The sequence below is a fragment of the Mesoplodon bidens genome (assembly GCF_964165515.1).
Source record: "Mesoplodon bidens genome assembly, chromosome: 4".
NCBI classification, from domain to species: Eukaryota; Metazoa; Chordata; class Mammalia; order Artiodactyla; family Ziphiidae; genus Mesoplodon; species Mesoplodon bidens.
The window spans coordinates 55,826,755-55,970,933 of record NC_138160.1 but is presented as its reverse complement, the minus strand read 5'-3'; the positions used below and the strand labels follow the sequence as shown (position 1 = coordinate 55,970,933).

General features: G+C 41.9%; 1 protein-coding gene across 4 annotated transcripts; it reads right to left on the bottom strand.

Moving 5' to 3' along the window:
• Positions 1–31,560: 31,560 nt before the first annotated feature.
• PIK3R1 (phosphoinositide-3-kinase regulatory subunit 1) lies at positions 31,561–121,317 on the bottom strand. 4 transcript variants are annotated; one of them, XM_081230404.1, is made up of 16 exons: positions 121,123–121,317; positions 109,209–109,928; positions 59,636–59,728; positions 59,118–59,192; positions 53,233–53,364; positions 52,260–52,461; positions 51,969–52,048; positions 40,292–40,394; positions 39,645–39,743; positions 39,356–39,536; positions 38,982–39,107; positions 38,122–38,264; positions 37,736–37,912; positions 37,569–37,637; positions 36,699–36,869; positions 31,561–35,604 (listed from the first exon to the last, which is right to left on the bottom strand). In XM_081230404.1, exons 2-16 carry the CDS (start codon positions 109,540–109,542, stop codon positions 35,415–35,417), a joined length of 2,175 nt encoding a protein of 724 aa, XP_081086530.1. In that variant the 5' UTR covers positions 109,543–109,928; positions 121,123–121,317; the 3' UTR covers positions 31,561–35,414. The 4 variants fall into 4 exon arrangements, with proteins under 4 accessions (XP_081086530.1, XP_081086531.1, XP_081086533.1 ...); XM_081230405.1 differs by lacking the exon at positions 121,123–121,317 and adding an exon at positions 120,177–120,300; XM_081230407.1 differs by lacking the exons at positions 51,969–52,048; positions 52,260–52,461; positions 53,233–53,364; ... (2 more) ...; positions 109,209–109,928; positions 121,123–121,317 and adding an exon at positions 43,847–44,382.
• Positions 121,318–144,179: the final 22,862 nt, after the last annotated feature.

Below are 144,179 nucleotides of genomic sequence, written 5' to 3'. Positions count from 1 at the left end.
TCCTTACTAACTTTATTAAATATAATACTGTTATTATCATGACTTTATAAATGGGGAAAGGGAGGCTTGGAAAGCCTCTTTCTTTCTCTAGTGATTGTTAGGCACTTAGTTTACCACCCATCCAAGGACTGAAAAATAGCATCCCCTCAAGAGGGAGGAGATATATGTATACATATAGCTGATTCACTTTGTTCTACAGCAAAAACTAACACAATATTGTAAAGCAATTATACTCCAATAAGAAAGAAAGAAAAACAGCATCCCACCAGGATCAAAGTGGACTTGCACGTGGACAAAAGCTAGCCTGAGCCTTTAGGGTTGACAAAATTATCCCAATTCCTAGGCCTTCAAGACATCAATTGACCACAGAGGTAATAACGAACTGGCTTTGTGGGACATTTATTGAGTAAAGAGCATTGATCATCTTATGATCCAACCTTGCCTGATACCAACTCTGTAAGACAGCCAGTGATGAAGAGATATGGGGCTTAACAAGAGCAGGATAACAATAGCCCATTCTCTTCTTAAAACCCATCCCCTAATAACAAGAATCACAGGAAACAGCAACACTGCCTTCCATGATACTAGAAGCCAAATGAAACCCTGAAACGTGAGATATGGAGATAAAATCAGATGGAAGTTTGGTAAATGACTTAGCAAAACAGTTCAAGGTCAAAACTCAGGGTCTATAAAGGAAGAACTAAATTTAGCTAATTTACCTGCAGGACTCTGGAAAGGCATCAAAATTGGAGACACCAAATATTGCAAAATATGGGAAGAGATTGGGTGGGGGAGACTGAAAAAGATGAAGGGGGTGATTAAAAGCTACATAAAAGTTATTTGGACTATGCTGCCACTTTCTCAGGAAACTATAGAAGGATATACTGACCAAAACAGGGTATAAACTAATAAAGAGGAAGACGGGAGTTTTAGGAAACAGGAGATCCATGCAGGAAAGAGGTAAAGGGAATTCCCTGGATGATGGTAAAGGGAAGTTCCTGAACCACAGCTGTGTGGCAAGAATACAGAACACCAGCCCAAAGGGGAACAGGAGAAAAGAGAATGCTGGGAAAAATGCCTCCAGAGAGATGTCGAAACTTAGTCATCTGATGGGCTTGAAGATGAGAAAAATTGTATTAAAAGCCATGGTACAGAGGCTTCCCTGGTGGCGCAGTGGTTGAGCGTCCGCCTGCCGATGCAGGGGACACGGGTTCGTGCCCTGGTCTGGGAAGATCCCACATGCTGTGGAGCGGCTGGGCCCGTGGGCCATGGCCACTGAGCCTGCGCGTCCGGAGCTTATGCTCTGCAACAGAAGAGGCCACAACAGTGAGAGGCCTGTGAACAGCAAAAAAAAAAAAAAAAAAAAAAAAAAAAAATCCATGGTACATAGCTATAGGAAGATATGGAAAGATTTTCGCCATTGATTAAAAAAAAAAACCCTAAGCAAATAAAAAATTAGGTAATAAGTAACTACAGGAAAAACAAAAAGTTATACAACATAAGGAATGTAAATTGTGTACATTAATGAACAGTAGTCAAAAATAAAACACTGAATATGGATTTAACCAAAAACTATAATTATAATTATATTGAAAAAATAAAAGAGCTAAAATGCTCATCTGCCATAATAAGAATTAAATAGATTATAGCAAAATTATAAACCAAGAGATGTAAGTATATGAATATTATTTGGAACTAGAGTGGTAGACACCCAAAGATACACAGCAAAGAATTAAAAGTAGATGCCTCTCAGGAGTGGGACAGTGAGAGTTGCACATGTGTGTGTGTGTGTTTTAGGAATCTGGTGCTTTTAGTTTTGAAGACTCTAAACTTTTATTATAAACTTTCTTGAAGCAGAATACTATAATGTTAAATGTGTTGGTTCTAGAGAAAAACTGTCAGAGTTCAAATTTTAATGCCACTATTTAGTAGCATCACGACCTTGGGAAAGTTACTGATGATACACCAACCTCAGTTTTAACATCCGTACAATGGGAATGACATAGTCATGGGGTGTGTTGAGAATTAAATGAGATAATCCTTGTAAAAGACCTAATATGGTGTCTGGCCTATCGGAAGTCTTCAATAAATCTCATCTATTATCATTTCATTTTAAAACTTATATTCATATATTATTTTGATAAGAAAATAATAATACTTTTTTAAAAAGCAGGTAGGACAAACAAATCCCTATCAAGGGAGATTTTGAGAGGCTTTCTAACCACACCAACCAGGAACCACATCCTAGTTCCTCATTCCCCTAAAAGAAGAAAGAGGGAGAGAGAGAGAGAGAGAAAGAGAATATGATGCTTCCTGGTTAATGTATCTATTAAAAATAGGGGCTTTCTACAAATATTTTCTCATTAGCCTTCCTCTCTAAGTCATCAAGGTGTAGAAATAGCCCCCCTCCTTGGTCTGTTTCTTAGAACGAGGAAAGAGAATCGTCTGGAGATTTCTCCTGATGAAATAGCTCAGGCTCTGGCACAGCCCTGCTATTTCCTTGTGATGGGGGTGCCTAATTCACAGGCTTGGGACGGTGGGGATTCATGCAGCCCTGCCTCTCCACTTGCCTGGCAGGGGAAAATGACAAGTTAAGATGGGAGCTCCGGGCTGTTTTCCTGAGTGCTGCTACATCACAACAGTTAACTGGTACCTTTCCCAGCTCACTCTAGGTGCAATTGGCTGAAAATCAATCGCAATAGCTGATGGGGCTGGAACTTGATTTTGTTTCTCCTGGAGAGGTCTGTCTGCAGGGCTCTTATGAGGAGTAAATAGTGTCTGCTGACTCACTCTACTCTGAAGCTTTTCAGGCCAGTGCCCCCCTAAAGGCTGTTCTCCCTGAGGACCTATTGAACTGCAGGTGTCTGGAGAACAGCTTCTCTTACTCATTACCCCCTGCAAAGAGGTTCATTGACGTCCATGAAAGCTCTTCCCAGCACTGACCGCTGGAATGTAGTGGCTTCTCACTCCTTCCTGCCTGGGCTTGGACCTCATGGGCCCTCCCCACCTCCCTCCCCACCCCAGTCACTCCTCCCCCTTTGTGCACTTACCCTTTACCTAAATGGGTAAATTCTTCCTTGTCTATTCACCATCTCATGTTTAGGTTAAGTGGCTATCTTGTCCATGTCTTAACTCGTGAACACCCAAGGGTCAAGGACTGTATCTCTTTGCTGTTCTCTTGGTTCAGCACTTGATACAGCAGGTAGGGGCTTCCATAGCTGCTTTTGTAAATGAGGAAGAATTCTAAAGTTCAAAGCATGTTTAGAAGAGTAAGAGAAAGATCAGGATTTGGGATAAGAGAACAAGAAGACCAAGTTCAGGGATCAGGAGGCATTTTTGCAGCTCATCCCTTTGCAGTCTGAAGGGCATGTTGAGAGTACCTCATTAGAGAAGGAGTCAGGCCAGAGCTGCTGAACCCCTTGGGCGGATGAGGGAGGCCCAGCCACTTACTTGCTGGCCCTCAGTGAGTCACCCATGCCATGGTCCTCGGTATTCTCAGTGCAGATTGACAAGAATAAGAGTAAGTTACAGAGGGGTGAGATGAGGCTGAGGAATGCTTCTGAGAGCCCCCAAGAACTGAGGATTTAAACTTCAGTAGTATCATTTTTGGTAAGTCTGAGTGAGAGGGGAAAGAAGAGGTAATTGACTCAAAGTTCATTAGAAGTGGGGTGGCATTTACTGGTTCAGCCAGGGAAGCCGGAACACCAAATTGGAGGGAAAGTCAGAGGGAGTGTAAGTCAAACCTTCTCCTTTCAGCCATGGAGAGCCAGAGGCAGGAGCACAGCATGAGGCATCATTGCTTGTCAAAACAAACAGCAAACACTCCCATGTGACTCATGACCTTTAAAGGGAACTGGAAGCAGCCTTCTGATCACTACTGTATTAGTTTCCCATTGCTGCTATAACAAATTATAACAGTACAAATGTATTATCTTAAAGATCTAGAGGTCAAAAGTCCAAAACATGTTGTAAGGGCTGCAATCAAGGTGGAGCTGCATTCCTTCAAGAAGCTCTGGGGAAGAATCAATTTCCTTGCCTTTTCCAGTCTCTAGAGACACCCTGCATCTTTGGCTTGTGGTCCCTGTCACTCATCACTTGAAACTCTGTTTTTGTCATCATATCTCCTCTCTGACATGATCCTTCTGTCTGTCTCTTATAAGGACTATTGTGACTACATTGCCCTCCCCACCAAATAATCCAGGATAATCTTTCCATCTCAAGATTCTTAATTTAATCACATCTGTAAAATCCCTTTTACCAGGGATTCAGAGGTCTTCAGGATTAGGGAGTGGACATCTCTGGGAGCCGTTATTCAGCCTATCACAGCTATGCAGTGAAGTTCATTCCCTTTGCTAAAGGCTATTTTTTTCCCAGTGGTAAAGCCATAACCCTCTACAGATACAAAATAATATCAACACATCAAAGATTTTATTTACCACACCAATTAATTAAGGAACTGGTAAAATGGCACAACTGTTTCAAAGGTTAATTAAAACCCCACATACATACATAGGCCATCGGGAATGCTGAAGTGAATTTATAGATGGATATAAAATTGGTCCATATCTATAGGACAAAACTTGAGTACATCTCCACATAATTTGCATTGCTATGAAAAAATGGTTTCTATTACATTCTGTCAATATTCTACAACTTATGGAGTTGTGGTTTCATTTGAAAGACAAAGATAACCCAAGGGGCTATCCTAGGAACCCAATAACCTTTGTTGCCCATTTCAGCCTTTCACAATGTTTCCTGACACCTCTTACAATTGAAAAATTCCCTTTGATCATCAAAGAAACACTAGGCAACTCCAAAGTCTTGTAACAAACACAGTCAAGCATCAGCACTTCCAGCTTCCTGACTCTAGTTCTTCTAAAGTCTTTCCTCCCTTCTTAATGCCTCAAGTTCTCTCTGCCCTTATATCACTAGACCAACGACCTCATTGATATGCATTTACAATGATCGGGTGCTTAAGATGCATATACACGTATACCCTGTTTTATTGCATTTAAGTATTATTGCACTTTGCAAATATTGTATTTTTTACAAATTGAGGGTTTGTGGCAACCTTGCGTTGAGCAAGTCTATCAGCACCATTTTTCCAACAGCATTTGCTCACTTCATGTGTCTGTGTAACATTTTGGTAATTCTCACAATAGTTCATACTTTTTCATTATTATTATATTTGTGATCCTTGATATTACTGCAAAAATATTACAACTTGCTGAAGGCCCAGGTGATGGTTAGCATTTTTTAGCAATAAAGTTTTTTTGTTGTTGAGGTATAGTTGATTTGCAATGTTATATAAGTTTTAGGTATACAGTATAGTGATTTACAATTTTTAAAGGTTATATTCCATTTATAGTTATTATAAAATATTGGCTGTATTCCCTGTGTTGTCCTTGTAGCTTATTTATTTAATACATAGTAGATTGTACCTCTTGATTCCCTACACCTATCTTGCTCCCCCCACCCACCCTTTCCCCACTGAGCCACCAGTTTGTCCTCTATATCTGTGAGCCTGTTTCTCTGTTGTTATATTCACTAGTTTGTTTTATTTTTTTAGATTCCACATATACATGATATCATACAGTATTTGTTTTTCTCTGACTTACTTTACTTAGCATAATACCCTCCAAGTGTTGTTGCAAGTGGCAAATTTTCATTCTTTTTTATGACTGAGTAGTATTCCATTGTGTGTGAGTGTGTGTGTGTACGTACGTGTATACACACACACACCACATCTTCTTTATCCATTCATCTGGTGATGGACGCTTAGGTTGTTTCCAAATCTTGGCAATTGTAAATAATGCTGCTATGAACATTGGGGTTCAGGTACCTTTTCAAATTAGTGTTTGTTGGGTAAATACCCAGCAGTGAAATTGCTGGATAATACATAAGTCCTATTTTTAGCTTTTTGAGAAAACTCCATATTGTTTTCCACAGTGGCTGCACCAATTTACATTCCCATCAATGGTGTATGAGGGTTCCCTTTTCTCTACATCCTCACCAACATTTGTTATTTCTGGTCTTTTTGACAATAGCCATTCTGACAGGTGTGAGGTGGTATCTCATTGTAGTTTAATTTGCATTTCTCTGATGATTAATGATGTTGGGCATCTTTTCATGTACTTGGCCATCTGTATGTCTTCTTTAGAAAAATGTCTGTGTAGTTCTTCTGCCCATTTTTTAATTGGGTTGTTTGTTTTTTTGATGTTGACAGGTATGAGCTGTTTATATATTTTGGATCTTAACCCCTTATCAGTCATATCATTTATTTCCTCCCATTCTGTAGGTTGTCTTTTTGTTTTGTTGATGGTTTCCTTTGAGCAATAAAGTGTTTTTAAATTAATGATTGTAATTTTTTTTCTTAGACATGATGCTATTTTACACTTAATAGACTACAGTATCATATAAACATAACACTTACATGCAATGGAAAACCAAAAAATTCATGTGACTCACTTTATTTCATTATTTGCTTTATTGTAGTGGTCTGGACCTGAACCCACAATATCTCGGAGGTCTGCCTGTGCTCCTCAGTGAGTATTACACAAACAGGAATCAAAGTATTGTTAACTGAATGCAATAAAGGTGAAAGTGTAGGCAGCAGTTTTCACCCTGGTGAGAGGAAACTGGGGAGGTTTATAAAAAATGCCGGGGCTGGGCTACAACCTTAAACCACTTGCATTAGCATTTCTGGGGATGGGGCTCAAGCATTGATAGTCTAAAAAATCCCCTCAGTTGATTCTCATGTGAATTCTTATGTGAATCACTAATGTGGAGCTTGAATGGTCTGGAGACCAGAGCATAACCAAAGTGTGGTCTGGAGACCAGAGCATAAGCAACACCTGGCGCTCAGTAGATGTGTGGAGTACCAAGACCTACTAAATCAAATCCTGAAGATTAAAACAATCTTAAGTGCTTTGTGTGTACATTAACATTTAAGGAGCACTGGTGTGGAGCAGTGATTCTCAAATTTTGCCAAGCATCAGGATCACGCAGGTGGCTTGTTATAAATTGCTGAATTCCTGATTTGGTAGGCCTCAGTAAGGTCCAAGAATTTTACTTCTTACAAGTTCCCAGGGAATCACACTTTGAGAACCACTTATATAGAACATTGGAGAGCATAAGGAAATTCTAAGGAAGCATCATTTCTTTCAGGCAAACCACACCATCCTACAGACTTACCTATTCCACTGAGCTAATTGGTCCTCCAAGCAAATAAATAGACTCACATACCCTAAACTCTTCAGGGCAACCCTAAAAATAGTTACAAAGCCAGACAGGGGAATTATCTTGAGAGCAAGAATGTGCAGAATTCACCTTGGGCAGAATCAAATCACCTTTCCCTCTAAAGTCCCTCAGGAGCCCCTCACTTTTAGGAAAGCTTTCTTGGGAAGAGAAAGCCAATGTCTTCTTTCTCCTGAGGCTGGAGAGTGGGAATGAAGCCTGCTTATATGTGGAATTACCTTAGCCTTTAAACAATTTCCCTCTGTCTATCTCTCTCTCCCTCTTTCTCTCTCCCCTTTCTCCTCCCATCCACCTCTTTGTCTCTTTCTCCTCGCTTTTTCTTTTTTTGTCCATCAGAGAGATTCATCAGATGAATCAGGATGGCTTGCAATTAGCTGACACCTGTCATCCCCAGGCAATTTCTTTTAACAGTTCACTGATCCATACCCCCTCCCTGGGATAACAGCAGGGAGATTCCAATTGACTTCATCTTATGGATGTGGCATCTGAGGCTAAGTTGCCTACCCAAACTTTCTTAGCAAGTTGGTACTAAGACCTGGTCACTACCCACAGATACCCCTAGGGCTTTCCAACAAATAAGCCGGTCATTCAGGCTTGCTTGTTCCTCTTTCCTCCTGGAAGAAGATGCTACTGGAGTGAGTGGAAGTGGGCAGTCAGGAGTGTGACTCACAGGAGGGGTGAGGAAGAATGGGTCTCTGCGTCCTCCCAGGCTGAGCCACAGCTGCACCTGGGGGTCAGCCAGCAGCCTTGTGGAAGGGGGTGTGGTGAATGCTAAGGCCCAGGGAGAAGTGAGTGGGGAATCCCAGGGCCTGAACACCTGAGGGTGTACTCAGCCCTAGGCCTGCTTTACTGAGAGCCTGGTAAGGGGCAGGAAGCCCAGATTTCACCGCTGTCACTCTTGTGTGTTTCCTTCGTCCCTTCCTGGTTTCTCGGAGAGCTGAGCTAGCGCCACCTTCTCAGAATGGTTAGGAGGATAAAGCCTTTTCTCAGCTGCACAGGAGAGATAACTGGACCTGGCTCTCCTTTTCTCCCCCACCGCCCCCCGCCCTTTCATTGTGTCTACATCCATTCTCCCATATGCTGGCTGCTTCCCCAGATCCTCCCCTTACGGTGACCTCTATTCCCCTCTTGGCCTGATCTGGCCTTTTCGTAAGTGTGACCAGAACAACTTTTGATAAGTGCTCCACTTCTGACTGAAGGAACCCGCTTCCTCCATGGTGAGTCTTTACTACTCTGTAGAGATGTCTTGTTTCTGTGACTGTTTCTTTCTGATGGCTAACATTTATTGGGAGTTTTCTGCATGCCAGGCACTGGGTGAAGTTCTTTATGTAGTTTTTTCCCCTCATTTAATTCTCCCAACATCCTACGAAACAAATATTATTCTTGTACCCATTTTGTAGATGAAGAAACTGAATCACAGAGAGGTTAAGTGAAAGTTTGTAGTATATGTGTTACGTGAAGGCCATAGCTGATTCCCATGGAGGAGGTCCCAAGGGTAGGTTACTCCCAAACCTGTGATATAGTCAGTTCCTAAACTGTGAGCTTCAGGTACAGGGATGGCAAAAGAAGAACTATTCTGAATTATCTCTTAGCAAGGTGAGTAGGTTATGGGTGAGGCTGAGCAATGTGTGAAGAAGGAGTGCAAGACATAGAGCTACAGTCCTCACCATGGTTAACCCCAGGTGCCTCTCATTATCCTTTCACCCTTCATCTCTTAGCCTATAAAATGCAATGGTTGAGCTATATTATTTCCAACCATGAGAGCCTATAATTATACAAAAGCAACGTGTTTTAGAAAACAGAAGTCCCATGTGACCATAGACATCTGCTCCCTGTCTGTGTTTGTAAACCCGGAGCCAAGCCTTCCCGTTGGACAAGTGCACCCATGGGGGATGTGATCTGGGGTAGCCTAGAGGCTTTGGCTGGACCTTCCCAGTCATGATGGGAGAACTCAACTGCAGGAAGGAAAATTTTAGCTGAAATGGTTTGCTCACACACATACGCCCAAATAAATTTCTGTTTTATTGTCCTGCAGACAGGGATTGCTTAAAGCTCATATTTCCATGCTCCTTCTCTCTTTGTTGTGGTCTGTGTTGGGATAACATGTTCTACCTCTGAAGCCTTGAGAGCTGCCCTCTAACCAGGGATTTCTAAATTGTGGGCCTGACTCAGTGGCCAAGTGCTATTTCCTGAATCCTCTGGAAATGGAGGTGGTATTGGAAAGAAGCTATGATGGGGAGAATATGGAAGGAGAAGTCATGGAAGGCATGGGGGTTACTTCTTTACCCAAAACTTTACTCCAAATAGTTGGGAAGCTCTTGACTCTTGTGAGAATGACATGCCACTAATGTAACTGTGAGCTGAGACCAAGCATCTAGAGTCAAGATCTTCCCATCATAACTTCAAAACCCTCTTTGGAGAGAAACAAAGATGGCCAGAGGAAGATTGAGGCTAAAAAAGGGAGGAGGAAAAGAAATTAAGTTTGGAGAGACCATGTGCATTTCCTCGTGTACCTCACCCAGCACAGGTAGCAAGGCTGCTGAGCTTGGGAAGCCCATGGCAGGAAGGTGACTATCTTTGATCCCAGTGAGAGGTTGGAGATCTAAGCGGGTGTCAACTTGATTACAACTCAGAATAGTAGTTCTGCTACGATCCATTACTCTGGGACAGGGAATGAAATGAGGACTCTGTTGTCACTTTCCTGAAACCCCACTGGTATAGCAGAGGGCTGAGGTAGAAAATATCCCACACTAGAAATTGGACGATCAGGGTCCTTGGCCAGGCCCCAACGTGTATTAGCAATGTGAGACTGGCCACACTGCTCCATCTTGCTGAGCCTGTGCCCTCTCATCTGTGAAATGGAGATTGTTATACCTGTTCTTCCTTCTCTTATATAGGGTGGTTACATGAATCAAATGAGAGTTAAATACTGAGAGAACGAATATATTAGTCTTAAAATTAGTGGCTTCCCCAAACAATAAACATGTATTATGTCACACAGTTGCAGTAGGTCAGAAATTTGGGGGCAGTTCAGCAGAGTGGCTCAGGTTTGAGGATGCCCATGAAGTTGCAGTCAAAGTAGCTGCCAGGACTGTGTCATCTGAAGGTGTGACTGGGGCTTGAGGCTCTGTTTCTCAGATGATACGTTCACATGGCTGGCAAGTTGATGTGGACTTTTGGCAGGAGGCCTTTAGTTCTTTACCACGTGGACCTCTTGGTAGGACTGCTTGAGTGTTCTCATGACATCCAGCAGGCTTCCCTCAGCACAGGCTTTCTCTTGTTTATATAGGTCAGCTCTATTCAATGTGGAAGGGACTACATAGAAACACGAATACCAGGGGTCAAGACTCACTGGAGCCATCCTAGAAGCCATTTGATAAGCTGGATACTGCAGATGTCATCAGATGTATTGTTCTATCTGAGAATATTGCTGTAAGTTGGAACTACTTCTAGCTTAAGTGATGACCTTGGCTAAAATGCAGGCTTCCTCTCAGCCCAGCACCTCCTTCTGTTCTCTGGACTTTAGACTCCAAAATGCACTTTTTCTTCCCAAAGACCATTTGGGAGAGCAGGCTGGGTAGGGAGGTAGTGCAGATGATGGGAAAGAGAAGGCAAGGAAGTGTCATGGATACATAAAGAGAGCAGTGAATGAGGGTGGGTTGAGAGGCTCAGAAAAGCTTCAGGAACACTGAGCCTTGTCTTGCTCGGCTCCCGTTGTGCCTGTTGCAGGACAGAAGAGTAACAGAGTCAACTTTAACCAATAGTTTCAAATTTCCACCCCAGCAGAACTTTCATCCATCCTGCCAACAGAAAGCAAATATAAGCTTGACTTCCTGTGCTGTTTCCTGCTCAGCCTCTGTAAGGGGGTTGGCCTGCACAGAAATGGTCAGAAAAGGGGCCAAAACAGAAAGCATTAGGTTCAGCTACCTCCCTTCGGCTCTGAGCATTGCATTTTCTTTTCACAACGATGAAATACAATCAAATCTTCACAGAATTGCTCAAAGGTCTTCTTTCTCTTTTTTGCGTCTTGATCTAGATTCTATGAAATTTAAAAAAGAGTACTCCTTGTATTTCTAGGTATGCCTTTTATACTTAATAAATTCAATTTTACAGGTATTTATATAATACCAGCAGTGTGCCCCAGAACTTTGTAAGATAATGGTGAGAGTGGAGGGGACACAGTGAAAAAATAACTAATTTTAAAAACTCTGCTCTCAAGAATCTTATGGTCCTTTTGGGGTGACAAAGCATTAAAGAAAAAGAGCTGAAAGAAACTACAAAGCCACAGTGGCAGACACCATTGACTGGCTCACCCAGCAGCCATTTCAGTACCTTCTCCTTGCCCCCCTTGCACAGTAGATGGAGAAGTGAGGTACTTGCTTTCCTGGACTTGCTTTCCTGGAAGCTAGGAGTGGCCACATAGCCCAGTCCTGGCCAAAGAGGCATAAGGTCTGCTGGAGGCATTTGGGGAAATTTTCTTTCCTTATAAAGGAGACAGGTGTGAGGAGAGGTCTCATTAGCACTGCCCCTTCATCTCCTTCTTGCCTTGAATGTGAATGTGATGGCTAGAGTAGGGCAGTTATCTTGTGACCATGAAGCAACAAACATGAGGCCAGAAAACCCATATGCAGAGCAAAGCATGAAGGGAAACTTGGTCATGGATGGCACTGTTGTCTTTCCAAACTTCCACCAACTCCCTACCTCCAGACTTCTAGTAATATTCATTAAAGCCACTTGTGGGTGGCTTTTCTCTTGTTTTCAGATTCTTTTTAAGTGATGTGGAAGAGAGAAGTCCAAATGAGAGTGTTAGAAAGTAAATGCACTGAAAGATCAGTGAGAGGTGAATTCAGTGAGAGCTGGGAGGTAAGAGAGGGCTGGTTGGAGGAATCAGGGTCACGGGCGTGCTTGGATAGATGGAATGTAGCAGATGAAAGGAAGAATGGCATTCTACAGGGGATGCACCAAAAATCTCCATTTGTGGTTGTCACTGAATCTGTATCTCTAAAGCCAAGATTGTGTTGGTCCCTGTTCCCTAAGATGTGACAAGGCTAGGGACATCTTGTGTCATTGGAGGCAGTACAGTGTATGTGTCTAAGCAAGGGTTCCGGCATTAGGCAGACCTGGGTTTGATCCCCAGCTCCACCTCAAATTAGCAGCATGACTCAGCACTTTTTTTGGTGTGTGTGTGTGTGGGGGGGTACGCGGGCCTCTCACTGTTGTGGCCTCTCCCGTTGCGGAGCACAGGCTCCGGATGCACAGGCTCAGCGGCCATGGCTCACGGGCCCAGCCGCTCCGCGGCATGTGGGATCTTCCCGGACCGGGGCACGAACCCGTGTCCCCTGCATCGGCAGGTGGACTCTCAACCAGTGCACCACCAGGGAAGCCCAGATTATATAACTTTTTAATTGCTGATGGTTTCCTTCTGATTTATACTATACTTTTATTCAACAAATTAATGTTCATTCCGATGAATTACAATATTTACCATTAAAAGGAATACATCAATAAGCATCCTTACTCATATATAAATACACACTTGTTCAGTTATCCATTCCCTCCCCCAACTCTCAGGATTATTGGAACAATTTCAGCTTTTACATCCATATTGTTCTTTTTCATCTTAATTTACCTTTACATTACATACGTTCCTTATTCACTAATTATTTTGTCATTTTCATTATTTTTCATAGATGCGTTAACAATTTGAATAATAGTGTTTTTATTGCTGTCACTGTTGTCTACCATTTTTTAAAGGCAATTTTCCATGTAGTGTTCTTTTTCTTGATTTTCTTTTCATTTGGCTAGAGGGTTTTTTGAGTAACTTTTTTTCAGAAAAGGTAAACAGTGGTCACTCTTGGGCATTATTTGTCTTGAATTTCTCTTGCCTTCAAGCATGAACAATCATTTGGTGGTCATATGGCTATTATGTCACAATCCTCTTTCCTCAAACACTGTAGATATTCTTCCACTGTTTTCTGTCATTAAGTGGTAGAAGGAAAGTCATTATTAACCTTATTTTTAAAAATATTTTATTAGCATAGTCTGTCATTTTTGTTTGGCTACTTGTAAAATGTTATTACCAGCAGTTTGAGGCTCTTAATTATTTTATGCTACTCAATGGGTCCTTTATATGTATAGGCTCAATCCTTATTCAACTCAAGGAAATTTCCTTCTAGCAATTCTTTCATTAGTACTTCTCTGCCTGCCCTGCTCTCCTGAAATTCCTAGTACAGTTGACCCTTGAACAAGGTGTTAGGAGTGCCAACCCCCCATGCAGTGGAAAATCCTCACATAACCTATAGTCAGCCCTCTATATAGGTGATTCTTCCAGTATGCATGATTCCACATCCTCGAATTAACCAACCATGGTCTGTGTAGTACTGTAGTATTTACTACTGAAAAAAAAAATCCACTTATAAGTGAACCCACACAGTTCAAACCCATGCTGTTCAAGGGTCAACTGTATAAATGTATTACATCTCCTCAGTCTGTTCACTAGGTCTTCTGTCTTTTCACTTACCTTGGTCATCTCTTTTCTCTCTTTCTCTGTATTCTGAGAGGATACCTTGAATTATTCCTCTAATTCACTAGTATAAGTTTCTGTTGCATCCAATGTGTTTTCTACTGACAGCCCTCCATTTTATACTTTGCTAATAGTGTTTTTCATCTGATAGCAGTTAGACCTGATCTCAAATTATTTCCTTTTCACATAATGCAATGTTTTATCAAATTTCACTGAGAAAATAATTTGATTTTTTTGTTTTGTTTCCTACATCAATTTGTTTTACATGGAAGATGTTTGCTCTAACCCTCCGGAAATATCCCCTTTGTTTTAATTACTAAAACTTGTCATGGGCCCAGAGATTGGCTGTGAAATTTCTGCAGCAGGAAGACTGGGTGGCGTATCACTGAGAACACATATGGATTCTGCCTGAAATTGTGGGGGATAGAGGGAGTTACCTACATGTTTTTGAACATTTTAAAGCTTTTAATTTTTAAAAAATAATTATAAAATTTTTAATAATCTAAAAATTTCTATTTTTCTAGACTAGGGAATCAATGTTTTATGATGAAATAAGGCAGAACTCCTGAATGAAAATAGTCATTGCTCCAGTTTGTTTTCCATGTTATTGTAAACGTAATGTATTGTAGCCCTAAATTAGCCAGGAAACAGTTCAGTCTACCTAATTGATATTGTTAGGGACCTGCTATGGGGATCCTTCTGCTTTTCTTAGCAACCATCCTTCCAAGCAGAAGCTGAACCTGAGGTCCACAGCCAGTTGGTATATGTAGGCACCTGATGCATTGCCCAAAGTGCCCTTCAATTTAAGATCAGTCCCTTCCTACTGCTAGGGGTGTGCTGGAGATGACACAAAAATCCACTGGCTATATTTTCTGGTATTTTACAACTTGGTTGTTATATACAGCTATTATTAAAAAGTAAATGATACTAACTGAAAAATCATACAGATTATAATTACAGGTATCATTAAAAGTTAAATCATATAAACTTACAATCAAATATACATTTAAAACTCATCCCTTCCTAATCGTTTTACAACATTTTATTATCTGTGCTCTTGAGGGTATTTTTCATCTATTGTATTTTTCATCCATATGGTGGCAATGCTATGTATCAGTGTGCTCCTCTGTATCATGTCCCAACTCCACATTCAGTGACATGAGGGAGAGCTGACGGTTGACCATTTTCTACCACATGCCTGCTGGTCCACCCTTACCTCTAGCATCAATTTCTCTGAACTAAGGGGAAAGGGAGGTGTGCTGTGGAGTTCTGCTGAAGATTTACAGGTCCTTACTTCCCAGAGATGCTTATCCTTCTAATGCCTTTAATCATAGGCCGATCAGAACTTCCTTCCATCTTGTCCTGTGCTCACAAATGTTTGCAGAAATTTTTCAAAAGTTCTATGTGTTGATGAAAACTCCTTCCCTCAGGAAAAGTCTAGAAAACTTGGACTCGCAAAGATTCGTGGGTGTTATTTTAGCTGAAATGTATCATTGAAATTGATCGTTGAGAGATGAAGTTAGAAAGAAAATGAACAGTAAAAATGAACTGAATTAGTATATCCTGTGAGAGAATGATGAACAGGTTGTAGTGCCACATGAAGTTGGGCTCCAGACCAGATCAAGCTGGTGTGCAGATAAGAGATGGTAGCATCTGGTTCCCCACACCACTGCCAGAGATGTCATAAGGACTTCTTGAAAAGTTGCATTAGCTTTCATCTTGCATTAACTTTTATTATCCATGTGCCAAAATGAACATTAAGTGTCAAGAGAGATCTACTACTGAGCTTCTGGCCTGCAACAGTCTAGCATATAAGTTGTGTCTGCAATTTCGTTGGCCTTTCCTCTGAAGAACTTGCAGATCAGCTTCCTCAGGTATGCTGAAGCGAGTGCAGCCCATGGAAGGCTAGGAAATGAACACGTTGCACCATGGCTTTAGAGCTAAGCCACAGAACCCCCTTTCGAGAACAATATTTAGCTTCTGCCACAGGGTGAATAAGAAAGTACTATACAGGGAATATCTATGAAACAGTTTTTGAACATCAAGAACATTGTGTAAGAGGCACTATCACTTACAAAGTCCACTCTGACAGGTTCCTCTCAAGTATCAGGGCAAGGGAAATGTTTCTCTCACAGTGAACTAACAAGTTCCTCCTATTGGAGAATTAGGTGTATGAAACCATTGTGTGGTCCTTTTTTTGCCTGACTAATAGGAAGCTCCATTTTCCTTCAATTATTGGAAATTTCCTTAGACTTAATTTTATTTTCAATAACTTCTCCCTTCCCCTTGCCCTTCAGTACTTGTTTTGTATCTATTTTATGCTGGTCCTTTTTTATTTTCCTCTTGTCATACTCGTAATTAATAAAATGTTATACAATATTTTTATCAGAATAAATACCTAAATAGAACAGCCAACCATATGTGGATCAGTGACTTTAGTGTGTTAGGTTATGAGCAATCCAATGTTGTGTACCGATGATCCAGTATAATGATGAAATATTTTCTGAAGTTGGTAAAGGTATAAATATTTTAGAAGTTAAGTAAATACATTTCAAGTGGTCTACCAAATGTTCAGTCCTATGCTAAAAACTACAGAAAATCAAAAGTTATAAATATAGTTTCTTGAGAACCTAATCTTATTGGATAGGGAAATCTTTCCAACAACCATAATTACTGCTTCCATTTATTAGATGCAGCCATGTTACAGGTGCATCCTGTATATTATCTTATTTAATCCTCACCCCCTCAACACCAATTCAGTGGGTCAGGTTTCCTATTAAATTGCTACCCAGCTGATTCTAACATGCAGCCTGGGCTGAGAATTCCTAATTCAGAATAAAAGGAATAGGTGCAACTGCTGGTAGTTCATATCCAATGCCAAGGCAGAGCCAAATGACACCCTGGCTTCTGGTCATGCATGGGGAGGACAGCAGCCTGCCTGGAGCAGAGGGTGTGATGTCAGCTGTTGAAACCACCTGCAGCACAGGAACCACAGATGCAGACGTTCAATTCTGGAGAACTTGCAATGGAGGTAATGCCTATGACAGTACTTAAAAAAAAAGAAAAAAAAGTGAAAACAAACTACGTCTGAAAGGTGATTGTATTCAAGAGGTGCAGTGGCCTAGCCTTGACAGTAGTAGCTCTCACGAAGGCTGCGGAGGAGAGTTATCAGAGTAATGTTTCTTTTCCTCCAAATTCATATGCTGAAGGCCTATCCCCCAGTGTGATGGTATTTGGAGGTGAGGCCTTTGGGAGGTAATTAAGGTTAGATGATGTAACGAGTGTGGGACCCTCATGATGGGATTAATGCCCTTCTAAGAAGACACACCTGAGTGCCTGCCCCGCCCCCATGCACGCATGCGCTGCACGCACGCAAGAGGGCACGTAAGCAGACAGCTGCAGCCTATATGCCAAAAGAAGAAGCCTTAGAGTGAAGCCTGCCTTACCAGCACCTCGCTCCTTGACTTCCCAGCCTCTAGAATGGTAAGAAATACGTTTCTGTTTTCTCTTGTCTATAAGCTATGGTATTTTTGTGATGGTAGTCCAAGCTAAGACAGGGAGCGGCCAGGAGGAGGGTTGGTTTTTCTAAACTAGGTAACATTTTAAGATATCTCCTCTCTGAAGCTTTACCTAACTCGTTCTCCCTCTGGCCTCCGGAGGCTTACTGTTCATTCCTCTCTGCTATATCTCTTATCACGATACATGGCGGTTGTTTAAGTTTGCCTTACCCAGCAGACCGAGGTCTTTGAAGGCAGCCACCTGTCTTCTTTATCACTGGACTGCCTGAGGGACACGTAATATTGCGCACCTAATAGATGCTTAATAAGACTTCGTCGAATGAATCAATAAACCATTATAGAGAGCTCATCCTCACTGGTCTGGGGGAAACAGAGCATCACCTCTGTCAAGGAAACTATTTAAAGTCCCAGGTCATGTGGCACAGGGCCTCTCTTAAGATGACAGTAAACTATGAATTAAAGTGACCAGCACGTTTTCTCCATTGTGGTGAAGTTATCCATATTTTTTTGGTTTGTGAAGGCTTGGACTATAAATCATTGAGCTCTGAAATGAGAGCTCCATAAATAAATTGATTCCAGTAGGTTAGTCGTAGAACGTATGGTGTATTTCCCAGTCAAAACCATAATTCTAATACGCAGTCTTGGTGATGAATGGACCTATCCTGTAACTTTGCTCTTAATGTGATAAATGGTGGTGGTTGGAGGTTGACTGTCCTAGTCTTGTCTGACAGACCAAACCTTTACACATGTCAAGCCAGGTACAGCTTTAGAAATTTTTATTTAAGAGAAAGTTAAACCTGAGGCCATGCTTCAGACAGCTGTGATTGAGTGCTACACAGAGCAGGGAATTTCTGAATTTCCTTCTGGAAAGTAAATGCAGATAAGCATGTTGGTGGTTACTGGTTTATCCCCTGCCCCTCCCTTTTACTTTCTCCCAAAAGCGTCTCAGCAGTTTTCTGTTGAGCTGATTTATGACATCAGTACCAAGCTGGAGGTAGAAAAACTGCTATCTTTTGAGAAGATTATCTGAAGCTTGGGTGGTTAACAATCAATTATGTATCTATTTAAAATAGCACAACAGGATTCTTGCTATTTTTTCTAATTTTATTGAGATATAATTGACATACAGCAGTGTATAAGTTTACAGTATACAGCATAATAATTTGACATATATATTGTGAAATAATTACCACAGTAAGTTAACATCCATCATCTCATATAGATACAAAAAGAAAAAGAAAAATATGGTTTTTGTGATGACAGTGCTTAGGGTTTACTCTGTTAACAGCATTCAGATATACCACACAGTGTTAGCTATAGCCCTCATGTTGTACATTACATCCCTCATCCTTACTCACCTTATAACTGGAAGCTTGTACCTTTGACTGCCTTTAATCCCCACCACCCCCTTTCTTGTAACCACAAATATGATCTCTTGTTCTATGAGTTTTGCTTTTACTTTTGTTTTTTGTTTATTGTTTGTTTAGATTCCATATATACATGGGCTCATACAGGGTTTATCTCTCTCTGACTTATTTCACTTAGCATCATGCCCTCAAAGTCCATCAATGTTATGACAGATGGCAGGATTTCCTTCTTTTTTTATGGCTGAATAATATTCCAGTGTGTGTGTGTATGTGTGTACTGTGACAGTGGGGTTGCAGATATCTCTTTGACACAGTGTTTTTGTTTCCTCTGGATGTATTCCCAGAAGTACGACTGCTAGACCATATGGTAGTTCTATTTTGAATTTTTTGAGGAACTTCCATACTGCTCTCTGTAGTGGCTGCACCAGTTTTCGTTCCCACCAACAATGCACCAGGCTTCCCTTTTCTCCTTATCCTCCCCAGCTTTTGTTATTTCTTACCTTTTTGATAATGGCCATTTTTTTTCCCTATAAATTTATTTATTTATTTCATTTTTGGCTGTGTTGGGTCTTTGTTGCTGCATGCAGGCTTTCTCTAGTTGCAGTGAGCAGGGGCTACTCCTCATTGTGGTGTGTGGGCTTCTCATTCCGGTTGCTTCTCTTGTTGTGGAGCATGGACTGTAGGCGCAGGGCTTCAGTAGTTGTGGCACGTGGGCTCAGTAGTTGTGGCTCGCAGGCTCTAGAGTGCAGGCTCAGTAGTTGTGGCGCACCGCGGCATATGGGACCTTCCGAGACCAGGGCTCGAACCCATGTCCCCTGAATTGGCAGGTGGATTCTTAACCACTGTACCACCAGGGAAGCTCAGTAATGGCCATTCTTTTTTCCCCCAGTTTTATCAAGATGTAACAGACATACCTCACTGTATAAGTTTAAAGTGTACAAGCATAATGGCCTGACTTACATATAATGTGAAATGATTACTGCAATAAGTTTAGTTAGTATCCATCATCATATAGATAAAATAAAAAGGAAATGAAAAAAAATTTTTTCCCAGGTGATGAGAACTCTTGGGATTTATGCTCTTAACTTTCATACATATCTTACAGCAGTGTTAACTATAGTCATCATGTTGTACATTAATCATTTTATTCATCTATTACTGGAAGTTTGTACATTTTGACCACCTTCCTCCAATTCTGCCTCCTCCTACCCTTCACCTCTGGTAACCACAAATCTGATAATTTTTCTGTGAGTTTGTTTTTTTCTTTTTTTACTATTAGATTCCACATATAAGTGAGATCATACAGGATTTGTCTCTCTCTGTCTGACTTTCTTCACTTAGTATAATGTCCTCCAGGTCCATCCCTGTTGTCACAAATGCCAGGATTTCCTTTTTTTTTTTTTTTTTAGTGGATGAAAATATTCCTCTGTGTGTGTGTGTGTGTGTGTGTATGTGTGTGTGTGTATACACGCAACTTTATCCATTCATCCATCAATGCCATCAATGGACACAGGTGGTTTCTCTGTCTTGGCTATGGTGAATAATGCTGCTATGACGTGTGGGTGCAGATATCTTTTTGAGTTCGTGTTTTCATTTAGTTTGGATATATTCCCAGAACTGGAATTGCTGGATCATATGGTAGATCTAGTTTTAATTTTTTGAGGATCCTACATCCTGTTTTCCATAGTGGCTGCACCAGTTTATAATCCCACCAACAGTGCATGTTCTTGACAGCATTTGTTCTCACTTTTCTTTCTGAGGATGGCTGTTATAATAGGTACGAAGTGATATCTCATTTGTGTTTTTTAAATTTCCTATGGAACTATAGTTGATTTACAATGCTGAGTTAGTTTCAGGTATACAGCAAAGTGATTCAATTATACATACATATATATCCATTTTTTTCAGATTCCTTTCCCTTAAGTTATTAAAAAATATTGAGTAGAGTTCCTTGTGCTATATAGTAGGTCCTTGTTGGTTATCTATTTTATATATAGTAGTGTGTATGTGTTAATCCCAAACTCCTAATTTAGCCCCCGCACTCCTTTCCTCTTTGGTAGCAATAAGTTTTTTTCTATGTCTGTGGGTGTATTTCTGTTTTGTAGATAAGTTCATTTGTATAATTTTTTTAGATTCCACATATAAGCAATATCAGGATATTTGTCTTTTCCTGTCTGGCTTACTTCACTTAGTATGGTAATCAGTAGGTCCATCCATGTTGCTACAAATGGCATTATTTCATTCTTTTTAATGGCTGAAAATATTTCATAGTATATATATACCAAATCTTCTTTATCCATTCCTCTGTTGATGGACATCTAGGTTGCTTCCATGTTTTGGCTATTGTAAATAGTGCTGCAATGAACATTGGGGTGTGTGTATCCTTTCGAACCCTGGTTTTCTCCAGATATATGCTCAGGAGTGGGATTGTTGGATCATATGTTAGCTCTATTTTTACTTTTTAAGGAAGCTCCATACTGTTCTTCACAATGGTTGTACCAATTTACATTCCCACCAACATTGTAGGAGGGTACTCTTTTCTCCACAGCCTCTGCAGCGTTTATTGTTTGTAGACTTTTTGATGATGGCCGTCCTGACTGGTGTGAGGTGATACCTCATTGTAGATTTGATTTGCATTTCTCTAATAATTAGTGATGTTGAACATATTTTCATATGCTTTTTGGCCATATGTATGTCTTCCTTGCAGAAATGTCTATATAGATCTTTTGCCCATATTTTGTTTGGGTTGTTTGTCTCTGACATTGAGCTGCACGAACTGTTTGTATATTTTGGAGATTAATCCCTTGTTGGTCACTTCAAAACTATGGACTTTCAAAACTATGTTGAAGGGCTTCCCTGGTGGTGCAGTGGTTGAGAGTCCGCCTGCTGATGCAGGGGACACGGGTTCGTGCCCCAGTCTGGGAGGATCCCACATGCCACAGAGTGGCTGGGCCTGTGAGCCATGGCCGCTGAGCCTGCACGTCCCGAGCCTGTGCTCCACGACGGGAGAGGCCACAACAGTGAGAGGCCCGCGTACCACAAAAAAAAAACAACAAACTATGTTGAATAAAAGTGGCGAGAGTGGGGCTTCCCTGGTTGCACAGTGGTTGAGAGTCCGCCTGCCGATGCAGGGGACACAGGTTTGTGCCCTGGTCTGGGAAGGTCCCACATGCCATGGAGCGGCTAGGCCCGTGAGCCATGGCCGCTGAGCCTGTGCGTCCGGAGCCTGTGGTCCACAACGGGAGAGGCCACAACAGTGAGAGGCCCACGTACCGCAAAAAAAAAAAAAAAAAAAAAAAAAAAAGTGGCGAGAGTGGACATCCTTGTCTTGTTCCTGAAGTTAGAGGAAATGCTTTCAGCTTTTCACCATTGCTGTAGGTTTGTCATATATGGTGTTTATTATGTTGAGTTATGTTCCCTCTATGCCCACTTTCTGGAGAGTTCTTATCATAAATGGGTGTTGAATTTTGTCAAAGATTTTTCTGCATCTATTGAGGTGATCATATGGCTTTTATTCTTCAGTTTGTTAATGTGGTGTATCACATTGATAGATTTGCAGATATTGAAAAATCTTTGCATCCCTTCCTAATATTTTGTTGAGGATTTTTGCATCTATGTTCATCAGTGATATTGGCCTGTAATTTTCTTTTTTTTTGTTGTATCTTTGTCTGGTTTTGGTACCAGGGTGATAGTGGCCTCATAGAATGAGTGGGAGTGTTCCTTTCTCTGCAATGTTTTGGAATAGTTTCAGAAGGATAGGCGTTAACTCTTCCCTAAATGTTTGATAGAATTTACTTAGGAAGCCATCTGGTCCTGGATTTTGTTTGTTGGGAGTTTTCAAATCACAGTTTCAATTTCAGTACTTGTGATTGGTCTGTTCACATTTTCTATTTCTTCCTGGTTCAGTCTTGGGAGATTGTACCTATCTAAGAATTTGTCCATTTCTTCTAGGTTGTCCATTTTATTGGCATAGAGTTGCTTGTAGTAGTCTCTTATGATCCTTTGTATTTCTACAGTGTCAGTTGTACCTTCTTTTTCATTTCTAATTTTATTGATTTGAGTCCTCTCCCTTTTTTTCTTGATGTGTCTGAGCAAAGGTTTATCAATTTTGCTTATCTTTTCAAAGAAACAGCTTTTAGTTTTATTGATCATTTTTATTGTTTTCACATCTATTTCATTTATTTCTGCTCTGACCTTTATGCTTTCTTTCCTTCTGCTCACTTTGGGTTTTGTTTGTTCTTCTTTCTCTGATTGCTTTAGGTGTAAAGTTAAGTTGTTTATTTGAGATTTTTCTTGTTTCCTGAGGTAAGATTGTATTGCTATATACTTCCCTCTTAGAACTGCTTGTATTAATTTGCTGTCTGCATGGTCTGTTTATTGATGAAAGTGCGGTGTTAAAGTCCCCCACTATTATTGTGTTACTGTCGATTTCTCCTTTTATGGCTGTTAGTTAGTATTTGCCTTATGTATTGAGGTGCTCCTAGGTTGGGTGCATAGATATTTACAATTGTTATATCTTCTTCTTGGATCGATCCCTTGATCATTAGGTAGTGTCCTTCTTTGTCGCTTCTAACAGTCTCTATTTTAAAGTCTATTATGTCTGATATAAGTATTGCTACTCCAGCTTTCTTTTGATTTCCATTTGCATGGAATGCCTTTTTCCATCCCCTCACTTTCAGTCTGTATGTGTTTCTAGTTCTGAAGTGGGTCTCTTGTAGACAGCATATATATGGGTCTTTTTTTGGTATCCATTCAGCCCGTCTATGTCTTTTGGTTGGAGCATTTAGTCTAGTTATATTTAATGTAATTATCGATATGTATGTTCTGATTGCCATTTTGTTAATTGTTTTGGGTTTGTTTTTGTACATCTTTTTTCTCCCCTTCCTCTTTTGTTCTCTTGTGACTTGACGACTGAATTTAATGTCGGTGTTTTAATTCCTTTTTCTTTTTTGTGTGTGTATCTACTGTGGATTTTCTGTTTGCAGTTACCATGAGGTTTTGATATAACAGTCTGTATATATACAAGATTGTTTTAAGTTGCTGGTTTTTTTTTTTTTTTTTTTTTTTTTTTTTTTTTTTTTTTTTGCGGTACGCCGGCCTCTCACCGTTGTGGCCTCTCCCGTTGTGGAGCACAGGCTCCGGACGCGCAGGCTCAGCGGCCATGGCTCACGGGCCCAGCCGCTCCGTGGCATGTGGGATCTTCCCGGACTGGGGCACGAACCTGTGTCCCCTGCATCGGCAGGCAGACACTTAACCACTGTGCCACCAGGGAAGCCCTAAGTTGCTGGTTTTTTAATTTCAAATGCATTTCCAATATCCTGAATTTGTACAGTCTTCTCATAATTTCTCATTTTCATATCATATTTGTGTGTGGATGATTTCCTGTGTTTATTGTATGTTTGCCTTTACTGGTGAGCTTTTCCATTTGTAATTTTCTTGTTTCTAGTTGTGGCCTTTTCTTTTCCTAGAGAAGTTCCTTTAGCATTTGTTGCAAAGCTGGTCTGGTGGTGCTGAATTCTCTTAGCTTTTGCTTGTCTGTGAAGCTTTTGATTTCCCTGTCAAATCTGAATGAGAGACTTGCTGGGTAGAGTATTGTTGGTTGTAGCTTCTTCCCTTTCATCACTTTAAATATATTGTGCCACTGCCTTCTGGCTTGCAGAGTTTCTGCTAAGAAGTCAGGTGATAACCTTATGGGAGTTCCCTTGTATGTTTTTGTTGCTTTTTCCTTGTTGCTTTTTAAAAAATAATTAATTAATTTTTATGGCTGCATTGGGTCTTCATTGCTGCATGCAGGCTTTCTCTAGTTGTGGTGAGTGGGGGCTAGCTGCTCTTCATCGCGGTGCATGGACTTCTCATTGCAGTGGCTTCTCTTGTGGAGCATGGGCTCTAGGCGTGAGGGCTTCAGTAGTTGTGGCACATGGGCTCTAGAGTGCAGGCTCAGTAGTTGTGGTGTACAGGCTTAGTTGCTCCGTGGCATGTGGGATCTTCCCAGACCAGGGTTCAAATCTGTGTCCCCTGCCTTGACAGGTGGATTCTTAACCACTGCACCACCAGGGAGGTCCCTTCCTTGTTGCTTTTAATATCTTCTCTTTGTCTTTAATTTTTGTCAGTTTAACTACTGGGTCTCTAGGTGTGTTCCTCCTTGGGTTTGTCCTTCCTGGGACTCTTTGTGCTTCCTGGAATTGGGTGACTTTTTTCTTTCCCATGTTAGGGAATTTTTCAGTTATTGTCTCTTCAAATATTTTCTCAGGTCCTTTCTCTTTCTCTTCTCCTTCTGGGACCCCTATAATGCGAATGTTGGTGTATTTAATGTTGTCCCAGAGGTCTCTTAGACTGTCCTCATTTCTTTTTCATTCTTTTTTCTTTATTCTGTTCCTCAGCAGTGATTTCTAACATTCTGTCTTCCAACTCACTTATCTATTCTTCTGCCTCTGTTAGTCTGCTATTGATTCCTTCTAGTTTGTTTTTATTTCAGTTATTTATTGTTCATCTCTGTTTGTTTGTTCTTTAGATCTTCTAGCTCTTTGTTAAATATTTCTTGTTTCTTCTTGGTCTGTGCCTCCATTCTTTTTCTTAGCTCTTGGATCATCTTTATTCTCATTACTCTGAAGTCTTTTTTGGGCAGATTGCCTATCTCCACTCCATTTAGTTGTTCTTCTGCAGTTTTATCTTGTTCCTTCATCCGAGGCATGTTCCTCTGCCATCTCATTTTGTCTAACTTTCTGTGATTGTGGTTTTCATTCTGCAAGTAGCTGGGTTGTAGTTCTTGCTTCTGCTGTCTACCCCCTGATGGATGAGGCTGGTCTAAGGACTTGTGCAGGCTTCCTGGTGGGAGGGACTGGTTTCTGCCCACTGGTGGGTGGAGCTGGGTCTTGTCCCTCTGGTGGGCAGAGCCATGCTCTGGGGTCTCCTTATCCTGCCAGACCCCTATGCTGGGGAGCCTGATGTGGGGCTCAGAACTTTCACTCCTGTGGGAGAACCTCTGTGATATAATTATTTTCCAGTTTGTGGGTTGCCTACCTGGCGGGTATGGGATTTGATTTTCTTGCAATTGCGTCCCTCCTACCATGTCATTGTGGCTTCCTCTCTGGATGTAGGATATCTTTTTTAGTAGGTTCCAGTGTTTTTTGGTCAATGTTTGTTCAGCAGTTAGTTGTGATTTTGGTGTTTTCATGCAAGGAAGTGAGCTCACATCTTTGTACTCTGCCATGTTGTCTCCCAATCCTGTTTTTATGATATTAATTAGCATTCTTCTATCCACTCAAAGAACTCCCCTTATCACATCTTGGAAGTCAGGTCTGGTGGTAATGAACTTCCTTAACTTTTGTCTGTTTGGGAAAGTCTTTATTCCTCCTTTGTTTCTGAAGGATGGCTTCACCAGGTGTAGAATTCTTGGTTGACAGTTATTTTCTTTCAGTGTTTTGGATATGTTATCCCATTTTCTCCTGGCCTGAAAAGTTTCTGTTGATAACACTGTTGATAGTCTTATGGGGATTCCCTTTTATGTAATTTCTCTTTTTTCTCTTGCTGCTCATAAAATTCTTTGTCTTTTCATAATTTAATTATAATGTGTCTCTGTGCAGGTTCAATGTATTTGGGGTCCTTTGGGCCTTTTGGATCTGGATATATATTTCTGTTTTGGGAACTTTCCGTCATTATTGCTTTAGTTTTACTTTGTCCCTTTCTCTTTCTCTTCTCCTTCTGGAATTCCCACAGTATGAATATTGTTTCTTTTTATTGTGTCCCATAAGTCCTGTAGGCTTTCTTCTCTGTCATTTTTTTTTTTTTTGTCTTTTTGCTCCTCTGACTGATTAATTTCAAACATCTTATCTTCTAGGTCACTGATTTTTTCTTCTGTGGGGTTGAGTTTATTTTTGGAGCTCTCTGTTGAATTCTCAGTTCAGTTATTTTATTTTTCAGCTCTAGGATGTCTGTTTTTTTGTTTGTTTTTTTTAATGGTTTCTGTTTCTTTATTGAACTTCATGTTTTAGTCATGCAGATGTCCTAATTTCATTTAGTTGTTTGGCTTTGTGTTCCTGTAGTTCACTAAACTTCTTTAAGAGGATTATTCTGAAATTTTTGACAGTTCACATAGATTTCCATTTCTTTAGGGTTAGCTATTAGCCCTTTATTAGTTTCCTTTGGTGGTATGATATTTACCTGACATTTTTGTGATCCTTGATTCCTTAAATTGGTATCTGTGCATTTGAGTATGTGGTCTCCTCTTCCAGACTTTGCATGTTTACTTTGGCAGAGACAGTTCTTCACTAGTTAGTTCAGTTTGGGTTTCTGGACATGTCTCCTAGTAGTGTCCTTGGGCAGGTTGAGCCTGCTATTAGGGTTTATTTTGGGGTGAGGCAGCTGTTCAAGCTGAGGTCAGGGGTGGGGGTGTATGCCACTAGCTGAGAACAGCTGGAAAGGACTGCTGGCTTGGTTCCTTGCCCATGTGAGGCTATAGGATGGGCTACACAGTTGCCTTGATTCTCTGGTCAGGCTTACTAGATGGCAGGGACTGAGTAATATACTCAAGAGTAGGTGGGGCTATGAATTAGCTTCCCTGCCCTGTTAGAATGGCAGGATGGGACCCAGAGCCTGCACAACTCATCGTTTGGGGACCTGAATCAGGCAACAGTGTGCACTGAATATTCTGGTCAGGTGAGGCCACCAGTTTTGCTCTGCAGACAGGGAAAGCATGGGCTATGCTCTGTTGAAGTTCCAATGTAAGCAGGACTGTTGGATGGGCTGTGCAGCTTCCTGTGTGCTCTGGTTAGGTTCCCTGGTCAGGCAGGCTGAAGGCTGTATTCAGCAATGCGCGGGGCTATGAATTCATTTCCCTGCCTGGGCACAGTGAGAAAAGCAGCTCCAAAACCACTAAGACTCTTTGTTTGTGGTCTTGACTCAAGTAGACCCATGCCCCAAGTTCCCTGGCTGAACAGGGCCACTCGCTTTACTCTGGGGGCGATCAGCTCTGTCCACCTGCCTCTCAGCTCAAGTGTTGCTGGGTTACATAGCTTCCAGATGTTCTCACCAGACCTTCCTGTCAGATGGGGATGGGAGCCATGTCCTACTGCTAGTAGGGCTGTGACTCAGGTTTTCTGCCTGGGAGTGGTCAGACCAGGTTCCAGGGCCAGCAAAACTCCTCCACTGGGGACTTGAATCAAATAGACGTGTACCCTGCCAAGTACCCTAGTCAGATTGGGCCATCGACTTGGTTCTACAGATGAGCAAAGCTGCTGGTTGGGACTACTACTGAAACACAGGGGGGTGCTTTAGCCTCACTCCCTTGTTCTAGGATTCTCTTAGTTGTGTCCTGTCCATGAATTGTTGTTAACTGTTCCTCTTGTGAGGGGGAGTGAAGTCAGGAATGACCTATGTCACCATTTGGGTCATGTCACTTATCAATAATAGCCATTCTGTGGTGTTAGCTCATTTTGCATTTCCCTGATTAGTGATATTGAGCATCTTTTTCATGTACCTGTTGGCCTTTTCAGTATCTTTAAAAAGAAAGCCCATTCAGGTCCTTTGCTCATTTTGGATTATTTGTGTGTTTTTTGCTATTGAGTTTCATTAGTGTCTTTTATTTTGGATATTAACCCCTTATCAAACATGTGGTTTGCAAATATTTTTTTCCCATTCTGTTCATTATATTTTCATTTTGTAGATTGTTTCTTTTGCTGTGCAGAAGCTGTTTAGTTTGATTCAGTCCCTCCTGTTTATTTATTTATTTATTTATTTTTGCGATACGTGGGCCTCTCACTGTTGTGGCCTCTCCCATTGCAGAGCACAGGCTCCAGACGCGCAGGCTCAGCAGCCATGGCTCACGGGCCTAGACGCTCTGCGGCATGTGGGATCTTCCCGGACCAGGGCACGAACCTGTGTCCCCCGCATTGGCAGGCAGACTCTCAACCACTGTGCCACCAGGGAAGCCAAAGAGCTTTTTCCCTATGTTTTCTTCTAGGAGTTTTATGGTTTTAGCTCTTACATTTAAGTCTTTACAGGATTCTTATTTTTAGATATATTTTTTTAAGGGACAAGTTCAGAAAAAAATTTTTGACTTGACACACTATCAAGCAGTATCACGTCTTTTTTTAATTAATTAATTTATTTTTGACTGCATTGGGTCTTTGTTCCTGCACGCAGGCTTTCTCTAGTTGCAGTGAGCGGGGGCTACTCTTTGTTGTGGTGTGCGGACTTCTCGTTGTGGTGGTTTCTCTTGTTGCGGAGCACGGGCTCTAGGCATGCAGGCTTCAGTAGTTGTGGCATGCAGGCTCAGTAGCTGTGGCTCGTAGGCTCTAGAACGCAGGCTCAGTAGTTGTGGTGCACAGGCTTAGTTGCTCTGTGGCATGTGGGGTCTTCCTGGACCAGGGCTCAAACCCGTGTCCCCTGCATTGGCAGGAGGGTTCTTAACCACTGCACCACCAGGGAAGTACCCAAAATCTTAATGTACTATACTTACCTCACTCCCACCATGTCCCAGAGGATTTGGTAGGCCTAGTTCTCTGACTCCGCGCCTCGTGCTTTAGATAGGTGGACAAAGTGTCATTTCCAACCTACTCCTCATCACATTATCGAGAACTTGGCTTACCATTTTGATTCACCTGAAGTGTACCTTTAAGACATCAGCAAGATAAGGGGACTCTAATTTGGCTAATGCTTCTTGACCATTGTCACTGATAAAGGGCCGGTACTACAAGTTCAGTGGTCTGTAGTCACAAGTCACGTTGTGGGTTATCATTTTGGCCAAATTAGAAGTGGAGGACTGGGGGATTGAGTTGTTTCATTCAGTATACCAGACCACAGTATATGCTCTAGGAGTCCTGAAGACTTTCTGGACTCATCACCTTACTTCACAGGTATGGAGTTGGAGGTCTAGATAGGTAAACGGAGTTGCTCAAATTCCCATCGCTGGTTAAAGAAAGAGCTAAGACCCAGCTAGGCCTTCCTAAGCTGTAAATGGGTCCATTATCTTTCCTGTATAGAATCTATACGGTGAGCACAAATTATGTCATAAAGTAAAATATATATCACTCATTAATAGTAGTGGCTTTTAATTAAAATACTAGAAGTACTATTTCAACAATCTGGTGCTACTAGTGATTCTCAAATTTTAGCATACATTTAAAATCGCCCAGAGAACTTGCTGCAACAGATGGTCTCACTCTGAGTTAGTAGATGGGGCCCTCGAGTAGGCCTTTATAACAGGTTTCCAAGTGGTCCTGATGGTAATGCTGTTAGCCTGGAGACCACACTTTGAGAACCTAGGTGGTCTAAAGCAAACCCATGCCATTTCCTGCTATTTGTTATGTGCCACTTGTATACTGTCCACCAATTGAGAGCCACATGGTTAGATCCCCCAGCAGGAAGAGCAACTAGTGAACTTTTCTCTGACCTTCCTAGTGCCTTTTCCAGCACTTGCTTAGGGGTGGAGAGCTCTGGCTTGAGTCAGACGGCCTAGGTGCTCTATTCTGTGTTCTAATGGCTGCATGATCTTGGATAAGTCGCTTAGCCTCAGTGCTTCAGTTTCCCCATTTGTAGAACGGAGATATTGTCTTCTAACTCACAATTGTGGAAGGATTAAATCAGATAACACATAAAAAGAGTTTAAATGAACAATAATCACTTGGTTTATTAATCAGAGACCAGTCAGGAAAAAAGAAATGACTCTAGCTCTTAAAGAACTGAATAAAGAGGATTGGTTACTCAGGTGATGGAAGGACCAGAGGTTTAGCAACAACAGAACCAGAGGTTTAGCAACAACAGAAAGCTGCAACTACCCCTTGGCTTAGAATAAAAATGGGAGGAGGTACTGTTGCCAGAGGAACAGAGAGGGAGAGAGGAGCATAGTAGGGCTGCTCAGATTCCAAAGAGTCTTTCTGGCAGGAACTGGAGCCACAGGGGAGATTCACTACCTAGAAGCCAGAGGGCAAGAGACCCTGAGTATATAATTCTCTGTGATACAGAACAGAGCAGGGGAAAAGCAGGACATGAATCTCAAGAGTTACTCCTCTACACGGTATATTAGTCATTGTTGCCATGACTGTAATTACTTATGTGCCCCTCTCATCGCCATCACTAGACCATGCCTTCGTGTCTAGGACCCTCACTGTGCTTAGGTGTTGAGTGCCATGTATATGTGAAGTGGCCTCATTATAAATTTATTCAGCAATCAAAACAGGTGGGAAAGTTATTTTAGATTAAGAATGGTTTGCATATATTGACTAGAGTGTGAAACCAGAATCTGTTGTGAATCTTTGTTCCCTGTCTAGAACCCCATGTCACACCTCTGCCTGCTGCACAGTGCCTCACAGTGTCCCTGCACTGTGCCTGTTTCAAACACGCAGCCTGTAGAACAGAGAGACAAAGCCAGATACCTTCACTAACCATAGTTTGTAGAGAACAGTTCTGAAGGTTTGGGGATGGATGGTGAAGGGGAGGGATTGAGGGACAGTGGATATCACATTTTTTTGGAGCAAGAACATGCCTTGCAATGACATCACCTAGAGCTACTTCTTTTCATCATTAAGGATATAGTGAAATGATGTAAATGACACTGAGCCATGATTCATGTGTTCTTCTCACTTGACAAAAATGAGATAATGTAATGACAGTGAAAGGGGGTGGGTGGGAGACTACAGAAGGAGAAGCAACATTATTAACCGAAAGAGCAAGACAACATATGTCTTCGGTGATCACTGAAATTTCAAACCATAACCTAAGTTTCAAAACAAACTTTATTCTGTTTGAAGACCTAATACAATGCATTAAAGCAACTTAAAACAAGACATAGCTCCATTGAATCTATAGCTTGAACAAATGTCAAGGAGGCACAGTCCCCCCGCCCCCCACCCCAGGTGCCTTGTAAAGGCAAAATTACAACTGACCATGACATCCTCCCTCTCGTCAAAAGACCAACTTTATTTTAACAATGTCATAGAAACAGATTTGTAAAAACATCGAAGAGATCGTAGCTTTAAAAAATACACACATATAAATGAGTTTTGTTTGTTTGTTTTGCCTTTTTTTTTTCTTTTTTTTTAAATAGCAGCATCCTGGGCAGCTAATGCTATCTCATGGTGACAAGTTCAAAGTTAAGTTGGTTAGTGTTTCCAATGAACCCAAATTTGTTCATAATACTAGTAATTTATACTAGTAATTTATATAACTAGATTTCTAAAAAATAAGAATTTGGCATTTCAGAACTTTGTCCCATGTGAGGCATTGTGCTATAAACTGCCCCTTTCTTAAATGACCCTGAACTCAAATTTCAGGGTCTGCTCTCCAACTGACTTGGATACCATGCATAGCAAAAGCACAGTTGTTAGAACCAGCAGAATTTTTCTCCCAAAAAGGAACATCAGTAGGACTTCCCAAACACGTTACTAGTTCATAACCAGCTATATGACAAAGCAAATGTTCCCCCACAGTGACAGCTCACATAAACACATTTTGACTTGACACACTGAAAACGAGGATTTCCAAGTTCAGCGAGTCACATAGACCAGCTACCCAAAAGGAGTAACTTTTAAACAACAGAAACAAGCCAAAGAATTATGAACTTCTTCTCACTTCACTTGCAAACACTTTTCACCTTTGTAAGACAAAACAAAGCAACTTCAAAGGGAAAAAAAACCCATACACACATACAAGAATTGTACTAGACATTGGCTTGTTATGTACTTGAACTCAATGACTGTGGATCTGTTTTGGCTGAAAGGTGTACTGGAAACACAGTCCATGCACATATACATATATACATATATCGAGGGCCGTGAAGTCGTCAGATGTTGCAGACACAGGCCTTTTGCCTTTTCAACATGGTTATGATTTTTCCCTCATGTATTATATCAGATCCCAATGCTCCCAATTCTAGAGCCCCATCACAGCCTCTCTTCAGCTTAGCTTCTGGCTTTTATCTTCAGGATGCTGCGTTGGGTGGGGAAAATCAATGCATGGATGTAAGCATGTATCAGGAGGGCCTCTGCTGTATCCATCCCTAATCGTAAGCCGCTCAGTGTGGTTAGGAGATGAATGATTGGACTCGGAGCCCTGCTGGTCAAACGTCTACAAGGACAGATGTGATGGCATGCCATACGCTGTCAGAAGGGTACTGGGTAAGTTGTGACTCACGGTGACAGGAAACAATGAATCCTGCCTTTGCTGGTCAAAGAAAAACCTATTGCATTTCTGCTCATGAGATGCAGAAATAAGGCAAGTGCCTAAATACCATGCCATCCTGTGAAGTGGTGAAGCAAAAACATAGACAGAATGGTAGCTTTTTCATGCAATATTCCATCTCAGATCTTATATTTTAGAAATTCAAGTTCCTTAATAGCATACATGGATGTGTTACTAAAAAAACCACCAAACCTAGTTGATAAACTACTAGTAACTAATGGTTGGGCTTCGGTATGACATGGAAGGATAGGTGTAAAGGAGACACTCAGAGAGTAAAACCAGGGGGAATCATCAATTGTCTGGCGATGCGAGGGAGATGGTCAGGTCAGTACAGTCAAGTTTGAGGGCTGACAGTCCGGCTGTAAGACTGACTATTGCTATTGATATGAGTAGCTTCATGTAAAAAGGAAAAAAAAAAACCAAAACATTCTACAGTTGATTGAGTCAGCCACTAGACTGATTCTTTCAAAAGAATTTTAAAAGGAACAACATTAAAGAACAAAACGAAACCCCCTTACCCCCAGTAGTTGAAGGAAAGAGAAATAAAGCTGTGGTGAATCTAATATTGAGCAAGGAAAACTGAAGTTGTTAAGACTCCATTTTAATCTCCCCATTATTCCTCCCAACACAGGTACAGTTCCCACTGAACCCAAAGGCTTTTGCATATGTAAATAGGGGAGAGAGCTCTCTTGCTGTTGCCTTCAGTTGGAAAGAATACTCTAACAAGTCCTTCCTCTTCCCCACGGTGAAGTGTAACACATACAATTGTTTGGGTGAATGAGGACTGTTACTATGATTCCTACAATGGCCATGACTTGAACAAGCTCCCTACAATCGGGGCAGGAGCGATTATGACCATGTCTATTTGCTTTCTGATCTAAGTTGAATGGAAAGCTAGGAAAATAGCAGATAACCAGATAAAAATATCTTTTCAGATCATGCTTTTTCTACAGTGGATGTTGGTTGTTTGTTAACGGATAGTCTAATGTTAAAGAGAGACAGGTTTTCTAAATGCAGCAATGATACTTTGAAATCAGTGTTTCCAACAAGGGTGAACACTGCTGCAGGACCCTGCCTGCCTGCCTTCCTTCCTAAGAAAGACCTAGCATTCCCATAGGTTTGTAATTGTCATGAGGGTATACTAAGTAGCAGATCAAAGTGGGAAAAGACTTCACTGTGCAGTGATCCACTTCTCTGTAATCACAAGAAAGAGAAAGTGCATGCCATCCTGCCACCCCTCCCCCCCACCTGTACATCCCTTTGCTACATTCCCCTCCCTAGATTCAAGAAGTTCACAATTCTTTATGAAACAAACATTGCCAGGTACCGTATCTTAAGTCTTGAAACAACATTGTTGAACTCAGCCATACTTTGTCATATTCATATATCTTTCTCTTTTTTTATTGAATAAAGCAGCTTTGAAGCTTATCAGGCACTGCCCAACAAAACATTTAGTCCAAAAAAATCTGTTATGAACTTTTTAACCTTGGGCTAACAGCCAAGTACTCTGTACAAGAAAAACTGTAAAATATTTCATAGTTTTAAATCTGAAGCCATTTTTTTTTTTAAACTGGCATCCTGTACATTTCTTCTTTTTAAAAAAAAGGTAACGAGTAACAAAATGAATATTAACAAAAAAAAATCAGGGACAGTGTTTTCAAGCAACAAAAATTGGGGCAGGGGAAGCTTATTCTGAAGGTACGTTTAAAACAGGTAACAACGATGAAAATTAAGAATTGCATAGCACTGTGAATTTAGCCTTCAGCACAACAAAACAGAAGCTATTTGGTATTGATACAAATCCATCTATTTGATAGTTAGTCATTCAATATTATGTACATATTTTATATACTAAATGTCACTTTGAAGTCCTAGTTTCCAAGCTCCATTTTTCTGTTGGTGGGTTTTCTTGGTTTGTAGAGTTTTAACGAAAACACTTTCTGGCACTTTGCTACAACAGAATTTCCTCTGAACGTACATGAGCGGACGTTCCCCAAACTGTCCCCTGTGAGCGGAAGTGCCTTTCTGCTACATATCGGTTCATTTCGTTAGAAAATGAAATAATCCACAGTGCGATGTGTCTGGGGCCACCGTGCACGGCAACACCCAGGCTGGACCGAGCGACCCCCCAGGCCAGGGCTCGTCAGCCCCTCCCCGCTCCGGTCTCCAAGGTCCCAACTCTTGAGCTGGTAAAGCTTCTGAAAGCACGAACAAGCACCATGGTTAAAGGCCTCTTTGTCCCTGCACGCAGAGATTTTTGCATTTCTTTTTCTCTTGGTGTCGTGTGTGGTTGTGACTTTAAATTAATCCAAAAAACAAAACCAAAAAGAAAGGAAGAGGAAAGAAAGGAAGGCTAATTAAGCACTCCAGACGAGGAATGGTGGTCGTCGCCCAGTGCGAGCCCGCCGCGTATGTGTCTTCCCCTACTGCCTTGTGGTCGAAAGCTCGAGTCACATCTGAAGATGGGCGGCTGGGTGTCCGCAGCTCAGTTCCCAGGTCGGGCTGCAGGGGAGCCCTGTGCTTGCTGGAGGCCTCGGGGAGCTGAAGGTGAGAAGCAGGCGGGAGGGCGGCCCTTCATCGCCGCTGCTGCGCGTACACCGGGTAGGCTAGCGTGACGTTGAGGGAGTCGTTGTGCTGCACGAGGGACGTGTGTTGGTAGTGGAGCACCAGTTCCTTCAGGGAGCTGTACAGGTTGTAGGGCTCGGCGAAGCCGTAGCCCGTGGCCGTCTTGTTGATGACGCAGTGCTTGACCTCACCGTCCACCCTGCACACGGAGAGAGAGCACAAGGGCCTGGGTGAGCTGGGCCAGGATGAGGCGTTTTTGGTAAAAGCATCGTGAAAATGCCCGAGGCAGGCCAGCCTCCACATGGGGACCAGTCCTGGGGGAGCCCTAGACTCATGGAGTTGTCCCTTACTGGCTGAGTAACTTCAGGAGGTAACCCAGCTTCACTGAGCCACTGGATTGTCATCTTTAGCATGGATTCAAAGGGAGATAGTAGTAATCTATCTGTAAGAGGGGAGCTTTGAGAAACGAGGCGATGTACGGGAGGGGCTTGCTGGATGCCTAGAACGCGGTGAGCAGGCAACGGGTGGTGACTTCAGCCATTACTATGAGCGCTGCCGCCCAACCAGCGTGGCACCATTACAATTATTAACAGGATTCTTCCTTTCAGGCAGGCCTGGAATCGTCCACATACCTCTCCATCTATTCTCCTGTTCCCTTGTCCTCACTCTAAGTTCTCACTTCTTTCCTGTAGCAATATTTCTCTGCTTACGTGGAGGGAGGTGATGGGCTATAAAATACTTGGAGACCCTGTCTCTCCTAGAGGACATTCACATCTCTGAAATAATGTCAGTGATCCAATCTCACTCTTCAAAGTACCCCCAAACTATTACATAAACAAAGGAAAATAGGCCCTAGGATGGAAATGTCTTCTCTTGGGTGTACTTTATCTCAGGGACAGTGACCAGGGTCCTTTCTCTTACTGTTTTAACCTGTCCCTGATGGGGACTTTACCTGTGGGTGGTGCTTCCATGTGGATCACCTCAGATTCTAACTATACGGAGGCCCCCCAGAAAGCAGCAAGTGTGGCTATTTCCATTTGAAAGATGAAAAACAGGACTTCTCCCAAGCCCTAGTCTCCCACCTAAACAGCAGGTTTCTTTCTACTCGACAGCTATTCCTGCCTAGACTTGAAAATATTAGGTCTTATTTCCTCTCCTCCACCGTTGTACTACTGTAACACTCTTAAAGATTAGAACTTTTCCAAATCCTTGCCCGCACGGTTGGCTGGGTGAATGAATGAAACACCTCCCTGAGATGTCTGACGAGACAAATAATTGGCTGGAGGTACATACACTACGGAGCACGCGTAGCAGCCCTGTTTACTGCTTTCCCGGACAAGAAAAGTGCCATCTCGTTTCCCTCGCAACAGGTTTTCGGCTTTGTTTCGGTTGCTGCTTCCAACATTCCATGTCTTCTCGTCGTGGTGGGGCAAATCCTCATCATCTTCCACCAGCGAATATTGGCTAAAAAGGCAGAAGAGAAGGTTTCTGAATGCAGTACGTGGCAGCCAGCAGCCTGCCCCTCTGAGAAAGGGCCCTCTCCTCACTTCGATCTAGTTCCTGCCCCTCCTTCAAGCAAGTCAGGCCAGCGATTGCGGGTCTGACTCAACCAGCTTCTCTGGCCTGAGTTTCCTCATTGAGTTTAGCCTTCAAACCCCCACCCCGAACAAAGAGTTTTAGTAGCACTAAGTGATACTCTTCCTGTTTTCAAGTCAGTCAGTAGCTATGCTCAGCTACCTGTGGCAGAGAACAAGGTATTAAACAATCCCGTTTGTCCAGTTTAGATCAGGAAATTGATTGACTAGGAGGAACACCAGTTTTCAAATAATTGAATCGAAACATATACTTAAGCTTTAAAAATATGCTAAACAGGGTTGTCTCCCCCACTCCGCCCACATTGGTCCCAAAATATGTTGGGATTTTCTAGACGGTTCCAGGACATCATCACGGACACAATGTCACTTCAAAGCCCTACGGGGGAAAAGGAAATCTGCATTCTCCTTTGCTAAACTTTCCTTTTTTAAAATTCTGGGTAATGAGACTGATGATATTTTCTCCTACGAGACGTTCCAGTCCTCACTTGCTCTGCAAACGAAGCAAGTTGTGCATTTTCCTTAAATGAGAAAACACCCTTGCTACCTCCCATCTGTGCTAACTACTTACTCTTCAGTGTTTTCATTGCCCAGCCACTCGTTCAGCTTCTTCTGCCGAACACCTTTCTGAGTCAACCACCTGGAAAAGAGGTTTAAAAGGAAAATGCGTTAAGAGCCTAGCCTTGATTTCTGCAATTACCAATCATGCACGTGCAGGGTTCCACTTGCAGTACATACATCAAGTATTGGTCTCTTGTCTTTCTCAGTTGAATGAGGTCTGGTTTAATGCTGTTCATCCGTTTGTCAATCTCACGATACTCGGCAGCCTGCTTCTTCAAGTCCTCCTCCAATCTCCTTCTGCTGTCGACAATTTCACTGATTCGAGACTTTAACTTTTCATAATTATGCATAATCCTGCAGGCAAGAGAAATGCATCCATAATTACCTGGAGCATCCTGAAAGTTCCCCCAAGGTTGCAGTACTGATTCCCAGCAGTTTTCCTCAGGTAAAGAATGCTTTCTCTCCCTGTCGTTTCACAGAAAGCGAGGTCACCTTTAAACAGTTTAAGAGAATTGTGGTGATCTCTAGCACATGCGCAGTGGAAACCCTCCTGGGTCACCAACCTTTGGATTTCTTTCTCATTGCCTTCACGTTTAAACTTTTCTATGTATTCTTTGCTGTACCGCTCCTGGGTTTGGCACTGTTCTTCAAATATTTTTATGGTTTCATTAAATGCCTCAATAGCTGTTCTTTTCATTTGGATTTCCTGCAACACAATTTTAATAAGACAAGGTCATTCCTTTCACAGAAAAGGCAGTTTCTTACGGCAAGACACTACCAGGACATTTGATCGGTGCTGCTATCTGGCAGGCGAGTATTTTGTTAGCAAGGTGGGACTCAAATTCATAAAGCCCCTTAAAATAGTATCACAGAAGCACACATTTCCTTTGGAGAATTTTCCCAGTCTATGGAAGATGACTGCTTGACAGTTTTCTACAGTTTTCATCTCTTTAAAAAAACCATTCCACTTTATCAGCAGTTTATGCCATCCTGCTCCCTCTGGCGGTCCCAGATACGTGATGGCCTAGAGGAGATTAAAGCCTCTAGGAAAACAAGGCAGTAAATGTAGCCTCAACCCTTTCATAGTAAAGGCATATCAGGGTTAAATCCCCATTTCAGAGATTAGACAAGTCTGTGGAACTTCCAGTATTATTAGCTTTCACTCTACAAAGAATTCTTCAATCTGCAGTTATGCCAATCCAACTTAATTTATTATTCTGATACTTACACAGGCTTCATTTAAAAGGTTTATAGTAAGTAATTATTAGAATAATCAACGATTCACAAATCAATGATCTCCCCACTTTATTACTGGCAAAAACTCAACCTTTTAAATTGTTTTTCTGAAGCTGAATATGACATGCATTAGCTTCTAGTAACTAAGAGCTCTACAATTTGAATGTGATTTTCACAGAAAACGCACCTGGGAAGTACGGGTATAATCTTCATATAATCTGTCATATTCCCGACTTTTTTCTTGAAATTGAGTGTTATATTCATGTAATTTTTTCCCTACAGCTTCAATATTATCTTCTTTGACAACTTGATCCTGGAAGGATTAGAAGAAAATGGAAAAAATATAAATTCAGTTGATAAGGTACTTATCTGACATGGGAAAAATCCTCAAACAATGGTCATTTATTTTGTGAAAGTATTTTATTGAGCCACTATACACTTGTGATCACAAAGTTACAGTTTGAACGTTTTTCAAGCGTGATTACATGCAATTCATCTGCTTCAAAATATTTTCTAAACATTAAGTATCTTTTTAAAATATTAACATGAGTATGTGATTACCTGTTGGTATTTGGATACTGGATAAAGTAATTTCACATCCAGTTTGGGATTATACTGAGCTAGAGATTCATTCCGGTAGTGGTTTATTAGTTCAACCACAGAGTTGAAGGTTAATGGGTCAGAGAAGCCATATTTCCCATCTCGGTGAAATATTTTGATTAATTTGTTATTTCCTCCTTTCCTGCAAATGCAATATAAAAATAATGGCATTAAAATTCTCTTTAAAAAAAAAAAGCATGTTCTCCCATCACCTTTAACACGCCAATTTTAGCCACACGCCCTAACTTACCTTAGTGTAAGAGTATAATCACCATGCATTTTAGTAGATGCGTCTCGTACCAAAAAGGTCCCATCAGCTGTATCTCGAAGTTTTTCATTCACTTCTTCCCTGAAGTGAAAAGAACATGAGACAATGCTCACCTAGTGGATTTGGTGATTCTCGTGTTACATTGTCTTAACTGTATTTTCAGAGCTTAAGAATTAACACACAAGTCACTCTGACAAATCAGCACAGAAAGTCGTGACCCCCAAAAGGTTTCCTCCCAACTCTTCATCCCCCTCAAAAAAAAAAAAAGAAAAAAAGCTTAGACTAGAAATGCCACTTTAAGCTGATAACGTTAATTCTTAGAGTTTTTGTCTAATAAAGAGAGTGACTTTACACTCTGCCTTGAGGCAGTGCCACTTCACCCTGCTGCCCCCCCGACAGCTCTGTCAGTAATGAAACTTCTCGGGTATTTAATTTCCTGTGGCATCCAGCACCCACAATTCCCCAGAGCTCGGTGACTTCTGTGGTCGTCTTTGGAAGGGAACCAACTGTGCTTCGTGCTTATGTTGGATGATAGCCTAAAAATGGAACTTAGCAAGCTGGTGCGTTTTGCTTTTCTTTCTCTTCAGCTAAAACTCCCTAGCTCTGGTGAAAAACTCATGTAGCCTTACCTCGAAATATCTCCCCAGTACCATTCAGCATCTTGTAAGGACATATTGTTATTCATACCGTTGTTCGCTACAGTAGTGGGTTTTGGTGGTTTAGGAGGCAGTGCTGCAGATGAAGGAGAAAGAAAAAGTTTTTGCAGTCCCAACTACAAATAAACCTTTAGAAGTCGACCCAAGTTCCTTTAAGTAACATTTTCAACTGTGAAACACAGCAATAATGCAGGAGTCCATGAACCTTTTCTTAAAAAAAAAAAAAAAAAATCAGAAATCTTTTTGACTGTAGACCATAATTGAAAAAAAGAGAAGAGCTTAGAGACCAACAAATAAAAAAATGGGCTGGCCATGTGAATGAATTTCAAAGTAAATCCAGAGTCAGTCACAACATTTTCTACTTTCAGGTTTGAGTTGAATTAAAGTTTCATATCTGGTCAAATCTATCTAAAGTAAGAGACCACAAAGAGAATAGCAGGAGGAATCACATGGCTTGGTTTTAATTTCCTCTTATTTAATTATAAAAGACAAATTTGGTTTCTGTCCTCCACAAATGCTGCTGTGGTAATAAAAAAGCTCATCTACAGGAATATGTTTTAAGAGGCGGAATTGGGTTTCTCTAATCTTAGTATTTCAGGCACTGTTCTGCCAAAAGCCACTTTAAGAAACTCCTCTGTGACCTCAATCTCTTTAGTATTCATGATAATATTCTATTGGATAACTGTGCTCTATATTATGCCAAGAGTGATTAAAAACCATATCCCTCTTCCTCAATGTCAAATCAGTATTCATGTACCAACTGGTGACAAATAAAGAAAGACTGCAGTGTTTCTGAATTTCTTAATTGGGAGGAAGGCGAAAATAATTGAAAAAGCAAAATAAGTCTAGGATGTCTAGCTAAATTCTAAGTCATAAGTTTTCAAGCACTGTTATTATTTTAAGCAAAAATTATTTCAGGAGTCTAGCAGGTATATTTTATAAAGACCGAGACTCAGTAATGGGAAGCCAACTTCTCTCATTGCAGTATCTTAATAGAAGAGAGAGCAGACAAAGTCTCAACATTTGATTCAGAATAGTTTCAGGGCACCTAGAACTGAGTTGCAATCACTGCTACATTTGATAGCAGCACTGGTACATGCTTTCTAAAGTACCGAGTGTTATCACTGCAAAGTGCCACACTGTCCTCATCCACTGTCAACAGAGAAAGCAGCACCAAGGTTGCATCCTTTTAATTAAAGGAACGACATACAACAATATAACCCAAACAGCAAATGAGCTCGAGTAACAAAAGACACCAGTGAAAAACTGGAATCCAATTTATATCCATTCAACTAGGAATAAGCATTTACCCCACACAGCCTGACTTGCTTCCACAGGCAGTCAAACCATTTGTTTCATTTTCACGCTATGAGCAAACTCATTAAATTAGAACAAATGAATAAAAACAGACATCCAAAGAGGAGCTGTTAACCGTAGTTGTCAAAAAAATTAAATGCTACAACATTAACCAGCTTTCTACAAGAATACTGCAGTATTACCTGGTGGATCCATTTCTATATAAAACATCAAGTCTGTGCCACAATTTATATCTGGCTTAGCATATTCTAAATCCAGGTCTTCCATATTCCAAACAGTGTTGTACATTTGTGCGAGAGTTTCCTTGGCTGAGCTCAGTTATAAGAAAAGAGTCCGGCTTTCTTTGTAATGGTGTCTTGGAATTCATTTCAAAACCTATAAGGGGCTGCACTGTAACCTATGACATCACACACCCCAGCCAATCAAGTCAGAAAAATGTCACCAGACCACTCCTGCTTCATCATTTCTCTTCTCTACCAGCCTTAACACAGCCCCAATCTCACGAAGATCCTACATTTAACAGAACTGCAATGTATACACGCTCTTCGTTTCAAAAAGGTGTTTAATCTGACTGTTCTTCTCTAGCAGTGAGTTTTCTAATTCCTTTTTTATTGCTCCGTGCAGCATGGTACGCTCCGCTCTTGGCAGGTTGACAAAAGCTGATACGCTGCGGCACGTAGCTTTTTTTTTTTTTTTCCCCCTAGTGCATCTGGGTTTATAGATAGCCCGGTCATTTCTTGGTTTAAAAATCTTACAAAGGCATCCAAATAGTATACTCAAGATATATTTTACAGTCCTAAAATGCCTCCGATATATATTAAAAGCAGGAAGGATCAAGAACTCTGGATATTTAATTTCAGTCCTCCATAATTCACTGCAAACTCAGAACTTATACACTGTCACAAACGTGCTACATTATAGAAAGCAAAATGAAAAAAATGTAGGGGCAAAAATCTCAAACACTGCAGTTAAAACTATAGAATATGGAATGAAAAATCCAAAAAAAAGAGAGGCCATATACCAGAATGCACAGTACAGGCAGAGCTATCTTTGCTAAGTATTTCTCACTGATGATCCCATCTTCAGATTTACTGGGCTAAATACTGCTTGGGGGGGGTGATGTAATCACTTGTGTGTGTGTGCGGAGGGGGTGCTTTTGTCCCCTCCATCTCAAATGCCTCCCTTTGGGAAGAAATGTTATTATTCCTTCTTAGTAGTATTTATTTAATGTGAAGAAACCAATTCCCCTATAAATCTAAATTAATGTTAGTTCTCCTACAGTGAGAGGGGAGGAAGGGAGAAAAGGTTCCCCCCACCCATGTAAATGTAGTTAATTTAAAAAACTAGAGTGGGCTGTGTGATCTACGTACATGTGCATGTCACATATTTCTGTGACAATTTAAAGAACACAGAAGCCCTGGAAATTTATTCTTAGATGTTCTGTCAAATTTGGAATCATAAAATATATAGAAATAGAGCAAAGGCAAGACAGCCTCTGAGCACTGTTCACGTGTCTCTCTTCCAGTTTAATTCAGTTTCCCACTAAGGAGAAGGCAGATTCAACCTATACCCTCCCACCCTCTCCCACTCCCAGGCTCTCTTTGCCTAAAGGTTGAAGTAACCCTAAATGCAAAGAAAAATGGTGGTGGTGGGGATATGTCCTCAGAAAAGATTCAGAAAAAAAAAATCTTAATTTAATAAAAATGTTGACCCAAGTCCTCCCAGCAGCTGTGGACAGCGCGACAGCCCGGAGGGGACCTGTCCCCCATGCCTTTGGGAGCACTTGGTGCAAACCGGTCCTGCTGCTGGAACCCATGTGGTAGACCCCGGGAGGAGGGCAGGGAGACAGGTGACTTTCCACGTCTCTCCCAGGCCTGGCCAGGCCCCAACTTCCAGACCAGCACTTGGTAATTTCCTCCTTCCCCGTTTCCAGCCGAAGCCCCATCTCTCCCTCACATTGTGCCCCTCGAGGAAATGGGGGAGTGTCTCCCCTAATCTCTCATCTGCCCTCCCCAGGCAGCGCTTACTATCTCTCCCTCTCTCCCTGACACACACACACACACACACACACACACACACGAAGACACACACACACACGAAGACACACACACACACACGAAGACAAACTGCAGAAATGAACCTTTCAGAGAAGTCCCCCAAACAGTGAAACAGCCAAGGGGCAGAGCAGTGCCCAAACGAAAGGCAACTTACTTTGCAGGTTATGCATTTCAACGGTTTCCCTTAGAAATGCCTGTATCCGACAATGGAAAAAAAAAAAATCCAAAAAGCGATTCCTCCAGCCTGTGCGGCGCAGGACCCCGAGGCTCGCACGCGCCGCCGGCAGCAGCGCAGCTCAGCGCCCGCCGCCCGTGCAGAAGCCGAAGCCGGCTGCGCGCCGGGGCCGAGGCTGCGCCGGGGAGGGAAGGAGCCCGGGCGCTCGCACGTCCCTCTCAGATAACGATCGCGGCTTCATGATTAACTTGGGCAGGTTCAAATATTTGCTGAGCTAGGGATTTCGGGTGGGGGAGGGGAGCCCAAGTCCAAGTCGAAGTTGTCATCATCGTTAACAAGTGGCCAGTGCCAGCCCGGGTCCTCCTCCTCCTCCTCGCCGAGGAAGTGAGAAGGCCATTGTCAGGGGACCTAAAATAGGCTCTCGAACCGGCTGCGGCGGCGCGCGGCTCGCAGGCTCGCGGGGCTCAAGTGGCCACAGTGCAGCGAGGCACTAGGCGCTGCCAAACACAGGAAGTGGCTGAGCTAGTTCAGCAAAAAATAGAATCAAAGCCTTGCTTGTAAAGGCCTGAACCTCTCAGAGCTGCCCAGAACACCGTGCCTTGCTCGCGTCCACCTCCTCCCACATACCAGCACAGACAGCCCCGCAGGTGTCACAGGAGAGCCCGGCGGAGCCACCCTGCAGGGAACAGGTTTACAAACGTTTCCCAGGAGGAGGCTCCTAGGGAAGAGTATTGCGCCTCGGCATGGGTACACTAAGCTCTATTGTATTAAAAATACACTCCAAGATAAAAACTCTACTCTGCAGCTGTTTGTATGAAGTCAATTTCAACTCCTGTTAAAATGGCCATAAAAGGTCTGTCTGCATGAGGTTGGTGCAGATGCTACATGGAGCAAAGGACAGGAGGGCAAGGAGAATGGCACACCTTTCTAGAGGATTTTTTTCCCCCTTTATTCGAAAAAGTTGCAAGGAACCAAACTTAGGACTGTTGGCTACTATTTAAAGAACTAAAATTTGGCCAAAGAAAATTTTCATTCACATCAGCATAGACGGCTTTACTGTTATCCCAAGAACCTTAACTCAATGTAAAATCACAAAATCACTAGCTTTAAAACCAGAGAAAAAATTTAGAGATCACTTCAATTCCCTCATGCTACACACACACACACACACACACACACACACACACACACACACACACACACACACACACACACACACACACACACACACACACACACACACACACACACACACACACACACACACGTATGCTTCTCACCCAGAATGAAGTGGTTTGCATAATACTATAGCACTAGGACCAGAACCCAGACTTCTGATGTTTGGTCCTAAACTCCTTTTTCTCCACTCACTTGCCCTGTTCTTTACTTCCCTCTGCCAGAGAAAGTAAAAATTAACAAGTGAAACTGAAGTTAGTTTCTTTTAAGCCCCATGCAAAAAATTTCACACCTACAACAAAATTTTTTCTGTTTTCTATTTTTAGTTTAATTTTTTTTAAAAAAAGCTGCTTTCTAATGATCTTTGAAGAAACACAGGTTCTGTCTATAATACCCTCAGACTCTGTATGACTAGGTGACCCAAAGGTCACATGCAGTGACAAAGGAAGATCTAGGTGCTGACACAAGAGTCCACACAGGCAGGAACCAGCTTCAGAATTACTTGCAATATCTGGGAAGTGCTGCTACACTCACAATGAAAGCGATTTTACAAGCTCTCCTTTGGTGCAATTGAGGTAATACGGAACACCTACTTTTCCAATTGGGAAAAAATGAGTCTATAAGTGAATAGACTCAGCTCCTGCCAGCTGATCACAGACACAGGGTTAGTTCACAGAATACCCTTGCCTCCTGAGCTGCATAATCTTGCCCTACTTTAAAAAATAGTTTTTCTAAAGCTGGGAACCTTGGAAACATCAGTCACTTAAGCATACCTGTCTGGATTCACAGGATATGTCATGTCAAAACCTTCTAAGATTAAAGTGTTCTCTAGTCTGACACTCTATTTCCCGTTTCAGAAGAAAATTATCTACTGGGAAGTGGCACACTCTCTACTTAGAGAAAGTCTTAAAATAGATTTGAAAACTTTGCTTCAAATTTCTCACAATATGTACAATCATTTACCCTAGAAGTTCTATTATATTACTCAAAGTGTGAGCCGAGTCTTTTCCCAATTTTAGTCAATTTAGTGATCTGCAAAACACATGCTCTTCATTAGCTTAAAAAGGGAGCCCTCTGCTGGTAGAACAGAATCAGTAACTTCTGCTCCACAGAAAACAATCAACTTTCTGTGGATTTCATACATCTCCCCCTATGTCCAGAAGTTCACACAAAATACATATAATTGCCCAACTGTCACTTAATCTATATGATTCACTAAGAAATCACTAATAAATTAAATGCACAGATGTCATAACAACCTTGGGAATATTTTTCACATGCCTGCTAATAAGCTCTTGTAAGAAAACTTGTATTTTAATTTCTGAAACCCAAAGCCTAGTCTACCATACTGGAAAACTTACATAATTGAAAACTATCTTTACCTTCTAGATTCTTCAAAACACTAAGTCTTACTACTTTCCTCTCTCTCAAAGTTTTGCAACACTCATTTCAGAAGCAAAATGAGGCCACGTGTCACTTCTCAGCAGGTGTGATCTAGTCAGGAAAATGTCCCTTAATCATTAAAAATAGTGCAAAAGTTACAGACGGAACACTGTATCTCATACGTGCCCATCACCAGCAAGTAGCAAATGCTCCACGAGCAGCTTTCATCCTGCACAGCTTCTTAAATGGTTTTTTGTCAAGGGCCACGATTTAAGAACAAAAGCCCATTTGAAAAAAAGCCCATTTGAGAAAAAAATAAATGAGCCAAAATCTTCTTTTAGGGGTTAAATTAATGCCTCCTTTCATAATTTTAACTTAAGACAACTTAGGCCAGAAGGGCCCTTCAGGATGATGCCAATTCTTTAGTCCACATCCAGGGCTCTTAATGACCCTGCACGAAGAAAAATGTCCATTTTAATTTATAAATAAACTCAGGTTTACAGATGCATAAAAGTGATACATTCTACAAAGTATCTGAAAAGGTGCACCCATTGCTTAGCAGAAAAAAGGATCCCTTCTCCACAATTTCCCTCTCAGATGTCCCTTGAGGGAAAGAGAAGGCTGCACTGTGAAAACAAAAGTAAAATTGAACTATACCCTCCAATACGTGCTCCTGTTCAGAGCACAAATAAAACTGGGCTATACCCTCCAATACGTGCTCCTGTTCAGAGCACAAATAAAACTTCCTATTTTTTGGCAAAACCTGGTACACGCCTTGCCTGCTTACTCCTGCCCCTCTAAACACGTGCAGATTTTTCAAACTTTCACTTCTCACCTTTGAAACAACCTTCTGATGTCAGACCACATTTTAAACCCAATAAAAAATAAATCAGAGAAAAGTAAAACTCTTTGAAAGTCATTTCCTTCTACCTTAGTGCTTGCTTTAGTCTTGGTTGCAAACCAAGCCCAGAGCATTTAAAACAAGATTCATGAATCGGGCTCTTCAGGATGAATGTTTTGCAAATGCACCAGCGGTTAAAAATTAACTCTGACAGGTGTAGACGGGCAGGGGGGAGAAAGAGTCATTTATTTTCCCTCTGGGCTTGAGGGTGCAATATTAGACTTCAATTATGCTACATTAATATTTCTGAATATATCCATGAAATCTGAAATATGTAAAAACACTTATAATGGGTTTCATTCAAAGGCACTCAGTGTTAAATGGTCCGTTTTTACCTTAGTTGCCCTATAGAAATCTACTTTAGCGACCTAAGGATCAGTAGGGTAAACGTAACACGAAGTGATTCAAGAAAACCTGCTGTTCAGCTTTAACCCGTTTTAAGACTTTTAGTAACAAAGAGAACAGCAAACTGTCAACCAAGTTCGGAGTGCTTACTCTGTGCTTAGCCTTTCAAACCTTAGTTTCCCTCCCTACAGGGGGAGAAGCCTTCCTTCACAGGTGTGCTGGATGCATTAAATGAGCTGGTGTGTTAGAGAGTTCTTTGAGATTTCATTTGGATGATTATTATGCTGTGCCCAGTTCTACGCTAAGAAGAGCTGAAAAGGAGAAGCCTTTGTCCTTGAGAAATGTAGCTAAGCTGATGAAACTACCAGAACTACAGAACAGTTACATATAAGAGGACGGGGCGCTTAAGGACATAAATGTAGTGAATGGGTCAAAACCCTGCACATCAAGCAGGGGAGGAGCTCCCTGGGTGCAGATGAAGAGGATGGCACTGTTCGGGGCCACTGGGGACGGCTGTGCACTGTGTGCACTGCGTCAAGGCACCTGGGCAAGGTGCGGGGTCGGGGGGCGGCGGCGCTGGGGCTGGGATCCAGGCGCCTCCACTCCCTGAGTCGCACAGGGAGCAAAGGGCGTCAGACAAAGGCATCCTCCTCCCTCCAAGCAATGCGCCCACGGGGCAGCAACTGCCCACTGAGTGTCCTTTTCAGCTCTGCGTTAAGTCCCCTCCAGGCATCCTGAGGCCAGGCTCCGCCGGTCGGGAACATGGGAACGTGGGACCAGTGGGGAGAACGGCCTGGTAGGATTCAGACGGCACTAACCAGGAAGGCGGCTTGAGGACATGGAGCCCTGAACGAGGCCAGCTCCGGCAGGGCCTTAAACACCAGAGCTGACACGATGACACCAAGGACATACTACAGGGTCGTGAGCTTCAGTACCCCTCAACTCATTTGATGCTCATAACCATCCCAGGAGAGAGGCGTTATTCCCATTTCACAGACTGGAACACTGGAAAGGCTGAATGACCTGGTGATGAATTCGGTAAGTAAGCAGCGAGAGTTGGGATTCAAACCCAGACATGACTTGCACTGTTCTTTCTACCGCATGACACACGACAGAGCGACTTGGAGCCTGACCCCCAAAGCTACAACAGTTGCACTGGGGCCCTTTACTATATGTGACCCATAGGTGCAAATATCACCTATTCTTGGGCTATTGCTGGCTGGAAACTTCGGAGGACTTTTTGACTGGACCCTACAGGCAGTCCCGTTGCCCACGAAGGTTCCAAAAGCCCAGGTAGCAGACAGAGCAGCAGCCTGGTGTCTGGGCCGGGTGCCCCCAACCCCGGCGGACCCATTCCGGCTCACACTGGTTGGGGTGGCACCAGGTGAAACCGTCAAGCTCTGTGGTCTTCAGTTTCTTCACGTGCAAACGGAGAGCTGGACAATGCATTCAGCTCTCAAGTGATGCTTTTTATGACGCTGTCCCCTAAAATATTTACTGCTTTTTCAAATCCGGTAAAAATATCAAGCTGTTATTTTTGTCCTTGCCAATTTATTTTGAAGAAATCTTTGAAACTCCTTGAACTGAGATGCTATTTCTCCTTCCGCTTTTCAAATTGTACCTATTCTTCGAAGCCCACTTCAAGTCCTTTTTTTTTCTTATGAGCTTTTCCTGTCTACTAAAAAGTCACCAACCACATCTCTCAAATTCTTTTTACACTTACAGTACACACCCTCCCGCCCAGAATTTAATGAGACGCTGTGTGCTAACGGGTCTTATTGCAACTGACACGCTGCCTCACACATCATTAGTCCTGCCTATCATCTCAAGTTCCAACTGATAACAACTAGAAAAGGTATCTATTGGCCCCATAATAGTCTTGCTTGTCCTCCACCCCCCAAATATCATTCAAGCACTCATTTCTATTCATGACAAAGTTACTGCAAATGGATGATGTACGAGTGTTCCTCGGAGATGCGCCGGTCCTTCCCAGCCCGCTGGGATGAGCACGTGCAGGGGTAATGATTAAAGACTCCATGAAAACATCCCATTCCTACCAGGCCAAAGAAGTCATTTCTCTAACCCAGGGTGCCCTGCCAATCATCTGCACTGGAGCCATTCCTGAATACAAAGGTGTTAATGAGGACACTGTCCTGGGGTGGGTAGTCTGTTTTCACCAGTGAGAGACGCTGAAGCAACCTTTTAATTCCAAAAGTCCCATACGATTTCCAGAATAGTTGACAGAGATCACACAAAGGCGGAAATGCCTCCAACTAGGATTTAAAAATTACTTGGATGCAATTTTTTGGAAGAGGCTACATGTGTTCTGGGATAGTCTAGCAACGTTCAAGGCTTTATGGATCGCTCTTCAACAGAGCTGATGGAACTAATCCATCTGCCTTTGAAACTGATACACCAATTTCTTAGTAGAAGGATGTAGGTAGGGTCTATGACATAGCAAGCAGTCTTAAGTGTGCATTATCAAAACAGATGCAGATGAAGTTTTTCTTAGGTGGAATTAGGCTGAAACTGAGAAAGACGTTTAACCAGTTTACACCAGAGGCAGAAGCATTAAACTCCACCACTGATTCTACTACACCCCGTGTAGCAGACATTCTCGAAAACTCCATGAGATAACTTCGCGTGTGGGTATGTATCAAGCCCTGTCTGGCTTTTAGCTTCCATGTCTCCCCTCTCCAGAGAGCTGGCCACTGAGAAGACTGGGCACCTCCCCCGCCTTCCCTGCACGCAGGGCCCAGCTCCCCCCCTCTCTGAGATGGACCTCCACACGGGTCAGGAGGAAGTGAAAGATCGTAACTTGATCCTTTGGCCGGGGGTCCTGTTCTGTTCTTGCTGGTCCTCTTCCTTCCCACCCAAGTGATCAGTCTAGGAGTGGGCAGTCAATAAACAGCTCCAGTGCCACGTTCACACCTGCCCCTCTCCCCTCCCCACAGGGTTCTTCTAATCTATCACTGCATCGTTTCCTACTGAGCCCAAAGGCAGCCTTTGAACACCAACACAGAGCTCCCAAATCCATTATCGAGTGACCCAAGCAGTCACACGATACAACACCTTTTGGTCACCCTCTGGGACTCCAGTCCTGGGCCATACCTGTTGACAGATTTCTCTGATGCGGTTTACAATCCAGGGTATCCCTGTTACATATCCTGCTTTCTGGGATTTGGAACACTTGGAATGAACCAGGCTTGCCTTACGTAGTATTTATGCTGCCACTCTTACCTGTGGATCCCGTATTTTGGATCTGTCGACAGAAGCCCTTCCCAATACCTGTATCTTGAGTGGTTACCCATCCCATCCTTTATCCCATCCCTACAGGTGGGTTTTAAGTCTAGGCCCTCACCTCTCTGTCTGCCCCTTCCAGATGCAAACAACTAAGCCTAGCTACGGAACACCTTAATAAAAAGCACAACACAGTCCGCCATTGCATGACTGATATCTGGGTCCCCACGTTTGCTCATACAGAGATAAGTTTGGTAATTTGCATGAGTTACTCATAATAAATAATAAATTCATGATGTTTTAATTAAATTCAAGACATAAATTCAGACTACAAGCAACACCTTCTACTGGTCCTGAAACTCCACTTCACTTCTAGGGCCCTCATCACTTTCTAAACGACCAGCTCACTTTTAACCAGTATACAGCAAAGTAGGGTTGATTAGACTTTCCACAGTAGAGGAAAAACACATCAGTTTAAATGAAATCCACTGCTAACTCGGTCGACATTTCCCGCTTTTTTAAACGGCTAATTGAATGCCAGCCTGCTTTCACAGAAGTGTCTGGCTTGCTCGAACTTGTTGCAGTAGACCCCTAGTTTCATACTACTTGCATTATTAAAAATGTTTATTTTGACAAGACATTTCTCAGCCTACCTGCTTCCAAAAAACACATTCCAAAATACTTTAAATTATATAGTAATTATAAATCCCCTGCTTTGTAAGTACGAGAAAGAAAAACAAAAATGTCAGCAACGAAAATCAACGCCATAATTTATGCAACATCCAGAAGCATCAAGTTAAGGGGGTCGGGGAGCTCTCCCAGCAACCCTCACCTGAAGCCAAGACCATGTAAAATCCACAAATATCAAAAGCTAGATAACACTGACCATATGCGCTGCTGCCCAGCTATTTTTCCCTTAAGTCATAAGGTAACATGTTATTATGGATCTCAATTCCACGAGAAACTTATGGCACTTCCGAGGAGACTAAAAACCACCATTTTTCAGGCTCTAAAAAACAAACAGTGAGGGAATTTTAAATGTTCCGAAGGCATTACCTGGTGCAGGCTGGCGTTCATTCCATTCGGTGGAGATTAAAATTTCTGTAACTTTTACGAGGTGTTCAGTATTCTCAGAACTACAAAAAAAAAAAAAAAAAAAGAGATCGATTAGACACCTTTTTCCCTAAACAACAAACTTATTTTCATTTCTGCATATTCAAGTGAATGTATCTGATGGAACTATGTACAAGCATTTGTGAACTGGTATCTTCAGAAGCAGCTTAATGACCCATAAACTTAGGACTACCCTCATCACCCCAAAATCCAGGTTGCTCTTCTAACACTTACCTGGCTGCTGGGAATCTGAAAAGCAGGGGGCTGAAGAGTTCAGAGAGTACTCTTGCATTCAAAAGATTTTTGCTGGATGTTTGAGAGAGCTTGAAGAAATGTTTTAGCAAATACTGCAGCGTGAGCCAATACTGATGAGGTATGCTGGGCGACCTAATGAGCTTCTTCAACAGCTGGATGTATTCTTCAGAGCTCTGCACTTCTACAGGTTAAAGAAAGAAAGAAAGCAAAAGGAATAAGAGACTGTTTCTAGCTATTAGTGAATAAACACCTAGACAATTTCTGTTCTAGCTACCGAGGGATCATTTAAAAGGAAGGCATCAGAAACAGCAGACGATACATTTGCTCTTCTCATTAGAAAAGGCATTATGAGAAAGTCAAAATCTCAAGTCAAGTGGAAATGCAAGAAACTCTTGGTGTACAAAACCACAAGAAGTTCTCGGTGTGCTGCCGTCCACGGAGCGGCTTCAAGTGTGATTGGCTAATTTGGAGGAGCAGCAGATAAGTATCACAGGTTTTAACTTTGAAGATTTTGAACCACAATTTCCTGTCCCCAAAGCACTTTAACTGAGCATTAGCTCCTAAAACGGAGAGTCCTCTTCCCTCAACTCATTTTCTAATGGCCACTGGAGGAAGGTGATGGGAACATCCCCAGTCACTGCGTCCTAGTCCGGTTCCCTGAATCCAGTGCTGGCACTTGGCTGAGGCATTCGCTGACATAGTGAACCTTAAAATACTGATAAAAGGTTAACAATTAGCCATTTCAACATGTGGACAGCCTTCCTAAGCAAACTAGAATCTGGCTCTTCTATCAGATGCCCTGGTTAAGGGAGGGCATTTGTGCTGATGGGGTTGGGGGCAGACCCCTCCTAACATTTTCTAAGAAATCTCTCTTTATCTGCAGCCCTTGAGTTGACAAGTACATCCACATCTCAATACACGTTCAGGGAGGTTCTCAGAAGACACAACACACCTGGGGCTAAAGAAACCATTTCATTGTAAATGGCTACTGGAATGACAGGATTTGGTAAGTCCAGGAGATAGCGTTTGAAAGCGTCTGCTAAAACGTGCACATCGATCATTTCCAAGTCCACGGAGGCAGCATCTATGGTAGAAATATGCAAAAAAAACTTTTTCAGACATCGGTTGGACCGATTTTCTTTTTTTCTTTTTTTTTATTTTTTGCGGTACGCGGGCCTCTCACTGTTGTGGCCTCTCCCGCTGCGGAGCACAGGCTCCAGACGCGCAGGCTCAGCGGCCATGGCTCACGGGCCCAGCGGCTCCGCGGCATGTGGGATCTTCCCAGACCGGGGCACGAACCCATGTCCCCTGCATCAGCAGGTGGACTCTCAACCACTGCGCCACCAGGGAAGCCCGTGGGCCGATTTTCTGAATGTGCGACTTCAGTGTGACACATGAAAGGAAGCAGTATGAGGGCAAATGTAAGATGCCTGCGTATTTATGAGCAGTGTTTCTTGCAGGGGTTGCTCCTGGCATTTCGAATAGAACATTTTTCCCTTGTGTAGGTCTGTCCCCCACCCTGTAAGCATTTAGCGTGAAGGCCCCTGCCCACGATGATGCCAGGAACACATTCCCAGACTTCGGGGGCAACAAAAAACTGTGCTCCTGTTGTGGGCTGAACTGTTTCCCCTACAATTCATATGTTGAAGCCCCAACTCCCAGCACCTCGGAATATGAATATATTTGGAGATAGGGCCTTTAAAGCGGTGTTTAAATTAAAATGGGGCCATTAGAGTGGGCCCTAATCAATTTGACTGGTATTATAAGAGGAGGAAATTTGGACAAAGAGACACCGAGGGTGCACGTACACAGGACACAGCAAGGAAGCGGCCATCTGTAAGCCAAGGAGAGAGGCCTCAGAAGAAACCCAACCTGCCTTGATCTGGGACTTCTAGCCTCCAGAACTGTGAGAAAATAGGTTTCTGTTTTTTAAGCCACCCAGTCTGTGGAATGTTGTTATGGCAGCCACGGCAAACAAATGCAGCCCCCCACAATGTTTGCAAGTACGTTCTGGACGGTGGCTCTGCCCTGATTGAGAAGGGTTCTGTTCTAGGGATGGTGAATCACACAGTAAATACTTCCTAAAATTGCAACAAGAAAACATGACGTGCAAATCCATAGATTTCCTAAAATTTGAATTGCTCAATACTGCGTATCAGAACTAATATAAATTTAACCCAATAAAGTACAGACTGATTGATTAAACAGTAAGCTATGACAGAATTTTAGCAGTCAATCTCAAGAACGGCCAAAAAAGTGACGTGAACATCTTTAGCATGTTTCTCTCTAGTTCTGACAGGGTATTCTGATTAAGATATTACTAATGTAACTGGGGGGCACTGAACTATCTCAGAAGAAAGATAAGACAGGCAGGCTGTCCAGTAAGTCCTTCATCTGGAAAACAGGTCAGGCAATTCAACACTGGGGTGGTATGAAGCACAGCCACTCTCTGAGTACTTGGGGTATAGAATGAGGCACACTGCCCGGTGGAAAGAGGGGTGCTGCAGGCAGGACGGACCCCGGTCACTGCTGAAGGAGGAACACTACTGACAGGAAAGAGGACTTGAGGGAAATTATCTGGGGACTCGTGCATGTACTCAGCGGAGAACAGGGGCCCTGACGAGCAAAATGCTGCATTTCTAAACAGCTGTATTAATCGTGGCGTTCAAAATGAGTCGGAAAGGAGTGCTGCTGGAAGTGCTGATACCGCTCGTGGTAATCTGGATTTCAGGACCGTTAGAAACGTGTGAGACATTATCAAGAAGTCACCTAACTAGGAGACTGACAGGACTGGGTTGTGGCCTAGGAGAGGATGAGAGAGAATCAAAGTTTACTCGCAGGTATTCAGCATGAGAAGGAGAAGGGGCATCCTGGATGCCCATGAACCAGGTGTGACATTATAAAGCACTTAGGCTGGGTTAACAAAGCTCCTTGGATGCATCATCATCAGCCAGACCTGTCCCACTAACTAGGCAGAACTTATGAAAGATAATCGCACAATACCATAAAGCTCAGGAAAGTCCTGAGCTGGTAGCAAATGTGGATAGGTTAGTTTGAGGAAAAGAATGAAAAGGTGGAGAAGCAAGGGCTTAAATCACTTAAATGTCCCACAAAGAACCAACCAGAGGCATATGACATCTCTAATAAGTGTGGGGAAGGGCAAGACTGGGTCTCTGCATAAAGGGTCCATGTGGCAAGTAATGCAACTACTAGCGTGACTGTCACACAAAACTGTGCGTGCATCTCTGTTGGAGCATTCCATAGCCACCCACTCTACAGCAAGCTGCTGCCCCCTCCCCCCAAATTTGCCCCCTGTATACTTCATTTAATATCACTTTGCTCAGCCAATTCTTATTACTTAATCTGCTCATCCTAAAACACCATTTGGTGATGAGGTATAAACATTAAGATGCGAAAGGTTCCACATGTCCCCCCTGCAGGAGTCATCTCTCTATGACACCTGACACTTCCCACTATGGTAATTGCGAGTGTCTCTCCTAGACTGACAGTCCCTCCAGGGCACGGACTGTGGCTGTCACCTGCTCTTCTCACATCCCTCAGTGCTCAGCAGAGAATGTGCTTGTTGAATGTTTGTGAGCTGAGCTACACAAAGCCCTGAGAGTGACGTTCATTCACTGAAGCCCTTCTCCAACACATGAGGTGTATTCCAAAGAGCCTTTATAACCTTTGAATGAAATAACCTTATTTCAAGTCTTTGGATCAGCTCACCTTATGTCAAATTCCACTAGAGCCGACGTAGTATGTTCTATTTATTTATAGACAACTTCTAAAGCTCCTTGGGGTTTCTGACTTCTATTCTAGCAGTCTCCTTTTCTGCATTAAAGCTATGCTAATGTGCTCTTCCAAGAGCTAGACACATCTGTCATGTGATGACAGTGGAAGTTAGTTCAGAGAGAGCCACCCAATCTTTAGGTCTGGGTTGGGGTGTTTCCACCCTCTTCTACCCTGCTTTTCTGAGTCTACTCCTGACGGGCAACCAGTAGACTCTCCAACACTTCACCCCTTCTCCCACTGGAATGGAGTCCCCTCCCCGACTGATCTCTATCTAAGTAAAGGGTTCTCAACTGGGGTCCTCAATTTTGCTGCTCCACCTCCACCCTTAGGAGACATCTCTCAACACCTGGAGACATTTCCGACTGTCACAACCGGGGGAAAATCCCACTGGCATCTAGTGGGTGGAGGCCAGGAGTGCTGCTGAAACCCTACAACGCACAGAACAGCCCCCTGACAACAAAGAATTATCCACCCTAAAATGTCCACAGTGCTGAGGCTGCAGAAGGCTGATTTTTAAAATTGAGGTATCTTGGGACTTCCCTGGAGGTCCAGTGGTTAAGACTCTGTGCTTCCGGTGCAGAGGGGTGTGGGATCGATCCCTGGTCGGGAAACTAAGATCCCACATGCCGTGTGGCACAGCCAAAAAAAAAAATCTCTACCGTTTCTTTAAAAAAAATAAAAATAAATTAAAATTGAGGTATCTTGACATACAGCATTATATCAGTTTCAGGTGTACCACATAATGATTTGATATTTGTATATACCATTGTTAAACCATCTCCACAGTAAGTCTAGTTAATATCCATCACCACGCAGAGTCACACACATAGGTTTTTCTTGTAATGAGAACTTTTAAAGGAAAAGCCTAATTCAGGTTAAGAGAAACCAAAAGAGAGAGAGAAAGAGAGAAAGAAAATAATTCACACCATTAAAATTTAAAAAAAAACAAGAAAGAAATACTTTATTTTAGGGGAATGTAGTGGGGGAAAAACAAGAATAAGGGCTTTTAGAGTCAGAACAATTTGGATGCAAGTCACGGCTTTACCATCAGCAGTTACTAATATTTATATCACAAGACTGATGTGTGGATGAAATAAAATAACTTAGTAGGTGCTAATAAATGTAGGCTGTTGTCCTCCACCCACGCCTGTCCTTTTCAGACATTGGTAATTCATGGGGTTGGTTCACAGCCATACTTTTTGTTTTTAGTGTAAGTGACTTATCTTTGAGCTTCCTCCAGGATATTACGATTTTTTATAGACTGAAAAATCCTCAGGCTGGAAACAGTCCTGGAGGATCCTCACTCCTAAATTGAGATAATGTTTACTCTTTTTGTTTTGCCACAAAATTCACTTTTATAGCACAAAATTCAAGGGAAACCAGTTTTCTATGTGTGTTTTGATCTCAAATGCGGAAAGAAAGCTGTCTGTCAAAATATCTTGTTGAAGTGAATTTGGGTTATTTATTCCATCTTACAGGTGGTGTGAAGCTTTTTTTAAAGCCCAACTGCATCATTTTGTTTTGGGTCACATTTAAAAACGTAACCGCTCTTTCGCAAATAACTCCCATTTCATCAGTCTCTGAAGTCAAAACACTTCCTGTGGCTTTTAACAAGTTCGATTTGACCAATTTTCTGACCAAAACATGTATCTCTATTTCAGTTGGCTAGGACAAAATTTGGTGTTTCCTTAACACCCTGGTAAAGCTGTTAAGAGATAAAGAAAAACAAGTCTTTCCACCTTGACTTTTCTGCCAGTCAACCTCTAATGACCTACTCTGGGTGTGTGTAGGAGGATGTGCCCTGTGTGTGTGTAAGACTGATTTCCATGTACAAAGGAAAAATGAAAGTTAAAAAAAAATTTTTTTTTAAGCTTCAAACATTTGGGCGGTGCATTTCAAGTAAAACTATCGACTGATAAAGATCTAATCTCCTTCTTTTTTCCCAGAAACATCTTTTCTAGAAATTTTCATAAGCTGCCTCGTTTTGAAGCTGCCTCACACTTCAAATTTTTTGGTTTATTAAATGTCATGTGGGCATTCTTTGCATAACTGCACGTCTGAAAGTGCTTCTTCCAAAACTGGGTTTCACTCCTTTTGGTTCAAACACCCAAATTCAGTTAAAATAGTGTGAGACAAAAAATTAGTAATAAAAAGAAAAGTACTGGGAGGGAATGAAGGATCTGAGAGATTCTAGAAGTTGATGTAGAAGATGACTTGCTAGAATGATGGCCAGTAAATTTACATTTGTACAGTTTTATTCTGTATGGCAAAGGAGGGAAGGGACAAATAATAAAGCCACCACTTGGTTAAATTAATTGATGTCATTTAACCAATGGTGTGCTTGAGCCGACTTGTACTGGCTCACAATTCTTCCCAAGAGTTCAGTGATAACACATTGGTAGCTTGAAATTAACCACGGTGAGAAGACTTACACCACAGAAGTGGGTAAGTGCTACAAACCAGGGCTTTTTCCCCCCGACCCAGAGAGTTGGTTTACCAGCACATTACAAAAGATAACAATATCATGATGTTACTTGATGTAAATATGGCATGAAAAGGCAAGCAAGCAAGCAAGGAAGACAGAAAGAAAGGGAAAAGAAAAGGAAAAAGAGAGAGAAAGGGAAAAAGGGAAAGGTCAGAAGAGACCTTTGTTAAATGGCATAGACTTATAACTAATTTTTTAACTGGTCCAGATGAATTAGATGTAGCCAATGGCAGGGTCAGAGAAAGATGGTAGATAAGCAGAGGCAGAGAAATCCCAAGATGCTTCTCTCCTCTGCAGTTTCTACAGCACCCAGAGGCTCATGGCTGTGACGACAGCCAAGTACCTGCAGGCAGGCAGGCACACACACCCCAACTCAGGAGACAAACATCAGAGGTCTGCCCTCTTACCGTAACAGGGCAGAGGGAAGTGTGCATATTTCTGAGCTCCCTTCAAACTGAGAATGTTGCACACTTAGGCTCACATGTTTTGTGCTTTACCTGAAACAGAAAGGTAAGAATCGTCTTTCCCATGTGTATTTCTAGCTCTGTGACACTCACCACAATCAAGAAGCTGTCGTAATTCTGCTGGGTTGCTGGAGCTCTGTGTTCTGTATAGAGTTGAACATTCCAGACCTAGGACACAAAACATACTGAGTATGCAAAACACAGCTCTCTGGAGAATGTGTGAGCCTGCGGCCAGAGAGACATTCCAGTTTCCATCCAGTGTCTATTCTAGATGTGTACCAAATATTCCTGGAAGTCAACTCCTACTATTCATCTTATCTGGCATGTCAATAATTTTGGCCACATCACCTGGCTACTGAGGAGCAAGCAAGTTAATTCTCTTTATTAAAATAGGGAGAAGTTAACAGTTTCCATACAATAACTACATTTTAGTGTAGAGTCAGAAGTCAGACCAAGATTACCTCCCCAGGTCACTGCAACAAACAGCTTGTGGGTTCAGCACAGGTAGCAAGGAGTGTATTTAATGAATGTCCACGAGACAAATATAAATGATAACACCCACGAAATCAGGCCATAACCCGTTAACCGATTCCCTCTACCAGTTGGATTACCTTTCTTTTCAATGGCTTCCACTAGCTTGATAAGAAGCGGTGGAGCAACGTCAGGAGGGGCGAACTGCTCTGCAAGGTCTGGAAGAGTCGAAGCTGCAAATAAACACAATTGTGCGGTTATGTTTAATTGGGGGTAATCCCATGCAGTGAACATCAGTGAAGATGACTAGAGCACAGAGTCATGTAGTTCTACTGGGATGGCAGCAACCTCAGGCCGGAACGAGAGAGAGCCCGTACTGGGCCCTGTGTTTAGAAGGCTCCTTGCGGGCCACCCCCCAGCTGTGCCTCTTCCCACAGTGTGATAAGGTTGGGGGGCCAAGGGGACACTCCCACTGCTTCTCTCCTAGGACACACTCAGAACACTTCCCAGAAGCTTGGAATCCCTTGCCCCAGTGGCCTCTCGGGCCTCTTCCCCAGGTCCATCCTCCCCAGGGCAGACCTCCCCGCAGGGGTGCCCCTTTGGACCTGAGGAGTGGGCGAGGGCTGTGGGGAGTGGGGATCAGGATGGAACGGAGTCTGGATGCGCAAAGGTCCTGGCAGCGCAGGGCCAAGCCAGGCGTGGGCTGGGAACCAGCTCTCCCCATATCACCACACTCTCAGGCAGAACTGAGAACCCAAGAACTCTAAATTCAAATCTGGCTTCCTGGTCATTGTGAAGAAGTAACTTCCCAGGTAGGAGAATGGAACATATCTTACTGAACAGTCTGTTAACAATCAATATATGATTTATAACTTTAAAATATTTAGATACAGGCTGCTTGGCCTTCCTTTTGTATTTTTGCCCCAAGCTCCACAAATGGTGGGGTGGGCTTAATATCAGATCCGAAGCCAGTACAAATGATCCCTGGCCACTTGAGACTCAAATTAAATCCCCATGGACCTGCTCTTGAAAAGCCTTTATTTGCTTACATATGTTTTGGTCAGTTAATATCTTAAGAAATGTGGTGCTTTCATGAACTTGTTTCCACACTTTTATTTACATGTTTTACCAAATGATACAAAGGAAAAAAAAGTCTAATTGGATGACACAAATAATGCCCTTCAACATAACACTGATAACTGTATTTTCACTCCAAAAATATACGAAAGTAAAGTACAAATATTTTTCTCATAATATACCAGAAGAGGGAGCTAAATATACTCATCTCAAATTTCTCAAAGTGCAAAATATAGGTAAAATGACAGTCTTCATGAAAATACCTACATGTGCAGTCTGTTTATCAGCCATCAATAAATAATTTGTAGACACTTAAGGTTCAATGCTGTGTATATACTCTCACCTAGGAATAGTTAATATAATCTAATAAGAAAGACTAAATACTGGCAATTTTGTTTCAATGAGATTTTAGTGGTGTGATTTTTATTATAAGCCATATATCATGTTAAATAAGCACATTTCTAATGAAGCCCATCTTTCTAACAGTGAGTCAGCATAGAAAAACAACAGATTCACAAGACAATAGTCAAGTAAGATTATGCTAAATTTTGACCTTAGAGAATTAAGTATGATTTACGTCATTTTGGAAACCCAGGCCCTGTAGTAGAAGACCCTTTTAGGTGGCACTGTTTCCTGAGATAGACAGTAATGTGACCTTGCCACCTAACGCTATTAGCTATTCCAAGTACCCAGGATAAAAGGAGAGGAGCTAAGTTATGGAAGAAAATCCTATAGCAGCACTCTCCAGAAGGACTTTCTGTGATGACGGAAATGTTCTATTAGCTGTGCTACCCAACAAGTGCTCCTGAGCACTTGAAATGTAGCTATTGCAATAGAGGAAGTGAATTTTTAATGTTCGTGATTTAAAATGAGATAGCTGTATGTAGCTAGTGACCACACTGTTGAAGAGTGCAGTCCTATAGCCTGAGCAAGGGCAAGTTTTGTCAACAACAGATGAAAGATTCCTGAGTTGACTTCATGCTACAAAGACCCCACTAAAAGCTGTCTCAGAGGACATGGCATCTGGACACGGGGCTTATCAACATCTGAACGCAGGGCACACAAAATTTATCACTCAGTTTCCTGGGCCACTTTGTCCTACTGCAACAGCACTTGAACACATTTCGCACTTCATGAAAGCAGGACAGATATGCCACTGACTTGCCAGACAGTCACGATGCAGAGAGCTGAATGGACACTTCATCTCACGGGTGCTTCCCCCGCTGGCCTGTGCCTATGGATCATCTGGAGAACTTGCCAGGCAGACAGAATGCTGGGTATGACTACAAACCCCCAGAATCAGAATATCCAGAAATGGAGCTAGTCATCTGTTTTGGGTTAGTAGTAAGTTTTAGGACATGCTATATATGATAAGCAAATCCATGCGGGTGACCCCCACCCCCTGCCTGAAAAAATCCGTCACCCAAATCTGTTAAAATATGAGTATACCTGAAAAGCACTTAAAAATACAAATATCTTGGGGTGGGGGGAGGGATAAATTAGGAGGTTGGGATTAACACATACATACTACTATATATAAAATAGATAACCAACAAGGACCTACTGTAGAGCACAGGGAACTAGACTCAATATTTTGCAATAACCTATAAGGGAAGAGAATCTGAAGAATATATATATGAAACTGAATCGCTGTGCTGTATACCTGAAACTAACACAATATTGTAAATCAACTATACTTTAATAAAAAATACAAATATCTTGAAAGTTTCATAGTTTTTTTTTTGGTTAAAAGCACTGTAAAATAAAAAAAGGAATACTATAAAATGAAAGAGCATAGCATCTCACTCCTCTGATAAAGTAGAGACTACTTCCCTTTGCCTTAGATTATCAGCTCACAAAAATAGCCTCCCTCATAGATGCCTTCTACACTGAACAAAATGATATATCATCCTATCGGCACATGTAACAGAAGGAAAACATAAAGGTAGAGACATGTTGTAGAGAAATATTAATTAGGACTCACTGTAGCTTCTCTTCTTAGCTCTCTCAAACTTAGAGATCTCAGCACAGCCAAATGCAAAAAGCTAAAGATTAAACAGTAAATGCATGAAGCCACATATCCACACGACACTCATCCAACTAACATGCACTGTTCTTCTTTTCCTTCCCTCATAAATTACACAGGCATTTTTTTAAATTAAAAGAAGAAAAAAAAACCCTTAAAGTTGGCAACTAAAAATGGAATTACTTAATAAAGGTTTATCTCCTTTCAGAATCTTATCAACACAATTATTTCTGCAGGCAAATATGAAAGTTAAATTAAGTGATAATTAAAGATTTCACCTAATTGTGATTGAAATATGCACCCAAGAGCTGTTATATTACTGGGTTGGCAAATACTACATATAAAATTGTTTCTGCCACTCTTATTTCTTCACTTCAGCTTGCAGAAGGAGGAAAAAAAAAAGCCTTTCCTTAGTCCTTTCAATGTTTCTTTGGCAAAACATGGTAGTTTACTTTCCATGCAGCATATCCTGAGCTGCAAAATATCATTTGTTTCACTCATACAAGTACTACATGAAGTTTTTAAAAAGCATTGTGATGGCTATCAGGTATCTATAACAACATTTTTCTCAAAGTACACCCCAGAATACTTTAAAAAGAAAAAAACTAGACATATATATTAGGAAGTACAGGTACTCCTTTGTAACACATCGAATGAATTTACCACTGAATTTTGTTAATATTGAAAAAAGCTTATTACCCAAATGTATAAAGCATCATAACTGATCAAAGTTTTTCAATGGGAGTTTTGAAAGGTAAATTTTACAAAGAGACAAGGTTTTTTAAAATAACAATTCAAGGATTTCCTATTCTCTAGTACAATATCTATGATTCAATCCATTTCCCCTTTAAAATATTTAAACATATGGGATGTGGAAGCTTCACCCAGTAAGCTTTTAAAGTTCACATTTTCTTTTTCGGGCAATAGGATCAATTAACAGTGAAAGTCTAAAAAGCATTCTAAAGCAAAATATTATTTCAACAATCCTAAAATCAACTATTCCTTTAATTTTATTAAATACACAAGGTCAATATTTACGCTTCTGTTAGATCCCATTAAAAAAAATTCCAACAGGAAATGACAATTGCTAGGAAGTACCAAATTTGGCAAGTTGTTCTTTGAAAAGTCCATGATAAAGTACCACATCATACAGTTCAATAAACTAAAACATAATGGAACTAAACACACACACACACACACACACACACACACACAATGTAGAGATCGTACATGGTGGCTATTAAACAAAACACAAATTAGCAGAGCATGATCCTCATCAAGTTTACATGTAAGTTCTCATTTGATTTCACCTTTCAGACAGATTTTTATATCTGAATGAGGAATGTTTTTTGGGTTTTGAATCCTGCTGTAGCCAGTGTACACGTCTGGAGAGCCAAGTCCACTCTTAAAACTGGGTGAATTTTAGATTCCTCTATGACAAGCCAACACCAGTTTTTCACTTAGCTGAATCACTTTTCATCAAAAGAAATCAGTATTACTTAAGGAGAAAGAAGATAAGAAAGAACAGCAAAAGGGTCTAAAAGCAGTGGTGAAGCCAAGACGTGTATTGTTTCAAAAAAAGAGAGGATATCAGTCTTTAACAGGGACACCAATGAAGTCGGTGTCCCAGGTTGTAGAAAGAATTTTTTTTTTTTTTTTTTTTTTGGTACACGGGCCTCTCACTGCCTTGGCCTCTCCCGCTGCGGAGCACAGGCTCCGGACGAGCAGGCTCAGTGGTCATGGCTCACGGGCTCAGCCACTCCGCGGCATGCGGGATCCTCCCGGACCAGGGCACAAACCCACGTCCCCAGCACCGGCAGGCGGACTCCCAACCACTGCGCCACCACGGAAGCCCTGTAGAAAGAATTTTTGATGACACATCATAGGTGCTGCATTTTCCACTAGTTCTATTTTCCCCCTTTGCCCTGGTGACAACGAGTCACACAGAAGAGAGCCTTCTCTCCCGACTTAGGCCCTTCCCAAATCACTAACATGGACGGGCCTGAACAGTCCCTGGGCACCAGTGGTGTGTGGGAGATAGTGGCATGCCTCACGTTAAATGGTGCCAATACCGCTACAAAGTGCAAGATGAAACCAGCACACAGCTACACCTTTTGGAGGCCTTCTCCATAAAAAAGGATATTTTAGAGTTAGTGCCTGGAAGGGACGAATGGAAAGTTTAAGCTGAAATTCTGGGACTCCAGAGACTGCCCAAGCCAAGTATTCCATTACTGATGGAAGCAACTTGGACGTACATAAAAAGCTGCCACTTACCTTTTAAAATGTAATACAAATACACAGAAAAGAAAGTATATGCAAAGTGTGGATCTATATTAAATCAAGATGCTTGTCTGTTAAATTGCAGCTGAATCAAAACTTTAGTCCCGCCTAAAACAGTCTCTCTTATTCTTTCAAATGAAAAATGTACATTCTGACAGAATCCAACAGCACCTTAAAAGGCTCATACACCATGATCAAGTGGGGTTTATTCCAGGAATGCAAGGATTCTTTAATATACGCAAATCAATCAACATGATACACCATATTAACAAATTGAAGGAGAAAAACCATATGATCATCTCAATAGATGCAGAGAAAGCTTTCGACAAAATTCAACACCCATTTATGATAAAAACCCTGCAGAAAGTAGGCATAGAGGAAACCTTCCTCAACATAATAAAGGCCATATATGACAAACCCACAGCCAACATCATCCTCAATGGTGAAAAACTGAAACCATTTCCACTAAGGTCAGGAACAAGACAAGGTTGCCCACTCTCACCACTCTTATTCAACATAGTTTTGGAAGTTTTAGCCACAGCAATCAGAGAAGAAAAGGAAATAAAAGGAATCCAAATCGGAAAAGAAGAAGTAAAGTTGTCACTGTTTGCAGATGACATGATACTATACATAGAGAATCCTAAAGATGCTACCAGAAAACTACTAGAGCTAATCAATGAATTTGGTAAAGTAGCAGGATACAAAATTAATGCACAGAAATCTCTTGCATTCCTATACACTAATGATGAAAAATCTGAAAGTGAAATCAAGAAAACACTCCCATTTACCCTTGCAACAAAAAGAATAAAATATCTAGGAATAAACCTACCTAAGGAGACAAAAGACCTGTATGCAGAAAATTATAAGATACTGATGAAAGAAATTAAAGATGATACAAATAGATGGAGAGATATACCATGTTCTTGGATTGGAAGAATCAACATTGTGAAAATGACTCTACTAACCGAAACAATCTACAGATTCAATCCAATCCCTATCAAACTACCAGTGGCATTTTTCACAGAACTAAACAAAAAATTTCACAATTTGTATGGAAACACAAAAGACCCCGAATAGCCAAAGCAATCTTGAGAACGAAAAACAGAGCTGGAGGAATCAGGCTCCCTGACTTCAGACTATACTACAAATCTACAGTAATCAAGACAGTATGGTACTGGCACAAAAACAGAAAGATAGATCAATGGAACAGGATAGAAAGCCCAGAGATAAACCCATGCACATATAGTCACCTTATCTTTGATAAAGGAGGCAGGAATGTACAGTGGAGAAAAGACAGCCTCTTCAATAAGTGGTGCTGGGAAAACTGGACAGGTGCATGTAAAAGTAGGAGATTAGATCACTCCCTAACACCATACACAAAAATAAGCTCAAAATGGATTAAAGACCTAAATGTAAGGCCAGAAACTATCAAACTCTTAGAGGAAAACATAGGCAGAACACTCTATGACATAAATCACAGCAAGATCCTTTTTGATCCACCTCCTAGAGAAATGGAAATAAAAACAAAAATAAACACACGGGACCTAATGAAACTTCAAAGCTTTTGCACAGCAAAGGAAACCATAAACAAGACCAAAAGACAACCCTCAGAATGGGAGGAAATATTTGCAAATGAAGCAACTGACAAAGGATTAATCTACAAAATTTATAAGCAGGTCATGCAGCTCAATAACAAAAAAACAAACAACCCAATCCAAAAATGGGCAGAAGACCTAAATAGACCTTTCTCCAAAGAAGATATACAGACTGCCAACAAACACATGAAAGAATGCTCAACATCATTAATCATTAGAGAAATGCAAATCAAAACTACAATGCGGTATCATCTCACACCTGTCAGAATGGTCATCATCAAAAAATCTAGAAACAATAAATGCTGGAGAGGGTGTGGAGAAAAGGGAACACTTTTGCACTGCTGGTGGGAATGTGAATTGGTACAGCCACTACGGAGAACAGTATGGAGGTTCCTTAAAAAACTACAAATAGAACTACCATATGACCCAGCAATCCCACTACTGGCATATACCCTGAGAAAACCATAATTCAAAAAGAGTCATGTACAAAATGTTCATTGCAGCTCTATTTACAATAGCCCGGAGATGGAAACAACCTAAGTGTCCAGCATTGGATGAATGGGTAAAGAAGATGTGGCATATATATACAATGGAATATTACTCAGCCATAAAAAGAAACGAAATTGAGCTCTTTGTAATGAGGTGGATGGACCTAGAGTCTGTCATACAGAGTGAAGTAAGTCAGAAAGAGAAAGACAAATACCGTATGCTAACACATATATATGGAATTTAAGGAAAAAAAAGAAAAAAATGTCACGAAGAACTTGGGGGTAGGACAGGAATGGAGACGCGGACCTACTGGGGAATGGACTTGGGGATATGGGGAGGGGGAGGGGTAAGCTGTGACAGGGCGGGAGGGTGGCATGGACATATATACACTACCAAGCGTGCAATGGATAGCTAGTGGGAAGCAGCTGCATAGCACAGGGAGATCAGCTTGGTGCTTTGTGACCACCTAAAGGGGTGGGATGGGGGGGATGGGAGATGCAAGAGGGAAGAGATATGGGAACATATGTATATGTATAACTGATTCGCTTTGTTGTGAAGCAGAAACTGGCACACCATTGTAAAGCAATTATACTCCAATAAAGATGTAAAAAAAAATGTACATTCTGGTGGGCAAAAATCTAACAAATCCCTATACTTTTCTTAAATTAACCTTATAAGCATGTTCATATTTTATGCTTATAATGGTTAATACTCTGAAGGTTTAAACTTCTTAAGTTCTATGGGCAAAGCCATAACAAATGCTGGCTAAGATAATGCAGTTAAAAACTGAAACAAAGCAAAAAAAAGAAAAGAAAAAAACCCCACCACCACCAATTATGAGTTCCTTAATTCTGGAACACACCTGTTTAATCAGCAGTAGAGAAATTATTAAAAACACAGGTTTAAAGCCAAAGAGACCTGGGTTTTAATCTTGGTTTTGCCACTTACTGAGTGTAATCGTGGGCATGCTAATTAACTTGAATCCCAGTTTCTTCATCTGTAAAATGGGAATAATTTTAAGTGTAACAAGGATTAAATGAATACTGTATAAACAAACATGGTTAAGCACAGTGCCTAGAATGTAGCAAGCACAAACTAATGGGTAGCTATTATTAATTGAGACTTATTCGTGTAATATTTTTCATTATTATTTACAGATTTTTAAAATACCCAATTGCAATGGCAAATTTTAACACCAGAAATTATTATAAGACAGAAAGAATTCTCAATACTTTTTTAAGGTGGAAAACAGGAAACATTTAATTAGGGTAGAAATCTGCATTTTGCCTTTCTACATACAAAAACACTCAATATCTTTTCAGAAGTCGTATCTAAATTATCACATGATTTTCAATACACTGCACTTTCTCCTATAAGGACTGAGTTATTATACTCCAGTTTTCTGAATGTAAGGGAAAGATGAAGTTGGAAGGATATTGAACTTGGTGGAAACAAGGATTTTTCTTTTGCAGGAGAAGGAAGGAAAAAAAAATAGGGGCAACTGAAAATGGGAGTAGAAAGAGTAGATGTGAAAGTAAATCTTCAGCCATAACTACACTATTTTCAGGGATAACTAGTCAGAGGCAATTAATAAGAGTTGTCAACAGATTTAAACAAGAAGTTTGCAAATCTTTTCAGACACCCTAAACTAATTAGTCTTTAATATCTTTAAGTTTATCTTCTCCCGTTTATCTCTTCTGCTTCACAGCTTAAAAACAAATGAAAGGGATCTGAGATCCTCTGCCCATTTAATTCATTTCTAGACAAGAGACTATACAGGAAACAAACAGCAGGCAAAGACTTTATTAAACATAAGCAGACATTACAGCTTCGCTTCTGATGGCCTCGGCTAAAGCCTCTGCTTGGAGATTGAAATGCAAGATTACACTTAATCTTTGACAGGCTAGCCTAATTGTGATTCTTATCACCTAAATTGGAGTCTGATTTAAAGATTACAATTTACAGCGTACAGCAAATTAAGATTCTGGGCAGGAGATAAATGGGGAAGAGAAGGGAACACCCCCCTCTCCCCACCAGGAAAATAATTTATAGTTGAGTCCCCGGGATTTCGGAGGCTAATGGTTTATAAGGGAAGTTGATCCTTTGGTCTGTTGGCTTAGAAAGATTTTGTATGCCGTGTGACTGAGAGGCCCCAAAAAGGAAGGAAAGAAGGGAAAATCATGTGACACATACCCAATGGGCCCTTGAGTTTCTTGGGTGAATGACTATTACTGAACATCAATTAGGACTCACACCTCCACACTCAGTATTTTACAGACACGCTTTCACTTATTTTTCATAGCAGTTCCTTATCACCCTCAATTTAAAGCTGGGGAGACTGAGAGAAATTAAGTCATTTGGTCACAAAGCTCATGAATAGTGTCCCTGAGTTCAGCTTGGACCTGTTTCTCTCCACCAGAGTCTACAAGTCCCAGTCAAGGAGAGAAACCTGTGACAAGTTTCCCCGAATTTCACACCAAGGCTAATTTAAGGGTAACTGTGGCAAGGGTGTCACATGACACACAGATACTGGATGCTCCATCCTACAAGTGGGCAGCCACAGTACTTTCTGGTGTGTTCAAGTAAAATGACCCTCATAATACGAGCTTTTGAGCTTCCCCCCAAATAAACAAGTCAGTACATTGCCCGACACTAGAAAACATCTTGAACTGCAGATAATTAAGGTCATAAAGAGAAAACAATGGGAGCCCCGTGGGCAACAAGAGGGAGGTTGGGGCCCCAGGTGAGCCATGCTCTCTCCCTAGGGGCAGAACATGGCACTCACTTCTTTCCAACTTTTATCTGACAAGAGATTTCACGGTCAAAGGCAGAAAATGGTAGAAATGCTTAAAAACAATATAGCAGGCTCTTCCAATGTAACTTGAGAAACCCCAATCTCACAAGAATTGAAGGATCCTCTGATCAGGAGAGGGAGGAGGTAAGAGAGAAACTGGACAGAAGGACACTACTGGGGAAACCAGAGACCAGAAAGAAGCATTTTGGTGGAGGCTGGAACCTCACTAACTAAGAGTGAAGAAGCAGGACACTGGCTGACCAAGGAGAGAGGGCAGAGGCGGGCACTGCCGAAGAGGCAAAGCTGTCCAGTGAGCCAGTTTCAAGAAGGCCCCGATGGAAATCAGAGAAAAGAACCACCAGATTCTGTTCCAGTAACTAAAGAAAGAGCAGGGCTTTTTCTCTGACAACTGTAAACACACCAGAAAGAACTGTATAGTGAATGTCCATATATCCTCATCCTAGATTCTATAATTAACATTTACTATATTTAAATATTTACTATATTTATTACATATCTTTCCATCAGCCCATCTTACTTTTTTGGATGCATCTCAAAGTAAGGTGTAGAAATCAGGTGCCGTGGACTGAACTGCATCCCTCCAAATTCACATGTTGAAGCCTTAACTCCCAATGTGAGGGTATTTGGAGATGCGACCTTTGGGAGGTAATTAAGTAGACATCATGAGGGTGGGGGCCATCACGATGGGATTAGTGCCCTTATAAGAAGAGACACCAGAGAGCTTCCTCTTTCTCTCTCTGCCACATGAGAACACAAAATGAGGCACTGTCTGCAAGCCAGGTAAGGGCCCCCACCAGAACTCAACCATGCTGGCACCTGGACCTCAGACCTTCAGCCACATGAACAGAACTGAGAAACCAATTTTTGTTGTTTAAGCCACCCAGGATATGGTATTTTGTCATGGTAATCCGAGCTACCTAACACATCAACATGTTATACCCAAAGAGAGGAAAGACGCTGTAAATCTAGAAAAAAATTAATGCCAAATACAAATTCTACCAGCATTTAGTAAACATCCTCTGTGTCAGACAGAATACTCCCAAGAGCAGATGTTTAGGGCAGTGCTTCCTAAACTTTAATGTGGATTAATAACCTGATTCAGTAGATCAGGGTGAGGTTCAGGATTTTGCATTTGCAGCAAGCTCCCAGGTGATGCCCAGGCTGCTGGTCCTCAGACCACACTTTGAGTAGCAAGGATTAAGAGTGAACCCACCAATCAGAGAGAGGAAATCCAGATCTCTGTGGGAGACAGACTCCCAACGATTAACCTCCACACTGATAACTTGTTGCCTAAATGTCCTGGCTTCATGGGCTGATCTTATACCAGATCCCGTGGCCCAACATCTAAACATGTGTCAGGCAAGTGAGGCTGCCTAACTCAGAGGGTCTGGCTATCAAATCTAATTAGATCTGCTATTATACCCAATTAGATACCAAAAGAGAGAGATTAGCAATTTTCTTCTCTTCCAAGGTTCTGGCTGATGGAAGCCTTCATTTAAAGATCCCCAGCAAAACGCAGACCAAGTAGTGTGACCTTATTACTACTGCTCTGTGCATCTGTGTACCATTGTGTGGGGTGAGATCGCGTGGGTCACAGCTTGCCCAAGGTCCCACAGAAGTTCAGGCCAAGGGCTAGAACTCAGTTCTGATGTCCACATCAGAGCTTTTCCTACCTTGCCACATTCAAGAAAACTCAGCTCTTTAAATTTAGGGGGTAGGGGGATGGTGGTGGGAAGGCAAGGATATATTAGAAAGGCTGACCTAACACATTACTACTACTACTACTACTACTACTACTACTGATAGTTCCCATCTACTAGTAGTATTAGTTCCCAATACTACTGATAGTATTGAATAATAAGTTCAATTGGAAACTGCTCAATGCTTTATGTGCTTTATCTCATTTCGTGTGCAGAACCTTGTGTGGTATTATACTTGTCCCCATTTTACAGAGGAGGAAACTGAGGCTAAGTTCAGCAAGTTGGTCAAAGACATGCCAGCAGTCAGTGGTAAAGCTAGGATTTTAAAGAACAGATCAACTTCCAAGCTGGCCATAAAACCACTCCATGAACCTCATTTCCTCCTTAGGCAGACCTGCTGCATGACATCATGCTGGAGCCATGAGAAGGGGGTGGAAAATCTTTGCAGGATACTGATGGTGAAGCACTTGGCAACAGGAGACACCCACAGCTACAACCCTTAATGACAAGAGGTGCGTTTGTTCAACCTGAGCTTGGACTGGAGGGCCAGCTTCTCGCCATCACCTCGGCTTTATCAGGATTAAACTCTTGCCAGTCCACTCAGCCAGGCTAAATATTTTCAGGACAGCATTTATTAAATATTTTCTCATAAGGCTAAACTAAGCACATTCTTCCCCAAGGATGTAATGGGTTTTGTTTAGCTAAATATAGCTGGCTAACGTCACTTTCAGCAAGGTACAAATGGACTTATTTTCGTTAATCATCAGATGCAGAAAGGGCCCAGCAAAAAATTTACCAAAATTATATATATACATATAGTAACTTATATTTCAAAGATTCCAAAATGAAATATTAATACGATATGCTTAATAAGTATATGAAGGGAGTTAAAATGCTCATGATCAAAGAGGCAGAGAAAAGGAAAAAGATGACGTGTCTATAGGATTGGAAAGAAAAAGAAAATAAAGGCGAGAAAGACAACGGGCCTGAAAATAACTGAATAGAAAATTCCCTATCAGCAAGCACAGAAAACTAAGAAGGGAAGATAGTATTTAATCATACTTTTTGATTAAATGTTTTTTAAAAAATCACTGATAGAAAACTAACCTAGCCACATATACAATAAAGGGTAGCAATTGTGAGACAAAGTAAACACAACCATTAACAATTGTGTGAGGAATCAGAGTTTTTAAAAAACAGAGCAATACTTTCACTACCTCAGACAAATGTGAGTAATTCTTGTGGGCTAATAAATTCTCTCACCTCACAATGTACAAAAATCAATGGTGAAATGAACAAGAGGCTATTCACCTCTCAGCTAAAGAAATCCATGGACTTGTTCTGGATATGATTTTCTTTTTAAACATAACAATTTTAGATGGGTCAATTTGGGCAGCAGTTGGATCATATCATTACATTCTCAAAAAAAAGCACAGGGTAATAAATAGTACTATGCTATAAGACTTATTTGTACCAGACTAATCTACCCTTTAAAAAAAAAAAAAAAAACTGTGATAGACAGGAGGTTCTACAGATAGACCAGAAGCAAAATATAAAACATATTGATTTTAGAAAGATATCTGACTATGTTCCCAAAAAGATGATCACAAGTGAGCTAAAAAATATAGATAGGTGACATCTGAGGAGTGGGTGTATTTTTATAATGGCTTAAAATTCAGCAGGGCTGACTATATCATAGCAGCTATGTCAAATATAACAAGTGGTCAAAGAAAAGGAATGAAGAAAAAAGTTAAGCTTGCCCCAGATACATAAGTATTCAATCAGTCATTTTCATCAACCCTTTAGATTCTTGATAGAAAATACGTTGGTAACAATCTGTAGGTCGCACCCTGTTCAAACTTCCAGTGAAAAGTGGGAATGGTCAGAAAAACGCTGGTTTCCTACAATGGAGATATTGCAATACCTGTGATGTTGTTAATGAAAAAAGGACCCAGTCACCTCTTTCTTAACCACCAGAGCAACCTATGCTTCATTTTGTTGCACCACTTCTGTCTTCAGTTAAAAGGGAAGTGATAGGGCCTGAACCACGGGAGCGAGTTTTGTACATTTTGTTCTGTTAGATTAGGCCTCAGTAACTTTATGAATTATGAGCTGTCAACTACTTTTTCATCTGCTATAGAATATGCTTCTTAGAAATTGTGGCTATAAATAAGTCAACAGATGTTTTTTGCTGGCTTCAACAGGAGCTTGGGTAATTTTTAAAAAGGGGCTAGGTGAAGTTAAGCAAATTAATCCAAAAGGCTGTATTAGCTTTCCCCCCATTGGTCACTTTTTGCATTAGCCTTTTAAAGACTAAAGACTTTCATTTTAGTCTGTAAAATACTTTTTGGCTATTACTTGAACGTAATCTATTGGAGAAACTAAAAATGAGGGTCTTTTAACACACTGCATCCTTTCTGTGACTTCTGTTTAAAAAAAAAAAAAAAGCGCTGGGCTTCCCTGGTGGCGCAGTGCTTGAGAGTCCGCCTGCCGATGCAGGGGACGCGGGTTCGTGCCCCGGTCCGGGAAGATCCCAAATGCCGCGGAGAGGCTGGGCCTGTGAGCCATGGCCGCTGAGCCTGCGCGTCCGGAGCCTGTGCTCCGCAACGGGAGAGGCCACAACAGTGAGAGGTCCGCGTACCGCAAAAAAAAAAAAAAAAAAAAAAAAAAAGTGCTATTAAATGCCATACCTATGCAGGAGTATTTTTGTATCATATGAAAAACAATTGAAAAGCCACTGTGTCATAGTAGAAAAAGAAATAGACGATAGGTAAGGACATGAGTTCTAGATCTGGCAATAACAGATTGGGGAACTTTGGGGAAAACATTTAATATCTCTGGGTCTTGAAGTGGTCAAGTTTAGATAAGAAGTTCTAAAATAATTTCTAGTTCTTAAAATTTCATGATTTGAAGATTAACGTCAAGGAGATCACATGGCCAATATAAAATACTAAATTGCATTTAATCATGAATTACTCTAAAAATAACTCTATATTCCCTTTAGCCACCATATTGTTGCAAAGCTGGCAAAAATCACAGGCACCTGGGGATGGCTGGTGTTGGCATCAAGCAACAACTTACTTCAAATATGGGGGGGGGGCGGATAAATTAAATAAATTAAGTAAGTGGGAAAATGGCAAAATCTAGTTATATTTCATTAGGATAGTTTATAATTTCTAACAGGGAAGGGGAAACTTTTTTTTAAGTGTTTTAAAGTGAGATATAAACTTTCACTTTGCCAGAATGAACAGTAAATTCAAAAGAACTAAAACCTTTCTCACATTTCTGTACATGGATCTAACGGAAGACAAGTAACCACATGTTCTTCAATGTACTCCAAAGCCATGGCTGCTACAAGTCAGGGAATGTAACACTAATTGGCTTCTATATACCATGGTTTAGGGGGGCGGGGGGAGGGCAGATCAGGAAATAAGAGAGTGAGGGTCAGGCCAAGTGAGGAAGGCGGGAGGGCTGAGCAGTCACTGGCCTAGATACTGCTCTAGTGCCTTAGGTCATTTCCTTGAGTCATGGTAACAGCCTTGCAAAGTCCACGGGTCTCATCGTGTACGTGGGAAAGACTCGGGACAGGTTGGATGGCTATGACAAGATCGCTTGACTAGTGTTTGCCAGGGCAGATACCATGACCCACATCTGTCTGAATCCAAGGGCCCTGCTCTTTCTACTTCACCTGTGATTTCTCCTACAGGGAGTTTTCTCCTGTTCACCGTCTTCTGAGTTTCTGAATCAAGTTGCTTGTAAATGCAGTTCCTTTCAACATCTTGAGATTTCCACCCAATGCCCGGCTGGGTTCTAAGAGATGGGCGGGCCCATGCAAAATGAGCCGGTGATCTACGCTATGCAGTCAGTGAGTACAAATATCAGTGATAAAAGAGGTAAAGGGGTGAATTAGATACTCAGAGGAAACTGCTCTGTTCCCCAAACCCTAGATCTTTGGGTTTGGGGAAGAGAGCAGTCCCAAGTCCAGTACAACCTCTGGACTTGGGACTGGGACTGGCCATTCAGTCATCTGAAAAACAATTCATTCCCAAAAATGTGGCAGTGGGAATAATCCCAAATCACACAAGACCAGGAATAAAACATTCAAGACTGCCCTTAGTAGCTGAGGCTCTCATTACCACCATAGTAATAATAATAACGGGTAACACTTGTGATGTGTCAGGTACTGTGCTAAATTGCTTTACTGAAATTATTAGATTATGAGGAAGGTTCTATCAGCATCCCCATTTTACACAGGAGAAAACTGAGGCTCAGAGAGTTTAAATGCTTTGTCCAGGCTCACACAGCTGCTCCAGTCAGAGCCAGGACTTAACTGAGAGGGGTTTAGAGAACAAAACGGCACCTTCCTTGCAAGGGATCCTTCTGTACTAATTGTGTGTCATTCCCTCTGAGTGCCACAGGGCACGTGTTTTCTTTAAAGACTGCACCTTTCCTTGGTGCAGCCCAGTGCACTACTCTGGAAACTGGGATGGCCAAGAGCCAGACCACAGAGTTAGGGAAAAACAAAGCTGACTAGAGTTCTCCAGTCAAAGGAGAGACCTGAAAAGCAGAGAGCTCAAGAACAGCCCTCCCTAAGGACTTTCCTGGTGGTCCAGTGGTTAAGACTCTGCACTCCCAATGCAGGGGACCCAGGTTCAATCCCTAGTGAGAGAATCAGATCCCGCATGCCACAACTAAGACCCAGCGTAGCCAAATAAATAAATATTAAAAAGAGAGAGAGAGAGAGAACAGCACTCCCTGACTGGCCCATGTCCCTACTAACCACATGTTTTGAATTCTATGATATGCTACAGGATGTTGAGCATATGTGCGCTGTCCCACAAAGGAGAGAACTCCCCAGGCATGGTGAACACTAACCCTCTCCATCGCTGAAAATCACAGTATGAGATGGACCATTTCCAAGGTCCTGTCTTTGACCAGGTAACAGTTCATTTTGGAAGAAAAGACACAGATACACATGAAAAGAAATCTAACAGAATATGCAAAATAGTTGAGTTTATACCAGAAATTCAGAGAAAGAGGGCTTTCAGTACCTTTGATGGTGGGGTCCAAATGTAAGCCATATACATTAAAATTTTCTAATAGCCACGTTACCAGCAAAAAGAAACAGAGGAGAGTTTAATCTTTTATTTAATAATATATATCCAAAGCACTATCGCTTCAAAATATGATCAGTATAAAAGTTATTAATGAGCTATTTGACATTTTTCATTTCTTTTTTTTTACACTCACAGCACATCTCAATTTAGACCAGCCACATTTCTCAAATGTGACTGTGACATGTGGCTGGTGGACACTGTACTGGGCAGCACAGCCCTAGAAGGACAGCCTTCAGTTTGTCTCAGTGTGAATTTGGTTATCTGCAGAAGATGTTAGCTTTGGGATCAACACTAAAAAGATATACAAAAAAAGAACCATATTTCTTAAATCCCAAGAGATCAAATAAGAGTTCTGAGTTCTTTACTTCTTTTAGTGTGTAATGAATACAACCAGCTTTAACCATACTGTGAAGGCACTGAGTCCAGGCTGACTGGGAGCTGGGGCACCTGCAGGGTTCATTATACACTAAGAACCTTCTGGAAGACTAGGCAGCAGAGGCCTGGTGTCCATCACAGTGCCTGGCCTGGGGTCAGGACATTAGGCAGACCTATAAGTCGGTGCTTCAGAACTGCCATGATTAGTAAAACTGCTTCATCTGGTGGCTCTCCATCTGTTACTGGTTACTCTTAAAATTTGCACTCAGGGCTTCCCTGGTGGCGCAGTGGTTGAGAGTTCGCCTTCCGATGCAGGGGACACGGGTTCGTGCCCCGGTCCGGGAGGATCCCACATGCCACGGAGCGGCTGGGCCCGTGAGCCATGGCCTCTGAGCCTGCGCATCCGGAGCCTGTGCTCCACAATGGGAGAGGCCACAACAGTGAGAGGCCCGCATACCGCAAAAAAAAAAAAAAAAAATTTGCATTCAATGTTTCTGGGTACCTCCTGTTAGAGACAGGCTGCTGACTGCAGCTGACAGAAGCTTCCATTATCAAGGAAAGGCTGCTACAGTCCGGCTATTAACTCAGAAAATATGAGGTCTGCTTAGGTTCACGTCCTGACAGCGTGAGCTGCAATAATTTCATTTCTAAAATTTGGGATCGTTAACATGCCTGATATTTGCTACAGGATAAATGAACAGAAGTCAGAATAAAAGGGCGGAGGTCAAAATGTCTACCTACTCTCACAGGCACAGGCAGGCACCTTAGGGAGTGCTCTTTCTGATAAGATGGTCCAATGTGGGTATTTTTTACAGCCCAGCATCTTTATGTTCAAAGTTCCTAATACAACCACTCTTTCCAGAACATATAATTTAATGTATCCATTCTGATAAAACCTTGGAGACTATTTGTCAACTGTGTGGGTTTTAACAGTAAGTGTGTTCTAGACTTCAAACTTGTGCTAAAACACAGGGCTGTGGACAAGGGTGGAAAAACTTAAGAGGAAGCCTGTGCTGTCAAAGGCTGTCTCTCCTGAAGCAGGTGCCCATGCTGCTTGCTTCTAGTACTAAATCTAGTCCTAAAACTTGACTTTGTCCAAGTACATGGAACATAACGCTTCAATCCAGCTCCAGATACTTCTTTAAAAAAAAAAAAAAAAAAAGTTTCACAGCTCAGATATCTGCTTTCAGTTTGATCCCAGAAGAGAAGCTGTTTCCTTTAAAAAGTCAAGCTGCTATTGTTTTCTCCAAATGTGAAATGTTTTATGGGTGGCAGAGGCTGGACGTGGCAAGAAGCTCCTAACTCAGATGATGTGATAACATTAGAAAGAGCTAAAAGGCACTGAATCAAAACTTCTTATTCAGGAAAGGGGACGAGAACAGAACAGAAATTTGCAGTGACCGTCCCGCTGAGACCTCTGGGCTCCTTCTGGGATAAGGCCTCCAGGCCTGAAGGCAGCGAGGGGCACGATGCCTGAACTTCTAAGGAGAGGTTTGCAAGAGTCTGCCCTTTGTAAGGCAGTTGACACAGAGAGTTTGTCAAGGTAGCATGGCTTTTGAGGTGTCAACGTGAATGGTTTTAGGGTTTGACTCTGCAGGTGAAACTCTGGTAGAATGTGCTACTTTATGGTGATACCCAGGAAACTGGCTCTCAGGAGGAAGTGTGTGGTTTGTAAAACTGGGTCCATACAGCCAGAGGAGCTTCACTTCAGATGTAAACCCATATTTCAAGCAAGTGGCTAAAGATCACCAAGAGAATATAGGCTTTGGGAGGTCACTCCTGGAATGTGCTCCAAACTCATTGTACCAGGACACAGAGGATGTGATCAACTGACTGAATGCATTTATAAAGAGGTCCGTTTCATCCCAAATGTTCAAGAATTTTTGTTCTAAGAGGACAACTGGAAGATGAAACTTAGGACAGATTACGATCCATTTGAGGTGCTTAATTAAGAGACCTTAGGCAGTTTACTTAATGTCAATGAAAGAGCAATCACTTTAGGATTAGCTTGACTCGGGTTCAAATGACACCTCTGCCTCTTTTCCACTGGGTGGTGTCTCTAGGCAGGGATCTAGAGCAAGGATGTCAATCACTGGACCCTGTGATTTGTCAAGTGCCTGACACAAAAAACCTTTTAATGAATGAATGCTGGACTCCTCTAAGTTGACTCTTTCTGGACCTCAGTTTTCTTAGACATAAACTATACAGAGTGGCTTAAGATCTTTTCTAAGATCGTTTCTAAGATCTTTTCAAGTGCTCTCTGAACAATGTTATGAACTGAACTTGCTGTTTGAAAATAATTGAGCAGCTGTGTTATCTATTTCTGTTAACAATACTGAATATAGACCCTAAAGTAACGTATCACCACGATTTTAGCAACCATAAGTAATAGATCTTTCCTTACCCAGCACCTGAAGATGGTGTATAAATAACTCAGAGATTACTGATGAACAATAAAAAGATGTTATGGTGTTAGAAAAAATAAAAAACCAACCAAACAAGCAAAACCCTAAGTAACACCACATACAGTGAATGTTTGAAAATGTCAATTAACCTGTTCTGCAAAAATAGTCTAACAAAGGAAGGAGCTGTTTTGCAGGATGCAAGTAAAAGCATCATAACTTCACAGAGCAGTGAAAGCCCCCTTCCCCATCCTACCCTTTTAGGGTCTTTCACAGACAGTAAGCCAAAGGCATAAAAGGACCAACATTAAATTACTAAAGGTCAGGCCTGTATTATTGGGTTACTCCGTCATGGTAATGTCTGCATGGTAGATGAGAGGGGGTGAAATGTGCAAGTAGACGGAACTTTGGGGACAGCTTCTACTGTCATCTATCACATTTCCTTGAGTTATGAACCCCTTTACTTGCTCTTATAATTCAAAATACTGAAGAGGAGAAAGATGAGACAGGATGTGGAGGTGAGCCGGGCTTGGCTGGGCCCTGCAGCCCTCATCTCTTTCTGGGGCTCCCAGCTCAGACTGTGAACTATGCAGTGGCCTACGACGTACCACATCTGCTTCTCCCTGGTGTAGACACGCCCTGAGGAGGCCGCTCTCTACCACAGGACAAGTGCAACCCCAACCTGGTCGGGCATCAAGCTACAAGTGGCCTGGTGGATGCACTGACCTTCTTCAACAGGGCAAGGCCTCAACACAGTTGAAAACCAGGAGGCTTGTCCTGAATGTCTCCATCTTCCCTTCCTAAACCTTCTTCCCAACTTGGCAATATTTTCCTTCCTCCATTATCCCACTCTCTTGTTAAGCCTCCTCCCCAAGCCATGAGACCACTCAGTGCCCCGTGGTCTCTCTTGTCATCCACCCCCTTCACTCCCCCACTCCCCCCCACCCCCCACCCCCGCTCAAAAACCAGTCTCTTATAAGGGAAGGGTCTGATAAACAATCACACTGAAATGGAAATGACAGACAAAGCTTCGTGTGTCACATCAGAGGGACACGGCTGATTTTAATAGGGTCTGCTTGCAGAATTCTTCTATAGAATTCCAGGCATAGTCTTCTCTGAAAACATACACCCACATATATGGTCCTTTAGTACTTTGCTATGAATGGACCATGAGAATGGGTCTAATTAAGATCATTAAAATGCTCCAGTTCATGGTGGATTTTGCAAAGCTGAGACCAGATGATCATTTAAGACACCCAACCATGCTCGCTGTTAGTGCTTCAACAACAATCCACTTCACACCACAACAGTAAAAGAAGTGTGACAATAATGCCTTTCATCTCTAGACCCCTTAAAAGATTACAAAATGATTTTATATGTTTTTTCTTTTTTTCTTTTTTGTTTTTTTGATCCTCGAGAGAGAAACCAGATAAAGAGAAAAGCAGAGGGGAGTGGTCAAGAAAGGCAGAGAAAGGCCGGGTTAATAAATAAGTTCAGAGTGTTATCATTTAAGACCAGAAAAACATCCAGTTGGGGTCATCAAAGTTGTTTTGAACGATGTGCTATATGGAATAAACAGCTACTTGGTTTTAAAGATTTCAGTGAATACGTCCCTATGAGTTCAGTGTCCCACTACTTGCAACCAGGTACTTCAGAAAAAAGAATAAAATCACAGCACAAAGGCACTCAGTTACCAAGCCGGCAAAGCCCGCATCTTTGTGGTTTTTGAAGACGTTATCTGCATTTTAATGCGAAATGTCTTGTAGACCAAAGTCCCAAGCACCACTCTTGGGAATTGTGCAAAGCATAAATAACGTTCCAGTCGACATAAGAACTCTGATGAACATGTGTATTATAATCTCTCCATTATAAGAGTGATTAAAGACCACAGACACCAACGCTAGAAGGGGAGTAGCTGTTTCACACTGACAGCCAGCATGTTTCTCTCTCGCCCTCAGTTTCCAAGTTATAAGAAGCAGCGCAGTGTGGACAAGTCAGGCTGGGATCCTAAAAGAATACTATGAAAGTAGTGAGGCTGAGAATCAAAATGAAGATACATACAATCATTATAAGCAAGCTTAGGTGTTTTTCCCCAAACCCTAATATCATTATAAAATCACTAACCCATTTCCCCCAAGGACTATTTCACGGAGAATGGCTTCAAATTAATGCTTGATCTGTTAGGGTCAGGAAGAAGTAGCTAACAAGTGACATTTGTTTACTCCATTGCTTAAGTAGATGATGAGGCTGAATCAGAGGCTGACCCGGATAAAGATGCTATTCGCACATAGCTGGGTCAAGAATGAATACCTCCAAAGACTCTGGAAAAGCCCTGAATTCACTGTTTGTTCCCGTTCAACACTAGCTTCCCTTTATCAGCAAGAGTGGGCTATTCCTTCCACATCTGTGGCACGGAAAAAGCTTTTATCCGACAAAAATGTTGAGAGTACTATAAGGTGAGTACTTTGCAAATCAGAGGCCGATACCATTCTCCTTTGGTAATTTTAGAAAATTAGATGCTGTTAAATTTCACCCCCCTTTAGAAGCTCAGAAGTTAAGCTCTAAGATGCTTCTGGAGCCACCCAGCGACTAACATTCCATTCTAGGTTTATTTCCCTTGAAGGATTTCTCTCCCCAGCAAGTACAGCCTCAGAGCAGCATCATATCCATTCGTGGTACAAATCCTGGCCTGACTCGTGTCAACTAGGGACAGAGGCAAGAGAAGGATTTGGAGGTTACCCAGTGGAAAATTTAGGAGTAAGATTCCGGAACCTCAGGAAACCCTGATTTAATTTAAGATACTGCTTCATTTGCCTTGTTGAAAAACAAAGACTGTACTTATGCAATGTACTTTTCTGTATTATATGAAGTTTTAAGACCAAAAAGAAACATGATTGATTATAGGTATGAACCATATAGCTAAGTACTTCCAAGGGTGTCTTCCCTTAAATCACATTAAAATTGTACAAAGTAAGTTACAGATGGTGACTAACTCAAACAATTATCAGTCTATTCAGACCAGCACCAAGGTAAGAATGACTTAAATATTAAACTCATGTTCAGGAAACATACCCATAACCCTGTCCTTAGAATTCCTGACCCAGGGCCATTTTTTTAATTGAAGACTTCACTAAAGCAAAGTCTTTGTAAAGATACCCTTTTGGATACAGGTCTAAGCTGAAAACACCTTATGAAGATTCCTGCTTTATGAAGAGATTCCAGTATCCCAACACAACATCTTTCATCCTCTTTGGATTTTCTTTTTTTTTTTTTTTTCCAATTTGGACTAGATGATCCCTATAGTCCTTTTCAAATCTAAAATTCCACTCAAAACTCTGTTGAGTAAACTTTCCAGTTTCCACCCTAATTAAAAAGGCGAGAGGACAAGAGAAGGGAACCGACCATACCAAACACCACAACATCTAAACAGTGTACGTTTAGAGTTAGGACGCAGATCATTCTTCTGTCAAGAGCAAATCTCTCCTGGTCCACTTCCTACTTGCTGACGGTGCCAGAAGAAAGGGCATTCACAGAACCATCCTCAGAATCCCGCCCCAACGCTGGTGGGTCAACTGCTTTATATCACATCCAAGTGTGCAGGCTCCCATTCACTCGCCACATTTATGACCAAATGGCAAACGTTTCAAAATCACTCAAGATTCTAGAAGGGTCACGAAAACAAACCAAAAAAGGGATTCGTGGGAAAATAAAAAGAAGACATTAATAGTTCTTTCTTGGAATGGCTATCAATGGGTTTATACTTCATTGTTTTCAGTCATTCCTCTGACTAAATAAACCTTCCACCTGCTTAGTCAATTGCTGACAGAATCTGACTACACTACAAGTAAGTATGAAGCACGCGCTTCATTTACCATAAAGAGCTCGGACAAGGCAAATGCGTGCAGTTGGAACTAACTTCTGCCACATTTCGTCCATCCCCCAACTCCTGAAGAACTCTGAAAACACCTCCGTAAGTCCCAGCTGTTTTCAGTGAAGAGCTGATGTTGAGAGCATCTCACCTAATTTACTGAACTATCATTTTATTTAAGACAGGATTCTGAATCTTTTTTTTTTTTTAGTAAGGACAAGATCCATTTATTTTCAAGTCAGATAAATGACCCAAAGATAAATTTAACTCTTTTAAAAACAGTAATATTTCACATTGAATGTGCTCCTGAGGCCAGGGGAAATGTTCTTTCCTTTCCGAAAATTTCTCTCCAAGTACTAACAAACCCAGTTTCTTCCCAAGAATATTTGTTTTCTATCTCTCTGAGTCGAGTTTTAAAAGGGCTGGAACCTTTCACAAGACAGAATAATTCCATTTGCTAGCTGGCTCTTTCTCCGGGTCCAGCTCGAATCCTATGGGACACATAAAACTTTGTCTGAAATGTAGGATAAGTGTCATGAAACATACTTGGGAACTGGGAAACCACAGCTCAAAGCATAAACACAAAGATATAAGTGAAGACCCACTTTGAATTAAAACTATAACAAGCGGAAATACCACCAGCCATGATTCTTTAGCCAAGGAAGCAAAAACATTCAAGGAAAAAGTATGCACATTATCAGTAATTTGGGGAGGAAAAACAGCAAGGCAGATAAATAATTAGTATTGCTAGGAAGAAGGGACAAGGTAAGTAAATGCACATTCACCCTGAATTACTGAAGCGAGACATATAGTCCAGTGTTCCCATCAAATACTGTGTCGGGTATTATCTGGGGGAAAGACCCCAAACCAGAAGCAGCAGAAAGATGGACGCTCAGGAAGGGAGAGCAAAACGAGGTCGCTTTTACAGCTACCGTGCTGTCTGGCAGGTGCCACTGGATGGCGGCGGGATGTCACATAGGTAAGAACTGCTAAGAGTTAGGATGGGTCATTCAACACTCCTAGCACGCTCTGTCCCGTAACCCAAGGCTTCAGGAAATAAAAAGTAGCTCCTCTCCACAAAAAGGCTGGGGACCTCCGTCCTAGGAATTGCTAACCTTTGTTCTCATCATCAGCAAGTCCTGCAAAAAATACTGATTTACTTCAGTATAGAACTGGGGACTGAAACAAATTAGACCTTCTAAATAACTTCTAGGATTCTGAAATTCAGAAAACACTCTCTGTCTCTCTCTCTCTCTCCCCCTACAGTTTACTATTGAAACATTATCATCCCAAGCCCAGTACAACAAATTGAAACCACATTTTATTCTACTTTTTCTTGTTAACTTGATGGCTTCACCACACTTTTAAATGCTACACACTCCCCTCCCTCTCCCTTGGCATTTGATCCCTCTTTTTTTTTTGGTGAAGTCAGTAATCTCACCAGCGACAAGCTTTGCTTTCAATAAGTCTATCTGCCAACTTAAACAGCATCTCCTAAGGCAACGGAATAATGAAAGACACATGTAGGTACTTGCCTGTCATCAGACACCAACTCCTCAAGTCGGCCTGAAATTGGGCCTGTAATTCTGAGGATCCTCAGGTTCAGGACAGGGTGCCAAGAGTGGTCTAACAAGGTCTAGGTCTTAGTCTAAACAACAAATGAGAGATGCAAGGGGCCGACCTTTTTCATCTCTGCTGGACTTACTGTGGGACAAGGCACAGCTCTTCCCATCCACGGGAGACGGGAGGCATTGCTCAAACACTTGGCAAACTTTAAGGTCTTATGACACCACATCGTGAATTCTGCCTCATTCCTGCCGGTGAACTTGAGGCAGGGCTTTCCAAGCCCAAACGCATGATCCAACCGGAACATCTCCATGGTCAGCCATTCCTTCTGCACACAGCCAAAGCTCCACCAACCCCCCAGCAGGGTGGGTCCCTGCAGACCAATGGATCTCAGGCCCTCCTTGGAGGACACTGAGTTTCCTCCTCTCTCTCTCTCTCTCTCTCTCTATCAATGCTGTCAACTTCGTGCCCTTCTCTGGATAGAAAAGACTCGATTTTCAAACTTGGAAAGTCTGAAAAACGGACCAATGAAAAGGCTGGAAGATTTGAAAGAAAGCTTGTTCTAGCCCATAAGAAAGGCCTCCTACTTTTGGCAGCTGGTTCTCCCATCCAAAATCGGCGAATGGATGAATCCAGGGCTCCCGGAACTCGCCTTTCCACACACCCCAACCTCAACCTACAGACTGACTCTGATGCACTTCCTGTGAGCGTCAGTCAACGGCTCACAAATATCCAGCCCGCTAAGTTCAGCCAAATAAGTAAAAACCTCGAGGACCAGTAGGGCTCAGAAAGACATATTTATTATAAAAAATTTTTTTTTAAACATAGCAGGGTACATTGAAAAATCAACTCAGAAACACTGTTTATGCCTTTCATCTGCTGAACCAAGAACCTCTGGGTCATCTCATGCACAGCAGGGTTACCAAAAAGGTTTTATCAAGAATACTTTTCCACCATACTTTATTAAATAGCTATTTTAAAATCAAATCTAGAATCCAGGAATTTTAACCTACCTTAAAGAATCACCTACCTTAAAGAACCTCCCTGGCAAAAAACCTAACCAAACAAACAATACAAACCCTAGGATAGTTTAAGTGGGATCCTTATCTGAAAGCAATAGCAGTAGCCCATTGTATGCCGAGAGGTTCTGAAGATAAATCTTTAATACCCAAGAGGTGATTATTGTGTCAGGAAATTAATCATTCCCCTTGCTTCCCTAGTCCCTTGGAGAGTCACAGGGCAACAAGCTGATGGAGCAGCAGGTATATACATAAAAGGTAAACACACACACTTCTGATTTAAAGGACCTTTTCGGATATGAATCAGGTTTCCTTTAGCTCGGTGGCACTGGTAAGCAGGTTTTGAATTGTGTAACCTCAAGAATCCCAGAGAGTCAATTCAAAATCCCCAGCAGCATTGCTTTTAGCAACAGAAGGCTGGGGACACACAAGCACTAGCAAAACCAAACTCTCCCAGCGCGGCTGAATGTCAATACAGGAAGTCTCCGACTTACATATGGATTGTGTTTCCCAAGCTCATTTGTAAGTTGGTTGTGCAAAACTTGGAACACATTTTCCCCCAGAAATGTTATAAAAGGTGGTTAGGTCCCCAGATTAGACCACCAAAGTCTATTTCACAAGTTATTCTCAATAGCTACATTGGTGATAACTACAAATGAGCGTATTTCAGTGGCATCATAGGTAATTGAAATTTTAGTAAATAAACATGGAAACCTAACCCACTTATAATAATTTCTGTATCTAAGTATTTCAAGAGCAATAGGAATAATCCAGTCCTCCCCTCTTTGTCAATGTTGTTAGGGGCGCAGGTGGAGACGGAGCAGGGGGAATTACAACGGGTGGGAAGCAAGGGTCAGAGGAGACCTGGCAATGCCAGGAAGCAACACGTGGGTTCTTCCCATGCTGGGGACTGTCACTGAGACCCCAGACTCTGTGAGAGGCTACCCACTCCCTTCTCTTGCTTGTACAATCTGAGGAGGGGGCACTGCAGCCGAAGCAACCTATATCCCAGAGAGAAGGGCAGTGATGCAGGAGAGGAGCTTGTGGCAGAGGTGAAGGAAGGCACCTCCTTCCATTTCCGAGGTTCACTGTTCACACAGCAGGGGTGGCACTAAGCTCATGCCTTTTGCTTCCCTCTACTAGGTTTTGGAGCTTCACTGCAGGCGGTGAGGTTGCTTTATTCATTATGGTGACCGCAGCATTCAGCCCAGTCCTCGGCATAAAATAAGCGCATAATAAATGACTGTGAACAGAGGCACCCAGGGAATCCCCTCCAGTTCTCTGGGGGAACAACTGAAAGTGACTGGCCTGAGCTGGGTATTCATTTACCCATCTGAATAATAAATATTATTAATTGGTAAACAAATACCATCTGAATATAAATGACTATATTCATTTACTCACCAAATCGTCTACCAACTGCCTTCTATGTAGAATGTTCAAATGGTGGCCTGATTGAGAAAGTATCTGTGTTAACTTTTTTCCCCAGCAGTTTCCATTCAAAGAATACTTGAAACGCTTGGTAAGTGATGCCTATAAACACCTATTAAAATGCAGCTTTATGGGAGGTTAAATCAGTATCGTAGTAGTGCAGTAACAGGAGCTACAGCGGAAACAGAATTCCTAAGAATGGCCTGTTGGACTAACACGTCCTTTGGAGAAAGAAACTTTAGTCAATGAAGTCCAACTGCCTAATACAATATTCTTTGTAAATGAATTTGAATTTAATTAGTTTGATTGTGTGTGTTTAAGTACTGGATTCTGTGACAGGACCTCTTGGTGCCAAGGCAGATCATTTGGGCAGCATTGAAAGAGCCCAGTACATCTGCTTTCATGGGAATAAACTACAAAAAAGACCAAGGAGAGGTAACCACTATACAGAATTGATGGTTGAAAGAGTAGAGTTTTAAAAGGGATAAAAGTTGGATAGCTGGAAACAGCACAAGTTAAGGAGGGAAGAGTTTCACGTGTGCCTAATTCCACTCTACTTTAATGGTAGGAACCCCACCAACTGGAACAGGAAAATGACTCTGAATTTTAAATAATGAGTAAGCATATATTCCTTTTCCTAAAGGAAGGGACAAAAATAGAAGAGAAAGAAGGTATCATTACTGGTAAATGGGCAGGTCTTTACAGAAGGAAATTACACAAACTGACTGTAACAATGTATTTCAACTTTCCTACATAAAAACACTCAGGTCTTAAATTCTTTGACAATGTTCACAAAGCTACCTTTTTCTCCTCTATCTCAGCTCTTCAAATTATACAGCAACACCGGGTATAAGCCTACTATTGATGTCCACAGGAATCAGCTGGAAAATATAAATATGTTTTACCTCCTTCAAAAGACATTCCTTGATTTATTATGGCCTCACTCCAACCTCTCTTCTGTTTGGTTTCTGTTTTTATTGTGCCTACTCATTTAAATTCATCAATATGTTGCTTTGTAACAGTTTATATATTTCACACATATATAGGTGTATTATGTACAAATTAAAGCAAATAACATATGGTTCTTCCAATTTTCCTTGTACCACCTCTTCTTTAGCTGTTAGAGTACTTAGTTCCCAGGCGTGTTGGGGGGAGGCGGGAGGGCGGTGTTGGTGGTAAACAGGCTTTGTCAGATTAATTAACCAAATATATAATGCCAACAAAGGGCATCAAATGATTATTTGGGAAGTACCTAAGATAAAACCACTTAAAATTTCAAATACAGACAGACACAAGAGCAAAAAATAAAGAGAGAATACAGGAGCAGTGATGGCCTTAATCCTGAATTTGTTAGGATATATACCTACATATACATATGTACACACACAATCACTGATAAAACACTTACCTATGTAAATTTTAATAGTCTCAAGATGTGAAGGATGTGTAGATATTGAGGACACACAGAGGGAAGGTGGATTTAAGATGGTATACTATTAACAATAAAAAATTGCTGCACTGCTGTTTTATAATTAAATACAAGTATTCCTAAAAAATTGAATTTATATACACATAATATTGGGGAAAAATTATTAAAACGAACATTTTCCCAGTGTGTAACCACTTGAGACTCTTCAACAACAAAATGTGAACTTTTTTTTTTATTATTATCAAATGTACCTTAAAAGGGTGTTTGATGACACTGGAGAGAGCATCGTCTATACAGCGCTCGTCATCTGGGAAAAACAGATCCTGCCACCAAGAGGCACGAAAGGCCCATGTCACCAAGCCCATCCCATTTCGGTTGGACAGGAAATGCTGGATTTCAAAGCCTGGACTGAAGGGAAGTCCAAACTAACAATAGAGTTAGAAAAATGTTTTCAAAATCAAGCTTCCAACATTTGTCCAATTAAAAATGCACTTATCCACTTAATATTCTATTACAATGGAATTCTGACAGTCTCAAAAAATATGCTTTCAAAAGGGATCCTGAGAGCAGCATACCTCCTCTCCTGAAATATCTGCTATAATTTGATGCTATTGGTTGATGCGAAGTTCAAAGCACAGAATAAAGATTCTCATCAAATCACACATTTTCAAATACCTCAGCCCAGAGCACCATCGAAATAATTGTTTTGATCACACTCACTACCTGTAAGAGTGGCAAACCTTTTTTTAGTTTTAGTTCTTTTCTTTAACCAATAGGTGGCAATCTTTATTGCTAAGACTATTTAGGCAAGATTCAGTTGAGAAAGATAGTTTTCCCTTCCTCCTGTCAAGGCTCAGAATTTTTTTTGTTTTGTTTTTTTTAACTAATGAGCTATTTGTTAAATGATCAGCAATTATAAAAGTGAAAGAGTTGTAATTTACTAAGGTACTGTAATTTTGGCTTCATAAGCGAAAAAGACGACCTGAAAACCTCCTCACAAAGAAACACACCAAAAACATGACTTTTTCTTTTCTTTTTTTTCTGACCCAGTATGGTTTTGGCAGTATTATTACCTCCAAGTACAGCAAAGAGAAAGTACACAGTATACCCAGATGGCATATTAAAGACTGTATCAGCTCTCAACCAAACAGTACAGGTAATGAAGACATACAAATGTAGAAAGAATGCAGGAGTTAACTAGAAAACATCTTCAAAGCACTATTCCAGTGTTTTTGTGGGTTTTTTTTTTTTTTTTTTTTGCTTTTTGAGGCAACGCGTACACAGCTCTTTGGCAAATTCACTGCTCTTTTCATTGAAACTGAAGTGAGTTCAAGTTCATGTCTTACAAAGAATTGGTAGCGCTACTGTTGCTATCTAACTTATGTAACTCTGCTGTGATTGAACCTCATTTCTTCTTTGGAGAACCTCAGAGAAGCTAAAAAAGAGTTCATTACTATGGAGACAAAACACTTCTTCAAATAATTTTGAACTGTTTAAATCGGCCCCAGGTCTTTATTTCCTGCAGCTAAACAATCTCGATTCCTTTCATTTCCTTCAGGTCTAAACATATCACTTAAGTCTAAGAAACAATTTTGTATGTGTGTGTGGCAAATGTGTTTTTTATGTTTTTGACTGGCATCCATGAGTATTTGGTTTTCACCGAGAATATTTCCTTTTTAATACTCTAATTAGTATTTTAGGGGCTTGCTTGTGATGATGATGCCTCACTGAAATCCTTGGCTTGGTAGAGTGTCATTAATTCTGTTTTACAGATGATAAAACCAAAGTTAAGTATGTTACTGTCTTTAGGTCACACAGCAAATTAGTCACAGCAATTAGGACTAACGGTTGGCCAAGGGCATTGTTCAAAGCCCCGAGATGCCCAGCCTGTGCACAAGGGCTCCACGTAAGCAAGAACAATGAAAAAGGACACTGAACAAAAGTGTGATGGTGGCTTTGGTGCTCCTGTAACATCACTAACTCACTCATTCTCCTGTGCATCTTACACACACACACAAAGGCCAAAACTTAGCATATGCAAAATTCAACCATCTTAAAATTAAAAAAAAAAAAGAAAAACGACTAGAATTCCTAAACTTACCAAGAATTCCTAAACTAGCACTGTTAAATACATTCATTTACAATGCAATAAATAATGATGAAATATAACAAGGATTTGCACTACAGTAGTTCAAAATTTTCCTCCAACCCAGAGGCTACTTTGATCAGAAAACAAGAGATAGTTAACAAGACCCGTCACATATTGCACGCTATGTTCTTTTCGGATGCTGCAATGTATTTCTTCCTTTTGAAGACAGCAGCTGAGTCTCTGAGAATCTACCCGCAGCAGAGTGACTTGGATGCCTGATTTAATCCGGCAATTAACTGTGAGTCACTTCACCCCTGTTTTGTCCGCTCAATAACAAAAATAATTCCTTGTGCTACAGGGATGCAGGGTGGTTAATAAAACGGCGCACTACTTTGAATTCTTAGAAATAAGACACATGGGATGTGTCATGCAATGGAATATTACAGAATTTTAGATGATGTTCAGTTAAAGCTATTATTTCTTACCTCTAGTCCCACTGATTGCCCGGTTAGATCTGAGAAGTTCTGAAGAAGCGCATCTTTCTAAAACATACAGTCTTAAGACTATTCTTAGAAAACAAGAAAACTTAAAATTAACAATGGATCCGACTAGTCAACTACTCAGTGAAAAGTAGCATTGATATATTCAGCATGAGCTACAATACGGTTACAGCAAAAAACTCTTCTTTGTACCACAGAAATTTAACTTATGATTTGACATAAAATATGCAGTTAGAGGGGAAGTTTTCATAAGGACTGCTGAGTGAGCTTCATGTTCTAATTCAAAAAAATAAATCCTAAAGTCTGTAATTATGACCCGTTTAGGTGAGAAACTTTCAACACATGCTTCCTGCTAAGTCCCATTGACTGAAAAACAGAATTTTCCATCCCTCAGTCCTGCACCCATGCAAACACTCCTCACAACTGTGCTCCGTGCCGATTCTTTTGTTTTTCTACCTAACTAGAAGGAAAAAAATCTAGGCGAATTATTCCAGTGTTACAGGTTTTTATGTAGAAATAATAAAAGACCATCAAGGCTCAGTGGTTAACAGGACCTGGGTTTGCCCTGGATAAGCCACACTGCTGCTTATACGCTTCTGCCAAATCCACAGGAATGCAATCTTAGTGAAGATATAATTAATGCAGCCACAGAACACTCCAAATTAATGCTTGAAGTTAAGCTACAGCTGTTTAATCTTCTCATTGTAAGAGACCAGAATACCTTCTAGAAGAGCAGGAAGTAAACAAGAGTAAAGAGAGGAAACTGAAGTTACTCAATTGTCCATTAAGTTTAAGGAACCATTTTATGAAGTTTCAATTAAATAGTCTCTTGTCACCGGTCTATGAGGTTGTTCAATGGCAGACTCTTTAGAATCTGGATCCCCAAACTAACTGGCTTCTCTCCCTGGGCCACCGAAATTAATTGAGCACTTGCTAAAGCCCTGGGCTGGGAGCTAGTCTTAATGTAGCTTCTTTTTGGTCAGCAGATCAAACTGCCCCTAAAGCAAAAGAAAGGCTGCACAATGGGATACATGTGTTTACCAAAGTTGGTTGTAGAGTCCCACTGAATGAAAGAACAGAACTTTCCATCCCTCAGTCCTGCACCCAAGCCAATACACACTTTTTAATTGTGCTTTGGGCTGATTCATTTATCTTCTACCTAACTAAAAAGAAAAAAGAAAAAAATCAAGTCGACTTATTTCCATGTTAAAGGTTTTTATGTAGAAATAAAAGATCACTGAGGATCCGTGGTTAACAGAATGTTCTCCAGTGAACATTCTGGGGAAGAAAGAAAGGTACAACTATTAATATGAATTCCTAGTGGGGACCCAGACCACCTCTCTCCTCCATGATGAACTGTAATCAGTGACCTCTGTTGACAATTGGCTATAAATTACAGAACTGCCCAGGCTCCAGAGTGAAATGATTTATTTAGCTACAGCTATGGTAGAACAGAACTTTCTGCTTCCTAACCCCGCCCTCTTTTAATTCACTGAAACTTCCCTTCAAAAATGTTCTAGGTTACGACCTTCGTGGATGGTGTTCCCAGAGCTGAATTTTCTCTGAGGAAAGTCCTCTCATCTAGTTGGAGTTCATAAGAGAGGATACACTTTTTTAAAAAAAACAGGAAACAGAACATCAAAACCTTTCAAAGTTTTATGTGTCTAGTTAGAGCAGAGGGACAAATCTTTTCTTAATCAAAATTATACTTCACGAGTTAAGAGGACCTAGTAGGTTTACAAGCCTATCAGAGAAGTTCAAAAATAACAATTCTTCTGATACCAAGAACAGAAATAAAAGTTACGTTTCACATAACACAGAGGCAAAGGGCTCAAATGGGCCTTCCTCTTTCATCGTGGCCTTTTGTAAATATTACAACAGTGGACCAGTGGGAATTCTGGCAGGAAAAAAAGTCCCATCAGAGACTGGCTTTTTGTTTAAAAAAAAAAAAAAAGCCTTGCTCATGCAGAAAATTCTTGCTTTTTCCATTATGTGGTGTCTGGAGGAGGGTGGGAAGAGGAAGGCTTCTTTCTATATCTGTAGAGCACTGTAATTTAAAATGAGTCATGTAAGACATAAATGAAAATGTTAACCTCTGAGAACGGGGGTCAGTAAATTTTATTCCCGCTTAAAGATCCCAGTTTTCTCTGGCAAGCTTGACTAAACCCAAACCAGGGGCTTTCCCTACAGATGTATTGCAACTTACCCAGAAACTGAGGGTTAAGTTTGAAAGAAGACAAACTCAAGAAAGAGGCCTTGTGAATTTGAGAAATCCTTGGCTATGGCTCAGCTTTGGGCTATCTGGTCAACCCAGCATACCTCCCATTTCATGGGAGTGAATTTTCCCCAATCACAGCTACAGAGGATACCCTCACTTCTAAGAGGGGAGGATTTTTCTGCCTTAGGGCTAAGCCATATTGCAGTAGTGGACATTGGGAAAGCATTTGAGGGCCTGTCTACCATTGGAAGACCTCTCTTTCTGAGTCCCCAGCTGTGGTTCACTGGAAGTAATTCTTCAAATAAAACCATTAAATCCATCTCGATGACTTAACAAAACCACCTAGCACCAAGGACTTTTCCTTTGGCTTCCTACACCATGAGTGACATGAACTGAAGTTTGACTGCTGTGTTCCCTGAGCAAGACTCAACCAGAGGCCAAATGGAAAGGTTCAGCCCCCTGATCCATGTTCTAGCTTCAAATGCTCTCAGTCAGAGCTGCTCTCTTCTCTGAGGAAAGATTAAACTTTCATTTAAATGATCCATTAAAACACAAACATTCTTCTGGACTGGCACTGCTATCGAGGAGTCCAGCTCTAGGTTCAAACACTGATACTGCTCTTCCAGCACACTACTTTTGCATGAATGGTATGAGGTCACTGTTTTAACTCATACATTGCATATTCTTCCCTCTTTATTGCAAGAAAACTGTTAGAGAGGTTGATGATTTCATACAAATTGTCTAATATAAGTCTCTGGTTTGACATATGATTCAAGCACATGATCTTAACAGAAACAAAACATTGGTCAATCAAGCATTTTTAATACCTCTAAGATTTTTCAATTAGTTTGAGGGTAACTGAATTATGGGGCAAAAATTACAAAGATGTGAGACTGTACTTAAAAAGCCTACAATTTATAGGCCACTATTTCCTAATACTTATTTAATTGCTTTCAGAACCTGTGGTGGCTTTAACATGACACGACCTCTGGAGAAGTTAATCCTAACTAGAGGTTCCGTCCTCCCCCATTTCACTCTGAGGGTGGTACAGTGTGGTGTTGGCAAACACACGTCCTCAAGTCAGAGAGTCTGCATGCAAGTCTCAGCTGTCCACCATCTACTAGTATTTGTCCCTGGGCAGGTTGCTTTTTCTAAGCCTCAACCTATAAATAGCACTAAATAAGATAATGGAGGTAAAGCACAGAGCAAATGCTCATGCGTGCCAGCAAACATCTCAATAAAGAATAAACTTCAAAATTTTCATCTCAGAGGTAAAACATTTCATCTGACATGTATTTAAGAAAAGAAAAAGGCAGCGTTCAGATGCAATGAACTAAAAACAGTAATATTTTAAAAATTGCAAATACAACTTTAGCAATCAAAAATTCATGTAATCATTCAGCTACAGGCCCATAAATAAAAGGTCCAGAATAAGGTAACAAAGTTCATCAGAGCCTACCCCACCTTTGCCTAAAACACTCAATATCAACTCTGTGAGATGGATTTCTGGGAAAAGGCTAACATCAATCAGTAATGGTCTCTTCACCTCCTATAAACAAAAGATTTTTTTCCCCTTCATTTTAAAAAGGTTTAATTACTCTAACTATTAACCCCCACCCTCTCCATTTCCTTTTCTTAGGAAATTATACATGTGAGACAGCATAATCTGAAGACTACTATATTTGCTAAGATATAAAATTTAGAACATTTCAAAATGTGAAATAAACACAGCATCTGACACTGGCAAAAGATGGTCCCTTAGGGATCCAGTGAATCAAGAGACGCTGAAGCAAAAGCGTTGGCTATATTTTAAATTGTTCTAGAAAACAGATTGAGCAGGGGTTGCCTGAGAGGTGGGAGTGACAGTGGTCTTGTATTTTGGAAAAAGATCATTGTGAAACTGACCTCATCCTTCTCTTCTAGAGTATATGAAAGGCAACTAGCCTCACAGCTAGACTATAACTAATCACCCCCCACCCCCTGCAAAATAAACTCAGAAATATTTTCACTCTTATAGTTAAAGAATATAAATTACTGAAAATATTAAAGGGATGTAATAACTAGGTTGGAATTCACCAAAAGCAGTTCAGGGGATGAAAATAGTTAACTGGTGACAATTGGCTATGTGACCACACTGCCTTCAGATAAGAAGAGGTCTCAGTTCGCTGCACAGGCTCAGGAAGCTGGTAAAGAAAACAAGAGTAAATATTTTGTGCATCTTGTGAAACTCTTCCTTAATTCAGGCCAAAGTTAGATGATTCTAATCACAGAAGAGCTGGATAGATGTGGTCTGACAAGAAATGGAGTTTTAACCTAAGCAACTGTAAATTTTATGCTCCAATATGTTTAAACTTCCTCTAAATGTTAAAGCCAACCAGGTTTCTCAAGTTTCCCTTCAGGGGAAGATTAGACCACAAATGACAGTTACCATGTAACTACAAACAATGATGGCTAGTAAAGGAGCAAGTTAGAGCTAGCTTTCAATCCTTTCAAGCCTCCTTTAGTGAAGTAGCAAATCAATTCTATTTCCACAGTTAACTCAATGATGACTTTTCTATATTGCCTTATATACTGTACTAGCAGATAGATGTTTACATAAACATTATCTATATAAATGTTATTATATATAAACATTTTTATATAAATTATATAACTTTATATAATAATGTATTTAATATATAATCATTTATATAACTTATATAAATGATTTTATATTAATGTCATACCATGTTATAAATTTGTTTTCATATATATATATATGTATATATATATATATATATAGGCATTTTGAAAAGCACTAGCCAAGTGAGGGCTAACTCGAAGGTTAATATTTTAACCACTTAATAAACCCCATATCTTCCAACCTGCCGAGGGAAGGAACTGTCCCTTAAAACTAATCACCTCTTCCCAGCCTGTTCTGATGAGGTTCTTTTGCTGGAAGCAAGAATAACTCACGCATCTGTTTTGTTCTCTTTAGATTTTTTTGGGTCTATTGCCTGAGAGTGGGAAAATCTGGTTGTTTAACTCATTTTTTTGCATATCAGTCCCCTTCATAGGTCACTGGCAAGCCAGGGGATGATTTGCCCTCCTGGCTAACAGACTGTGACCAGAAATATAGTAGTGTCGCATAGCACGAACATGACCACCCAAGGGCCCTTCCACTGTATCACACTGTTGCTTAAGAATTCTGGGTCAAAAGTCACATGGTTGGGGTCAAACCCCCAGCTCCTGCCTGAGCTGTGTGACCATGGGCCATCATCTAATTAAGCTTTAATCTCTTTATCTTTACAACAGGTATAATAACAGTAAGGCCAATGTCATACAGTTCTAATGAAAAGTAACAAGTTAATGTAGCAAAATGTTAGCATAGCATCTGACACAAAACTAGTATTTGCTGAACGCACAAATATAGGTAGGTATAAATTCAGTTTTATATTTATGTATGTATATACATGTTAATATATGTATTTCTGTAAATTTTCATACATAGCAATAGTATTGACATTCCCCACGTCAATAATAAGTTTATGCTCTGCTGTCTGTTTTTTGGAATATGCCTTGTATTTCTAGGTATTTGGAAAATATATAACTTGCAGTTTTATTCTTCTGGCAATTATTCTTTAAGTTAATCAAAATGAATTCATTTTTAACCTATGCCTTTCTAATTATAAAGCTTAACAATGAAATGGCAATTTTGAAGTTCGCCCATGTGACATGAGAAGTTGAATATATCTCACTGAGCGCTTGCTTGTCAGAGAACGCCTCTCAATTCCTTCCACATGATATATAAGGAAGCAACACATTAAGGTCTTGAGTCACCTTCTTTCTTCCTCAAAACTCTGCATCCACCATCTCTTGGCATTTACTGCTACAAAAGAGAAGGAAGCCTGAATTTTGCTCCTTGATAGTTAACCAGATATTTTGGAAAGACGTTTAACAGCATTCTTATAATTTAAAAAAAAATTGCCAAAACATATCTAGAGGTGGCCTTTCATTGATTTCATCTAAACAATGTGGACCACGCTTTCAAATCTGCACAAAATGCATGCATGCTTATTTTTATGTTTGTTCTTTTTCATTTGATATGACTTATTACTCATTTATCAACACTGAAAATCCCCATGTTATACCTTCTTACTATGTATCTACAATCTTCTCCTTCATTTTTATCTCTTTTCTCTTTCGATTCTGGAAGAGCTCTGAGTTTCTCCTCCACAACATTAATTTTATTTTCAGCTGTGTTAATTCTACTCTTTATTGCCTCTCCTATGGACTTTAATGTGCTATACTGCATTCTTAATTTCTTTACAATCTTTTTTTTTTTAATGGTTTCACTCCCATTTCACCCCATCCAGTTCTTTTCAGCTCATAATCATCTACTTTCTGCCCCTCTTTCATTTGGGCCATTGCTGGAGGTCTATTCTTCCTTCAAATCTTTGATACAATCTCTCCTTTCCTTTACAGAGCAATGTTTTTCAGTAGGCTCAGCTATTTTTTTTTTTCCCCTGTTTATTGATCACTATACAGGGAGATACCTGCCCGGACCTGGTGTTTGCTCTGAGCTACTCTTGATCCATGTGGGTGCTGGCTTCAGACCAAGAGTTGGTAGGCCGGGCTTCCCTGGTGGCGCAGTGGTTGGGAATCCGCCTGCCGTTGCAGGGGATGCAGGGGACATGGGTTCGTGCCCCGGTTCGGGAGGATCCCACATGCCGCGGAGCGGCTGGGCCCATGGGCCATGGCCGCTGGGCCTGCGCATCCGGAGCCTGTGCTCCGCAGTGGGAAAGGCCACAGCAGTGAGAGGCCCGTGTACCGCAAAAAAAAAAAAAAAAAAAGAGTTGGTAGGCAGGTTGAGATGAACAGTTCCCAGGCCAATTTCCAATGTGATTTTCATTTCAATACAGTTTTGCTGAAAGCAAACCTTCTCCTACCTTTACTGCCAGGCTTTCTGAGGCTCTGAATGGTGGAGGACTCAAACAATATTGAAACCCTCAGGAAATACAGGTCTAACTCGACCCCACCTCCAACACTTTACTTTTGTGGAGTAAGATTCTCAAGGGGTAACAGTATTAATAAAGCCCCTACCCCACCCTCCCAGCTCTGCCTGGTTATTTTCTGAGTTATGACCTTCCACTGAATAAAAAGGCACTGTTGGGGAGATTAGAAAGAGGAAGGGAAGAGCATTCAGGGAGAGCTGCTAGGCTCTTTCTGAATTACAGGCAGAGTTGGGGAGGACATGTCTCTGCCTACCTATTCTTAGGTGGTCAAAACTTATTCTGCCTGTGTTTTTTTTTTTGAGTATATCTTTCTTTTTTTTAATGTTACCTTTTTCTGCCTGTGTTTTTAAACCCAGTTCCATTTGGTTTACAGTAGACATTTCTCCTGCTAGTTCTAGTTTTTATAACTGTTTAGAATGTAAGGACTTTTCTCTACCTTCTTAGAGACTCTAGTGAGAAGTGTGTCAGGGCTACCAGGCAAAGACCTTTTTAAATCAGGAAACTTTTAAATAAGTTTCTTTTCTAACTGGGGGGAAAAAAATAAGAAATAAAAGCATCCAAGGGCTTCCCTGGTGGCGCAGTGGTTGAGAGTCCGCCTGCCGATGCAGGGGACACGGGTTCGTGCCCCGGTCCGGGAAGATCCCACATGCCGCGGAGCGGCTGGGCCCGTGAGCCATGGCCGTTGGGCCTGCGCGTCCGGAGCCTGTGCTCCGCAACGGGAGAGGCCACAGCAGTGAGAGGCCCGCATACAGCAAAAAAAATAAAAAATAAAAAAAAAAAATAAAAGCATCCAAGAATTTTTACTGGCACTCGTGTCCTTGGAGAGACTCTCTCTGTGCAATGTCACAGTGTCCTTTTAAGTTAAACACCTAGGATTAAATTCACCTGTGCCTTTCACTTGCCCTCATCTACCCTCTTGTCCTTGGAATTCAGGTAACAGAAACATGATGTTTATGTTATAAACTTGGCAGTGACTAACTTTCCTGAGAAATAAAGTTTGACATTCAAAGGAATTTAGTCATTTAGCCAAACTTTAAAAATGGCGTTTACTGCTAATTTTGACAGAACTCAGGTACAAGACTTCAGATTCATGTGAGTCCACTTCAGATTTCTTATACTTAGGGATTTTAAGCAGCTGCTGTCCACCTGCCAAAACACATAATTTTTATGCTGGATATCCTCAGCTTTTGGCTTTTAAGAAGCAAGTAATAACCTGCTCAATTTTAACCAAAATGATTTAATTATGAATCAGACGTAAGAAAATGTGAAGCTCAGGGAAACACTTGAAGCAGACATTTAACTTCTTCAAAAATAAAAGAAATGGAAGGAAAATCACTTAGCAATGGTACATAACTTTTGAGTATCTGATCAAGGTGTATACGAGAAAAACTGCACATACACACATATAACCCCAAACTTTGTCTCAGGTTCATGGCCTTATCAGTCTCTTTGTAACTCAACTCTTTCATATATTTAGCAGACATAAGAAAATGCTGTAAGTTGTAGGTAAAACAAGATAATTTGTGTGATGGTATGAATGTAACAGCCAATGAAACTTAACAGATAAAACATAATTACAGACCACCCAAAAAGCAGAAAATAGCTGGTTCCTTCAGCTACCGATAACTTCACAAAGGACTGCTGAACAAGACCCACACGACTGCCTGCTGGAGTGTTCCTGAACCCTCCGAATGCTCCTCCTAGGGAGCCCCCTCCTTTTTAAATATTTACACAATCATTTGAGCTTTAGTTTCTTAATCTGGAAAATGGTTATAATGCCATATTTGCAGGGTGGCTGTAGGGATCAATGAAAAATGTCTTTAAAATGCTGAGCAGAATGCTTGGCAAATAGTAAGTCAGCAAATTTTTAGGGTATATTTGGAAAAAGTCATTTTCAATGTTTAAATAAATAGACCCATGGGGAAACATGGGACAATGACTCTAGTATATACTTTGATATGTTCTAACCAAATTCATTACATCTCATTCCTTGGTACTTTGTAGATAATCACGATTATTTAGCAATAAAGTTACATCTTGCTCAAACTTCTTTGAACCTGTCTCCTTTGAAAATGGAAATTTTACTGTTTGCTCCCTGAAAAAACATGGTAAGACCTAAGTAAGCAATGTTGTAAAATACTCGGAAATCATAAATTAATAATGATATAAATATTCAACTACGTTTCTATAGTTAAGAACAGGAATAGAAAGATATTTCTAATGAACTATTTACTGATAAAGAAGCAACATTCTTAAACATTAGAAAATTTTTAAACAGGATAAAAAATAAAGCCAGCAGTGTTTAATGCGGATTCACAATAGATTATCTTATGAACAACCTCAAGTCATTTTGAAAATTGCATTTTCCAAAACCCAGTAGCAAGTTGGAACCAACGCTGACTGTCTCTCGCTGTGACGGTGGTACCTCGTGCAGTCTGAAGGCACTATGGCAGTTTTGCTCCTTAGGGTAAAGTTTGGAATATAACACTGACCACCCAACAGTCCCTCTGGCTTTACAATGAAGACTCACATAATGCCTATGCTAATGTGTTATCTCTTGGGTACACACTTTAACACTGCTATCACATAAATTTGAAGAGGTCTGAATAAACAAATCTTCATAACCTGAACAGGCAAATGTTAAAAACATCACCTTCTATCTGCCTTGGAAAATTTAACAAAAAACCCACTAGAAAAATCCCTAGGAACTCTGAGCACATATTATGTCAACAAATGTAGCTATGCCACACAGACACAGTCCAAGGGAGGCATTCCATCAATGTCTTTGAATTCGCTGATAAACTGCAATGTGTAAAACGGGAAGAATCGCAAATCAATTTTGATGTCAGCAACTGCTGAGTGCCCACCAAGAGAGTTAGAGCATAAACTCTCACACTTGGTGAAACAGATCTTAAAATTCTACAGTATGTAGATTTGCAAAAACTTGGTACCAATTTGGCGCTTTCATTAGCAACAATCCTGTATCATCCCAAGGACCAACCTCCAATCAGATCTTACAGTGAGGTCATATAAGCACATCTGCCCAACCATCTTTGCTTATTTCTCTGAGTTCCTTCATTATTTTCCCTTCTAGCTTCTGGGTTGCACTACTGGGGAAACACTACTAGTGAGAACTTAGCCTTTCTGGGTTTTGTTTCTCCAACAATTCTTATGAGTAGGAATGGAGAAACTTTTACTGATCAAGTGTCAGTAAGAGGTTAAAATAAAAATACAGCCAGAATTCAGAAGACATAGCATCTACTTCTTGTTTTAAAAGTAGAGAACACTGGGATTAGAAGGGTTATGGAATTTACAGAAAGCAAAGCAGAGTGGAATTTCTGATTCAAATAATATACCACAGGGATTTATATTTCACTTATGCCTACATCTTTACCATCTTGGATATCAGATTTGATCATCAAATTACAAATAGTCTTCTACAATACAGTGTAATAAACTCACAGTGGGAACTTCAATATGCATCAAATTGTGATAGGACAGGAGAATCTATAGGCATTGCACAATACAAGCTACCAACTGAGAAGAGATAAATAGATGTATACAAACACCTCCAAGCAAGAAACAGAACAGAGAAGGTATTCCTGAAAATGACAGCCATACTTTAGGTGGCATAAAGCCACTAGGACAAAGCTCTCCATGCAAAATTAAACAGAAAGATCTGATGCTTGTTTGTTTTGTTTTTAATTGCAAAGTTATATTTCATCAGAACATTTTTTAAATGTACAGTGCATGGAATTATTGTAGCAGAAGCAAAATATCATGGTCTTTTACATAAATTAGTAAGCAGGAATGATGCATTTAGAAAGTATTCTGACAATATTTCGTTAAACTTGATATTTTAGGGAAACTGTACCCAAGTAATTAAAATACAGTCAATTTCTAATTCGCTTTGACCTCCTCTATTTAGATTATTTTATTGAAACTGAAAACACTGTTTTGATACTGAATGCTATAAACTCAATCAAGACCTCAAAAACTAAGATATAATCCATCATGCAATTATTCTTCTCATTTCTAGTTAAAATACCAAGTTATTTTCTCCTATTTTAGCCTTCAAACCAATTTTACGTCCTTCCTCATGGAAATTTGTTAGCAACAAAGACACAAATATGCAACAGCCAGCTGTACTGCTAACATCTGCTTTCTTTTACTAAGAAAAACATGGATATGTAAATGGCATCTAATACTTGGTGTTCTTATTTGCCAGAGGTACCAGATTCTCCCCTTTTTGGAAGCTACTTAGCATATAAGGTGCCATTTGTTGTTGGATTTCAGAATTTTGAACATTTATTTTCTCAAACTCTGACTTAGTGGAGAAGTGTTTGTTAATCAGAATTTTGCCTGTTTTAGATAAAGATGCATTCACCTACAAACAAGGAAAGACCGACTTCAAAGTTATCAAAGGATCTATTGACAACTAAGCTAAAAAGTTAAAAATAGAAACATTTTTAACATACAGAATTCTACTTTCATGACAAAGAAAACTGTATTAGAACATCAACATTACCTTGGATGCTAGTAAACAAAGTAGGATCACTCCACTTACACACCTCCTGCTCGAATCAGAAGTGTGAGGGCTTTATTTAGGTTATACAGACATGGACATTGGACCCTTTATCCATTTTGGAAAAAAGAACACAGAATGAAATCTCTAGAGCCAGCAGCCTTAAATAAAGCCTCTGAACATATATCTCACTTAAGTAAAAAAAAATATATATAATTTGCATACTACAGCTGTGATTCTAAATGACACATGCCATGGTAGCCTGGCAGAAAAGCTTTTCCTCAAATAATGTCTTATCTGTAACCCTGAACTTAGCTGTCACCGCAGTTCCAGGAAGGCGAGAATCAAATCCTTCCTGTCTAATAACAGACTGGAGGAGGGAGGGAGGAGTCCTCTCCTCTCTGGGAGACAAGGGGACCTTCCTGCCCATCCCACCTCTGGGAGCCCTGTAAGTTTCTAACATGGCTGGGCCAGCTCAGGGCAGAACCTTCCTGCTAAAAAGCAGCAAAGGGGAGAACACTTTCTCTTCTTCTCAATTTCCTTTTCAAATAACTGTGGATATGGAAATTGTTTATTAGGGTTACTTTCTCCTTCACATTTCTGGAGAAACAAAATAATTAAATTTAAAATTAACAGGGAAAACGTCTTAAAAATCAAGAATTTAGTAAGAAGAATAGAAACGCTGGTGCTCCTGAGAGGGAGAACTCTGTTATAATATGTAACTAAATGCCTGAGTGATACAGTCTGTCATAAGAGAATTGGTTAGGCTCACCTGATCTTATCAAAAATGATTACCACATTTGTTTTCTTCAGGCCTGCTCTTTAATCAATTATATTGATGCCATCTTTCAGATGTCACTTCCTACTAAAACACAAAAGGGCAAACACTTACATGTTGGGAATTTCCCGGCAGTCCAGTGGTTAGGACTCAGCTCTTTCACTGCCAGGGCCCGGGTTCAATCCCTGGTCAGGGAACTAAGACCTGTGTCAGGGAACTAAAGCCTCCCTGTGTGGCCAAAAAGAAAAACAAACAAACAAACAAACCCCCCAAAACAAACAAACAAAAAACAGGTATATGTTTACACCTGGGTAAAAATCTCTACTGTTCTGATTAATTTTTCTGCTGGGTCAGAAATTAAAGACAGGACTCCAAGGCCCTGATCTTCAAATATCCTGCAACCAGGCCCGCTTGCTCCCCCAAACACAGTGATCAATGAAAAACAGGGAGTCAGCACCAAAGTCAGAGGTCTCACCCCATCACTGGGGGCGGTTAACCACAGTCCTCCCGCTTCACAGCGAAGTCTCACTTAAGCAGGAGAAAAGGTGAGGAGAGTTATGACAAGGCAGCTTCTGAACTAAAAGAGAATTCATAAAGGCAGGAATTCGTGAAGCAAAGCAAACTACTTTCACAGGTACTATTTCTGTGAGTAACAGCAGTACGTTCCGACCAGGGGGCTCAGCAAACGTGTATAATTTGGGATCGGGTCACCATCCTCTGTGACCTCTGTACAGTGTAGTCAATTTATGTGATGTATTACAGCCTTGCTTTCTAGACAGGGGGCGACAACCGTGGAGGGACACTCAAATGCTGAGTGTGAAAAATGGAAAAATCACGTGGCCGGGGAGACCATGAAACCAAACACAAGCTGCAGGCTTTTCTCTTCTTCTGTTTAGAAGGAATTTTGATCAAAGTTTAAAACAACCCACACCAAATGTGTGCTTTATGTTTTATATGTAGGACCAGCTGGGACCCACTGTCAGAGTCCAGAGTGGGAGCTGGGGGAGGGGTGTGCAGATGGGGGATGGAAGTGGGGATGAGCTCAGATTCCTAAGTGATCTCTCAAGCTAGCAGACTTCAACATCCTATACAAACTGACGTGGTCATGGAATCTCACTAGTCTAAATATTCTGGATTAGTGTGACTTTAATCAAAGGATCCCAAAATACTGTCTCAAGAAACAGCCCCACTGGACAGCTTACTTATGAAAGGAATACAGTTTGATTCTGTTATCCCTAAATCCCCACTTCCATCAACTCATTTCCTTGTGTCAGGGGAAATATGGAAGCACCGCTGAATGCAGAAAGAGCAGGAAGATGGCCTTTCAAGAGTTCGCCTCCCCTAAGGAGCATGTACCACCCACTGTGCACCCCCATCACACCGTTCACCTGCACCAGATGGCGAAGAGGTTCTCTCCAAAGAAGGTAAAATGGGGCTTTACTGGGTTGTGGGAAAATGAAATGTGATGCTCATATCTGTGATTTTAGCTTCCATGCAAAGAGGAGATAAAAGAGGGGGAGGGACAGCATAAAATCTGTGCCCGAGGACACTTGCTGATCTTGACATGTGTTCTATTAACTTTGCTTAAGTGGCTGACAGAGTACACTCTCAGCTCAACATGCTTTCCCACCCGCAGAACTACCCGTCCTAGGAAATGGGGTAAAAAATAACAGCTTTGGAGACACAGCACGCAATGGTCAAGGCCAGGTCAAGATTCCTCAGATGTGAATGATGTGAATAACAATAAACCGTGACGTTTAAAAACAGAATGGGCTGTTACAGCCGTGTGCCTGCACGTGACATACCAAGCACGTGGCTCACTTCCAGAGTCACGTGGGATGTGAAACAGCTGGATGATGCGTTTCCACAGCAAGCATCTGTCCACTTGCTAAGCACCTACGATGCTCTTCTAGGTACTTGGGATAATGGAGAGACATCCAAGACCCCTGCCCTCACAGGGCTTACAATCTACCAGAGCGAACAGATAATAAATGAACAATGTGGTAAGTAAATTCTAGAGTAGGTTAGATAATAAATGCTTTGCAAAAGCAGAAGGGCAGGTTGTACGTGAAACGAGATGAGCAGAGCCAGCCTCCTTGAGAAGAAAGCTTTAAGCAAAGAGTGGAGAGTGGGTCAGCTAAGAGGATGGCTGAGGAAGAGCTGTCTAAGCAGAGGCCCGAGGTGGGAGAGGAACCAGAAAGGGTATCAGAGGGCACGCCGTCTCTCTCGGGTCCTGGCTTCATCTCTCATCCCTGCTTTCTAGCACAAGATAGGGGCTCAGTTCATATTTACTGAATGATTTAAACTCCAAGAAATACAAGATTATCCAATATACAAATTCAATCCAAACTAGGCCAGGGCTTCCTAAGAAAACTGTATGCAAACTGGATTGGTGGAAGGTACATTTTCCTGAGAGGAGCTGGGGATCAGATCTTCAAATGGGTTTTTGACTCTCTTTTCCCCAAAATGTGAGACATCACAGCTTTCTTTCCAGGAACATGCAAGAAAAGCAAAAAGTGGGTTCTGTCATCAGGGGGAACTCCTCACCCAGATGCTACTTGTGGGCAGAGTTTAAAGACAACGTTCTTTTAAATACAAAGAGGGAAGGTGGTGAGAGGGGCACAAAGGTAGGTTTATCCCACGCTCATATCGGGGGCATGCCCACTGTCCCCATAACACTCCCTCCACAAAAGAGACCTGCATGTCACCGGGGTAACCTTCTTGATAAAATACAGTCAAACATGAAAAACAGGCTAAGTAAGGTGAGGGAGTAAAAAGGAAAAAAAGGCGAAAGAATTCAATTACAGTTAAGAAGAGAAAAGTACTATCCTTTCTCACCTTCATATAATTTGTCCCTGCAAACACTTTTCAAACAAACACACCCTCAGGCAAAAGAAATTAAAGCCCCACAGGTTCCAACAACTAAGTCTGTCCTTACAACTACTTTCCATAGCAATTTCACATGCAATTAGCAGGAGCTGTGGAATCCTCATTTCATAGGAATCATATTTAAATGAGAATGCAAGATTAACATTTCTAGAAAATCTAACATTTAGTACCTCAACTCCCCACCCAACCCCCCATACTGTCTTTTCAACCTTTCAATTGCTCCTAATTTCTCATTAATATTCAGGCCTGCTCTAATACTTTAATGCACATTACCATGGGTCTCTTTCTTCAACTCTGCTAAAATATTTCATTTTACTCTTTCTATGTGTTAAAAAAAAAAAAAAAGAAAGAAAAAGCTGTTAAAAATCTCAGTTGTTGGGGCTTCCCTGGTGGCGCAGTGGTTGAGAATCTGCCTGCTAATGCAGGGGACACGGGTTCGAGCCCTGGTCTGGGAGGATCCCACATGCCGCGGAGCAACTAAGCCTATGAGCTACAACTACTGAGCCTGCGCGTCTGGAGCCTGTGCTCCGCAACAAGAGAGGCCGCAATAGTGAGAGGCCCGCGCACTGCGACGAAGAGTGGCCCCCACTTGCCACAACTAGAGAAAGCCCTCGCTCAGAAATGAAGACCCAACACAGCCCAAAATAAATAAATAAATAAAATTAAAAACACCTACTTTACTGAGATATAATTCACATATCATACAATTCACCCATCTACAACAGTGTACAAGCCAACGTTTAAAAAAAAAATCTCAGTTGTTACCACATTACGTGAGAAAGAAAGCGTTATAAAATAGTTTAGATCCTACAAAGAGAGAATCATTTTTAAGAAAAGACTTGCTTTTCCGTATACTATATCCAAATGAAAATATCAAATGCAATTTTTGTTCAGAAGCTATTTTTACAAAATCTTTTTGTCCCTAATCTTGACAAGGTACCCCTTTTAAATAATCTTTTCTAACCTGACGCAGATATTTTTATAAGTCTGTAATCTTTTGTATGCCAGGAGAAATGATATCATTTTTCCTTTTGAATTAGACTACATATCAGGAAGTGTATCTAACTTAAAAAATCAAAAGTCAAATTAAAAATATGTAGTTTGGTAGGAAAAAAACAATTATGTATATACCTCCCCTCAGCTAAGTGAAAGTATGCAAGAAACACAATGGTTGACAAAATTATATATAATTATATATATATACACATATATATATAAAATGACAAAACTGTATATATATTACATATATACAAAAAACTTTCAGAGTCAAGTTTTTTTGATTCATCTAGGAAAAAACCTAACTTTTGCTTTTGAACTGTCGAGTAAAACATATCATTTGAACATTATTTCTAAAGTACAGTATAATGTTTATAAAACAAGTATCCCTTTTGGGTTGGGATGGGAAGAGAAAAGCTCTTCCCTTCAAGTATCCTTAGTGAGTTCTTCGACATTTATAAAATATTCCCAATTCCATTTACCCTTGCATTCTGCTTCTTCATTCCCGGTACCTCGTTCATTTGTACTAAAGTAAGTCAACATTAAAGAAGACACAATAGGAACAGGATCTCTTCCAGAAATACACTGTGATACCCACAGTCAGTTTTACTTGACACATAACCACCGCAGTTGAGTCCACCCATTTGAAACACATCTTTCCATGGCTTTCTCATTCTCTGGGAAAAAGATTATACAGGGGGAACAATGCTTGAGATCTACCAGTGAAGAAATGAATGATTTGACAAGGCTGTTAACAGCAAAGCGGAGTAAAAGGCTTGTCTCTGTGTGAAACTGAACAGAAGAAATACCTTAAGGAACAGCTGTGCTCAGAGCTGAAGTGGGGACCATCTCCAACGAACAATGAGTGGGTTTTGGATCAAGGTGTTTTCCATTTGAGAAAAATATTCAGTGATTTTTTTTTTTTTCCTCATGAAGGCCAAGCACACTATTGGCATTAATGTTACAGATGACACTACCCAGGCAGGAAGAGGACTCCCTGTGCATCTACACTAACTACAGGATAGAATTTCAGCTTCAGCCAGTATTCCTGGAGAGGAAACCAAGAGGTAGACACCAGGTTACAAAAACAATGGTTTCTTCTCCGTTGAGTTCTGTGGTCATTTTATTACTCTCTCCATTTTCCATGCAGATCAAATTAATGTTAAATATACTTACATTAGACTTACCCTCTACTTTCCCAAAATGATTATTTAGGTATATAATACCAGTTACAAGAATAAGAAAGCAAAAGGTGTTTAATTCCATAGCAACTCTAATAGTGTTTTGAGACACTAACTGAAAAGGTTCTCAGATATCATCACCCTAGTTTTATAACAACTCTCCAACCCACAAACACAAATTTCTAGCCATGTAATGATTGACCAAACTTTTATGCACCATACATAAATTCAGGTAAAGTTGCCAAAACAACTTCTGCCCAGAGCGTTTCAGCCCAGCTCAACGAATGTGAGACTTTTCTTTAAAAAAAAAAAAAAAAAAAAGGAATCATGAAGCAATCACTCATCAATACTGACCTTGTTGCTCACTGTCTGCTTCAGTTTTTGAAGAACCTGGTGCAACAGGAAGGGGTCGAGGTGGCCGGGGCTTTGGTGTGGGCGGTGAGATCTTTTTCCTTCCAATGTATTCTACGTAAGTTCCCGGAAAGTCTCCCCTCTCCCCCGTGGTCTCGTTATAGCCATTTAACCAGCCGATTTCTTCAGGCCTGGCTTCTTGTCCATCACTGAATCCAAGAGCTACTAAGGACCCTTTATTCACAGTCAGTACGTCCCCCAAGTGCAAGTCAATGTCTTCTTCCCGCTCCTTTTTATAGTCGTACAGCGCCCTGTACTGGTACCCCTCGGCACTCATGGCTGCAGACCTGCGACCATGCGACAGCTGAGGCTGGCTGCACACTGCAGTCTAACCTGACGTTTCTATGGAAAGTGAATTCAGAGAGTGTGTTAAGATTCCTAATACACGTCCAGCAGGGGATAAAGGATAACTCTCCAAAGGTTTAAGAGGAGAGGTGATTGGCCATCCGGCCGTCCATCTGTCCTCCATCAAGGGTGTGACTGAAGTCAGGGCTCACTTCCTCTGTGGCCGCAGTCTTCCCACCGGCTTCCTTTTCAGCAACTCGTCAACACATTGACTCGGGGCTGACTCTCCCTTCGAGGCCCGATCCTTTCTGACACTCTCGTCACACTGTCCATCTGTCATCTGATTTGACTATGGCACACACCACATGCGAGCTGCACCTAGCAAAGGGAAAACAAGACTTATGAATCAACGGCACACTTGGCCATCTGCGTGAATCTGAATTTCGACTTCCATTCAACAAGTACTTAATCAACCTGGCAGACATACACAGGCCAGTATGCTTTTGCTTGACATGGTATACACAACAAAGATTAGTGAGGCAGGCAGTCCCCGCCTTCTAAGAACACTCGGCAGGGTGGGAGGGATGCTGGCATGTGGCAACATCTCAGAGATAAGACAGGACACAAGGAACTCTAATGCTAGGTAAATGTCATAAGAGAGCAGAGACTGAACGCTAGGGAGTTCAAACAAGGGAGAGACCACATCTCACTGCAGGCATCTGAGGACAGAAGAGAACGCGTGGCATGATCTTAGGTACAGATGTGACGAAGCACATGTCGTATTCTGGGAAGAGCTAGAACAGGCAGACCAGTATGTGTGAAGCCAAAGAGGGAACATCACATCCGGGTTAGAAAGATAAGCAGGGGTTGAATAACAGACATCACACATGCCCGTGTCGAGTTTATGAGTGGTGCAATCTACAACGGGGAGCTGGAAAAAGGCTTGGAGGGAGGGGAACAACAACACCAGAGCGGCACTTGAAGAACCTCAATCTAATCCTGGTGCGTGGAAGGGACTGGCACAGGGACAGAAGAGGAAAGCCGTGAAAAGTGTTTTGCAGCCATCTGGGCAAGTGGCCATGAAGGCATGAACCAAAGTGGCAGCAGAAGGTACGGAAAGGGGAGGACTGAAGTAAGGGAGAAAGAAGCATGTGTGGAACGTGGCAATGCTGAAAAATGGATCAAGAAAGAGAGAAGCACATGGTACTGGGTACTGGATCCTGGTTGGGGAGATGGACAGACTGCAGCATATGAGAAACAGAGGATGGCAGAGAAGCCAAGAGGAAGGGGCTCTTCCCAGGCTGGAGGGCTGAGCCAAGGTTCAAGGTGCTAGCTGACGGCTGGACCTTAAAGATCAGCCACTCCACCAGCTATTTTAGAATTCATTTCTGCATGATATGAGATAATCAGAGAGATACATTGACTTGTGTGTCTGTTTAGCAACACATTAGTATTTTTAAGCCAAAGAAATAAAGACACAAAACTTAGTACATAATAGCAGAGCATAGGTCATTTTGTTGGTATGTTCCTAGCAAAAAAGTAAAATAGAAGGTACAAATTGTACAGAAAATACAAGTACAAAATAAAGAGGAAAAACTTCTCTCTCTTGCACTTTCTCCTTTATCCCAAAGTTGATTACTGTTTTAATTTTACATTGATTCCTTTCTTAAAAAGCAATAAAAATGATATATATTTTTTAAAAAAGAAGAAGAAAAAGAAAGAAAGAGAGAAACTAAAGGTGCCTGATCCTGAGTTCACAAGAAGAATGTAGCTACCAATATCAGGCAAAGGGAAGCCAGGAGGCCTGATGGGCTAACGGTGATGCTGGGCATCCAAATGCAAGCGTGGATCGTTGAAAACCTGGTCTGTGATTCAGGAGAGGAAACACACCTGAGGTTTGGTAATCAGCCGCAAATAAGGCAAGGCCAAGCTCAATGGAATGAAGGAACTCAGAGGAAAAATATTAAAAGTAAAAAAAAAAAAAAAATCCAAGGACCAAACATCAAGGTTCAATGAATGCCAATGAGGAGGGAAAGTCAAGGTCTGAAGACAATGCAATATCCTGGAAACAAGGGATAAGAGGGTTCAGGTAGGAAAAGGTGATCTCTAAGACGAAATCCTGCAGAGGCCTCTGGAAGTGGGAAACAGGCAGGGCTGGGTCATCTGGGGCTTCTGTCCATAGTGGAGTCATCACGGACTTGAGAAAGCCCACTCTAGTCTAGTAGTATTGAGGAGAGTAACCAGAGTTTAAGGAGTTAAGGAATAAAGAGAAAGCAGAGATGGCTGCTGCAGATCACACTATGAAGATAGCTCAGTGGAGGGGGAAACGGAAATGCAAGTTTTTTCTTTTTTTTTTTAACTAGTAGAGGCAGAGGGCTTAGAGAGTCAGAGGCTCTTTAAGTTAGAGGCAGTAAGGCAGCTTGGATAGCTGCTAGAACAGTAGAGAACAACGTGCACACGGACACACTATGTGCTCCGTTCATTTCTCCACGTTATCTTTGTTAGAAAAGAGGAAAAGCAAACTAAAGGTTTCAGTTAAGCTGGCTGAACAATAAAGCAATAAAAACAATAGCCTCACAATTTCGGTGTGCTATGTCAAAGAGAGCTTTTATAAGTTTTCAAGAATGGAGCCCTTTAGAAGTTTATTATTATAGGCAGTCTGCGGTGTAGGCATCTTAAGAAGCAAATCTAATCACAGATTAATTGTTATGCTGGCATTCAGAAGTGTAAAGTATTCAACTTTACATGGCTAAAGCCTCTTAGCTGTAATACAATAACGCTCTTAGGAGAGTTACATATTAAAAGAAGGAAAAACAAACACTGGAGATCTTTGTGTAGCAAGAATATTAATTTGCAGTAGTATTCTACTTTGTATTTCAGTTGGCAGAGAAAAAAAATTAAAGCAGCCAGCAGAGCATATGAGAAAAATAAACTATGTTATGTTTGAAGACAGCCTCTCCTTTTGCTAGATCCAGAATCAAATTAAATATTCACTGCATAAATTCACAAGAAAATATAAAACTAGCAAATCCCATTTTTAGTACTAATGTACTCGTTACAAATGAGACACAGAACATGAAAATTTACATATCCCTAAATGCCTGGAAACCAGGCAATATGCCTGAGAATAATTTAATTCCTCCAAATCTGCCTTGAAATTTGTGTTAGCTTTTCCTGGCAATGTATGTTTTTTTGAAAAAAAAAAATCCTCAACTAGTAGGCTGGGTAGATCTTTCCGCCAGCTGCTGCCTATGGCTTCCTCTATTTCAACAGCCCAGGAGGCCAGTTTGGTGCGATTCTTAACAGAATGGGGAGTATAATAACTCCCCTCTCTCCCTCCTACTCTGTCCCCCTCAATTCCTCCTCTCCCCGCTACACGGCTCTCAGCAACCGCCAAGCCCTGCTCATGGCACACCTACGTAGCTATGCATGTCCCTCACCAGGGGACACTGCAGTAAGAAAAGATCCAGGTCTGCTCAAGGTTTAACAAACCTGAAAACTGTGTTTACATTGGCCTGAGGCTAAATCCCTGCAAGGAGATAAAGAACCCTGAGGAACCCAAAGACTTTAGCAAGACCAGACTTTAGAGTAACAATTCCCACCATAGATGCCAGAGATCTACCTGTCTCTACAAATTCCCCCTCCCTCACCGTTTGTAAGATCCACCTTACTTTCTGTGCAGAAGAATCCTATGCAGAACTCTGGGCCCTCAACTGACCAAGAGAAGTCCAAATCTTCTATGACTCCTGGACCATAGGCAGCACACACCACTCATCTTCCGGGACTCCACCGTCAAGGCCAGGAAGACCAATCCAAACAGTCCAAGGTCAGCCATGATTCAGTGCCAATTAAGAGGGAGCGCTGGGCTTCCCTGGTGGCACAGTGGTTGAGAGTCCGCCTGCCGATGCAGGGGACACGGGTTCGGGCCCCGGTCCGGGAAGATCCCACATGCCGCGGAGCGGCTAGTCCCGCGAGCCATGGCCGCTGAGCCTGTGTGTCCGGAGCCTGTGCTCCGCAACGGGAGAGGCCACAGCAGTGAGAGGTCCGCGTACCGCAAAAAAAAAAAAAAAAAAAAAAGAGGAAGCGCTGACTAGCCATGGGGTGGTGAGTGGAGCGCATCCCATGGGGAGATGCAGAGAGGCCTTGGCTAGAGTAGGGCGGCCCTCCCCTGCTGCACACTGTACACTTTCTCCTGACGGCCATGCCCATTTTAATGGCTGCCACTGTCGTCGTCACTAAATACTGGAAGCTATAGGTGTATTAACCCATTCAATCATCACCATCGAATATTCAGTGGGAGCTATAGGTGTATTAACATGTTCAATACTCAAGGTAACCATGAGATGGGTACTATCAACATTCTCACTTTACATAGGAGGAAACCGAGGTGCGGAGAGTTTAGTGTCTTGGCTGCGATATCTTGGCCATGATAACACTCACCAAGGGCGAGGTGTAACTAGAGTTCAGATCCAGGCAGTCTGGCTCCAGAGCCACCACTTTTAACACCTTAAAACCTACTGCCCAGGGCTTCCCTGGTGGCGCAGTGGTTGAGAGCCCGCCTGCCGATGCAGGGGACACAGGTTCGTGTCCCGGTCCAGGAAGATCCCACATGCCGCGGAGCGGCTGGGCCCGTGAGCCATGGCCGCTGGGCCTGCGCATCCGGAGCCTGTGCTCCGCAACGGGAGAGGCCGCAACAGTGAGAGGCCCGCGTACCGCAAAAAAAACCACGAAAAACCCACTGCCCAAACTCAGCTTGCTCGGATGCCCCAGGACGGCCCAGATATATCCATGGAGTCAATGGTGCAGATTTCTTGCTTGCACACTCTGACCTCTTAGATTTATCTTGAAGGTCTGCTTGTTGCTCTCTGTAACAGGGGCCTTACTGATAGTGTTTGTGGCTCTTTCACAGAAACACCTGCACAAAAAGAAGCCATTATAACTCAGCAGGAGTGCCCTCAGTCTGAGACTCAGCAACTTGGACCACACAGATTTTCTTCCAAAGAGACTTCATTAAGATGCATCCTTGCCAAAGAAGTCCATGAACTAGTGAATCAAATACTGGGCACATCACTTCTGGAAGGCTGCCCTCTTCTGGAAGCCTGCCCATTTCTGCTCTACAAGCTTCAGCTTCTGTTACCTACATGCTTCTTGGCATCTTTGCCCCCTGCTGCTACCCCAGGCCCCTCACTGCACAATTTCTAACAGCTCAGCTCCTCCTTGGGGGCGGGGGGGTATGTGAAGCATCGTCCACAGTCACCGGGGCTATCACATTTAGAGAACTGGCAAGTCCTCTTTTCTCTCACCCTCAAATTTCTCTCTCACCCACAGAGCAGAAGACTCAGCAGACTGGGGCACTGGTCGTGCGTAGATCACTCTCCTGTGATCAGTGTGGGGCTGAAACTACATGGTGCCCAGATTCACAAGCTTACCCCTCCAACCTCTTCGGCTACATACACCTGTTCATTGAAACGTTTCCAGCCAGCTTCAACAGAATTATTTCGACAGTTAAGATCTTTATATGTGGATAATCTAATGTTTTCAAATAACCAAGGCAGTTTTATGACATATGCTCCAAGACAGTGCATAACCTAAGTTACTGCAACAAAAGGTATAAAGGAGTCCTAGGAACAAATAACAAATGAACTTACTCATACAGAACATCCTATGCAACAGTTCAAAAGGTCCTTCACGGGAAAAATTTTGCTCCTGGTTTTCAAGCCTTTTACAGACTGCCTGCAATACCATTACTCGGAAGGCAGATTTTTCTCTCTGCTAAAACACCAACCAATTCCCATTCTGTTCCTCAGAATAAAGTTGTTTCTGATGCCCGACAAGGAGCAATCCCTGACTTTTTAATGTACAACTGCTTGAAAGTAAATTTTCAATTTAAACCCTCTAACCCGCAGGCATTTGGGCAAAGAACCAAACAAAATTCTTTGAAAAGTCCTCTGACTTTGTTGACTTACTCATTCCCCTTTCACAAAGGACGGGGATTTAGCAAACTTGGTGGGGAGGCAGGAATAAAGGATATTTTCAAATCACTTTAAATAAATCAAGAATATAACCTGAGTGTGTGATTCTATCCTGCCATGAAACCAGCAGTTTGGCCCTGGGTCCCAGCACAAAATGGACTTTCAATCCAGCTGCAAAGCTACAGAGAGGTTCCTGGCCCCCCAGACCTCTAATTCACCTCTCCGTCTTCAGTGTGGCAGCTCTGAGGAGTGCAAGCTCCCTAACTAAATTCACACAGCCTTTTTAAAAAACAAAATGCACAATTCATTATTATTATTATTATTATTTTTTTTTTTTTTGCGGTAGGCGGGCCTCTCACTGTTGTGGCCTCTCCCCTTGCGGAGCACAGGCTCCGGACGCACAGGCTCAGCGGCCATGGCTCACGGGCCTAGCCGCTCTGCGGCATGTGGGATCTTCCCAGACCGGGGCACGAACCCGTGTCCCCTGCATCAGCAGGCGGACTCTCAACCACTGCGCCACCAGGGAAGCCCACAATTCATTATTTAAAACTCTTTTTACCTTTCAAATAATGTCCTGGAAATCAGGAAAATCAAACTAAACAGTTAAAATTTCCTACTAACATAATGAATTTCAAGCTAAAATGATGGGCTCAGGGTAAAATTTTATGGGATGTAAATTTTACCTCAGTTAAAACAAAATAAAATGATGGGCTCGGAGGAAGCCCCAAGCCACAGTCCTCAAGTATCTCCATTCATTTTTCAAACCAACCAGAATGTGTCCCAGGCTGCCACGCTCAGGGCTGGGTCTGCACTGTGGGGAAGCAGGGCACCTAGGGCACAAGTCCTGCCCGCAAGCCCTCTGGGGGTTGGGGGTATGGGGGTGGGGGGACAGGACAAGCCCCGGTCAAACAACAAGGACACAGGGCTCTCCAGAAAGCAAAGTGATGGGATAGCGGAGCACTGCCGAGGGGCAGAGACACAGGCCCAGCTGGAGGCAGTTCTCAGGCTCAGTGGTCACCACAGGGAGGATGTGGCTTCCAGAGCCTGAGAAACACATCCCATCACCCAGAAAGGGCCATGGGATGGACCATTCTAGTTCTCTGCATCATCCCGGGGAAGAAGCCCTGAGGAGGCGGCCATGGAATGGGAGGACTACAGCAGACAATCTCGAGTCCCCCTCTTGTGAAAATACAATGCTGCTGTGTAAAATTCTTAGCAAGAAGGTGAGTATTAGCACTGGGTTTCGCACTCAAAGATGCTTGTCCCCGTTGGTGCCTAAATTTTTAAACTTGGGCAAGTTACTTAAACCTCTCTGTGCCACTATTTATTATGAAGATTAAAGGAAATTATTTTTACAAAGACTGCACTCCATGCTTGATAATTAGAGCTTAATTAACACCAACATAGTGCTTATTAGGGGCCAGGCACACTTCTTCCGGTTTTGCATATGTCAACTCATTGAATCCTTACGACCATCCTGGGTATGCTTATCATCTCCATTTTACAGATGGGAAAATAAGCACAGAGAAGTTAAATAATTTGCTTTAAGTCCCATGGCTAGTAAACCACAGCTATAGTTGCATTATTGTTACTACCATCATTACTATTAATATTGATTGCCACTTACTACCACTTATACAATTCATTTTAAAACCAGAACATTTGCCAAGAATTTTCTTTTGCCCTGCCTCTAAATGCTGCAAACTCTACTGAAAGAATCCTCAAGCTAGCCAAAATAAACCTCTCCGCTGTTTCTTTAACTCCTTTTCAGAGTAAATAGATAGACAGATAAGGGCTGCTTGTGGACTTTGCCCATCTAGTCCTGAGGCAGAGGGTGGCTCTATAGAGGTCAGGGCAAAGGAGACCTGGGAGGGGCCAGGGCTGTGTGAGAGGGTGGTATGAGACAGGGGGTGGAGTCAGGGGACAACACTGCTCTCCAGCAGGGTTTGGTGGCCGCTCCTTAGCTGCCCTCAAAGAGAAAAGGTGACAGCGCTCATGCAGTCCTCCAGGGACGGAAGGCAGCAGCGTCCTCCTGTTACAGCCCTAGATCCTGGGGCTGAGCGCCGGGGCTGGGCCACTGGGGGTCCAGCCAAAAAGGAGAGGAGCAAAGCACTCCAGCCCGGCCCAGGCACCTTGCTTTCTTCACTGTTTCCACCCACTGCTGGAGTCCCCCCATTTTTGCTAGACTCCTGTGATCGCAGTACTCACAGTACTCTCTGGGTGATCGTTAACATGAAAACTATTTTGATTACAGGTGCCTGGGGGTACGTATTGGATTTACTTTAAGGAAAACAATGTTGGGAGGATACAATCTCCAAAGATGTTTTTATAGTAGATTTTTTTTTAAAGCAAAAGGTACACTACACTCATTCTATCCTTTCAAATAAATAAACAGACAAAACCTCTAACATCACCCCAACAGACAAGTTTAGGAGTAATTACATAGTCTATTTTCAGCTGCTTTGGCATAACGTACATGAAATGGCCTTTAATTGCCACTCTCTTACGCAAGTAATTCCAATAAGAGAGTTAGCAGAACCATGGCAGGTAATCACATTAGGGTGTAGGTGGAGGAGACGGGGAAAAAAGCAATAAATAGGATGAATATTTTTAAAATTAATTACAACGTAAGTTTTTTATTAAAAGCTGTTATATAATTGATATTATGCCTTCTAAGGTAAAAACGAAGTGATAATCCCTTCCTTCCATTGATAAGCAACTTCTTGTTTTCTGAGGGCTTCAGTAAGATGCTCCATTCTCTTGCCTTCACTGGCAAATCCCTGTGTCCTCCAAAAGACAGAAGAGCTGTGGGGAGCCCGTCTAAATGTATAATATACTGAAAAAGGCACTTCCCTTTCTCTTCTGCATTGTGTATGCCCCAGTTGTGGAAGAATTAAAAGCAAAACACCAAATGCAAACATGATCTCAGCTTTCTATATTCTACCTGACCATGAAATCATTTTATTTTCAATGTGCTCACTGACCATCTCTTTATTCACTAAAACTCATTTTGCATATGACAAAATGCAAACACAATGAGAGCTGAACTAGAATTGTTTCTGTTTTAATGAGTGTGTGGACAATCTTTCAGAGTGGATGCCTTTTTAGAATACTCCCTTGAACTACCTAAGAGAAAAAGGAAATTCTGACAAACATATTAGCCTAAGAATTACGGGGCATTCATGGAAAATTTTAATTAAATATATGGGCAACACTCTTAATAACACAAAATTTGAGTAAGTGGAGCAGGCTTGCACTGAAGATACCAAAACCCTTCAAAGCCAGCTTAGGCGCACTTAACATTTCCAGCAAATAAATGCGTACTACCATCATCACTGTCAATAACCAAAATACGTATCACCTATGACTTACTGTACCACTTCTGTTTCCCAAAACCAACTTAATGTTGTGGGGATTTACTGTTCTTAATAAAGTGAAATTTAAAGAAACAGCTATGGAAAAACAATATAATTAATCAATGGTAAGTGAAATGATTTTTCACGTTGGCTATCAGCATCACAGAGGTGAAAAGACACAGTGATACCGTCATTTTACAAAAACAGATAAAACAGCAGATACTAGTGTGTACAATGCAAGTTATCTGCTATGCAACTGACAAGAACAGGTCCCAAATCAAGATGAAAGTTAAAAAGCAAATGCACATCACACTTTGAAAGCTAGTATCAGATATATAAAAACTTTCTTCCAAACACAAAAATCTATACACCTCTATGGAAAAAGTACAACTCTCTAGTTGCAATTGTCACATAAAAGCTGAAGAGGCCAGCAGTGACATAACCCAACACTTCTGCAAGGCAGGGAGCCTCCTCCACCAGCCTTTCCAGTTTAAGCCTGATTTTGAACCAAACACACCTTCCCAAACTGAAGAAGGATCCCCCCCAAAAATCACTCAGTGTATTTTCTTTGTAATGACCAAAACACTTGCTTCCCAAAGTTTAAGAACTTTTGTTTCTAAGAAAACTATCATCTATGCTTTTTAAAAGCTGTTTATTTCAAGACAGTGTAATCTATCAAAAAATTATGGCTACGAGGGTGCTTTTTTTTTCTCTTCCAACGATAAAAGATGTTTGTGGCCTTCTGTGCAGAAGTCACCAAATTCCTGATGATTTGCCCCATTACTGATAGCCTGTCTCAGAAATAAACTTGTCTTCCTACTCTGACCTTTTCTAGCTAATACCTAACCATCTTTAAAGCTGCCAAACGCAAGACAAGCTAATGAAATATTAAAAAACAAACAAACAAAAACCATTCCACATAACCCCTGGGTCACTTACTTTGTGAATGTCCCGCCTAACAACTAAAACTCCAGCCCCATCACACTGAAATGACAATCTTATGCTGCATTCAAAACCCGGAACTGCTTTATCCATTCTTACTTTGCATTGACAAAGAGGAAAAGAACTGAAAAAAAAAAAGCCCCCCAAATCCCTATCACTTCTAAAGTCACAAAACCCCCAAACAGAGTAAACTCATACTTAGATACCAACAGTGCTGCAGCTCCACCAGGGATTAACGGTGTAAGTGAGACCTTTCTGATCTTAATTGCGCCCAGAGAAGCAGAAGAATTTCCCCAAATCCAGTCCACACACATTCTGCATTCAACATGTAACAGCCATTCCGCTCACACCCTTACATTTCATGATCGAATTCTGGTTACCAAAGTACATTTCTGCACTGGAGCGGTTGGCCTGAGCTTTCCTGTTCTCTTTGTTTTGTGATCTGCAGGGCAGTTTCTGCCCTTGGGAAGTGAGTGTGAGAGCTGTGGATTCCAGACAATTCCCCCACGATCTTTCAGCTCGGGTTTGCACGCTCTCTCGCTCTCTCTAGCCGGCTCCATATTGCTGGGCCGGTCCCTCCAGCCTCGCCCCGCGTTACAAAAAACCTGGATTTCCGGGCTGTTCCAAAGACCCCATTAAGTCTGCCTCCAACAACCTGCCCAGGCCCGGTCGGCACCACACGCCGAGTTAGGGTCCCAGCGACCGGCCGCACCGAGGCGCACTTCCCCCACCCCGGAAGAGGAGGGAGGCGAACTTCGGAGGGCGGGGGCTGGGGGCTAGCTCCGGGGACCCCCGCCGCCCCGCTCGCCCCGGGGAAGGGCCCGGGCAGCGACCCGGGTGCAGCCGGAGGGCGCGGGGGAAGGCATAGCTCCTTCCCGCTAACGCAAAGGCAGCGGTCAGGGCGCTCTCCTCTGCTGAAAGGCGCCGGAAAACTGCAGCAAGGCGACAGTGGGGACCCACAGAAGCGTGAGGTGACGGAGGGGTGGCGGAAGCCCGAGTTCGCCTGCAACTCCAGGGACGAATGCGCCCGGCGGCGCGCACAACCCGCTCGGAAGAGGACTAGGGAAACGGGAGCCGCGAGGTGGCCGGGAGCACGCAGGACGCTGGCCGCGAGGAGGGCCCGCGGCTGCACGGCGGGCGGGAGATGCCGGCGGCAGGGAGGACGGCGGCCGGCTCGCTTCCCCCGGCTCGGCTCTGCAGGAGAAGCGGCTGCTGGTGACAGGAAGAGAGCGGCGGTAGCCGCGCGCGCACGCACCGCCTCCCCCTCCCGAGCACACACCCGGACCCGCTGCTGCCGCCTACCTCCCCCGCCGGCCGGCTTCCTTCCTCTGCGGGGCCCAGGCTGCAGCGGCAGCCTCTTGCGCGCACGGCTCCGATGCGCCCCTGACCAGGCTCCGACCCGCCGGCCGTTCCCGACCCAAGCTCGCCGTCTCCCGACCCGCTCCCCGCCGCCCCGGCCGCGGCCGCCGCTTCCTCCAACTCCGCTCCAGCTGCTCACGACTCCTTTCCGTGCGCCGGCAGCTCCAGCGCCCGGCGGCCGGCCCCGCCTCCGGCCCCGCCCCACGCGCCCCGCCCCCGAGCCCGCGCCAACCGGCGCCCGCGTCTCCGCCCCTCTCCGCTGGCCCCGCGCCCTCCGCCGCCGCCTTTCACTTTGCGGGCCCCCGAGCCCGGCGGCCAGGCGGGTGGAGCTCCGGCCCTGCGAACCTTTTCCTGCTGCCGGGCTCGCCTTCCGCCCCCAGCTGCGGGGATGCCCTGGGCTGCCGGGCCGAGCGCTCTGGCTTTGCGCCCTCCGGGCTGGCCAGGCTGCTGCCCGCCTGCGGCCGAGCCGGCTGCCGGGCGTCTTCGAGACCAGAGGCGGCGGGTCTGGGGAAGATCGAGGACAAATTCAGACTTAGAAGCTGCGTCTCTAATCGCAGTGTCTTGAAACAAACCCCAGCCTCTTTGGAGCCTCCAGCGCCCCAGCGGAGTGGCTGGGATGGGGAGGACTCGGATTCCAGGCTCGCCAAAGCCAGGAGGCCCTGCAATTCATGGCCTCGCCAGCGCGGCCTCGGGAGTGGGCGGAAAATCCTCGCCACCCCGCGTAGCGCCTGGGGGTGAAGGAGGGGTGAAAGGGTGAAGCGGAGGGACAAGCGCCCGCAGCCTGCCTAGAACTCCAGGAGCCTGGCTGGCACTGCCGCCGCCGGGAGCCGGCCCGGCCCGCCAGCAGGGCAGAGTTTTATGAGGAGGGCGCACGCTGGCTGATCCCTCGCAGTCCTGAGATGACAGAGCAAATGTAGGTCGCTCAGGCAGACCGTGGCCCCTTGGTTGCTCATGGGGTCGGTGGAGGAAGCTCATGTGACTTGTACGGTTCCTTAAATTTGTTAATTTTCAAATGCACACTCTTCAGCCAGTCGTCATTATTTTACTTGCTCAAGAAAAATCTGACGTTGACTCGAACCTTCCTCTGACAGTAGGATGGGATGCCAGCACCCTCTGTTCCTCTTTCGCCCGTGAAAACATGTTGAGTCCGCTTTTAAAAAAGCTCTTCCCAGATTCCTCTTTCTGCGGTTTTGAGACCTGCACCCGCCCAGCCTACTTGCCCTAGAGCCCTTTTCCCAATTTCCTTGCAAGAATATTACTTTTTTTTTTAACCAAGCACTTAGACTTTTGTCAAACTTTGAATTTGGTGGTTTATTCCTCTGGGTGTTGGAAGTAAAGAATATCCTGAAATTTATTGACTGTCCTAAGGAATTATAATCATTCTTAAAGGTGACTCACATTCTAACGGACAAGTTAGTTCTACGTTAGAGTCTTCAGGCCCTGGCATTTTTGTTATTACAGCATATTTCTTGAAGTGGAGATACAAAAGCAGACAGATACTTGTCTTGTTTAAGAATCCACTTCATCTAAAAGTAAATATGAAGTTTACTAAGCTACATGATTCCCACCCATCCTGTGAAATGAAGGGCCTCATACATTGTTTGCCTGAGCTTTATAAATGAAATGAGGTATCTTACCCTGTGATAGAGTTACTTTGATCCAGCCCAATAAGCTGAGATGTAACTGCTGTGACGTTTGCTGTATTGCCTTTAGGCTTGCGTCTGAAGAAACCTCACCAGCTGTCTCCTTTTATACATGATGAATCCCTGGAAAGACATTTACATACTGCTATAATGGGGTTCTATTCCCCCAAAACCTAAAAATAGTATGAAATCCTTAATCAAGCTTCCTTTTCTAGATAGACTTCAACAACTTATTTCCAGTATATGTTGTTTTTTCTTTAATGTTTTTCTGTCATATTTGAACACATAGTGTAAGTCCAAAGAGTGTTCCATGATGGGACAATATGGTTCTCTTTCCATAATTGAATAAGTTTAGTCTTTGTTTCATCTTATTAAATTGATACCTCCCCGCCATATCACTAATATTCAAATTTTTATTTATTTTTATTTTCTATTAATTTCTATGAAATAATTAAAGCAAAAGTCACCAAAACAGCAGTATTCAAAAATTTTAAAAATAACCGTTTCCTTTAATCAAATCTTATCTGGACTCCAAAAATGTAACTGTTATGACAAGCCATGTGGTGAGACCAAGGGCACCTCTAGGTCTTTGGACCAGCCATGGCATTACCTCTTGGGAATTTGTTGGAAATGCAAATTCTCTCCTCAGTGAATCAGACATACTGGGGATGGAGCCTATGGATCTGTTTTAATACACCTTCCAAGTGGCATGCTAGGGTTTCAGAACCATTGCTCCAGGCCTAAGGCATCTGGGAACAAAAAGTGAAACCACTGAGCAATAAAATGCTCAAATAAAGGCTCAAACACTACCGTGCAATCAGTAACAGCGGAACTGGTGGATGACAGCGGTGCCACCATCAAAGAGCTCAAAATGTCAAAGGAGGTACAGTTTGCCAAAGGGAGAGAGGGTTGTCATGTATAGTTGGTGACAGCAAAGGTGGTTTGGAAGGCAGACCTATGGGAGTCAAGGACCCCCAACACCAAAAGGTTTTCAGTGGCTACAGCAAGCTGAGATGTACCCCCCCAAAGAGGTCCAGTAGTACATTCTCATTTGCCACCATCACCCCAGCTACTTCAATAATGTGAGTGCTAGAGTAAGCTTCCATTAGACTTGAAACCTAAGTCTGTAGTTTAGGGTTCAAAATCAAAATAAAACAAAAACAAATGCTTTCGAGCCTTACTTCTCATAGACCAGCAGCTCTGACACCATCTAGGAGCTTGCTAGATACGCAGAATCCCAGACATGCATGCTGAATCGCAATCTGCAGTTTAATAAGGTCCCCAGGTGATTCACATGCAAGTTAAACTTTGAGATGCTCTTAGACAGGGGTCCTCAGTTTTGGAATTGCCTGGGGAGCTTATAAAAATCCCAGCGCCTGGATTACACAACAGATGGATTATATCAAAATCTTTGGGGGCTGCAACACAGGCATCAGTAGCTTTTAAAGTTCCTCACGTGATTCCTGACAGTTTGAAGCCAGGTTCAAGAACCACCATCTTGAAGAACCCAGGTACGAAAGGTGCCATCAGGAAAGCCAGCTGGGGAGAGGCTGGAGCCCAAATGGCTGGTCTTAAAGGGAGCAGCTGGTACTAGAGTTTAGCTGACTATGGCCACGCAGGAATGTGAGCCCAGATTTGCCAGGCCTTCCAATTCTCAGAGAGAAGCTGGAAATCCAGATTTTTAATGGGCAATTTCCCAATTATTAAATGATGGCAATTCATTCAACATTTTTTGAAACCTGGGTTAGGCCACATAAGCGTTACGACCACCAGTAGTTTATAGTTTTAGGATGCTGTACATCATAAAATTAAGTGGGCCAAAAAAACAGGAAGCACACCCAAGAAGAGAACGGGCTTGTTGGAAGGTCAAACTGTTGATCTCAAGGATCATGTATTTTGAGTCTTCTGTTCTCTACAACACCAAACATTGCAGGCCTTCAATGGCTGAGAATTGGTAACGGGTGAGATACCAGTGCTAGCAACCTGGGGCAAAATACTCTGGAATTTTGTCCAATATTTTTATTTTCCCTATCTCCTGCCCTGATAACTGAAGTGGGAGAAAAATCAATCTTTGTATTACTTAGCTTAAAATTTTCCCCTCTTTGTGAGCTAACCAGGTTAAACACATATTAAGAGAAGCATGAAAAAAATTATTGGCTGGAATAGTGCTTCCTAGCAGAGGGAGAATTCAGAAAGCCAACAGTTTTAGAATTCTCATTCTGTTATTTCTGAGCTTGTACATGCTGTTAACCACGTTGAGGTATTAGAAGGAGAGGCAACTTCCTGACTGTACCCCTTAGAGAACACATCAGATCATAATCACCTGTACTCAGAGTTCTCTGGTCATAATCTGTGGTCTGGGCATTCTTGTCTCTTTCAGCTCTTCAGTCCTCATACTTTGGGAATAAAACTAAATAAGTCAACCCGCAAGCAATGGAAGTAAATGAACCACCTTAGTGGTAGTTTCAGTTAATTCTACTCTCAAAATTCCCTGTAATAAGAAGCTGGATTAAAAAAAAATTACAACACAGTAATCTCAGTTGATAAAATATGAGACATACAAACAAAATTTTGTGTAGTTATTTTCTTGAATGCCAGGGCCACATTTATTTTTGTATAACTCCAGCAAATAATAGACTTCCTGGTACCTAGTGGGCACTCAGTAAAGGAGAATGGTCTGGAGGGTTAAAAGAAACTCAACATGAAATTCTTATACGTGCAACTGTTAAAGCAATAGAATGCAAGTGTTGTTCAGATAGAACCTCTGAGGGCCTAAGTCAGAGCCAGACTTGAGGACGGAGCAACAGGGTCACAAATGCTGCCAGTCTACGAGTGCTGCTAAAACATCACCAGGCTGGGAGCAACTGGAAAGCTATGTGCAAGGAAAAATGAACCTTGATCCTGGTATCCTACCATATAAAAAATTTGACTGGAAATGGATCATAGACCTACCTTTAAAAGCTGAAACTATAAAACTTCTAAAAGAGAATATAGGTTTAGAAAAGATTTCTTAAATATTAGGACACAAAAAGCATGAACTATAAAAGGAAGAAAACCAGTAAATTGAATTTCATCAAAATCAGAAATGTTTGCTCCTCAAAAGCCACTGTTATGAAAATAAAAAGACACATCTTAGAGAGAATATTTGCAAAATATATATCCAACAAAGGACTTGTACTTAGAATATGTCAGGAACCCTCACAACACAATATTTTCTTTAAAAGCAAACAAAACAGTTTTTTAAAATAGACAAAAGATTTGAACACTTTACCCAAGAATATAAACGGATGGCAAATAAGCTCATGTATAGAAGAAGCTCAACAACTTTAGTTATTAGGGAAATGCAAATTAAAACCACAATAAGAAGGGATGCAAATAGATACTTGTATGCAATGTTCATAACAGCATTGTTCACAATAGCCAAATGCTGGAAACTACACAAGTATTCATGAACAGATGAATGGATGAACAAAATGTGGTACCGATATGAAATGGAATATTATTTGGCCTTAAAAAGGAATGGAGTTCTGACACATGGAGTTCTAACCTCAGAAACATCCAGAGTACATGGTGGTGGGGAGGCTTGAGGGATGTTTCATCCTGGCTTTGGAAAGCCTTACTGAAGTGTCCCAGGCACCCGCTGGAATGTGCCCCTCCCTAGCGAGCAGAGTGTTTACAAGTCCCACATCACAAATGTTGCCTCTGGTTCTATTTCACTCTTACTCTCTGACTCCCCTTTGTGTAGGCTCCGTGAAACTTCCTCATTTTGATTAAAAATCTTTTACAAAGCTTACAGTATATGGTTAGTTAGCTCTCAGCTTCCGGAGCTAACATCATATTCCAGTCCCTCCAGTTTTAGAGGCTAAAATTTAATCACCTCATTTAGACTTGGGTGATACAAGATTTTCTCCATCACCATTGACAGACTCTCCCTCTGACTGGTTTATCATGTGTTCATTGTTAATATGGATTTCTCTTTCAGAGAGTCACCTTTTCCCAAAGTTCTGCAGCCACCTTTCTCCAACAAAATCAACCCACTTAGATCCATAAGCATGTATCAGTTAAGCTAAGGAAGCAATTCTGAAACATTCTACTATTTTTTTTAATTTAAAGTGGGCTTGCATTTAAAAAATGACAAAAAGTGTAACTATGATGAAAAGCAAGCTGATAAATTATATTTCTTGGTGATTCAACTAACTGGAAATTTCGCCCGTAGTTGATTATATTCTACACCCAAGCTTTGAGCACTGGCACAAATTGTTAGGGTGTTGTTACAGCTGTCTGGGTAAAAGGATTGGCTTAAATATGCTCATGTTGGCACTGCCAACATAAAAATTAAGGGCAAAGTCACACCGATAGATAATGAGCCCTTTATCAAGGAAACTGTGTTGGACAATCTCACTGCTCAGAAAGAATTTTTCAAAAGAAACCCCAGCCTTTGTTTCCTCCACTGGAGGGGATCCAGAACTGTCAGTGTTTCTGACAGAACTGAGCCCCGAGTATTCAGACAGCCTCGCAGAATAAAGGAAACCCATTACCATCAACCTCTCCAGACTAGCCCCTACCACACTGCCTTTTCTCTGGGTCTTGCCAAGCTGTGTATGCAAAGAAAACGCTTTAGATCAGGTAAGGTTATCTTCTGACAGTACCAATTTTCTAAGATTCTTAGAATCTTTTGTTGGGTGACTGTATCACAATGTTAACAAGGATTTCCTTTCTTCAGTTATGAACAAAATGCATTGTGAAGGAATGACTACTCCTCACTTAGGATGTTTTGTAGGGCATGAGTTTCTTTAACCATGAATATGTTTGAAAAATACATCTTAGGTTTTCTGTTGTAAGAAGGGAGCCGTGCTTATGATGGCTTTTGTATCAGATTTTAATGCTTCAGGAGGACTTGGACATGAATTCTTTTATTTGATGCATCATCCCTGGGTCGTAGGCAGAGCCTGCATCCTGATTTCCATTTTACAGATGAAGAAACAGACTCGGGAAGGCTATGTGATTTGACCCAGGTTTCATAGACTGAGAGCAGTGGAATCAAATCTCTGCTGGGGCTTTCTGACGCTAGGACTGCAGCAAGTGCTGCCTCATTGTTCAGTGATACCTCCCTTCCGGTTAATGCGCTCCTTACCCTGAATCTGTGCTCGGCCACTTCTAGGCAACTTTCAGTCTAACTTTTTTTTTTTTTTTTTTTTTTTTGCAGTACGCGGGCCTCTCACTGTTGTGGCCTCTCCCGCTGCGGAGCACAGACTCTGGACGCGCAGGCTCAGCGGCCATGGCTCACGGGCCCAGCCGCTCCGTGGCATGTGGGATCTTCCCGGACCGGGGCACGAACCCACGTCCCCTGCATCGGCAGACGGACTCTCAACCACTGCGCCACCAGGGAAGCCCTCAGTCTAACTATTGCAATTATCAGCTAATCTATCATCACTACCAATCCAGGAGAAACTTCGAAAGGGCCCAAAAGGATCTAGGCTGATCAACAGAGAACTTCAGACCTCTGAGACCACCTCCTCTCCCTCCTTGGGTAACCCTAAACCACAGAGTTGGCAAGTGCCTGCCTCATCTAGTTTAACTCTGTCTTTTTCAGAGAAGGAAACTGAGTCTCAGAGAAGTTAGATAACTGTCTCTATGATACAGAGTTAGGTGATGCTCCGAGTCACACAGCCAGTTAGCGACAGAATCATGAAAAGAACCTACGTCTCCTAAATCTGGCCATAGGCCTCACTGGTCTAGCCCGTGGCATCACAGTACGATTCTAGTTTAGCTAGTGCCTGGTAAGCACTTGCCAAATATAACAGGCACCGCCGACTTATGGAAGACAAGATTTATGACGCATATACATGATTACGGGTCTGTCAACAATGGCTTTGTAAAAGATTAATAATCTTGTACGTCATTTAGGCACTGTGCCACATGAAAAACAGGAGGAACCATGCAGGCTGATGATGCACTCTAAGGACAAAACTTCTTTAAACCTGAAATGCTCTAAAAGACTCTAACACCCAGTTCCATGGCAAAGAGATGGCAATTCCTGCTATTTTCTCAGTCACTGAATTCGAGGGGAAAAAAGAATATGTACCTGTTTCCCAAACCATTTACCTGGCCGTGAATGTCGGCACCCCCCACCCCCCACCACCTCCTTTCTGCAAGCCATGTTGGACCGCATTAAAAGCATGCCCTGATGTTCCCCTCATGTGGGGAACGTTCCCTCACCAATCCCTGTGTGATACTAAAAACCTAGTATTCTACCCATCATGAGGCTCCGTACTTTGACAGAAGTGGCTTTGCCCAGCTTTTCCTTATTCATCCTTTCTTGGAAGGGGGTTCAGAAATTTCTTGGCTTACCAAGAGCTACCCTGCAGAAGGCTACAAGACCATTTGTCTTAGAGTCAAAGTAGTATCCGACAAGGGAGCACAAGAGCCATTAGTTTGAGGCAGGCCAAGTTCCTATGCTTTTGCTCTAGTAAGAGAAGCTTTGGAGAGATTGATGACTGTTCACCAGTAGAAAGTTCAGAAGACAGAAGTTTCTCTATGGGGACAGGTCCTCACCTGGCAGGCAAGTGCCTCTTGCCTTAGTACAATCTCCCTGCAGAAAAAGTTGTTGTGCCATACTCATGAACAGAAAAACAGTGTGCAGAAACACAAAATGAAGTTGAAAAGAGGGAGAAGAATAATAGTTAACCACACTAATTACCTAATCAAGCACTGGTCCAAGTGCTGCACATATATGAATTCATTTAGTCTCCATAGTGCCATTCCTCCCACTTTACAGATAAGGAAACTGGCACCAAAAGGCTAGGTAGCTGGTAGAGCTGAGTTTTGAACTGAAGCAAATTGGTCCCAGACAGCATCTTCTAAACCAGGGGTTTACAAACTCTACCTTAGAGGCCAACTCCGGCCCATTACCTATTTTCATAAATAACTCCCATTATCTGTGTGGCTTTCACACTCGCTTGGCAGAGTTAGTAGTTGCAACAGGGACCGCACGGCCCACAGAGCCTAAAATATTTACTGGCTCTTTACAGAAAGAGTTTGCTGACCCTTGCTCTGAATTATACTGGGGAAGGAGAGAGACTGTCCCTCTCACACCTTTTAGAAGTATAAACACATCTGAAGGCTGTTGTTATGTAGACTAACAATTTAATATCTGGGAGATAGTTTAGCATCTATCAAATTCTTTCCCATTTGTCTTAAAGGAGAGGAAACTGAGGTCTGGGGACATGAGAAAAATGACCCCTAGATGACACTGATAACAGCAGATGCAGGTCCAGAATACAAATCCCCAACCCACTGTCCTGCTGTGTTTGAGACAGCCCCTCAGTTTTCAGTTAGCGCCTTAGCAGGAATTAGTTGAAGATGAGTTGAGAGCAAGACTGGAACAAATCAGAGGGACCATCCAGCAGATGGAGAAGGAAGTTAAAGGTAAGTACAGAGAGGCCAACAGGGAGAAAACCCAGTCTGTGCTGATAAAGGTGTACATAGGCAGCTACTTCACAATTTTGTTGAGGGCCAGCCAGGGCAGGGCCACTCAAGCCTGCCTGGATTCCTAGCCCTTGACTTCTCTCTAAACTAGTGTAGACTGTCTACTGGACACTCAAAAATAGATGATTTTATAAACATTATTAACCATGTATTCATTTAGTCCTAACTGGATTGTAAATGGCTTGAGGGAAATTCCAAAGGTCATGAATACGTGAGGTATATAGAGTCTGCAAAGAGGGCTCCACCCTGAGAAGTCAGAATGGAAATACTGACCTGATTATTTCCTAGTATTTTTCAAGACCCATCCGTAAGAAAGCTCAGCTGAGATCTTTATTTCTGTTCAGTTTCATCACCAGTCATTTGCAAAGCCCTCATTTTATCTTAGAGCTTCAAAAGAATACTGTCAAAACCAGTTTCTTCATGACTTGTCACTTAACATGTTCTCCTTCATTTCCAAGGGAACAAAGTACATATTTTCCCAAAAGCAATTGAAATCACGACCCCTGCTCCTTCTTTTAGGGCTTTGGGGAGTCAGTGTTAATCAAATACTAATGAGAATCAAAAGAGCTAGAAATCGTTATATAATTTTCTATCTACAGAAATGCAAATGACATTTAAATCAGCATAATTTCATAACTAGTGTGTTGCTTTGTTGAATCCGTTCAAAACTTCATAGTCCAAATCATATACAAATGCAAATTTATTGGCGTACATCACTATCTAATATGAAATTCTAGAAATTTTGGAAACTTCAGATGCCATTAGTAACACCAGGCCAGAGAGAGGAAATATTTTGTAAAATTATCAACCTTCTTGGGACTGTTTTCAGTTAGAGCTGATGGCTCACACATGTTAATTTACTCATTGGGATGTATTGGTAAACTTGCACTATTTGCCTAGCCCCTGCTTCTCCAGGATTTGCAACCCGGTCCCAACGCAATTCCCAAGGGTTATCACAGGAGCATCCATTTCGACCACAGTTCAGTGGGGTATGTGAATCAATGTGGGATGACCATCCCTTTTTCCTCAAGTTTTACTTTCTGGCCATGGCTGATTGGTCCAAAGGAGGACATGTGGCTCAGCTGAGCCAATGAGTTCCTTCCTCAGGATTTTCGATTTTTATGTTGAAAGAGTTAGTCTGAGCTCTAACACTTAAACTTTAGAAGCTGTCAGTTGCCATGTTTCCTTTTATATTGACAAGAAACGTCATGAGGAGAGAGAAAGAAGAACAAAGCAGATGTGCAGAGAGAGGAACTGAGGAGAGCTACCATGAAGTCCTGAGTTCCTGATTTCAGCTTTTCCTGCAGATTCATCTTTGTATCCATGAGATACCTTTATATCCTTATAATAAAATGTTCTTTCTGCTTAAGCTTATTGGAGTGGGGCTTCTGTCACTTGGCAGGCACTAATTGTATTAAGAAATACACAGCATTAAAAATTTTTAAGAAGATGAAATAGAATTTTGCTTGGAAAATATGTGTATTTACTAGGAAAGCTTATTTACTCAATAGTAAGCTTCTTCGAGTTACACTTGAAAGCAGATTAATCAGGCCAATGACTCGAACTTAGTTAGCGCTCAATAGTTTTTTGTTGTTGTTGTTTCTGTTGTTTGTTTTAATGAATAATAAATAGCAAGGACTAGTGAGTGACATATTGATGACCTGGAGAAAAGAGAAGTAAAGCATGCGATGAAGGAAAGCATACTCCACAGGCTAAAATTGAAGCCCCACCCTCACTCTAACCTTGTCTCAACAAAATAGCCAATTATCCAGTCTGTTGTGTAAGCCAAACCCAGTAATCATCCTCTCTCTTTTCTCCTGTACCAAGTCCATCATTTCACCATTCCACCAGTCCCAGTGGTTTAACCAAGTAGAAATCTCTCATCTTTATCCATTTCATTTCCATTGCCGCTACCCTAATACAAAGTTGCATCATTTAGTTGTCACTTAATTGGTCTCCTTTCTGAAACCTCTTAACTCCTAACTCCACAGTTCTAGACAAAGGATGCTTTTTGAAATGTAAATTTGATGATGACATCCATCTCCCCCCAAACACACACAATACACATATCCTCTTTTAAACATTTTATGGTTTCCTCATTGCTGTAGGGCAATGATTCTCATTCCTGGCTTCACAGTAAAATCACCTGGAAGCTTTACAACAAACAAACATACAAGCAAATAAACAAACTTATGCCTGGATCTCACTTCCAGAAATCCGGATTTAATTGTTCTGGAGTGGGATACTCTTATCAGCATTTCTAAAATGCTCCCCAGGTGAGTCTAATGAAAAGCCAGAGCTGCAAGAACTGGTCAAGGTATATAAGCCAAAATCCTTCACATGGGCTGGCCATGGTCTTGTCTCTGCTTCCTTCTCTGCCCTCATCATCTGCCACATCCCCATCCTCTGTTCTCCAGCCATGCTGGTCTTTTCTTGGTTCCTCAAAATCCCCACACCCCTTCCTGCCTGGGTCTAGGGCCTCTGAGCAGCTTCTACCTGTGACACACTCTCCTTTTCCTCCAGATCCGCACTTTGTATCACCTTCTTAGGGAAGACTTGCTTGACCTCCCCAAGTAGGTCAACTTCCCATTCTGTGCCCATCGAACTCTGAACCCTTCCTTGATAGCACCAGTCACAGTAGGCTTTACATTTATGTGTAATTCTTTGAATCATGTTTGTGTTCCCCATTAGACTATAAACTCTGTGAGCAGGGGCCATGTTTGCTTTGCTCACCACTGCGTCTCCAGTCCCCAGTCTACCTCTGGAAGAGAACTCCCTCTTTCTTTGTTATGAGGACCAAGGGAGGAGAGGGTGATATTTCCTGAGGGCAGCCCTACTGCTACAGAAGTTAAAATTCAGCACCAAGATTTTTGTTACAAAACTAACAAAAACTTCAGAGGGAAACCCAAGTCTTGAGTGGAATGGGCAGTACAAAACTTTAAGGGGCATGTGGTTGATGGCAGATGAAGGGAGTGGGGTGTAAAAGACTCAGGACAGGTGAAGGGTCTGGAGGAAAGGTCTCTGACCCCACCTGGTCTGGTCTTCCATTTCATCCCCATAAACTTCTGCCTGTGGCTTAAGTGGCATGGCCTGAAAGCAAAAAAGGAGAACATGTGCCCAATAATCCCTGTGGGGCTTGGCAGGACAAGGCAGCAACCATGTGGGGTCACTAGGGCAGAATGTGGGTTTGTTTGAGTTACAAGGAGAGGACCCATCCAACCACAGGACATCTAGTTTGGTGATTAGACTTGGAGCCGGACTCTTTCTTTTCAAACCCCTACAGGGAGCTCTGCTACTTACTTGCTATGTGACCTTAGGACAAGTTACTTATGTTCTCTATGTTTCTGTTTTCAGACTGTACCATGGGGAAGATGAGAGTGTGTCCCTCAGAATGGGTATATAACATTATATAGATATAATCTCTTTAGAGATTCATTACAAAGACAACAGATTCTAGCTAACACAAGCACAGATTCTAGCTAACACAAGCCTTCTTCAGCTACTGTTTTTATAATTTTATTCCTACTCTAAAACTCTGCAAGGTTCCCCATTTTTGCTTCTGTGTTGGTGGATCTGCAGTAGGTGTCCCAGTAGTTGCATGCTCTGAACCACTACAACCCACACCCACAGCCACTACAGTGCAAACTTTCCACTATCCAATGAGAAAAGTCTTCTGGTTTCTGAATAAGACCAAAGTAAAGCACATTTACAATGTCTGAATCTTAGATCACTCATAATTGTGCAGATGATTTTGCCTTCCAACTACGTGCACTAAAATGTCATTTCTGTCCGCGAATGTCTGTGAAGTGTGCTATAATCTCCATGCCATGTAACACCTCTAAAGGCAAGTCTCTCACCTTCTGAAGAGAAGATGGAGAGCTTGCATCAGCATCCCTTCCTGGGATAGTGATAGAGGCAGCTCTTTACATAGGACATCCTCCTCCGTCTGGCCTTGCATTATCCCTGTAAATATGTTCGCAGGGACAGGGATGGGGGGCATCCCATTTAATCACATGCCCTGGAATGAAATGTTCTGAGCATACAGTAACACCTGACGACACAGAGAATTGGATACATTACACATCCTTGGCAACACAACCATCTTAACTGGAAAGTCATTTGTGTTACAACCATACAAATTTCATCTCTAAGTTCAGTTTGGCTAGCACTCCTTGGAAGAGGAATGTGATGGTTCGTTTCATGTGTCAACTGGACTGGGCCGTGGGGTACCCAGACATTTGGTCAAACATTATTTTGGATGTGTCAGTGAGGATGTTTCTAGATGAGATTAACGTGTGTAGGTAGACTGAGTAAAGCAGATTGCCCTCCCTAATGTGGGTGAACCTCATACAATCATTTGAGGACCTGAATAGAAAGAAAAGGCTGACCCTCCCACAGATGAGAGGGTATTTCCTCCTTGAGCTGGGACTTTTTCTCCTCCCTTGGAACTCAAACTAAAATATTACCTCTTCCTGAGTCGAAAGCCTGCTGGACTTTAGACTGGAACTACACTATTGGTTCTCCTGCTCTTAGGCTTTTGGATTCAGATTGGAACTAAACCATCGGCTTTCCTGGGTCTCCAACTTGTTGACTGCAGATCTTGGGACTTGTCAGCCTCCATAATCACCAATTCTTTCCCTATGTACATATATATATGTAGATTTTTTTTTCTATTGGTTCTCTGGGGAACCCGAATACAAGGAGCTCAGAAGATTTTTCTGCCTTAGTAAGGTCAGAAGGCCAAATATTATTGACATTTCATTGCTAACAAAGATTCAGAAGATTTTAGAGAAACACTAACACTGTGAACATGAGTCAGTCACTGTACGGTCCTGAGGGGGTGGAAAAGGGGAGTTAACATGTACTGAGTGCTCACTATGAGCCAGTCTCTTTCACAAAGATCAATGTAATGAATTAAAGGAATACTGACTGACCCATGAAATTAGTTTAAGAACAAGTCTGAGACACCAGTTCTATTGTTTGCCTTTCCCTATAACTATGGAAGTTATTAAATTGAACAAGCGTCGAACATGGCCCTGACAGAGGCTAAGGCAGGAGCCTTCTCCTGCTAAGGGGAGCTGTAGACGCTTCAAAGGAGAAGATGTGATTTCCTTACTTGTGTGAATTAACTGGGTGGTCATTCTCAAAATACTGTTCTTCCTGACAAAACTGCATCTTTGTGATGCAAAATAAGTGGCTTGACTTTTTACCTCCAAAGACCCCCAAACAGCTAGGATGGTGTCTCACACTATCACAGTACGCTGTGTGGTCACTACCTAGAAATACAGTCAGTCCCTGTGACAGGTTTTAGGCAGTCTCAGTTACCTCACAGCTTTTTGTAAATTGTAGGAAGCCTTCCAGACTCAGCACTTCCCCAGATACAGAAACTACAAGATTTTATTGCAAGAGAGGAGGAAGTGTCAGGAAGTTAGGTTTTCTGACCTATGTCTGAAGAGAGTCACTTGGAGTCCTGGGGCCTCCTGGTGAAATCTTTCTGGGACTTTTCTTTATCTGCCTGGTGGAATGGATAGAAAGGTCCAGGAGGAAAGGGACTCAGGCTGAGGTCAACAGGTGGGCAGAGTCTCAGTCTCATTCACCTTCATATGTAAAAAAGATCTAAACCTCAGGGACCCAGCAGTTTGATAAAGTCATAACCCCAAACAGTGACTGACAAAAAGTATTACAATGGAAGAGAAGCAATGACTAGAATTTATGGCTAGAGACTCAATCTCTCTCAGTTACGTCACTTAACTTCTCTGGGCTTCAGCTGGAAAAAACTGGGGTGGGGTGAGGAGGGCTGGGAGGGAGGAGGATGGGACCACGGGATCTCTGAGACTCCTTTACCTTTAAAACCCCCAGCTTTTCTGTTATCTCCATATAGAGTGGTTTTATCAGCATGATAAGCCTTGCAGCTTACCAAAGGTAAATATCTGGCAGCCATGAAGTCCTTGGTTTGGATTGGGGGGTCTTTAGCTTGTCAGCCTTCTGTTTAGTTTAACAAGTACTTTGGAGCTTTCACTACAACACAGTGCCTGAGCTAGGTTCCAGAAGTACAAAATGAACTCACAGACTTGTGGGGTCTTGAGGAGGATCCAGGTTGCTAGTTTAAGATAATACACTCTAAGCTGTTATTTTTAAAGAAAAACACAAAAACACACATCTGGTAGTTTAAGAAGGTATCTTTGATATTCCTCCCAACAGGAGGGGCCCAATCTTAGTGACTCTCTTATAACCAGCTGAGTCTTGTGACAGTGATGCTGTGTGATGTCGGAGGTTAGGTTGGCAAAGGCTACTGCCTGGTTCTCTTGGGATGCTGGCTGTGGGGAAAGTTGTGCTCCATCTAGGAAGTCCGAGTACCCCAAGACTGCCATGCTGGTGTAGGTGCTCTGTTAACTAATCATGTTGAGCTCCCAGGGGGATGCTGCAACCACAGACTCAGGAGAGAGCACAGTGGAGCCTTTGATGATAGGAGCCCCAGCCAACACCTGACTGCAACAGAATGAAAAATCCACAGCCAGACCTGCCTACGCTGAGCTCCTTCTGAATTCCCAACCCACAAAACTGTGACCAAAATAAAAGGGTGGTTTTAAGCTACTGGTTTCAGGGTAATGTGTTAATGCAGCAATAGCAACCAGAACAACATCATCACCAAAATTATTCTTAATTCCTCCAGAATCAGTTAACATAGAAACACTTATATTCCAAGAATTTTTCCAAGAAGTACATAGTGCATGCTCAAGGAGAGAAAGATAAGCGTGGTACAAGTGACCTAAAACCCACATACAACAATCATGCAATGTTCTACAATGTCTTATGTTTTTAAAGTATAGCCTTGAAAAGTAGTTTGTTTCCTCAAACTAGAAACGTATCCATGGAACATTATATTGTGAACAACAAAAATTCAATTTAAGAAAAATGAAACCAAGATGATACCTTAAATAACAACCACAGTTGTCCTCGTTTATATTATCAGGGCTCTTCTTCAGGACAAATAATTTTGTGTGTGTGTGAAAAAAAAAAAAGTCACCTCCTGAGTCTTTATTTACTCTAACTGCAGTGAAACACACTCTGGCCTGGGGGTCAGAGGAAAAACACAGGCAGACGGGAACAGACTCCTATCTCCTCTCGCTTCAGCTAGTTCGTGGGGCAATTGACCATCCCACCAGAAACTCATAGCTATTTTCAGTACCATCAAGATTTGAGGGCTCTGACTAACGTACAGGGCATGATCCATCTCCTAAAAATGACTGCGTCATAACTCAGCGGACCTAGAACTTATCTGAGGATACATCCTCCAGTCACTGCAGAAAATACCTCTATTTAACGGGTGACAATGTTAAAGGCCTACCTGGGAGAGCAGCTAACAGCCAACCTGGCCTCTTCATTTTGGTTTCTCTACTTGCCAAGTTGTAATTCTAGTCCTGACCTACCTTAACTGTCACTGCGTAGGTTGGGGGAGGTGGCAAACTGACTGAAAAAAAAAAAAAAAAGCCTGAGAATTAAAAATACCACATCAGCTTTGCAAATGCGGTAGTTTTCAAAATCAACTCAATTTGTTTTTTCAAAAGAGGTTAATCTTTAAAACTTGCATTCACCCTGGCCGCGTTTGCCTTGCTGTTACCTGCCTCTTGTCATCTGAATTTTAATATGCACTATATAAGTTGAGTAAGAAAATGGGTATGTATGTGGGAGAAGGGGCATCAGAAAATAAACATAAAATTCATTCAAGGTCCTTTTGGGTTTGGAAATAATGAATGAAACAAGTGGGGAGACATCTATCTTCACGACTGCACTAACTGCAGGTGGTATGTAAGACCCCATATTTAAAAAAACCCAGACAGGGGCTTCCCTGGTGGCGCAGTGGTTAAGAGACCGCCTGCTGATGCAGGGGACACGGGTTCGTGCCCCGGTCCAGGAAGATCCCACATGCCGCGGAGCAGCTAGGCCCTTGAGCCATGGCCGCTGAGCCTGCGCGTCCGGAGCCTGTGCTCCGCAATGGGAGAGGCCACAACAGTGAGAGGCCCGCGTACCGAAAGAAAACAAACAAACAAACAAAAAAAAACACCAGACAAATAAGGGGTTATCTAGATAAACAAATTCAGTAGGGTTTCTTTAAATGGCTGTCCCTTTGTTTATTTGGAATATGCTTAAACTTATCAAAGTTTGACCTGTGCAAAACTTTTCAGGAATACTTCAGAATATCATTTATTTATTCTGTACATATATTACAGAAAAAAAGGGCAAGTCTTTATCAAATAACACTGGGTCCCAAGCCTGTGACAAAAAGACATTTTAAAATAGAGTTGTTTTTCTTTGCTAACTCGACTATTCCCCTGATTTTTCCTTTCCTCCTAGGTCTGTAAGGTCTCATCCTTCTCAGCTTGGCTCCAAGGTTGCATCTTCTCTGAGACCTTCTGATTGCACGTGCATCCTCATCTCTCTGCTCCCGGGCTCCCCCTGGGCTGCCTTAATTTTCCATCCATGCAGTTCTCATGTGGAGCTGAAATGACTTGCTTATATCCTGTCTTCCCCATTAGGGTGGGAGCTCCACAGGGCCAAAGACTGTGGCTTATTCTTTCATATTCGTAACCAACGTATGGCTCTGTGTGTAGCAGGTGCTCAGACAATGCTGGAAAGCCAGTCCCTGGATCTGCCTGCCGTCACTTCATTTGCTCTGCATTTCTAATATGTAATATGTCTTTTTCTCTTAATCTTTGTTATTTGGATCCTTTTGAGTTTTGATTCCGAAGTTCATAAGAGACAGACGTCCCATCAGCTGGTGCACGGTCTGCAGAAGTCGTGTGTGTGTGTGTGTGTGTGAGCTGAGTCACCGTCTCCCATTTCTGGCTTCACTCCTCACATCCACAACCCACTCTTGTGCTCTATTTCCATTCCTTTTTCTCATTTCCCTTTTGGAGCACATCTGAAGGTGAGAAAACTTCATCTTACTATTATATTTGTACTTGCCAAATACTATGCTGAATCCAGCTGCTATTCTTAAATTATTCTGGAGAAAGTGGTATGTATCTAGTGCAAAATAAATTTCCTTATAACCTCTAGCTATAAAAATCCTGTTCTTTTTTTTAAAAGTATGGCATGGTATAAATAAAACTCTGTTTTGAACATTTTCTGGCATTGAGAAACATAGGGTGAAAACATTCCAAAGTAATTACGAGTCATTCTTTTAAAAATAACTAATGGTATGGAGAACGGTCATTAGAAGTAAAAAAAAAAAAAAAAAGCACAGTATAAAGCTAAATAGAATTGGATTCCATTAAAGTGTGTTAAAAATTACTTTTTTCTCTTTCTCTCTGTGTGTATAAAGATTGAAAGGAAATACTAACAAGTTCTAATTCAAAGATATGGGGCTTCTATTTTCTTCTTTATACTTCTTTTCTGCATTTCTCAATTTACCACAATGATAATGGACTTTTTTATAACCAGAAAAAACCAAAATCCTGACATGTTATTTAAAGAAAAAAAAAAAACCTGAAAAAGTTAAAAACACAGAATAAACTGGGACATTTAAAAGAAAATCTATGTTTGTATTGTAGCCTGGATAAAGGAGAGAGGCAAAGGGTTTTTTTATCGTAGCATTTTTTTAATGAATAAAATGTCTAACTTCTCAGGAGCAGAGAACAGTGCTATGAGGTCCTAAACTTCCATCCTGCAGCTAACCCCATTAACCACACTGCCATCCTGCTTTCATTTCCCCTCCCCACTTTTCTTTCAAAGCAGTTTTTCAAAGGATCCCAGTTATCCTTTCATTTGTTTGGATATATTTCATTTTATATAGCTTGGGTCTTCTCTTTGGGGATGGCTTCCGAAGCCTCAAAGCCTCTGAACGCCCACTCACGTGAGACAGCATCTTGATTCCGCAAGTATGTGCCCTTCAACCCCGCCTGGAGACGAATCCCATTGAAGTCCTTGAGAGCAAACATCTATGAAAAGCAAAGCGATCTGGTATTTACTCAACTCTACTGCTGTCGGGTGGGTCAGAGAGCAGACTCCAGTGTCCAGGATAAAGCCGGGCCTCGCCGGGCCTTGGCAGCTCAAGCCGTCCCATTGTGATTCAAGATTCGGGGTGTAAACACATGCCGTGTTTAACCATCGCCAGTTTGCTTTGAATGTTTGATAGCCGTGACTGGGGCTCAGGAAGAACACAGTAGTGACTTCTTCGCCGGAGCTGAAGTTGAGGCTTTATGTAGTATTTGGGCAACCGGCACCGGCAGCTGCAAGCCCTCAATGGGCGCTTTCTAGTCGCTGAGTGAGCTGGGCGGCGTTGCTGGGAGCCGAGGGGCTGGAGCTGCCGCCGGGGCTGGGCCACCCTGTCTCACTGACAGGTGCTGAGGAAGAGGAGAAGGAGGGGCCCCTCCTCACCGGCTCCCAAGCCTGGGCTCAGTGTCTGCCACTAACTGCCATTGTTTTGCGTTTTTGTTTCCGGAACACAGGACCTTGGCAGGCAGAGATGTACCCTGTGGCTTGGTCTTTCTCTGCTCAGTAGCGGTGATGAAAACAATAACAAAGACCCTGACTTTGCTAAGTGACCAAGACTCACTTAGATAACAAACTACTGCAGCTGCTGGCAGAGAGCCTTCTAGATGCTCGATGCAGAGTGACCTGCTGGGGTGGGAAGGAGGATTGGAAGGGAAAACCTCTGAGTTATATTTCCGTACAACCAAAGGCGATGCTCGCCTCTTGATGTGGATTGATGACCCTGTTTTTTATTATTATTATTTTTTTTATTTTTTTCTTTTTGCGGTACGCGGGCCTCTCACTGCTGTGGCCTCTCCCATTGCAGAGCACAGGCTCCGGACGCGCAGGCTCAGCAGCCATGGCTCACGGGCCCAGCCGCTCCGCGGCATGTGGGATCTTCCCGGACCGGGGCACGAACCCGCATCCCCTGCATCGGCAGGCGGACTCTCAACCACTGCGCCACCAGGGAAGCCCAGACCCTGTTTATTATTAACTGTCATTTACTGAGAACTTTTATGTGCTGGGTACTGAATTAAGTACTGCATGTTGTCTTGCTTGCCATAATCCTGCAAGGTCTTGCTGTTTTTCTTTTTTTTTTTTTTAACAAAGGAGAAAACTGAGTTTCAGAAAGGTTAAGTGATTTGTTCAATATTGTTACACAGCTTATAAATGGTACAGCCAGGAATCCAATCTTGGTATGACTATAAAATAACTTTTACTCTTTCTGGGGGAAACATAGCTTATGCCTTGTAAATTTTAAATTCAAGGTGCCAGGTGGCTGTGACCTAGGAAAGGCAAGTTGGCCATGGAAATACAGAGTAAGTCAATAATTTATATACTCTTTTCATCACAGAGAATTTCAGGAAAATTCAGATGAGGTAGAATCATTAGGCAGAATGGCAGAAGGATCCCTTCTCAGTACTGAAAGAATAAGACCCTCCCCTCCTCCCCCAACCCCACTATGGGCTTGGTGAGCCTGTAAAGAAAAAATTTAATGTCACTGTCCTTATTTTAAATAATTGCTCCTGAATTTTTTAATAAAAAATAGATATCAGTTTTTAGAACAATTTAAGGTTTGCAGAAGATATTGAGAAGATAGTACAGGGAGAGTTCCCCTATACCCTGCACCCAGTTTTCACTATTATTAACATCTAATAATTAATGCACCTTTGTTATAATCAATGAGCTAATATCGAAAGATTATTAACTAAAGTCCATAGTTTATTCAGATTTCCTTGGTTTTTACCTAATGTCCTTTTCCAATGTCAGGATCCCTCCAGGACACCATATCACATTTAGTTGTCAGGTCTCCTAAAGCTCCTCTTGGCTGTGAGAGTTTCTCAGGCTTTTGTTGGTTTTGATGACCTTGCCAGTTTTGAGGTGTACCAATAAGAGGTAAGAGAATGCCCCTCTTTGGGGATAGGTCTGATGTTTTTCCCATGATTAGACTAATTTAATGGGTTTTGGGGTAGAGGACCTCAGATGTAAGGTGCCATTTTCATCACACCATATCAAGGGTATATACTATCAACATGACCTATGACTGTTGATGCTGACCTTGATCACCTGGCTCAGGTAGTATTTGTCAGATTCTCTCACTGGAAAGTTACTTTTTTTCCCCCCTTCCATAGTGTGTTCCTTCAAAGTCACTATGCACAGCCCACACCTAAGTGGGGTGCCTCGTTGACTTTTAAAATAGTCTTATTCGTTTTCCCCCATTGCTCAAAGTGATTTCTTCTTGTTTAGCCTGATTTGTTACCATTTATGTTAATTAATCTCTTCACCTCTGCTCCCACTCTCCAAATTTTAACTATCAAATCATAGACTTTCAGAGCTCAGAGAGTATAAAGTGCACTAGCCCTCTTGTGATTGAGTTATCAGATAGCCAGAGGAAGCAGAAATACATACACGTCTTAAAAGAATTTCAGATTTAATATTTCCTGAAAGCAAGGAAGGAGTCATATGGGATAGTCAGAAGTTTGTTGGGTGTCCTGACATTTATTGTAGGGATGAGTGTTGTTTTTATTTTGAATAACATAAATATGGCAGACTGTTTTCAGGATCAGTGTCCTAAGCGCCACAGCCCCCCGGCCCCATCTTTCACAGAGGAGTTAGTGAGGTGAAGCACATTTTACCGGGTCTCAGAGGTGGTGTTTCAACTCAAGGAAACAAAGTCTGCTCACTGCACATAGGAACAGATAGCTACTCTAAACATGGATTTCCCAACAAAACACAAAGGGCAGCTGATTCTTTGATGCTGCTGAGGAGGAGGACAAAGGTGATGAAGGAGGAAAGAAGTTTGAGATGGAGGAAGCATCACTTCTTCAATGTTATATACACAAGCATTTGTTTGGATGTCTACAGTATTTATAAAAGAAAAGAAAATATAAACAACCATAAAATAACCTCAGATGTAAGCACAATCATTATCTTCCTAAGCATTTCAAATTTTAATCACCTCTGTCTGGACTAATGAGAACACTCTTTCTTTGTATGCTTCTGTCTTGTTTAAATGTTTTACAGTATATTTTTGTAAATTAACAAAACTTTGAAACAGTTAAACATTATGTTAGAAATATAACTAAAGATTGTCTGAAAGTCAACTTACTTTAGTAGAAAGGAAACTGAACAAAGTTAGCGGGATGCCTTTGACCTTGAACTGTCATTTGACTAGTAATCTCAGTAGCAAGCTTTTTAACATGGTATCAAGGTCCCAGATTACTTTGGTATATCTTGCCTGTAGGTCACATTTGCCTACATTTGTATGTGTGTGTGTGTGTGAGCAGGAAGATTCAGAAAGTAGAGTTCAATTTTCTCTAGAAGAATCTGCCCCCAAATCTATATAAGGAGCTTGTAGGAAGGATGGATTAAGCAAATTCACCCTAAAAAAGAACAGAAATGACAATCCTCAATGAAAAGACACTGAGGGACATTTTAAAGGAAGTTTTTAACAGACATATTGGTTTGATTTACTTTATACAGTATTCAGAAGAGGACACCAAATATACACTCTCTGGTGGTAAAGGTGGTGGGCAAAGGTATCATATTCATAAACCTATAATTGAAGCACATGGCAGTGGGAATGAAAAGGCAATGATGTAACCCAGTGTTTCCAATCTTTTCAAGAAAAAGAATCTCTTTTGAAAGTCAAAATAATTTCATGGGCCCCCATATGAGAGTAGTTGTATTTTACTATCTATTCATTGACAAAGTAAATAATTATAAATTAGGGATGATATAAATCACATTACCACACTATAGCTTCCATATGCATTTGAAAAACCAATGGCATATATGTGTGAAAACATGTTATCTGCTAAGTCTGTAGCTAGTGCTTGCTGCGTAAGGCCTTGTAATAACCCCTGGGACCCCTAATCAGGAAAGCATGCACTT

Coding starts and splice junctions, on each gene's coding strand:
- PIK3R1 (XM_081230404.1), bottom strand. CDS start 109,542: ATGAGTGCCGAGGGGTACCAGTACAGGGCGCTGTACGACTATAAAAAG. Junction 59,193..59,635: donor GGAAGCCATTGAAAAGAAAG/GTAATCCAACTG, acceptor TTTGTGTCCTAG/GTCTGGAATGTTCAACTCTA. Junction 53,365..59,117: donor ACGACAGCTTCTTGATTGTG/GTGAGTGTCACA, acceptor TTTCTACCATAG/ATGCTGCCTCCGTGGACTTG.